The sequence below is a fragment of the Saccostrea echinata genome, unplaced genomic scaffold, assembly GCF_033153115.1.
Source record: "Saccostrea echinata isolate AGI-Se365-2 ecotype Australia unplaced genomic scaffold, CSIRO_AGI_Sech_v1 ptg000009l, whole genome shotgun sequence".
Lineage (NCBI taxonomy): Eukaryota > Metazoa > Mollusca > Bivalvia > Ostreida > Ostreidae > Saccostrea > Saccostrea echinata.
Window position 1 is genome coordinate 31,593,127 of NW_026889758.1, and position 144,179 is coordinate 31,737,305.

Here is a 144,179-nt window from a genome sequence, read left to right on the forward strand (position 1 = left end):
TTTTTTTTAGTTATTTCTTGTGCAGTCTGAAGGACTTGATGCATGTACAGCTAAATATTCCTTCAGGCTCTTTTGAGTAGGATTTCACTATGTTATTTTTCATGTAGAATTAATCAACTTGTAGTGACCAAATCATCAATCAAATTTTCAACCCTATACATGTAATTCAAACCTCAGAGTTTTCATCGCTGATCCCCAATTCAAACATGGCATTAGGGAGCTTCATCTTGGCCTTGCTGGACTGGGCCATCTGAAGGTTCAGTCTCCAGTTGATCTCCTCCAGTCGTTTAGGTGTTATACTCCTCTGACGAAGCTTTGATACTACATCTGCAGCAGTGTTTTTCCAGGCATCAACAATAACTTTTACCTACAAAAAAATGTGTATCCTACATGTTTGCTCTGACATTAGTCATCTTATAATTACTCTTTAAATCATCATGATGTAAATAGGAAAATTAAAAAAAAAATTGATGTGCCATAATGCCACGAATGCCCCCACAGGCAGCCAAAATTTCAAATGCCATATTTAGTTTTAAATTTGTATTCAAACTTGATCTGTATTTTCTGGTAAAATACCTGCATATGTAATTTCAACCTCTTACATACATCCCTACAAAAGTAAGAGAGCAGAAACTGAAAATTTCTTATTTTTTCTAAGTTCAAGAGGGATAATTCTGCCAAAAATCATCAGACAATGACCAAATTCAAAATTGACCTGTATTTTCTAGTAAAATACCTGCATATGCAATTTCAACCTTATACACACATCCCTACAAAAGTTAGAGAGCGGAAACTGAAAATTTCTAGTTCAAGAAGGATAAATCTATCAAAAATCATCGGACCATGGCCAAATTTGAATTTGCCCTTTATTTTCTGGTAAAATACCTGCACATGCAATTTCAACCTTATACATACATCCCTATAAAAGTTAAAGAGCGGAAACTGAAAATTTCTTATCTTTTTCCAAGTTCAAGAGGGATAACTCTGTCAAAAATCATCGGACCATGACCAAATTCGAACTTGACCTGCATATTTCTATGATGTATCCATATGTCAAATTTGAGTTGAATATGTTTAGCTGTTGCCTAGATAACGAATGGAAAGTGAATGATGATGGAATGATGGAACAGGGTAACACTATATGCCCCGTCCATTTTATGGCGGGGCCATAAAAATAAACAATTTATACAGATGGAAAGGGGCTGGGACCATGAAATTTACATTTTTGTTCTCCCTTTATCTATCTACGCTGCATACAAAACCTGGTTGAAATTGATTCCACCAATACAGAGCAGCTGAAAATATTTAGAAGTACGGATATGAACAGTGAATGGGTCACTTGAGTGACTGGGGTCACCTCAAAGGAGTAAAGATGCTAGAATAACAGATGTACATTCATGGTATCTTATATCATAAAGAAAATATATACCTTAGTACTATTTAAACATCACATCTGTATTAAACAGTCCTATCTCAAGGAGAGGATTAGAACATTAACATTACTTATAATAGAGGCGAAGACAACTGTGATCACCCACCAATGGGATGCAAGGGATTTAATCAACTAAGTTATCTATTTTATAACATGCAAGCTAAAAAATGTTACACACTTTTTCCTCCTCTAGCTCTAACTGTTGAAGCTGCTGACCTAAAATCCCTGGTTTAGCTGTGTGGTAAGCTGCCTGGAAGTGACAACAAATGACATTTGCATTATTATCAAGACTAAATAGAATTTATCCTACAGGTTTGTTGTCATTCAGTATTTTTTAACAAAGTATACTGTAGAACACTTAAGACACCTTATTTTTGCGAGATTATTATTTGGTACATGTATATATAAGCGAGACAAAATTTTCATAGTCATTGCTCTAAATAATCTTTAACAATACTATCGGTAATATACATGATAATGAAATTTTCATGAGCAGACAATCTTGCGCAATTATGCAATATAAAGATCTCATGAAATTGATTATGAATAAAAATTGATTAACAGTACCTGATGTAGGATGAACTCCAGAGTATGAATGACTAGTTCCAGGTCAGTATCAGACAAGGACAGTGATGACTGGAGTTTCTCTTCCTCCTCTTCTGAGAATGTTCTTTCATCCTGGAATTATATCATGCTAGTTTCACAAAGCAGTTTTAAGTTTTTGACCTTTTCTTTAAAGCCGATCTACATGATCTAAACAATTTCAAACTAGCTGTTAGCATACTTGTAACTTCATATTTTTTGGTCTATTATACTACATGTACCTGTAAACATCTAAAGCTGATCATCATCATTTGGTTGTAAAGGATCATGAGCATTAAATAATAAGTTGAAACAAACCACAGAGATTTTTATGTATAATCATTCTGGTTTAAAGATTACTGCATCAAATAATCATCTTCGCTAGCCAAGGGTTTCTGATATGCTACTCTCCTCATAAGCCCTTGGCATACGGTGTTAAAAAAAGTTGGGATTTTTTTCTCAAGTTGTGTTTGGAGTTGATCGACATCGTTCGACCAATCAGCAATTGTTTTTTGTAAATGACGATATTTGCGTTCGGGGATATATCTTGACTCTTTAATATCGGGAATGAAAAACACAAGTAAACAACGATCCGTAAGATAACATGCCATTCTATGAATAGCTATATGGTGTCATCCAATATCTTAAGCTACGTGCAAAGTATGTGATTAAGAATCTATACTGAAGATGTAGATTTGCATTTGAACATGTTTAAAGAACAAATAAACATAACTCAATACCTTCTTGTTAATTATTCTTTAAAAACATTATTTTTTTAAATACGCTTTTTATTTCTGTCGATGACGCAATCTGTGCGTACCTGGTAAGAATCGTGATCACGTGACGAAAACAATCCCGTCTTTTGTCAGCACCGTATGCCAAGGGTTTATGAGGAGAGTAGCGTATCAGAAACCCTTGGCTAGCGAAGATGTCAAATAATATACATTTCAGGAACTGTTGTTTTAAAGTATGAAAATATTGTGTTTATTCACTTCAATGAAGCCCTGCTCTCAAAGACGCTAAAGGTGGCATTTAATACAAGTTAATGTCATATTATGAATTCTCTTTCAATTTTTTAATTCGTCCTAAAGCTCTTGGGTTTTTTTTTGCCTCATCCTTTTTGTATATATGAAGTTTGGGCTGTAAGTAAATCTGTAAAGAACTTGGATGGCACTTAAAGGACTTTCAAAGCCCATCAGTCTTTCTTACTAAGTAAATATATGTTTATTTTACATGCACACAAAGACACATTATTAATATTTCATTGAAATTATTATTATTCCATCATCTACACATGTACCTTGTATTAGCCTTTGCATAAGCATGATAAGTGATACTCACCTTTAAATGAAGCTTAGAAAGAATCCTTGTTAACAGTAAGGGAAACTTTGATATATCCAGTTCATTTATATGGACAACAGCTCTTTTTATCCTAAAAGAGATTTTCTCATTAATTGGCAAAATCTTCCAGCTGACATAACATTTAATGAATATTATGCACTTGTGTGTGTACCTTTGAGTCTCAATGCTGGTTTAATTTAATATATTTTCAAGACTGAAATAACATTAAAATATATAAATTAGTCTATGCTCATTGCAGTTCAATTTTCTGTGGAAATCTATACTAGGATCCATAGGATATTCCCTTGATTTTTGCATGTAGGTGTTGACATCAATAGCAGTCAAAGCTCTTGGTGGGGCAGATTAAGAGATGTTTTGCACAGGAAAAATGATTAATAGTTGCAGTGATGTTAATTACGGTACACGTACTTGCATGTTATATGACCATATGATACAGGCTTCGAAATTTAACTGGTTGTCCGAAGATCAAGGCCAGTAAAATCTGGCTCGTGCTTCTTGAAATATCAAAACTACAAGTCTGTTGGGCTTGTAAAATTCATCAGCTCATTTTAGATGAAATGATCCCCTATTTAGTCATTACTTTTTTACTTATAACACTGATAAAAGACAATCCATAAACCACTACGTTATCAACAGTACTGTTATGTGGAAAACATTTTATTGAATCTCATATTGCAAATAAGAATGTAAAATGTTGGCCTAATTCCAGTGTGTAAAGGATTTATAATAAAATATAAATTTTAAATCAGAACAAATTTGTGCTTTTCTTAGGACCAGTAACATTGTGTTTGGTCTAATGAACATTCTACAGTTCTCCTACCAGCTCAACTGGCCAGTGCTCTAAAAAGTTTTTACAAAGACTAATAATGTGTATAATTTGCTCTATATTCCTTTCCAAACTTCAATGAATATTTTAAAACACTTTCAGTCAAGAAAAACCATGTTTTAAAAAAGACATTATACCACACCTATATACATAAGTTTATGTATATAGGTGTGGTACGTCTTTTTTAAACATGTTTTTTCTTGACTGAAAGTGTTAGAATCTCTATTTTAACAACTTTTAAGTGTATTTAAAGAAGATTCAAAATTTATTAAATTTTTAAATTTATTTTACATTTAACAATCCAGAAGAAAAGCCCCTATGAGTGCAATTGCAATCAAAGTTCTAAAAGTTTTGGGGCTATATAGAACAGTTAAATTGTGACCAAACAGTTAACAAAGACCAGTTCTGGTTAAAATGATAATTGATTGACAATAATTCAGCACAATGTGAAGTAATCATTATTATCCATGCCTCAATACACACAAGGTCACTGAAGGTGGTGTACAGTTACTCAAACAGTGGAAATACATTTTTAAAAATTTGCTTAAAAGTGTTCAAAAGCAGTAATGTTAGATCCATCTTTGATTTGGATTGCCTTTTTAAAAACTCCCTAGTATATTAGTAGTCATATATTTGCATTTTTTGGTATATTTTAAATAATGAGCAAAACTGTGGAAACTTGCATTGAAATAGCTAAAGCTAAATAAAGCTACTTCAAGTAGCTAGATAAAGTAATTTCAAGCTACATAGCTAAATGTACTAATTACTGTATTGGACCTGTTTATATGATGGGTAAAACCACTGAACCAGGCCAGGCAGAAAGTGTCTGAGCATTAAGTATTAAGATGAAATAAAGACATGTGTTAATGGCAGACAAACTTATTCGGTCTGAAGAAAAAGGGCTTGGCCTAGTTTCATGTCTTCATTCCAACCCCACCCCCTTTTTCGACACCAGATCATACAGACCCTTATACGTGCAAAGCAAAAACTATCATTTCCTGTTCATATTCACTGTTAAAAAACTACTTTACATTTGATTTAAGAAATGCTTGCTAATTTTAATTACGTTTAGATTTTCCTTAAAATATTTTTTTCCCGTCAAATAGTCTTCCCGAGTTCAGACTAGCTGAAGTCATAGTTCATTCAGTGTACAACTTGTTACAAATAATTCGGAAATCTATTACAAACATCTTTTAACTTATTTCCTTCTTTTATGAGTAATACTTACGCTGGTGTTGCAGCTAAGTTCAAAGACATTTTTTTAGAGTTCAATTATTAGACTTATCAAAATCATCATCATGACGTTCAGTCGCATGTCACAATCGGGGAACCCCCACAATCGGAAGGCCTCGGGAACCAGGTTATCTGCCGAATCACCCCGGCCGGTGTCTGGGAGGTGCCATTATTGAAAGTTGGGTACGTATCATAGTAAGATGGTCAAAATATTTAAACTTTTTTTGCCTTTTGTATAAATGTAGGTTATTGAAAAGATACCGAGGTGAGATTTTAATTAGTACCTTTCCTAGGGCCTGCAGAAAACACAAATATTTACGTTACGTGAATCATGAATGAATGAATGAATGAACGACGCAAAAAAGCAAGATTTGCTGGAATGAAAATATACCAACGACAGCAGAAATAATATCTTTGAATATTTTTTTTAAAATTGCAAATTTAATTATGGAGGACAATTTCATACAAGTTACTAATTATTAAGAGAAACCTTTTTAGTTCTACCATGTGTACGTCTAAAAATAGAACCACGACATACATTTGTAGTGTATAGCCTATATATTTTTGTTCTTTTATTTTTTTTCCCATCTTAAATTTACTTATTCTGTAGCTTTAGTTTAATTGTATCATTTTACTACATCAGACACTTAGGTAGATTTATTGTACGTTTGACCCAGACTGTGGACAGGTCATAATTAAATAATGAGGAGAAAGTTAGGCGATCATAATGAATGGGAGAAGGAGATGATAGTGATTAATTATGTCTAGGCTAGATTAAATATATCAGGAGGAGTTAAGGGGAGTCAGAGGAGTCAATAGAGTATAAAAACAGGATAATTAAATAATAATAGGAGAAGAAATAGTAGAAGTAGTTGTGAAGAATTTGTGGTTAGAATTTGTACACAATTTATGAACTTTTGCTAAGTGATTTTATACACTCAAGCTCAATAAAATGGTGCAAATGATGTCGTTGGGGGTTAAGCATAAAAAAATAATGAAATTTCAAAGAAAATACTTTTTGAATGAATGCATGAATATGTAACTTTAAGGCAAAAATACAAAAATGAAGTGAACAAATCATATTGAGATATTTTATTTGGCATATAGTGATTTTTTGAAACGTACGTTACTGTCGCCAACATCGAATAATTACACTTAAATGGCTATTTTTTGTACAAATAACAGTTGAATCTTAAATTAGATAGCATATATCTTCAAAACATTTATTTGTAAAATGCTTTTAATAAATTATTGAGCATAATCACAAATATATTACCAAACTTTGATCTGATATCCCCATGTCGCCAGAAACAAAATAAAAACGGACCGTGACATTAAATATAGTATGAGTATTAGGTATTGTATGCCTGTAAGATTGGAATACGTTTTATTTTGAAGGAAACTTCTTGAAATTAAAAAAAAAATGTTACAAAGCCTTGTATATGTTACCAATACTTTGAAATTACATTCTATCTTCCTATTTTACATGCGTATGGATAGGCATGAAACATTCGTTGTATTAGTTTAATAGATGAAATAGAATGATATCATAGTTAAACATGTGATACTTTTTCTTCTATCCAACAACTGTATTCCATGCTCCAAACATGATTTAACAATGTCTTATTGTTAGCTTACTATTTAAGAGAAAATGATTAAATGAAACAACCGTTACCGAAACATTCGTTACCAAACCTCTTAAAAAAGAATGATTTATGAGTTCAAACATCTTCTGCACATATACGTAGTCAAATATTTTGCGCCAGTATTCAAATTTTGACATCCGGAGTACGGTACTGCCTTTTTTATGATTTTTTAGGTCACCTGAGTAAACTCAGGTGACCTATTGCTATCCGTTTTCGTCCGTCGTTGTACGTCGTTCGTCGGTCGTAAACTTTTGAACATTTTTAGCTTCTTCTCTGGAACTGCTCAACCAAATTTGGCATATAGTATCTATGGGTGAAGGGGAACAAAAATTGTGAATTTCATGGTCCCTGCCCCCCTGGGGCCTGAGGGGTGGGGCTAAAACCACCAAAATTAATGCAATCTTTAAAAATCTTTTTCTTTACTCCTGGACATCAAGCAGTCAAACTGTTGGCATCATTGTAATGAGCATTGAGTCCTCTACCAAAATTGTGAAATTCATGGCCCCAGGGTCAGGGGTTCTGGTGCTAGGGCAGGGCTATATAGATCATATAGTGAAAGTGCATTATTTCTTTGAAAATCTTCTTCTCTGCTTCTGGGTATTAAATAAACTAACTAAGTATATAGTTATGATGAGTAAGAGTGCCTCTTCCAAAATTGTGAAATTCATGGCCCCAGGGTCTGGGATTCTGGTGTTAGGGCGGGGCTCTATTGATTATATAGTGAAAATGCATTAATTCTTTGAAAATCTTCTTCTCTGCTCCTGGGTATTAAATAAACTAACTAAGTATATAGTTATGATGAGTAAGAGTGCCTCTTCTAAAATTGTGAAATTCATGGCCCCAGGGGCAGGGGTTCTGGTGTAAGGGCGGGGCTCTATTGATTATATAGTGAAAATGCATTAATTCATTGAAAATCTTCTTCTCTGCTACTGGGTATTAAATTCAGTAACTAAGTACATAGTTAGGATGAACAAAAGTGCGTCTTCCAAAATTGTGAATTTCATGGCCCCAGGATCAGGGGTTCTGGTGTTAGGGCGGGGCTCTATTGATTATAAAGTGAAAATGCATTAATTCTTTGAAAATCTTCTTCTCTGCTCCTGGGTATTAAATTCAGTAACTAAGTACATAGTTATGATGAGCAAGAGTGCCTCTTCCAAAATTGTGAATTTCATGGCCCCAGGGGCAGGGGTTCTGGTGTTAGGGCGGGGCTCTATCGACTATATAGTGAAAATGCATTAATTCTTTGAAAATCTTCTCCTCTGCTCCTGGGCATTAAGGTGATAAACTAAGTACATAGTTATGATGAGGAGGTGGGCCTCTTCCAGAATTGTGAAAGCCATGGCCCCTGGGTCAGGGGTTCTGGTGTTAGGGTGGGGCTCTATTGATTATATAGTGAAACTGCTTTAATTCTTTGAAAATCTTCTTCTCTGCTCCTGGGTATTATTTAAACAAACTAAGTGCATGGTTATGATGCATAAGGATGCCTTTTCAAAAATTGTGAATTTCATGGCCCCAGGGTCAGGGGTTCTGGTGTTAGGGCGGGGCTCTATTGATTATATAGTGAAAAATCATTGATTCTTTGAAAATCTTTTTCTCTGCTACTGGAGATTATTTAAACAAACTAAGTGCATGATTATGATAGACAAGGATGCCTCTTCCAAAATTTTTAAATATATCGCCTCAGTTTTTGGGGTTCTTGAAGGGGGGGGGGGGGCTCTATTGATTATATAGTGAAAAAGCATTAATTCTATTAATTAATCATTAATTAATCCTGTCGTCCTGTTGTTGAGCTAATAAATAAATTGCTTAGCTATGATGAAAATGGGAGCTTCGAACAGAATTTTTAAATCTTGTGGTCCTAGGGTCAGGGGTTCTGGCATAACGAGGGGGGGGGGGGGCTTTTGATAATATAGTGGAAAAGTGTTAATTCTTTGAAGTCCATAGTAATGATGATGAGGGTAACGCTTCCAAATTTGTAAATTTCTTGACCCTTGGTCTTGGGTTCTGGTGTTAGGGTAAGGCTTTGTTGAATCTGTAGTGACAAGAATAGATATGGGTTACCCCATATCCAAGATATTCGACTTTTAATTTATTCGAATTTTCATTGTGTTCAGATGATTTCTAATAAAAAAAAAACAAGTATTTACTGACAAAACGTCAGAGATACTCAAGTTGTAGAAAGTCAACTATAAAAGTGCCTTATACATAAATATCCTAAAATGACATAATATTTAGGCTACTGAGTTTCAACATCTTTTGTTGAATAAAATATGCATATAGTAGGAATCAAACTGCATGTACATAGGGGCCTATATAACGTTACATGCATGTAGTGACTTTATCACAAAGTTGCACATGCATAAAAATAGTTTTAATTTCACATAGAACATAAACTAAATATAATTAATCGTATAATTTTAAAAATGTATTTAACGCCTCACTCATTTTCAGGAATATTTAATCCAAATAGCATGTTACAGGCCTATAGCAACGTTTTCAAAGTGAAAGGGGGGGGGACTCCCAAAAAATCCCGCGTACTATGGGCCTGTGCTACATGTGTACCATCTAACTTTCCAATGATAGAATCTTCTGTAAAAAAAAAAAATCAAAACAAGTCCAAGCCGTTATGGATTATCAAAGATAGCCCATTTTCATAAATAGCAAAACTTTAGATCTATCAAGGATAGATTTTAATTAATTTTTTAATTTTGTGCGATTAAAAAGTACTATCACTCAAAGTATAGGCAGATGTTAAAGATGGTCCAACCTGTCACCTTTTAGAGTAATCAATGAACTCGTCCAGTGATGCATTGACGGCCGTTGTTAGTTAAACGCAAAGGAAAGCGCGAGATCGGTTGCGGCTATGGAGCATCACTGAATATTCCTCCACCATATACATGATATACTGATTTTGAATATACAGACGTTTTGAAGATAAACTTCATTTTATTTTTGTTTCTAGAAATGTTTTTATTTACAAAAATAGTACATTTTCGTGTTAGATCGATGACCATAACTCAGCCCCTCTAGCCCAGTCTACGGCTTCACCATGAGTAAAAAAACTGCACTTGTTATGAAAGTGGTGTATAGTTCTAAACTTCTTTATGTCCGTAGCAAGTACTGATACCCAGTCTATTGATCTAAGCGTCACTAGGGAACGGTGCACACACCTGTTCTTGCAAGACCAAATAGCCTAGGTCTACACACGTGCGAAGATCTTTCCGAGCTCGGAAAATCACGTTGCTTTGCCGAGAAGTGTTTAACCATAATAACCATTCCGTTATTTAAAAAAAGAGAGAAAAAACACACAGTTAATTATTAACATTCTAACTCAAAAGAAAATATACGGCAATTAACGAACAATAATCATGACAGTAATATAATTGGTGAAAAGATTTATCATTATCAATCGAAGTGTGACCTATATATTTTCGTGAAAAAGACTGAGGAGGCAGCGAGCGTAAGAATATGAAAACTTTTTATTTGCTTTTCTGGGGAAAAAGTGATTTTCTTAAAATCTTTTAGCGTTAATTTTGTTTTCTTTAACGTATTAAATATACATGATTATTCTTAATATTTGTTGTAATGTTTTATCTACTGATCATGAATGGAACTATTTTCTTCGGAGCAATTGTGTGAAGAGTACCTGACTTTAGTAATATATCTTGAATAGATAATATGCACTGATCGAATATATTAAAAATGCATTGTACCTGTGAAATTCTTCTCTGCTTCTTGGCATATCGGAAGCAAACTGAGTAAAAGTTTAAATGATATGAGTAAGCGTATTTCTACCAGATTTTTAAACATCTGGACCATTCGTCTAAGCAATCTGGTCCTGGGCAGGGCTCTATTAATTTGTATTCTACTGAGAGAAGTTATTCCCCTTTTCCATTCACCTTCGATAATTAATCACTGTAAATAATGTATTTGAAAGGTTAATAGAATAAGATAATTATGCAAGAATGTTTATCGTATAATTAAAAAAGTACTTTCTTAGTTTTAATAATCAGGTAGACCTGTAAGTAATAGATAAATAAAAATGAGACAAAAATAACTTATCTTATTAAAAGTTCTTCAAAGACCATAAGAGAGGTCAATGCTAGAGATCTTAATATGGGTTTAAAAATAGTACAGAAGCACTAATAGTTTGTTAATAGTCTGCATGGTGATAGTGTTAAGTGGGGGACAGATTAGAACTCAATTTCTGAGTTGATAGTGAATACTAGACTAATTATTTTGTTGATCCTGATCTTCCTACTTCTCTTGTTTTTGTTCCTCTAGACAGTGTTGGTGAGTTTGTTTTCTAGAATGCAATAACAATGAATCAAATGTAATGAATTAGTATGTAACTGTTAATATTTATATAATGACCGACAACAACTACGCAACCAGTATCAATCTACACCTGAATGTCCTCTGTTAGTCTTGAAAGGTGTTGAAACGTTCGTTACCAAAGGTAACAAATGTTACAAAATTTTTAACAAATCATATATCAAAATAGCAACAATATTTACAGAATTTCTTTCATGACTAATTGTTCAAATGTAAACTTTATTGATTGATTTGTGTCATTTTAAGCTTAAGTTGCATAAATTTTAATATAAACTGATTCTAGAGACGCATTATTGAACACACACGTTAATTCTGAAGAAAAACATTAATTGAAATTACACTGTATTTTGAAAGACATTTTTAGATTGAATCATATGATATTGATTAAACAAAGGCTTGAGTTTCTATTCTGAATCGACATCAGGGTTTTTTTGTTTCTCTCTTATAATTTTGATACTGTTAAACTCGCATTTTATGTTAAGTAACGTACGTTTCAGCATTTTATTTTAGTTGAACTATGGCATTGACCCAAGCAGAAACACGAAGGAAGTTTCCATTGATGGTTAAATGATTTCAAACTAAAAGTCGTCAGAAAAATTGTTATTTACATTATTTTAGGTTCTGTTAAGACGTCTATACAGACAATTTTACATATATCTCTTATCCGTTTGTACATATAGTACAGTTCAAGGAAAATATAACACGATGATATAGATGATGCAGTTCAAATTATGATTTCTTTTGACATTTTCAATACCATGGCACAAGTAGAGCAGAAATTACATCTCATGAATTGGTCCATTTTGTTGGAATTAATCCTAAAAACAGTAAATATTACTTCTTATGAAACATTCGTTACATACGGACGTTGTTGCATTTGAAAGTGTAAATAAGAAAAAGATCACAATTCATGAACAACATTTTATTTAACGTTTCTATAAATGGATCCTCTATTCATTCAGAACCCCCATTTGTGCTGGGCAGTTTTGATTTTTCTTGAGGCATATTTGAAATATAAAATTTTAGAGATATGTCAAATTCATTTGAAGAAAAAAAATATAATACGACAATTTGACTGCATCAATTCATAAAATACATTATGACAGTTGACCTTTTTTGTCTTATCACGAAAGTAAGTAGACTGATTTGCTTTTGACATTGAGGATTTATTACAATCTATATTATTTCATCCTAAAATCTTAAAGGAATTCAAAACTATAATATAATACGTAACGCTTGTTTCTCAGCAAATAATGATCAACAATACACCTTTATTTCAAATTGACGTAATTTCTTAACAAATGAACTTAACTTGAAAAATCTTTGGGAATACAAACTTGATATGTTGATCTATCCGAAAATGTTATTAGCAGATGGATAATCAAAAGTCGATTTTTAGAGAAAAAATATCTTGAATTGCACCAATTTATTGACTTTGGGTGTATAGTGCCTTTCATTCATTAATATTTTGGATTTATTTTGTTTTTATTTTCTTTGGATTATATTTTACTTTCATTTGGATTTAATTATTATTTTTATCCTGCAAAGTTTTATCCCTTGCATTGACCTAATGAAGGTAACCTTATAAACCAAAGCTTTCTTCGGTCAATGCCCTAGTAAAGCCTCCTGCATGTATTCTGATGTTCTATAAGCATTATGACGTCATATAAATTGCATTGTTTACGCCATGGCCTCTTTAGTTTCAATTGCAGAGATGTACCTAAATTGGCTGAAAATAGTTTAATTGTTTTGGAGGTCTGATGTAAAAATATAAACAAAATACATGGATACTGTCTTGAAATATAAGCGATATTTGGGCGAAGGTAAGAAAATGTGATAGAGGGTGAGGCTATGGAAGTAGAAGTAGTTGTGAAGAAATTGTGGTTAGAATTTGTACACAATTTATAAAGTTTTGCTACATGATTTTAATTAGTGCCTGTATATTCAAAGATATTAAGTGTTAAATATTGGATTTTATTATATAGCTAATAAATAGACCATAATAAAAAATTACTAAAAGTCTAGAGAATTTTAGCGTTCAATATCTTGGTGTTTTATTGAACTCTGCATTTGTATTATGTGTATGAGTTTGCCCGAAGCATTCTGAATACAAGCGTTCAATATCGAACGCCCCGTTGTAAACAAAAAATGTCGTCTGGTCAACCTCTCGCATATATTACTGAGCACAGACTGACAATACTGGTGAGACCTAGATAAATAAATTGTGTGTTTCCGGTTCCCTGACCGACCCTAAAATATATGAGCTGACCCTGAAAATTTTTTTCGCCATGTGAGAAAGCAAATCAAACTCAGGCCAAGATAAATAAATAGTGTGTTTCCTATTCCAACCCAAGAAAAAATAGGGTTAGTAGGTAGGGAAAACATTTTATTTTATTTTAACATTTTATTAGTTAAAATTCAATTTTGACAATAAACAAAATGAGAAAAACAAAGAGTTCATTTCTTTTTCCCAAAAGGGCGGCTTACTAATGGCATTTCTGTTTAATGTGTATAGGATATGCATTTTCTCAAACACCGAAGTAATCGAGATTAGGATTTCTAATAGTGAAAATGGAACTGTTTACTTCCGGAAAGATATCAGTGAACATCTGATGGCACTATAATCTTTAATTAAGAATATCTTGAAAAATTGTTGGCAGGTTAGGTATGCTGCATGTGTCCTTAAGCGTTTTAAAGATTTAGATCATATAAGGGAACTTGTATAATTTGTCCCAAGAGGAAAATGGCCAAAACAGTGAAGGTTTTTTTTTTGTGTAACACATAATCAAAAAGTGATCCTCGAAAAACTTTGCTAAGAGCCTGTAACACAGCTTTTCGGATTGCAGTATATAAAGTTTTGTGATGTCCTTTAGGTAAGGGTAATCAAATAATTGCATGAAGCATTAAATTATTTAAATACATTTACATTTATATGAAAAAATATTTCAATCATATGGAAAATACCACCACTCATGTTGATAAAATATTCCTGAAAATGAGTGACGTATTGAATAGAATTCGACACTTTTAAAAAATTAAAAGTAGTATGATTAATTATTATGCCCCGCCATGAATATGGCTGGGGCATATAGTGTTTGTCATGTCCGTCTTCCGTCCTTCTGTCCTTCCGTCACACTTTGCGTTTAGCTCATTTCAAAGCTCAGTTTCAAAGAAACTATCCAAGATATTTTCATCAAACTTCATATGCTGATAGATAATGATGAGAGCTATGCAACTGCATCAACATTTTTTGACCTTGACCTTTCCTTTGACCTTGACCTCACTTTTCTTAAATTGGTGTTTAGCTCAGTTTTAAAGAAACCATCCGAGATATTTTTATCAAACTTCATATGCTGATACATACTGATGAGAGCTATTCAACCGCATCAACATTTTTGACCTTGACCTTTCATGTGACCTTGACCTCACTTTTATCAAATTGTGTTTAAGTCACTTTTAAAGAAATCATTCAAGATATTTTTATCAAACTTCATATGTTGATACATATTGATTAGAGATATTCAACTGCATCAACATTTTTGACCTTGACCTTTCATTTGACCTTGACCTCACTTTTATCAAATTGTGTTTAAGTCAGTTTTAAAGAAACCATTTATAATATTTTTTTCAACTTCATATGCTGATACATACTGATGAGAGCTTTTCAACTGCATCAACATTTTTTGACCTTGGCATTTCCTTTGACCTTGACCTCACTTTAAAGAAATTAGTGTTAAACTTCATATGCTGATACATACTGATGTAAGCAATTCAACTGCATCACCATTTAAGATATTCTGATCAAATTTCATACACTAATACAAATTTTCATGTTGCATTACTAATATACCCTCGGCGGGGCATTCATGTCTTATGGACATATTTCTAGTTTTAATTCTAAGTTCTATATAAATTGTAGGTAATTAAAACTATTTGTTTTTTTTTTTATCAATTGCATGCAACTTCGTGATAAAGCATGTATATGTATTTGTTTTTGTAGTATATATATTTTATTTAACAGAAGTTGTTGAATCTCAGTAGCCTACATCTTAGAGTGTAACAGTCATTCTACAAAAACATGACCAATTAAGAATTTTTTATGTCGCTTGCAAATTTATTGTTGTAATATCTTAATTATAAATTTAAAGGTCGATTTCAACTCTAAGACTTAAAATACACACATGGTTTTGTAAATATTCACCGATATATATGCAGTTAAAGTTTTGATGTGAACATAATGTAATGTTGAAAAACGTATTCCACTGCAAATCTTAATAATGCTTCATATATATACAAATTTCAAGATGAAATTTTCAGCCGTTAAATCGTTCCGAATAGAGTGCCATGAATGTTAAAAAATGTCTTTTATCCTATATAAAAAGAAATCAAACCACTTCTCGCAAAGAAATGCATAGATCTCCTTTCATGCGAATTTATAAGCATGTCCCTTAAAATCGATTAACTTCCGTAACGAATTTGTTTTAAATTTCACACATAAAATGTAGATTTCAAAAAGAACTGAAACTTATCTGAAAATGACCACGGAACCTTATATCATCGATTCTAGTTGCGAGTCAGTTATTTTACACGATTACATTTTCAACAAAACAAAATGAATTAGACAAAAACAGTTGTCTCTCTTAAAAATTTAACTTCCATAACGGTAATTCAGGAAAGTTTTTGCATTTAAGGTATAAAATTTTTGATTAGTTTGGGAGCGAAATGCTTCATACTTTTGTTTAATATCCTAAAACAAACTTTGATTTTAACTATTGAAGAGAATTTTAACTTTTATTGCTGGGAATTAACTTCCGTAATGATTAACTTCTGTAACAATATTTTTCCCAAAAATTTAATTTAAATTCGGATTCATGCGAGACTTCATGAATCATACTTTAGCGTTCTTTACTGAACACCAGAAATGAAAAATTGGTCAAATTCAGCTTTATTTAAAAAATAATAAGGCTTGATCAAGCATTAACTTCCGTAACATTACCTTAAAATCAATGGTATCTTGAAATTGTTGTAAAAAGTTAACGATACCAGATTTGTGGACAATTCTTTGTTTTCAAGTTCACTGATAGGTCCTTTAGAGAATTATGATGTTCATTTTGCTATTTGAAACAATTATTTTTATGCCCCGCCATGAATATGGCCGGGGCATATAGTGTTTGTCATGTCCGTCTTCCATCCTTCCGTCCTTCTGTCCTTCCGTCTGTCCTTCCGTCACACTTTGCGTTTAGCTCTGTTCAAAGCTCAGTTTCAAAGATACCATTCAAGATATTTTTATCAAACTTCATATGCTGATAGATATTGATGAGAGCTATGCAACTGCATCAACATTTTTTGACCTTGACCTTTCCTTTGACCTTGACCTCACTTTTCTTAAATTAGTGTTTAGCTCAGTTTTAAAGATACCATTCAAGGTAGTGTAATCAAACTTCATATGTTGATGCATACTGATGTAAGCTATTCAACTGCATCAACATTTTTTGACCTTGACCTTTCTTTTGACCTTGACTTCACTTTTCTTAAATTAGTGTTTAGCTCAGTTTTAAAGATACCATTCAAGATAATGTAATCAAACTTCATTTGTTGATACATACTGATGTAAGCTATTCAACTGCATCAACGTTTTTTGACCTTGACCTTTCTTTTGACCTTAACCTCACTTTTCTTAAATTAGTGTTTAGCTCAGTTTTAATGAAAGCATTCAAGATATTTTTAACAAACTTCATATGCTGATACATAATGATGAGAGCTATTCAACTGCATCAATATTTTTTACCTTGACCTTTCCTTTGACCTTGACCTCACTTTTCTGAAATAAGTTTTAGCTCAGTTTTAAAGATACCATTCAAGATAGTGTTATCAAACTTCATATGCTGATACATACTGATGAGAGCTATTCAACTGCATCAACATTTTTTGACCTTGACCTTTCCTTTGACCTTGACCTCACTTTTCTTAAATCAGTGTCAAACTTCATATGCTGATACATACTGATGAGAACTATTCAACTGCATCAATATTTTTTGACCTTGACCTTTCTTTTGACCTTGACCTTACTTTTCTTAAATTAGTGTTTAGCTCAGTTTTAAAGAAACCATTCACAATATTTTTATCAAACTTCATATGCTAATACATACTGATATAACCTTTTCAACTGCATCAACATTTTTTGACCTTGACCTTTCCTTTGACCTTGACCTCACTTTTCTTAAATTAGTGTCAAACTTCATATGCTGATACATACTGATGTAAGCTATTCAACTGCATCAATATTTTTTCACCTAGACCTTTCCTTTGACCTTGACCTCACTTTTCTCAATTTGTGTTAAAATGTTGCATTACTAATATACCCTCGGCGGGGCATTCATGTCCTATGGACATATTTCTAGTTTTCATGTTTTTTTACTCTGAATTGGTCCATTTATCGTAGAATGACTGGTAAGTCATTTTAGGACATTTATGACACTAATCTTACTAAGTTGACTTTTACAACTTGAGTATCTCTTACGTTTTGTCAGTGTCATCATCTCAAGCCACAGTCTGGAGTCTGCATATAGCTCTCTCCTACCCGTGGCTGCTTGATCACAAAAAGTGTCGTAATCTTGAATATTTACGCCTCTATGTTTTGACGTCATGTTCTGTCAATGACAATATTTGTTTCCATCGCAATTGAAATCAATAACTGACATCAACAGTATACAAGAAATGTTTCGTATACTGCGATGGGTATTGAAAGGTCGAGTCGAAGTTCATCATCCGACTATGCTTTACTCGCTTTGGTCAATATTTTAATGAGCTGCAAAATATTCTCCTCTCATTCAACCACGGCCAGAATGGGACATTTTGGCCGTGGTTTGCGACGATGTGTCAGTGTATACTTGTTTATTATTTATAACAGTCAAACCTCATTATCTGGAACTCAATGGGACCGAGAAAAAACTTAAACAAGATATCCTGGGTAAAATGATTTAAGAATAAGGGACATACAAATCACTTCGACATATCCATGGTACTCGAGATATGGTTGTACAACAGGGATTTATCTATCAGTATCTTCTCAGGGGCGGAAATTTGGCCCCATTCCCAATTGAAAATGAGTTCAGATTTTCCCAATTTGGCAGTATTTTTTCCCAATTGGTGAACAAATTGCTTTTATGTTTAATTATCTTGGAAGAACACAGAGTAAAATTGTGAGATTGTCTGTAATTTTCATATATTTAACTCATTTAGCAAAGCTACAGTAATAACACATGTTTAAAAACACTGTAAAAACATCGCCAACTTTTAATCCGAATTTCCTCTGTTTTTCTCAAAATGGTGATATTGTGTAATTGTATAGATATATTAAGTTATTTCCACCAACTCAACTGATCTACGAGTGAAAGATAAGGACTGCAGGCATTATTTCAGATAGAAAAATATATTTTCAATGTTTAATACATATTAAAAGAGGACTTTGAGAAAATGTGTACTTAGTATAATTATTTGCAGGAGGTTTATAATCTCCAGAAACAGATTCTATAATGACCTAAATTGGAATCTCATACACACATGTACTACCCTAAGTTGTATAGGTAAATACTTTATACTCATTGAAGTCATTTTAATTTTATTAGCTAGTCTATTATTCATAATTGATCCTGTATGATGCAGTTTGATCATATTTAATTGTCTGTCTGGTTGCCCAAATTAGAGTTCATGCTGAAATGTTAAATGAATTACACCTGAATACATGATTTAAGCAACATTTTAAATTTTTCCCAATTTCATCAAATAGCCGATAATTTTTTCCCAATTCCCCAAAATGGTGTTTCCCAAAATAGGCTGATAAATCCCTGTACAAGATGTCCAAAGTTCAACTGTATATGTAAATGAAACATTTATTTTATTTTGTACAAGTTTTATGACTTTGTTGACAAAATTCTAAATTTAATCTTTCAAGAATTTCTAGTTCTTTTTGGCATAAAGTTATTGCAATTAATTTTATTTATACACTCTGTGCCAGATTGAAAGTGTAAAAGTTCTACATAATGAAATAGGTGAAGATAGAAAAAAAAACACTTATCTATCTATCAGAAAACCTACAAACAAAACAGATCTGTGAAAAGGGCATAAAACATGGGCCCCAGTGGAAATTCCAGAGGTGGGATCAAGTGCTAGGAGGAGTGCATCCTCTGTCAACTATAATCATACCTATATATATTGAGTCCTATATTTATTGATTAGGTAGACAGAATAATCCATAGTCAAATTTAGCATAAAAACAAAAGCCTAACAATTGGTATGAAATATATGATTATAGATTTGCTGTCAAGGCAACAACACTCTTTTAAGCTTTTTAGCTCACCTGAGCTGAACACATGTGAGTTAAGGCTAGGTATAGGCGTTTCTATGCAAATGAGCTAATAAAAAAGCATAAGAGGTATATTTATTATTCAGAGAAAGTGTTGATTTATTTTCTTATGCATACTTAGTACCCACGATATGTTATAGCCAGTACACATTATGACGTCATATTATGACGTCACTGATCTTCCCTACTGGATGTAATAAAACACATCAACAAAACAGCTTCGGCGCAAGGGATTACCCTATTTATTTTTACATAAAAATTGTATAATGCTAAGAGGAATATTCTATAGATTAATAAAACTGCTGCGCAAATCCTACGCATTTTCTCATTTGATCGGAATTTTAGGAAACTTATACCGGACTGTACATTTTAACCTTTATTGAACTTAAAACTTTACAAATTGAAATTATACAACTGAGTTGTTGATATTTGGGCAGCAATACCAGCAAACTAAATATACCTTGTTTCAGTTAAATAAAATAGAGCATGCCCTAGCGCAAAAGCATTTTTGTTGATATCCATTACAATCTTGTGTAGTAAAGAACAGTGACATCATAATATGACGTCATAATGTGTACTGGCTATCTCACGTCGTAGGTACCAAGTATATATTAGACAATAAGTTTTAACTCTCTCTGTAAAAAAGATATAGTCCTTAGGCATTTTAATTAGATTATTTGCATAGAAATGTCTATACGTTGCCTTAACTCACCTGCGAAAGCTCAAGTGAGCTTTTTCTGATCACCCGTTGTCTGTCCATTTACGCTTTTTTATAAACCGCTTCGCGGTTTATAAAGTGTAAACTGTCCCATCCCAGGTAATACCAGTATAACTTGGGTAGCTATTAAATTCATTCCTTAATTATATTCTAAATTTCATCCTGTTTTTTTTTTTTTTGAAAACTAAGGAAGTTACAGCCATTTAAAGTGTAAGCCAATCAAATTGCAGCACACATGCATGCATTCGTTTTCACAGTATCTCATACATAGCATAATGAAGATCCTTATGTATGACTATGATTTAAATTAAGTATTTCAACAAAAACAAGAAGGTTATGGATATTTTTAGCTCACCTGAGCCGAAGGCTCAAGTGAGCTTTTCTGATCGAAATTTGTCCATTGTCTGTCGTTGTCGTTGGCGTTGTTGTTGGCGTTGTCGTAAACTTTTCACATTTTCATCTTCTTCTCCAGAACTACTGGACCAATTTCAACCAAACTTGCCACAAAGCATCCATGGTTGAAGGGGATTCAAGTTTATTCAAATGAAGGGCCACGCCCTCTTTCAAGGGGAGATAATAGAAAATTTGTGAAAAATTAATAGCATCTTTTTAAAATCTTCTTCTCAAGAACCAAAGAGCCAAGAAAGATGAAACTCATGTGGAAGCATCCTCAAGTAGTGTAGATTCAAATTTGTTCAAATCATGACCCCTGGGGGTAGGGCGGGGTCACAATGGAGGATCAAAGTTTTACATAGAAATATATAGGAAAAACCTTTGAAAATCTTCTTCTCAAGAACAGCAAAGCCATGATGAGTTATATTTATATGGAAGCATCCTCAAATAATGTACTTAAGTTTGTTCAAATCATGACCCCCGGGGGTAGGGCGGGGCAACAATGGAGGATCAAAGTTTTACATAGAAATATATAGGAAAAATCTTTAAAAATCTTCTTCTCAAGAACAGCAAAGCCCTGATTGATCATATTTATGTGGAAGCATCCTCAGATAGTGTAGATTGTATTTTGTTCAAATCATGACCCCTGGGGGGGTAGGGTGGGGCAACAATGGAGGATCAAAGTCTTGAATAGAAATATATAGGAAAATATCTTCTTCTGAAGAACTGCAAAGCCATGATATTAAGTCATTTTGATATGGAAGCATCCTCAGGTATAGTGTAAATTCAATTTCGTTCAAATGATGACCCCCGGGGCAGTGGTGTATCCAGGAATTTCATAAAAGGGGGGGGGGGCAGTAGAGGCATTGGGTCTGGGGGCTGCATTGAAGCCCCCAGTGGGTCTAGAGCAAGGCCCTGCTGGGGGTCTGGGAAGCTGATGAATTCTTACAAAGAAGAGATGTTTTTTCCTTGATTTTAGGATAATGGACATATAAGTTCTACATAAAAAAATTAAAATGGGGGGCGCACGCCCGGCGTGCCGGCCCTGGATCCACCTTTGCAGGGGTAGGGTGGGGCCCAATGGGGGATCGAAAGTGTCATAAGAACATATAGAAAAAAATATTTCTTCTCAAGAACAGAAAAACTATGTTTAGTCATAATGATATGGAAGCATCCTCAGGTAGTGTAGATTCAAGTTTGTTCAAATGATGACCCCTGGGATAGGGAGGAGCCACAATGGAGGATCAAATTTTTACAAAGGAATATATGGGAAATTTTTTTAAAAATTCTTTTCAAGTACAACAAAGCCATTTGTTAAATTGAAATGGAAGGTACCGGTAGTTTAAAATTCAAGCCCCCCCCCCTCCCACCCACCCCATGGTAATCTTTTCAATACTGAACTGATTTGTACTTTTGCCTAGCCAATGTGCTCAGGTGAGTGATGTGGCCCATGGGCCTCTTGTTTGTGTTTTGTGTCAGCCAATCAGAGCAAAGTATGCTTGCATGTGCATGAGGGCCCAAAATGTATCAACTAACATGCTTTCATGCTAATTCAACCATCTCATCTTATCTACACCACTAATATAGGTTTATTTAATATGGTTCAAAGCATATCATAAAAAAAATAGGAAGGTTAAAAGCTTTTTCAATTGGATCAGTCATTTCACTCCTTGCATGTGCATGCATATGCTTGCAAGTGAGCACGAAATGACCTTTGTTCAGCACATCTACACAACACACGGCTAGGATAAGGCTGTTTGTAAAATAAACTGTTCCAACTGTAGTAACTAAAAACAAAAGTACAGGTTGCAAAAAAAATCTCCTTCTCAAGAACCACTAGGCAGATTATCACCAAACTTATAGATAAGGATAAGGATATGTTGTAGATTGAAAATTGTTCAAGACATCACCCTTGGCAAAGGGCATGGTCTCCAGGTCACTTCAAAGTTGACCAAAAATTGTGTTTAGTTTAAACTTTAATATTTTCGTTATTATATATAAGGACTATGATCATCAAATCTTGTCAGTTGATGCATCTTAGGACCTCATATCATGTTGACTCAAAATTAGGTCACAATGACTTACATTTGAATTTTGCAGGTATTCTTTTTCAAATTGATTAAGAGGCATATATTGTGGACACTTAAGGCCTATGATCATCAAATTTGTCTGTTGATACATCTTGGGTTCTTGGAGTACATCAACTAAAAAGTAGGTCACCCTGACGTACTTTTTAAATTTTATGGCTAATCTTTTTTCAAAACATTTAAGATCATTATTTCAGATACTAAGAGGTTTAGAATCATCAAACCTTGTATTAAGTTGATGCATCTTGGGGCCTTAAAACATATTTATCAAAAAGTAGGTCACTGTGACCTACTCTTTGAATTTTGCAGGCATTCGTTTTCAAATTGTTTTAGAGGCATATTTTAGACACTTTAAGGCATATCATCATCAACCTTTGTCAGTTGATGCATCTTGGGTCCTCGTTGAATGTCGACTGAAAAGTAAGTCACCTTGACCTACTTTTGAATTTAAATATTTCAGGTACTAATTGGCTTGGAATCATCAAATTTTTTTCAGTTGATGCATCTTGGGTCCTCCAAGTGCTTCAACTGAAAAGTAAGTCACTGTGACCTACTTTTGAAATTTCATGGATATATTTAAATATTTCAGGTACTAATTGGCTTGTAATCTTCAATCTTTGTCAGTTGATGCATATTAGGTCCTCAGAGTGGGTCGACTGAAAAGTAGGTCACTGTGACCTACTTTTTGAAATTTTGTAGCTATATTTAAATATTTCAGGTACCAATTTGCTTGGAATAATCAAATTTTGTCAGTTGATGCATCTTGAGTCCTCAGAATATGTCAACTGAAAAGTAGGTCAAAGTGACCAACATTTGAAATAGTATGGATGTATTTAGATATTTCAGATACTAATATTGGCTTAGAATCATCAAACTCTTTCAGTTGATGCATCTTGGGTCCTCAGAGTACCTCAACTGAAAAAGAAGGTCACCATGACCTACTTTTGGAATTTCAAGGCAATATCTAAATATTTCATATAAAAAGAGAGTTAAATCATCAAACTTTGTGAGTTGAGGCATTTTGGGGTCTCGGAGTGTGTTTACCTGAAAGTAGGTCACTGTGACCTACTTTTGAATCTCATGGCTGTATTGAATATTTAAGATAATAAGCGGCTTTGAATCATCAAACTTTTTTAATTGATTCTTCTTAGGTTCTCAGTGTGTTTTAACGATAATGTAAGTCATGATGACCTACTGTTGGAATTTCAAGGCTTTATCTAAATATACAGAATACTTAAAGGCTTCAAATAGAAGTGATAGTTTGTACAATTTATCAGAAGAGCAATTCAAGGCCCTTGGGCCTCTTGTTTAGAAAACTATGTGATCAAGGACATAGGTGTAAAATATGTAACCATATTAGAATGGAGTTTCATTTTTAAACTGGGAAGTTGTTACAATTAAATATTCTCATTACCGCATGATGCTTATACATGTATTCCAAAACTCCTTTTCTTTTTTCATCATATTTTATGTTCTCATAAATATCATTACACTCACATTTTTTATGTCCTCAGCAAGATCGTTTAGTAATTTGTTGTTCAAATAAATATAATTTTTCTTCCAGAGTATGACAGTAAGAAGATTGCTATGCAATGTTAAAATTGTATTGGTAAGTGTTTTATATTTAGGCCAAAAAAAAAATTGATTAATAGTTTCTCAGGTCAAAAATTTCAAAGTTCAATGCGGCAGGCAGGATATTTATTTATTTTTTTTTTTTGAAGCATGTGTTATACCATTTTTTTTTCATGTCAGTCATACCGTTCACGGTAGCTCAGTCGGTAGAGCGCTCGCTCCGTGATCGGGAGGTCGTGAGTTTGAATCTCGGCCGTGACAGACCCAAGTCGGTAAAATGGGTAGCAACTGTTCCTTCGCCATGCGCTCGGCACTTTGAAGTGAAAGTTGCGGGTCTTTCGGATGAGACCCTAAAAACCGAGTCCCCGTGTCACGGCAGGCATTGGCACGATAAAGATCCCTCACTGCTCAATGGCTCTGAGTGCCAAGTAAAGGTCAAAATTTGAAGCCCTTCACCGGTATATGGTGACGTCTCTATATGAGTGAAAAATTCTCGAATGGGACGTAAAACAACATACAATCAATCAATCATGTCAGTCATTCAACAAATGATGATATCAACTGATTCATACTTTTTTTTTGTTCTATTACATTAATTATAATATGTGTTCAACTTTAAATAATGTTATTCCAAACATTTATTTAAAAATAATTCATAAAATACCGTATTAACAAGGAACATATTGTTTATCTAATAAAAACGTCTATCTATAAGCATTTATGAAAAGGGGAATAACTTGATTTTCTTTTTCAACTTGGAAAAATAGAAAATTGAGTTTATATTTTCAAGATGTCAATAAAATTGATCAATGTGGCAGTTTATGACCTGATGCTGTGGTGCCTGAGAAACTATTAATTTTTTTTTGGCCTTACTAGCCTTGTACTGTATGACACTTAATTTTGTACTGTATGGCATTTAATTGACTTTCAAGGCCTCTTGTTCAAGTAAAGCGACATTGCTTTCAAAGAATATTATTGAGATGAGGAGTAAATATGATGGGTCAATTTTAAAAATCCTACTCTGTTGTGACTATGAAATCTCCAAGCCAAAGATTAAAAAATGCCTGAAAGCTTCCATAGGTAAGGCAAATATGATAGAGATTGTTCGAATCATTTTCTAAGGGACAGAAATGTGACCACAACAATCACAGGAATTTTCAAAGAAATTTTAGGTGGAAAAGAAAGAGCTTGCATAAACATAAACTAAAAATTGTATTTCAGGTAAAAGTTATTCTACTTGTACACTATGCTGATTGTATGAATGAATGCCCAGTTGATGATGGTTATGTCAGAAGGGGACCCAATTGCTGCAAGACCATCAAATGTAATATAAGTGAGTAATTTTCAAGAAAGCTGACCACATACTCACCAGAGTATCTCAACATTGGATATGTTGACAAACTGGGATATGTGGACATTCGTCTCACAGTCCTGAATGTATTTATTATGCACCATATATCAGGTAATTTTGACACGCTGTAAAAGTAGGTGTATTTGACAGATCAAAATAATTTGACATATATATATATAATAAAGTGCCAACAATTCCTTAAAGCTATATTCGCTGCATTTTTGAGAATATTATTTTGCTATTAAAATGTGTTATCATGATACATTTGTAAGTAATTTAAACCTTTTTGAGCTATAAGACAGAAATAAAGTATCAAATTGTTTCATTATAAAGGATTCTATACAGTCAAATATATACTGTGAATCTAGGTAGTCTGCAGGTGCAGAATGTGACTACATGGTAAGTGAGAGCCTTGCTGAGTCCATAAGCATGTCAATGATGATGTATGAGGGGTGATCAAAAAGTTCGCGAAGCTACTCTATATTTACAAAACCACAATTCAGATCAAAATGAAATTTGGCACACTTATAGTCATAAACATGTTCTATAAATAGCAGATGTTACGTAATGTTTGCTCCATGCTTGTGATGTCACAATGTGAAAATGACGTCAATATGTAGATGACTTGTCACAAAAAATGTTTAACTCAATCGTACTCAAGCAACAAAGGGCTTTAAAGTTTAACGTATATCTTGGAAATTCCTTTGCAGTAGCATATAATAATTTGAACAAGGTTTATGAAGACTCAAGACTTCCCAGAAGTTCAATCATTAATTGGAATGATTGTTTTCGTGAAAGAAGGGAGATGGTTAAAAATGATGTTTGTTCTGATGCCCAGTGAAAGTGATGTGTCCTTAGTTGAGCAATTTGTAATGAAAGATTGCCAAGTTACAGTTAGAAAAATAGTTGAATATCTTAATAATATAATTATTAAATACCTAAAATATGGTTTACTTTAGACTTTAAACATATCAGATATGTTAAAGAAAGGAGTTGCCCATACTTTATCAATAATGGATAAAAGACACACCCAAGGCAGAGGAGTCGGGTTCTGATGGTCACCATGCTCATTCTTGGAAAAGATATCCTTATCCACCCATCCTATGCCGAGATTTGGCCATTTGTGACAAATGGACTTGTTATAAAAAATAACTTGCATGGTAGGAAATATAAGACTCTGAAAAATCTTTTAACTTCTGTGAACAGAGCGCTATGGAGCATGTCAAGTGAACGTCTGGATCACCTGATTCGAGCGTTGGCAGAATGATGGCAGATGAGCATTAAAATTGGAGAGGACTACTTTTAAAAATAATAAACACTGAAACCTAATTTTATTTATTTTATGGAAGTACTTCACTTAGTTCACGAACTTTTTGATCACCCCTCGTATTTCGTCCGTCGGTGTGCGTTGTGCAATGTGCATTAACATTTGAACATTTTCAGCTTCTTCTCTGAAATCGCGCAACCAATTTCAGGCAATTTTGGCATGTAGCATTTATGGGTGAAGGGGAACAAAAATTGTGAATTTCATGGTCCCTTCCCCCCTGGGGCCTGAGGGATGGGGACAAAACCACTAAAATTAATGCAATCTTTAAAAATCTTCTTTACTCTGGGACATCAAGCAGTCAAACTGTTGGCATGATTGTAATTAGCATTGAGCTCTCTACCAAAATTGTGAAATTTATGGCCCCAAGGTCAGGGGTTCTGGTGCTAGGGTGGGGCTCTGTTGAAAATATAGTGAAAATGTGTTATTTCTTTAAAAATCTTCAATAAGAATTTAGCAATTACATGTATAACGAAATTTTAAGTAGGCAGTAGTTATGTAAAATCAAAATATTCATTAGGGGATTTAATTTCGTTATTTCGTTGTTGACATTTAGCAATGAAAATAAATCCCACAAGAAATTTTTATATGTCTATATATTGAATAGGGTTTGAAGCAATGAAATTTAATGCCGCAAAACCTTTATAGATGACAAATCAATGAAATTTTATCCCCACGAAGTAAGTAGAGTAAATTTTATTTTTGTAAAGCTAAAATAAAATAATTTGTTGCATAATTAAACTTATATTTAAAAACCTGTCAAGTACTAATAAGCTGATTAAAGATCACACAATTTGATATCAAAGAAATATTTTTTCCTGGATAAAGAAAATTTTCCATCGATGATAATATTATTATTTGTTTTTTAAATTCATGAAAGTTTGGTTGGCAATCTTGAAAAAACAACTTAGAAAACTAGCATAATCTGTAATACATGTAGTCTTAATTAAAGGAACACCTGTACTGATATGGGGTCATGTCCTTACCCTATCCATCAAAGTTTTGTGGGTAAAAAAAAAAATTGTGCATGATTGTGTAAAGTCTTGCTCCCCTCACACAGATCAATGGCATAGTCAATTTCATAGAAAAATCTGGTTTTCTGTTTTGCATGTAGGTCTGATGGATTTTGGAAACTTTGATCACATGATAAGTTAATTTAGAGGGGTCCTTATTCTTTGAAAATCAGAAAATACTCTTGGGGACACTTCTAGGGGGTAGGGGCACTTAAACATTATTATTGTGCTTCCTGTCAGTTTGTCTTACAATCAATACCCAACTATTTTTGCATAGTGTTCTAAGGATTTATATAGTGTAAGTATACTATGCCGAAATAGTGCACAGCTTCTTTTTCTCAAGAAAATCTGATAGCACCCACACCGGGGATCAAACTTATGACCCTGAGATTGTCAGTTCAACGCACTACCGATTACGCCACAGATGCCATTATCTAATACTTTCTATTTTAATGTATGTAAATGTAGTTTCATATATTTGACACTTGAGAAAAAATCAAAAAATTTTTTTTTTTCTAAAATAGTTTCATGCAACTTTTCCCCTCTTTTAACTCAACTAAAGTTCTTTGAAACTATCTGTACATTATACCTAACTGCATGAAACAAAAGAAAAAAACTGACATACATGTAGCACAACATGACTTCATAATAAGGGTATACTAACATGTTTAAGAACCAAACAAGAATTAGTGTAAGGGTAGATGAAAGAGTGGGAATGGAAAAAAAATATTCAAACAAATTTTGTAATTATTATGATGACAGTTTACACATCAATACACAAACTGAGTCCAGGGAATATTGAAAATGCTTGATCGTATGAAGCTAAGTAAAAGAACGTAAATAAAATTTATTAATAAGATTAGACCTCTGTACAAGGGAGTTTATTTAATTTGTCGTTTTCATAAAACAGTCAGCATAATAATGTTAACAATAGTTAACATTATTATGCCTCCAGCTCATGCACCATGTATCAAACCCTGACTACTATTTAGGCATAGTACATGCAAAGTACAACACTATTATATAAATATTGTCTCAAGCCATGGTCCAGAGTCTGCTCATAGCTCTCTTTTTCTCCAGAATGGGAGAGGATTGCACCAGAATGGGAAAGGATTGTACATTTAGGCTGTGGTTTGTGATGATGATAGTACATGTATTATCAAAACATGTACCAGTTTACGTATATCGGTATGTACTTGTCTTGTAGATGAAAATTATATTCTGTGTAATGATGGCATTGAACGAGGACAGGACCAGTGTGTTCCATGTCCAAATGGCACTGTAAATCAAGATGCAATTGACACAAAAGAAGTTGATTATCATCTTGAAGTCTGCAGAAAACCTGACTGTGTCTGTGGCCCTGAAGGTAAGTTTTCTCATTTGGAAATCTCATAAGCTACCTCAATTGAGCCATTGATTTACGTTGAGCCATTGATTCATGTAAGTACCTGTTAAGGTTTTGTCATTTTGATAATGTATCAGGTGGCTACAAACACCTAAATTTTTAGCTCTTCTTGTCAGAAAACAGAAGAGCTTATGCGATAGTAAGGTGTCCGTCGTCAGTCCATCTGTCTGTTAATCCATCCGTATGTCTGTAAACAAATTTCAAATTATGCTACTCCTCCTACAGTTTTGGTTTGATTTAAATATTACTTGGCACACATTTAAACTACTCAAAGATACATATTTCTTTTAATCGGTTTTTCATTTCAATGAACTGTGTTGCCATGGTTACAAAAAAAGAAACTTCTGTGAAATACTTCAAAACACTACTCTTCCTACAGTTTTGGTCTGTTTTCAATATAACTTGGCACAAAAGTAGATTATACTGAGATACTTAATTCTGTGTATCAGTTTTTGATTTTGGTGAAGTGTTGCCATGGTTACTTAAATTAAAAATTGCTGTGAAATACATTCAAAAGGCTACTCTTCTTAAAGTTTTAGTCTGATTTTAATATAACTTGGCATGCAAGTAGACTATACCGAGATACATGATTGTCTTTATCGGTTTTTGATTTTGATGAATGATGTTGCCATGGTTACTAAAATCAAAATTTATGTAAAATTCTTTTAAAAGGCTACTCCTCAGACAGTTTTAGTCTGATTGCAATAAATCTTTCCACAAAAAAGGGACTAAACCAATGATCTTTATTGCTGTTGCAAAGTTTCAAGTCCAAGTGCTACTTTTATCTTCCTTTGTTATAAGTACAAACCAGTAGAGGTACAGTCTAGTCAGAGGCTTCTGGTTATCAGTAAGTAGCAAATAAAGCCCTGGAACAAAAATGCTACCCCCTCTTTAGGAAGAGGAGAACAATGTGAAAAACTAGACCAGGATTCAAACCAGGGCTCAATTGCCCAGTTGGATGGCTCAATTGGTAGAGTACCTAAGTAGTGGTCCCAGGGGCCCTGGTTCAATTCCTCATCTGGTCTGTTACATTTTTAACTCACCTGAGCCAAAGGCTTAAGTGAGCTTTTCTGCTCAAAGGACAAGATAGGCTAAGACCCCTTTTTGGCCCCTGGTTTGGGGTGTCTTTTAGAATGATACAACAGTTTATCAATTAAAAACCTGTTGTCATCCCTGCCACAAAATGAGTATTGTTTCTAAGTTATGGGATACACAGAGGTCACAGGAAGGTTAGAAAATATGTAAATTTCCAAATTTTCTCACTTTTATGCAAATTTTCATCGATTTTACAGCACATTTTGGTTCAGAAAACATAGAGCACAAGCTTGCCTATCTACCAAATTGATATATTTCATACACTAGTATGCTTCTTATGTATAAAAATCTCAGATAGGCAAGCTTGTGCTCTATGTTTCCCAAAGTGAAATGTCTCAAAAATATCTCAAATTTGATGAAATTCGGCCAAAATTGAGGAAATTCGGGAAAATGTCTCACTTCTGCACCCTCTTGTGGCGTCCGTGTAAGCTTTGAATTAAAATTAGTGCTGGTTTTAAAACAAGCATCATTTTAAGTTCTTAACTACAAACTATCACAATTTTAACTGTATTCTGATTTTTATATCAATTAAGGGGCCAGATCCGGTCGTTAGCATACCTTGTCCTTTGTCCATTTTCTGTCATCGCTGTTGTTAACTTTTTTCAATGTCATCTTCTTCTCCAGGCCCCAGGATCATGAAACAGACTTAGACTTAAGTCAAATTTTCAATCAGTTGTAAAATGTTTATTAATTATTGACTTAATCTCTAAATTTGCAGATAGCAACACTTTTGTGAAGCAATATTGAAAAATATTTTAATTTTGGTCTGCTTGACATTTACAACATTTTAATACAACTGAAAGATTTTGACTTAAGCTTAAGATGTTTCATGATCCCAGGGCCAGAACCACTGGGCCAATTTCAACCAAAAGTTGCGGCAAAGTATTCTTGGCTAGAAGGGGATTCAAGTTTGTTCAAATGAAGGGTCATGCCTTCTTCCAAGGGGAGATAATTACAAATAAGTGAAAAATTAATGGCATCTTTTAAAAATCTTCTTAAAAAACCAGTGGGTCAGAAAATCTTAAACTTTTGTGGAAGCATCCTCGGGTAGTGTAAATTCAAGTTTGTTCAAACCATGACCCCAGAGGGTAGGGCGGGACTGCAATAGGCAATCAAAGTTTTACAAAGGAATACAAAGGAAAAATCTTTTAAAATCTTCTTCCGAAGAATAACAAAGCCATGATTGGTCACATTTATGTGGAAGCATTCTCAGGTAGTGTAGATTCATAAAACTTAGACAAGCTCACTTTTGATCTCTGTCTCACTTTTCTGAAAATTTATAGTGAAACAGTAAGACTGTGATCAAAAGTGAGTTTGTGTTAGTTTAATGGTGCTGGAGCCTTGTCTTTATGTACTGTTTTAATATACATGTTTCTGGTATCGCATGAAGGTGTTTAAATGGCATGAAAGTTGTTAAAAAATAATTGATACAACACAGCATCAGTGAAAGCATCATTGGTCATTACTTGTAAAATGTTCATTGGACTAAACACCATGCACCTTGACATCAATCCTTTTGATTCCACATGAGACTTTTTAACCACGTTTATACATGTAACCTATATACCCTGTAAAAATGTTTTTTTTTTTTTACATTTTCCAACAGTGAATGAAAAGCTCCCCTCTTTCTGGGAGCTGATGAAGTAATAATAATTTTTTTTTTTTTAACATTAGTTCTTTAATGAGATTAAAATGCCTGGGGTCAAGTAACAAGTATTATTTCAGTAGGTTCAAAAAGTATTTTCATAAATATTGTGAAATACAGGCATCTTATTTTCAGTATACATGTATAATCGGGGTAGGTCATACAGCAATCTACTGATATACTGGTAATATCATACACCTCTACATGGTGGTGCTGTCTATTTTTAAAAGCTGTAACTCTGAGGATGTAAAAATCATAGAGTTCAACTCATTAGTTATCTGGCAAAAAATTTCTAGATTTGATTATAAAGCCAGGTGTAAATTTTCACACACACACATGAAGTTGGGGGGTAAATTACATGATCTCACAATTCATTTGTCTCTTTAGCAAAAATCTAAATAACATGATGCCACGATGCATCATAGCACATAGTAAATCTTATCAATAGTTTGAGACACCAATTTTGGAAATGCCAATGGTTATAAAATTTATTTGGATACATAGGCAGTCTCTTCCAAAATCCACAAGCCTGGGGTTCAAGGCCAGTAAAATCGACTGGGGGTAGAAAAAAAATCTGATAAGTCCTACAGGCAGCTCTTCTGAGCCAAAGGCTCAAGGAGCTAGTGCTATGGCCATTTGTGTGGTGTGCCTAAACTTTTTAGAATATGGGCCATATCTCAAGAATCCCTTGACCAGTTTTTGTCAAATTTGTCACAGAGTGTCCTTGACCAAAGGGCTCTTGTTTACACTAAAACTAGGGATGTGACCCTTAAACAAGGGGATATAATTAGGAAAATATAAACAATGTTTTTTGAGTCCTTAGAATGTGTCATCTTAAAAGTAGGTCACAGTGACCTACTCTAAGATTTCAAGACAATATCTAAATATTTCAAATAATAAGAGGCTTAAAATCATCAAACTTTGTCAGTTGAGGCATTTTGGGTCTTGGGAGTGTACTAACCAAAAAGTAGGTCACCATGTCCTACTTTTGGAATCTCATTACTATATCTGAATATTTAAGATAAAAAGAGGCTTCAAATCATTGAACTTTGTCAGTTGATGCATCAGAGTGTTTTAACCAAAATTTAGGTCATGATGACCTACTTTTGGAATTGTCTAAATAAACAGGATAGATAGAGGCTTCAAATAGAAGTGACAGGTTATACAATTTATCAGAAGAGTGATTCAAGGCCCTTGAGCCTCTTGTTTTTAGCTCACTTGAGCTGATGGCTCAAGTGAGCTTTCCTGATCTAAATTTGTCCGTTGTCTATCGTCATCATTGTCATCCTTGTCGTTGTTCCATACACCCTGCAGCATTTGGCCTCAGACTAAGTCAGAGTACTTAGAATACGACTCAGGGTAAATCTTGATTACTCTTGATTACACTTGATTAAACCAGGATAACTAATAATGCAACACCACCAAACTTGCTTGAGATTTTACAACTGGTCTACATATGTATTTGGATGAGTGATCAGATTAAAATGTTTGGATCAGGTCCATTTACATTTAACTAGATGTCCTATCTTGACCAAACTTGGTATACTAATCTTAATGGGTAAAATATACCCGGTGTTCATACTAATCTTCTTGGGTAAAATATATTCTTGCTTACCTTCTTTGGTAAAATATATTCATACTACTAACCTTCTTCAGTAAAAAAAAATTCAAGGTTTTAAATGTTGAACTTGTGTGTAAACAATGGATCTTACCAATCATTGATTTGAAATGAGATTTTACCTCAATTTAAGTTAATTGTCAAGGTGATCTTTAACTTGATTACCATTGTTTTCCAGAAGCTAAACTTGTAAATCCTGCAGAATGTTGGGTCACTGGAAGAAAGATGTGTGAGTGTGACAGAGACAGAGGCTTCTGTGGCCATGATTATATGATTTGCAAGAGGTCATCCAAATTGGAGGATTCTTTAGAAGAAGGAATTGAACTGACTCAAGATTGTAAGTTGTTTTGCTTCCTCTTACACTGGTGACAATAAACATAAAACAAGCTTAATACTGAGTATTGATGTACATACTTTCAAAATATATTAATGTTATTGTATAAACATTAAATCTAAATATGCTCCTCTGAACATAAGAATTAAATTTGAATAGTTTGTGCTCAAAGTGTGTCAGCTGTGCTGTAGTTTATTGTAGAATGTCATATTTCTTATGCATTGAAATCAACTTATCATAAGATATGTGAGATTTATCTTAAAAGTTTTGAAAGTTCATAAGAGAATAATGTGAAATTTTTTACACAATTGTATTTTTAGGTCACTTAAGTCACTCAGGTGTCCTGTTGCTATCTGTTTTCGTCAGTCCTCAGGCATTTTGAACATTGGAATTTCTGAACCAGTTTCAACGAAACTAATTTTGGCATAAAGCATCTATGGGTGAAAAGAAACAAAAGTAGTAAATTTCATGGTACCTGCCACCCAAGAGGCCTGAGGGATGTAGCTAAAAGCATAGAAATTTAATGCAGTCTTTAAAAATCTTCTTCATTCCTAGACATCAAGCAGTCAAACTGGCATTAATGTAATTAAGAAATAAGATATCATTTTTAGATGATATTTTATTTTTTATATTTATATTTTATACTTTTATTTGTGTTGCAAAGAAAAATACGCTCTATTTAGACTTTGTTATGAAAATGCAACATAACGTACATGTACCTACGACGTCATGTAACGTCACAGTTGGAACTTTCTAAATGGCTCGCACAGTTTGCTTTCTATACGCAAGAAAGTCTGATCACATGACCAACTGCATGTCATTGAAATTTGAATGTCAATTTAAATTGTTCTGTCATATAAGGAAAGACATTTGCTAATGTAAATATTAAGCATTGAGTCCTCTACTAAAATTGTAAAATTCATGGTCCCTGGGTTAGGAGTTCTTAAGCTGGGTGGGATCACAAATACTTTAGAAAGCTTCTTCTATCCCCCTGTATATTCAGCAGACAAATTAAGTGCATGGTTATTATGAGCAAGGGTGCCTCTTTGAAAATTGTGAAATTTATGGGTTCTGGGTCAGGGGTTCTTGTGTTAGGGAGGGGGCTCTACTAATTATACAGTGAAAATGCATTATTTCTTTAAAAATCTTCTTCTCTGGTTCGTGATAAGGAGGCCCCAGTTCAATTCTCATTCACCATGCAGTGTCAAACCTAAGACGTAAATATAGGTAGTGACTGTTCCTTTGCCAAGTGCTCAGCACTAGAAGTGAAAGTCACGGGTCTTTCAGATGAGACCTTAAAAACCGAGGTTCCTTGTCACGGTAGGTGTTGGATGGATAAAGAACCCTCACTGCTCAATGCCTGAGTGCCAAGTATAGGTTTAAATTTGAAGCCTTTTACTGGTATATGGTGATGTCTCTATATGAGTGAAAAATTTTCAAAAGGGATGTAAAACAATATACAATCAATCAATCAATGAAAATTTTTCAAAAGGGATATTTAACAATATACAATCATTCAATCAATCTTCTCTGGTCCTGGCTATTAAAAAAAATAAATGCATATTATGATAAGCAAAAGTACCTCTTCCATAACTATGAATTTCATGGCCCCTGGGTCGGTTCTCAAGTGTTAGAGTGGGATTCCATTAATTACATAGTGAAAATGCATCATTTCTTTGAAAATCTTCTGTAGTAACTATGCTCTTGGGTATTAAGCAAAGTAAGTGCATATTTATAATGAGTAAGGGTGCCTCTTCTTAAATTCTTTCAAAATCTTCTCTGCTCCTTGGAATTTAGCAGATAAACAAAGTGCTTGGTTTAGGATGAGTAATTATATACCCCTATTCAGAAAGTATAGTATAGACTATAGGATTTAAGTTATTATTTTACCTGGACAAATTCCCATTTCGCACACATTTTTCCTACTAGCAATTTTCAAATGTGTGCGAAACGGGAACAAACCTATTGATCAGATAGTGGAAATGCATAAATTCTTCAAATTCTTCTTTTCTGCCCTTGGGTATATAGCAGACTAATTGCTTGGTTATGATGAGCAAAGGTGCCTCTTCCAAAATTATGAAATTCATGGCCCCTGGATAATAAAAATTCATTAATTCTTTGGAAATCTTCAATGCTCAGGGTTGTATTATACTCAGGTGACTGTAAAGGCCCTTGGGTCTCTTGTTAACTCTACTGGTCACAGACCAGAAGAGCTTATGCAATATTAAGGTGTCTGTCATCTATAATTCTGTCTGTCCCTAAACAATTTAATAGGTCACCTGAGTCACTCAGGTGACCTATCACTATCTGTTTTCATACATTGTCTTTCATTGTTTAATTAACATTTAAAACATGTTTTAGGTTCACTCATGATGTTTTCAAATACTTTATTATCGGAGATGTGTACAGGTCGAGTACCACACTAGAATAACACTCAAGTGTAACAAATGCATTTGGGTTTTTATAGCCGGTAAAATTTGGCTAGGAATCTGATAGAAATATTGCGGTATCTGAAAGAAATATGGTGGAGAAAGGTGAATGGGGATAAATTAAGTTTTTAAGGATGAAAATGTTTGTGTATTTAAGAGTTCATGTCAGCTTTAATACAGAAGCATCTTAAGGAAGTGTATAAATTCAAATTTGTTCAAATCATGACCCCCTGGGGTAGAGTGGGGACACAAAAGGGGATCAAGTTTGATGTAGGAATACATAGTAAATATCTTTAAAAACAGCAAAGCTATTATTAGTCTAGTCATATTATAATTGTATGTTTACATAAATTGACATATTCAAAATTAAGTGCGATCACTGGGTATAGAGTGGTTGGCACAATAATAATTTAGTGTTACACATATCTGCACCATGTATTGCATTTATTTATGATTAATGGTAATCACAAATTAGCACATTGTTGTCTGCGCCAAAGCCGCTAAAATATGAAGCCCGCTTTTTTAAGTACACATACAGTATTTAAGAAGCATCTTCAGGTAATATATTGGATTCAAATTTGTTCAAATCAAGACCCCTTAGGGTAGAGTGGGGCCACAACACAGCATCAAAGTTTTGCCTAGGAGTATAAAACTATGATTAGTCATATTAATACAGAAGCATTCTGAGGTATTGTAAATTCAAATTTGTTCAATTCATGACCCCTGGGGTATGTGGGGCCACATAAGGCAATAAATTTTATACATAGGAATATATAGGAAATTTTTCCAAATCATTTTCTATAGAACAGCAAAGTTATGATTAGTCATATTAACACAGAAGTATCCTCTGACCCTGCTGACAGGTAGTGTAGATTCAAGTTTGTTCAAATCATGACCTGGGGCAGGGCAGGCCACAATAGATAATCAAGCTTTTGCATATGAATATGGAAGCATCCTGGGGTAGAGTAGATTCAAGTTTGTTCAAAACATCCTCCAAGGGGGTTTGGTGAGACCACTTATATATTTTAACTTTTTAATATTGAACTGATTTCTGCTTTTCCCTAGCAGTAGCCAAAGTGCTCAGGTGAGCGATTTGGCCCATGGGCCTCTTGTAAGTTTTGTTAATATTCCTAGCATTTTATACGAAAAAAAAAAAATTCTCTGATCAAAAATATGTAGGACTAAAGTTCCAAGATATTAAATTACAAATAAATGCATGCATATGAATAATTTTCTTCTAATTATCCTTAAAAATAATTGTTTCTTTATGATTTTGTTCACATTTTTTAAATTGAATATTGTGTGATTTAAATTGATTAATTCACATATGATTAAAAATTGAATTGTAATAAATAATCTTGAAGTTAGAGGTTCTGACCAAACTTTTTTTCAAAAGATGGCACATGACATACCTAACTTTTTCTGTCCCGTTCTGTGTCAGGGTTCCAATTTTCTGTGGTGAAACATCGGAATCTCAAGCCTAGCACAAATCAAGTTACATGTGATGCATGTATGGTCCTAAATTGTGGTCATTTTGACAGTCAAGGTTTTGAAACAAAAAGAGTTTACTGAAATTTTTGTCCTAGAATAATTAAGTTTGTAATGCAGAGATACTTGTCAGGGTGAGCCATGACCTTGAGTGAAAGCAAAGATTATGCTGGATAAGCCATTCTTTAAAAGCTTTTGAATTGCAGAGGCTCCTACTAATAATATCACAAATACATGTATTGTTTATTGAGAGAACTATATAGCATCATCATATTAATTGGACAATTACACTAGGTCAAGTTGTGGTAATTATGTAATTGAATAGAGTTGCAGTAATTTGATATGGGGAATTCTCTCCTCCCCTGTTGTGAGTTTGTTGGGAGTTGGGGGGGGGGGGGGTAGTATTTTTGTCTTGATAGGATGCTCCATAAGCTAGTTTAAATCCAAAATTGTATAAGTTAAATTTTCTCTTTACAGGTACTTTTGAGCCATGCAAGCCTGGATTCTTCAAAGAAAAGAAAGGATTGGGAAAATGTGAAAAACATCGAGAGTAAGGAAATTTATTTCTTCTTCATTCCAAGAGCAAAAGGTTTAATAAGTTTCATTTTTCATGTGAGTTTGACTGCCAAAAGGTTTATCTGACATGTCAGGTATACTACATTTTATGAAAGGCATTTTCAACACATGACAATGTTTTCATCATCTAAGGACATTGGCAAGGTTCCTGGTTATCGTTTAGAACTTTCGAAGAACTCTTGAGTAGGTTTAAATGTACTAAACAGGCTATATTCTGGATCGTTTAACGTACCAAGCCAACCTTCTTTCTATCATGTATTTTGACTGAATTGATTGAAATACATTGTCATAAAAATATTGGCATGGATTTATTTTTATTTTTTATGCCTCGTTACTAAATGCTGCTTCCTTCACACATCCTAAGAACTGTTCTCAGTCGGTTTACCTTTCAGCATATGTCACATCTTTGCCATTCCCAGTATACTGAGCATAACTATGGTAAATGACGACCTGTTGGCTCTTTGTCCTTGAATACAATGTACAACAAAGCCATGACTACTTTTCTCTCTGGTTGTAAGACAAGATGATTTTACGCATTAAATGAAGTACATGTGCTTTTATTTACCTCTGTAACATACGCTTTATTGATTTTCACAACTTAGAGAATTCTACATGGGAGATCTCTCAATCATTATTTTATAAGTGAAAAACCCATGTATTAAACATTTTTTCTCTAGAAAACCCTGACTTGCCAATGTCCTTAAGGAGGAATGCCACACCAAAATTTTAATTAATCACAGGAGTTTGCATACCTATCAATTTAACCGAAATTTTCAGTAAATAAAAAAAAAATATGTAATACCTATAATTATTATAGGTATTATGTATTTTTTTTTATTTACTGAAAATTTCGGTTAAATTTATAGGTACGCGAACTCCTGTGAGTTAATAATAGATCTTTAAGATATCCCTTTTTAGCTCACCTGAACCAAAGGCTCAAGTGAGCTTTTCTGATCGAAATTCGTCCATTGTCTGTTGTCGTCGCCGTTGTATTCTTTTCACAATTTCATCTTCTTCTCCAGAACTACTGGGCCAATTTCAACCAAACTTGGCACAGAGTATCCATGGGTAAAGGGGATTCACGTTTGTTCAAATGAAGGGCCACATCCTTTTCCAAGGGAAGATAATTACAAATTAGTGAAAAATTAATTGCATCATTAAAAAAACTTCTTCACAAGAACCATTAGGCCAGGAAAGATGAAACTCATGTGGAATCATCCTCAGGTAGTGTAGATTCAAGTTTGTTCAAATCATGACCCCTGGGGGTAAGGTGGGGCCACAATGGATGATGAAAGTTTAACATAGGAATATATAGCAAAAATCTTTAAAAATCTTCTTAAGAACAGCAAAGCCATGATTGGTCATATTTATTTGGAGGCATCCTCAAGTGGTGTAGATTCAGGTTTGTTCATATCATGACCCCAGGGGGTAGGATGGGGCCACAATGGACGATCAAAGTTTTCCATAGGAATATGTAGAAAAAAATCTTTTTAAGAACAGCAAAGCCAGATTCAGATTTGTTCAAACCATGACCCCCAGGGGTAGGGTGGGACCATAATGAAAGTTCAAACTTGTAGGAAAAAATGTCACAAAGAAATATGTAAACATCTTTTGTTAGTGTAGATTCAATTTTGTTCAAAACATAACCCCCCTTCCCCCGTCCCTTTTTAGGGGTAGGTCGGGACCACTTATGCATCAAAGCTTCTCAATACTGAACTGAATTTTGAGTGATGTGGCCTATGGGCCTCTTGTAAACTATGGTTTCAGCATTGAAAGACCAATATTAGCTCTTGATTGTTTTATATAATTTTGGGGGGGGCATTTTTTTTCAGAGAAAATGAAAAAAAAAGTTTGATTAGCAAATAAGATGTTTCATGGTTTAAAATTTGCTGTCAGGAAATATGACTGTCTAATAAAATATGTAAAGAAAGGCTGGATATTATGCAATTCCATATACGACAGCCAACTGCATGCTTACTGCCAACTGCTTACTGCCAGCTGCTTACTGCCAACTCACTGCTTACTGCTACTGCTGATAGATGATATTGCCTGTTTTGTTATCTTTAATATATTTAACACACATGCTTGAATATACCCTATCATATATTATATTTACTATAATAACAAAAATGGCGGATTCGGTAATTTTTTAATGGTGGAGGGGAGGAAGGAATAAATAGGAGAATGAGTACTTCTCCTTAAACACAAAACATCCAACTCCCACATTTACTTGCGAGCAAATAATTCAATAGCTCTTTTGACCCGGGGAGGGGGGGGGGGGGCTTAAAGGCTTATATAATGTCTGGAAAAAAGAGGGAGGGAGGGCAAACTTTTAGTAGGATCTTAAGTACCATTTGTTGCTTTATGCATTAATACCAGAATTACTAATAAAAAACCCTAATACAAGGATTAATTTTACTCTATACATGTAAAAACAGTTTAAAGCAATTTCCATGCAGGGAGGGGAGGAGTGTTCATACTTCATGTAAGAAGTCATGAAAAATCAGAAGAAATGGGTTGGTGGGTGGGAACTAAATTTATCAAAAAAAAAATTATCTGCATTTGTCCAAGACAGTACTTCTGGTAAAGTCATCTGCATTGAGCGGCTTTTATACTAGACAGAGCTTCTGGTGAAGTCAGCAGCATTGAGCAGCACTTCTCCAACATAGACCTTCTAGTAAAGTCCAATAACATCTGAAAAAATGAAGGGGGCAAACTTTTAGTAGGATCCTAGATACCGTTTGTTGGTGTATGCATTAATACCAGAAATGCTAATGAAAAATCCTAATACAAGGATTAATTTTACTCTTTGTAAAAACAGTTGGAAGCAATTTCCATGTGGGAAGGGCATGAAGGAATAGCTGGAGGGGTGGGGGGAGGGAGCACAAACCAACAGAAATCCCTTGGCAAGGAATAAAAAAGGTCACTAGGCATCATTATTGAGGTAACACTACTGTATTGTATATGTTGTCAATTTATTGGGGACACCCCCACCCCACCACCACCACCACCACCAATGTTTTTACTCTAACATTAGCCATTAAAATGATTTAAATTTGCCACAGAGTATCCTTGGGCCATTAGGGCTCTCATTTACTGTATACTAAAAACAGGGATGTGACCCTGGGGAGATAATTAGGAAAATAAAAACAAAAGTATTGGTTGCTAAAAAAATCTTCTTCTCAAGAACCACAGGGAAGATTCTCACCAAACTTACACAAAAGGATGAAGATATGTTGTAGATTAATAATTGTTCAAGGCATCACCCTAGGGCAAAGGGCATGGTCTCAAGGTCACTTCAAAGTTGACCAAAAATTATGTTTTGTTAAAACATGATATTTTGCTTTCTTAAGGTTAATGTATGAGTAATGCTCCATTCCTTAAAAGTAATGGAGCCAAAGCCCATTGCTTTTAAGGAATGGAGCGCTATGAGTATATTAAATCACGTAAAATCCACCTTTTAAATGCTTGTCATTATTGTTTGTTACAGTCCCTGAAACATTCTACTTTCCCACTTGAGCGGTGAGCGAACGCTGAACGAACGGTGAACGAACGCAGAGCGAACGGTGAGTGAACGATGTGTGAACGCTGAACGCAACTTGGTGAACGATGTGTGAACGGTGAGCGAACGCAGAACGCGAACGGAGCACAAACACGAACGCAAAGTGAACGGTGAACGAATGGTGAACGTAAGATGAACGATATATTCGGAATGCCTCTGATCTTTTCCTTGCATTGAAACTATTTTATTGTTTTATAATGTCAGGTGCAAAAAAAATAAATCAATCAATAATAAATATAAGTAAACCAATAAATGAATGAATAAATAAGTCAATAAAATAAATTCTCCAATATTGTCCTGAGAAATACGATGCATGCACATTAAGTTTTTAATCACACGATTTTTATCGCATTAAAACATTGCAATTGTTGCTGAACACTGAAGTATAAGAGATATTTTTTTTTAGTTGGAAAATAAAAATGTTTACTCTTATTTGATAACAAATCAGAGAAAACTTCTGACTTATAAAATGAATTAAAGTGGTTGTAACATTCATTCCTATATCTCCGTGTTAAAGCGATTTTGTGTAAAGTAATGAAAAAAATAATTAATTACAAAGGTCAGTGGACGTTTTGCATTTATACGCTCGTATTTTGAATTTTTAATACAATAATATATTATGTGTCATTTCTATTTTTCATGATGATTTATTCAGGCCCCGTAGGAAGCAAATTCGGTTTGGGGGGGGGGGGGGGAGGGGGGGGCACAGTCATTCATTTTCAGTTGATAGTTGAGGGGGCACTACCAAAAATTTCCTGACAAGCGAAAAAAAAGGTCATCAGACTTTTTATTGCGGGGGGCACAAGCATATAGTATCTATGTTTACTATAGTAATCTATATATCGGCAAAATTATTGGGGAGGGAGGGGGCACGGCTCCCCCTTGCCCCCCTTCCCCCACCCAGGTTCCTACCGCCATGTTTATTGAGCAGACTTCTACATTTATCTGTAGATGGCCGTGATTATACTCTGACAGGATAATACAAAGATACATATTCATATTATTTGTTATAAATTCAATTTTCAGAACTTGATATTCAAGTAATATGCTGTTATAGTTTTTATTAAACAGACAAATGAGAGAGAGATAGATATTCCGTTTTAGCCCCCCCCCCCCCCCCCCCCCCCATTTCAGGCTTCACTAAATATTTGTACCTATATCAAACAAAAACTCTGAAATTTTTTTCTAAATATATCAGACAGTGAAAGTAACTTTTTTTAATCAACAAATCATATCCATTTGTTTGACAGTCATACTCGTTTTTATTTTCCTGCTTCAAGTTCACACGAAGTCCACGTGCTTGTCCGGTCAATCAAAATCATTCGACACTGTGCAGGTGTGAAAGTTTCGTCACATCGAAGACGAAGTGCGAGTATTACCAACAAGTTATAACATCTATTTTTATCATTTCTAGATTTGATTCCAACATTTGAATAATAATTGAATAAAATACATTGGGCATTAACACTTGAATTTGAAACATACTCTCTGCCAATTCCAAATACCACCGCCGACACGTGTACATTTTGAACTACTATTGTTTTGTGACTTTTTTAGATGCATGAATGTTTTGAGACTGAAATTTTTGTTCTAAAAAAGACCTTAACTTTTTTTTTTAAAAATGTTAATTAAAATATTCCGGAAATACAATACTGACTAAGTAACCGATTTAGGGGGAAAAGGGGGGGGTATTAATCATATCGAATGGCAAACATATAAATTTACGGTGAAGAAAGATTTTTTTTCTCTGTAACTGTAGACTTTACATATTATAGTAGAGAAAATTCTGTAGTGCATTACATTTTAAATAAATATTTTCTTAAACCACACTATCAATTTAATTCGCTCCAAAAATAATAAATTAACACGATATCCGCAGTACTATGTATAACTCTCAGAACTAGTTCTATCATATTTTCTGTAGTAAGTGAAAAAAAAAAATGTTAGAAATAAACATTTTCGTAATTTTGCTGCGTAATTATTTGACTTGGGTAATTATATCTCCATTAACGACTTGTCTTTAACAAAACAACAAAATGTTGCAGTGTTTGAAGTATTTGCACATTGTCCTTAGTTAAATTTAATATTCCAGCATCGTTCTACATAGCTACAGAATGTGCTTATAACAACATTTATTTTCCAGATTAATTTAATAAATAACCTAACAGCTAAGTTAGAATAATAAAAATATATATCGTAGATATTTTTCCCCATGAAATAATGATTCTTCAAACACGGTATGTTAGTTATTAAATTAAAAAACCTGTAACTCCTAACCTACAAAAAGATAAGTCCTTTCACTTCGGAGTTCCGAATGACAATGAAAACTGAACGATAGGTGAACGCTGAATGCAAGGTGAATGCAAAGTGAACGGAACGAAGAGCGAACGCAGAACACTTTGTGAACGCGAGCGCACGGTGAATGCAAAACTGTGAACGGAGAGCAAACGGTGAACGCACGCTGAACGAACGGTGAGCGAACGGAAAATTGGGAAAGTAGAACGTTTCAGGGACTGTAATATATAATAAAGAATATTTATAAGATACACTGTAAATATACATTTAACATATTAATAGTATTTATTTATATAGAGAAAGTAAGGCGAAAGAAGTTATTTAAATCTGTTGTCATTCAACAGCTTCAATAGCGTAGTGAGATGTGTACCTGACTCTGAAGGTGAAGGTACCGGGTTTGATTCTCAACAGTGCCACATTTATTTTCTTTATGTGAAAGTATAAATTTGTTAAATTTTTCTAAGTTCTTTCCTCGGTAGAGGTACGGGAAGGAGAATATGAGCATAACAAATTCTGTTTTCAGTGTAATTTGCAACTCTCCATTCCTGAAAAATAATGGAGCTCTCAAACAAAAGAGAGACGTCACAGGTGGATTTTACTATAAGGACTATATAGATCTGGATCTATATAGATCGTTTTTTAAAACCGAATGTAGGGAAATATAATGAAAAATTGCAGAGCCTGGCTGCAAATTTTACCTGGTTAAAGTTCAAATAGTGTGTGTGTTGAAAAATTATACCAGACACTGACTAAGAGTGAAAGAGATAAGGGTTTGGAAACAATATCTTGTCAATTACACTGAATTATTTCTAATTATTTTAAATTTTAATCTGCATACACATTGTGTCCAGCTTGTTATAATGAGCCATGTGTGTCCAACTTGTTATAATGAGCCATGTTTTAAACCTCCAGGGGCCCGTTTTACAAATATAAAGAACTTACGACTAAGACCAAAATTTAATTCTGCTAATAACTTTCTAATTTACATTAAATAGAATTCAAAATGGTTGTAATATTTTTATAGGTATGTAGAAAGATACTTTTACGCTAGCAGTTGTAAACAGAATCATTAATTTTTGCAAAATTTTACAATCAACTAAAGTTTTCGGTCTTAGTCGTAAGTTCTTTTGTTGAATGGGCCCCTGATTTTTTAATTTCTTCTTTTCACAATAAATTTCTGATATGATTAAAACTGATCTTCACTAAATATACAATTTTTTTCATTTAAAAACACAATGTCATATATCTTTACTAAATCTGTAACCCCCCCCCCCCCCCAACCAGGTCAAAACAAGTTTATGAACAAGAGGACATCCACTGTCAAGGGTTGGCTTGCTTTATTTCACAATATACAATACCAAATTAATTGAATAAATGTAGAAATAATTCCTATATAAGTTTTTTTTTTAAGTGGATACAATATTTTAAAACAATGTTCGTGATTAAAAACAGATCAAATTGATGCTCTTTAATGTGGAGTGTATAGCATATACATTTGTTATGAGACATAAGAATGCAATTTCTTTCATTGTGAAAAGTGGCGAAAAGTGTTTTTCCTCCAGTGGGAGCACTCCCCCCCCCCCCCCCCCCCCCCCTTTTAGATCTGCACATGTTCTTTTTTTCCTTAAGAGAGGGACACAAATTCTCTGAATTAACTTGTATTGATGTATACTACTTACATTAATCTTAATATATAATTATGATGATAATTATGATAAAATCAAAATAAATAAATCAAGAAGCTTACAATAAAAGACAAGTCGAAATTCAAAATAGAATATACAAATGTGCGAATCCAAATGTGTTCCATTTTCCCAGAAATGACTCCCTCCTTTGTAACAGTTGCAATCTGGAGAGAAAAATCCAAATTATTAATTTTCCCAAAAACGTGTAAAGTTTTTATTGCTGCATTTAAGAGATAAATGATTTCTTTCACTGATTCAACTGTCTGAACAACAATGCAGTTCTTAACATTCATGTTTTGACCAGTCATTCGCTGGGAATATGAAATCTGTTAAATAGTTTCAAAGTGTTTGAAAATACTAGACATATATTCTAACTGGATCAGTGACCAGGCTCTGGGGCCATAAAACTTAGATGAGCTCACTTTTGATCTCAGTCTCACTTTTCCCTTATACATTCCTTCAGTAAAAGTGAGACTGAGATCAAAAGTGAGCTCGTCTAAGTTTTATGGCCCCGGAGACTGGACAAAGCTTTACAATTGCTGTCTTCTGTGCAATATTTATTTTTCATATATACACGCTACAAATACATGTACCAAAAAAAAAGATGTAACCTACATTCCTTCTGTCTCCAAAAATGTGTATGTCATTCTTGTAAACTTTTTATTGAAAATGAAAATCATTTTGTACTTTATTGTCCTAGTTATGATCAGTATAGTATACAATATTATACATTTATTGACTGGGTTCGAGGGCAACATGCGTTTTGTTGGACCCAAGAACCAAACTGTTTGCCTGAGGCTGTTAGGCCGAAGGCAAACAGTTTGCTTCGAGGGGTCGACGAAACGCATTTGCCCTTGAACCCAGTCAATAAATGTTTTGTTATACCTTTTATTTATTTATTTATTTATTTTTGTAATTATACATTTTTCTTTTGCTGCTAGCTTCCATACTAACGAATGCAAATAAGATTTAGATAATCCCGCCCACAGTGTGACGTAAGCGGTCCAATATCTCGTCCACAGGTCCAATATCTCACTCTGCAATCAAACATCGATTTGTTTGTGACCACTCAGTAAAACATTAGGAATGTTAGACTTTTTAAAGTATATAATTATTTATATAGGAACTAATTTTTAAAGGTATAACAATATGTGATATATTTAATGCTCAATGTTACATGAAGGAAAACCCTATTATTGACATTATCAACCCTCCAAGTATTAAAATTGCTAGAAGAGTATGTAACTTTCTGAAAAAGTGCTTTGATATTAGAGAAAAGAAAAACTTCAACATAACTAATATGCTTACTGGAATAATTTTTGTTGTTGATTTTATATATGTTATTCTTTGTTGTATTCATGACTTTATACCAATTAATGTATGATGGTGTTGTCAAATAAATGAATTGATTGATTAAAACAAGTTGATAGAAGGCTTCATAAAACAAATTTTGTAAATATGAGCATAGATATGAAAGAATATACATCATTTTTAATATTTATTTTTATTCATATATAAAAAAAGTCAAAAACAATTTTCCAAAGGAAACTCAAAATTACTCTTCATTTTCACTTGCACTGAAACTTGTAATAGCCCAAATTTGCATTGCAACTCACTCAGCTGACTGGTAGTAACGTCAGTCAGTAAAATAAACATAGCTTATTTAATGTACAAATTTATGTCGACATCAGAAAATCCAGAGGTCCAGACCTGTTTGAGATTGATCTGTCAGAAAACAAGATTTTGGGGTCGTAAGATAAAACTGAAAGGTCAAACAGGATCAGCATATACCTTTCATATATATTTTCATATTGAGAGAAAAATGATGATTTTTCTAATGATTCTCAAAGATATATGTATTCATTCTAAATAAACACTATTATGTATAATAACTCTCGGAAAAAAATTGACTAACTTTACTGAAAGTTAAGCGTAATTTTACCGTAACATCTTATAATTGATAATATTCCTTTTTAGATGCCCCCAAGGCTTTATCACAACATTCAATGGCTCTAGCATCAAGGACAGGGAGTGTGAACCTGATCTCAAAGCTGTTTCAAACACCACTGTGAAATCCAATACCTCAGACCCCAGGAACACAAGTGAAAGCGGTGATTATTTAAGGAGTAAAAAAATCTTATATACATAATAAGAAATTTCAACCAGGAAATAAAATTGTCATGTACTGTAAATCACTTTTTATTTGTAAGAATTTTATTTATTTATCTATTTTTTTTTTTTTTTTTGCAAATATGCAAAGCCTTCTTCTCTAAAGATATTCATTCTAACAACTATTTCTATTATTAAAGATGATATAGAACAATTTGCAAAATTTGTGAAAATTATTTCTCTTTTATAAATATCAAATGACTATCTTGCAAAAATAAGGTGTCATGAATATTTAATGATCTACAATTATCAACCTAATCTTGGATATACATAAAAATTGCTGACTACTACATTCTGTATGTACAGGTCAATTATCAGTGTGGATGTTAATTAGGCCTTATTTGAATTGTTTTGACAAATCAAAGTTTGAAGTCATTCAATTGGCTTCCGATATGACGATCAACATGGCAGGAACAATACCAGTAAAAAGAAAAAAAATCTTTATATGTACATACATGTATCAAGGAAAATTTAATTGGATGAAATAAAGTGATTGAAGGTAGTATGAGATAACTGTAATTTATATGTAACTTTAGGTCTGGAGATAAAACTTATCTTCAAGCTAAGATTTGACATATTACTTTCAAAATTAGCTCGAACTCCCCTTGTTCTTCCATTTAACTTGCTTAGGATGCTGGATCTGACCTACATTTTCCAGATTAGTGACCAGGTTAAAGTATTTTGAGCAGATTTTTGCCAAGAAACTATAAGGCCCATCTGAACCAAACTTTCATGGATGATGCATCAAGGGACGGACACTTTCAAACTTGCTACGGATGCTGGATTCGACCTACATTTTCTGGATGAGTGACTAGTTTAAAGTTTTTATATATGTCCATTCCCAAGTAACTGCAAGCCCTATCAGACCAAAATTGCATAAATGTTGCATCTAGGGATGCACACTACTAGATTATTAGTTTAGTGTGGGACTTTGCCAAACTTAAAGACAACATTCGTTGAGGTAAGCTCTGTAAACTCTGATTACGTATGTTTAGCTTCTTCTTAAACCGCTGAACCAATTTTAGCATATAGCATCTAAGAGTTAAAGGGAACAAAATTTTTAAATTTTGTGGTCCCTGTCCCCCTGGGGCCTGAGGGATGGTGCAAAAACCATCAAAATAAATGCAATCTTTAAAAATCTTCTTTACTCCTGGACATACAGTTGAACTATTGCCATTAAGCATTGAGCACTCTACCAATATTTAGAAATTCATGGCCCCTGGGTCAGGGATTTTGGTGTAAGGATGGGGCTCTTATGATCTTATAGTGAAAATGCATAAGAGAATTATACAAGAATTTTTATGATTTATAATACAAAATGTTACAGAAAAAAACAATAGAAACTTATAAGTGTTTTATAATCCACTTATAAGCAACTTATAAGTCACCTATAAGTTTTGAAATTTACTTATAAGTGTACTATAAGTCAAAGTAAGTATAAGTGAGGAACAAATTTTGTTAATACTTCACTTATAAGTGAAGATTAGCCACATATCAGTGAATATTTCACTTATACTTCACTTATAAGTGAAGATCAGTATGGTATTATCCAGAATAAGTGTGGACTTAGAATTTTTACATTATACTAGACTTCCCTTGAGTTGGATTGTGTGTATTCAAAGCTAACCAATCAGAAACCTTGTCTACAACAGGAATTTGAAACTAAGTTAGTGTCTGTGAAAGGATGTTGTTGGAGATTTCAAATTTATTTTGAGTTTGCCTTCTTATCAGGTACAACAAGTAGGTTCTATTCACATCATCTTTTTATTTTAACTTCCTTTGCCTCAAATTTTGAATCAATTGACTCAGTTGCTTTCAGATTTCATAAAATGAAGAAGCCTCAAGGTCATTTTAAAAATCTTATTGACTTTTTTCCCAACATTTTTGTTTATGAAGTGAAATAATATGTAAAGGTTGCATCATCAAAGAATGTCATAGCAGAGGGATTTCTTTTTCATAAAATGTTAACTTGATTATTTCATCTAAAGTACAGATGCATATGTATATGTAAAAAAAAACTGAACATCATCCAACCCCTGCATGATTGGAAGTTCTGTTCTAAATTAAGATCATAAAGGCAGTGCTGTACTTCACTTGTAAGTGATTTATATATGACTCATACTTGATAAAGTATGAAGGGCTAATACTTGACTTATAAGTCACTTATAAGTGACTATACTTGCATAAATCAAAAGTTGCTAATACTTGGCTTATAAGTCACTTATAAGTCAAGCACCTCATTTGCATATAAAATCCTAATGAGTCACTTATCAGTCACTTGTAAGTTAAATGTATCAGTTAAGTATAAATCCAGAATAAACAACTTATAAGTAAATGAATAAATCACTTATAAGTCACTTATCAGAAATTTCTGTAAGGGAGCTTTCATTGCTTTTAATGGTCACATAGACTTGTAAATAATAGATAAATAAAAATGAGACAAAAATACCTTATCTTTGTATGTATTAAAAGTTCTTCAATGACCAAGAGAAGCCATTGTGAGAGGGAATGAGAATGGTTCAATAACAGTTTAGTTTGCATGGTGATGGTGACAAATGAGTGCAAGTACAGGCAAATAGATAGATCTACTTTAAGTTTTATTACTGAGTACTAGACCAATTATTTTCTTGATCCCTGATCATCCTCTTACTCTTGGGAAACATAGCTTCATCTAGCAGTTTATTTTGTTTTAGTTGTACTTCTATGGATCCTTTTCAATGTTTTATACTCGGGTGACCATTAAGGCCCATGAGCCTCTTGTTTTGTTTTATCAAGTGTTAACATAGACCAGCTTATACTGACAACCTCAAATGCCCCAGTAGACAGTTTTTGATGCATTTCATGAGGCTACATTCTGTATATAATTATGTGTATGATTGTCAATTGGTCAAATATTTTATACATGGTATGTGGAACTGTAACATTTAAGCAGAGAATAGTTTTAAATATGTTTTTATAAATATATTTTGTCAGTATCATTAAATTTTTACTTCTAGATTCAAGTTCCTTGGAGACCATAACAATAATTGTAATAATGTAAGTAGATTAATTTAGGTCTTTCTGTTTTTTTATTGTGTGATGCATATTTTAAAGTTTTCTGCAATGAATATGGATTATGACATTTTTTGTATGAGTCACATATATCACAAAAATACTATGTGACATCACACTACACATATATTTTCCTGATGTTTTAAATGATATCAGAAACACTTTAAACTTTACATTTTGTCAAACAATATTCAAAACTTTTCAAATGCTCTTCAAATTTTATTTTAGATCACCTGAGTCACTCAGGTGGTATATTGCTAGATGTTTTTGTCTGTCATTGCCTGTGGTGCATAAACTTGTCATATTTTGATTCCTCCTTCAGAATCAATGGTCTATTTTTAACCATGCAGTCTTGTAGTAAAGATTCCTTGGATGGCAGGGATTCACTTTTTAGGTCACCTGAGTCACTCAGGTGACCTATTGCTATCTGTTTTCGTCCGTTTTCGTGCGGGTGTGCATCGTGAGTAAACTTTTCACATTTGCAATTTCTTCTCAGGAACCACTGGGCCAATTTCCACCAAACTTGCCACAAAGTACCCTTGGGTAAAGATGATTCAATGAAGGGACAATGCCTTCTTCCAAGGGGAGATAATTAAGAATTAGTGAAAAATTAATGGTATCTTTTAAAAATCTTCTTCTCAAGAACCACTGGATCAGGTAAGATGAAACTGATATGGAAACATCCTCAGGTAGTGTAGACTCAAGTTTGTTAAAATCATAACTCCCAGGGGTAAGGTGGGGCCACAATGGAGGATCAAAATTTTACAAAGAAATACATAGAAAAAAATAAAAATCTTCTTATCCAGAACCACTGGGCCAAGAAAGATGAAACTTATGTGGAAGCATCCTCAGGTAGTGTAGATTCAAGTTTGTTAAAACCATGACCCCCGGGAGTAGGGTGGGGCCACAATGGAGGATCAAAGTTTTACATAGAAATATATAGGAAAAATCTTTAAAAATCTTCTTCTCAAGAACAGCAAAGCCATGATGAGTCATATTTATATGGTAGCATCCTGATGTAGTGTAGATTCAAGTTTGTTCAAATCATGACCCCTGGGAGTAGGATGGGGCCACAATGGACGATCATAGTTTAGTGCTATTCCACTGGTTATTGGTATTCCACTGCATCAATATTTTTTACCTTGACCTTTCCTTTGACCTTGATTTCAAATGTATGTTTAGCTAAATTTCAAAGAAACAATTCAAGACATTTTTACCAAACTTCATATGCTTATACATATTTAGAACTTGGATTTTCCTAAATTAGGAGAGCTATTCAACTTCATCAACATTTTTTGATCTTGACCTTCCAAATTTGTGTTCAGTTTCAAAGAAACAATTCAAAGTATTTGTTATGTAATGTTAAGCTTTTGCACTGAATATATTATCTGGTGAGAAGTTACCAACTGTGTTCAATTTTTCTAATGCCCCCGTAATCGAAGATTCAGGGGTATATAGTTTTTGTCCTGTCTGTCTGTTTATCTGTTTGTCTATTTGTTGGCAAAAACTCTAACATTGTTGCTCATAACTTTTGATTGGTTGGAGTTATGGCTCTCATATGTCACATGTGTATTCCTTGTGACAAGGCCTTTGTTTGAGTACTAACATATTTGACCTCTTGACCTTGGAATTTGACTCAATTTTGCAAGAATTTACCCAACTTCAACCTTGACCATAACTTATGAACAGTTGGAGCTAGGTCCTTCATATTTCACATGTGTATTCATTCTGACAAGTGTATTCTATGGATATAAATATTTTTGACCTTTTGACCTTGACCTTTGAGTTTGACTCCCTTTTTAAAAAGTTAACCTTGGACTTATCTTTTAAACAGTTAGTACAACAGCCTTCATATTTGTCAGGTATATTCCATTTGTCCAGACCTTTCTTTGGATACCAACAATTTTGACCTTGACCTTTGAGTTTGACCTACTTTTGAAAAACTTTAACCTTTGGCCATAACTTTTGAACAGTTGATGCTATGGTTTTAATTTTTTACATGTTTATTTGTTATGACAAGGTCCTCCCCTGAGTACCTTTAATTTGACACTTTGACCTTGACCTTGGATTTTGACACACGATTTAAAAAAATTTACCTTGGCCATAACATTTTAATGGTTAGTGCTTGTGCTTTCGTATTTCACAAGTTTATTCAGTGAGACAAGCCCTTTCTTTGGGGAAAAACATGTTTAATCCCTTGACTTTGGAGTTTGACTTGCATTTGAGAAACTTCAACCTTCGCTAAGAGCTGTCATAAGGGGACATCAGTGTTTCATAAACACATCTTCTTAACTTTGACCTTTTCAATGACCTTTGATGTTACTATTTATTTTGTATAAAACTCAGTTTTTAAAAAAACTGTTCAAGATATTTTAATCAAACTTCATATATTAATACAAATTTTCATGTTGCATTACTAAAGAACCCTGGGTGGCGCATTCATGTCCTATGGACAAATTTTTAGTTCTGGAAAAGTGAGTATGAGCACATATTGCAGGGTGCACATTTGTCAGTTCATCTCCTTTCCTTGTAACATTATTTTGTTCAATATGCAACTACAGTTTTCTTAAACATGCACTGACTATGTTATAAGATGACAAAAAAAGCCTGACCCTGATTATCTATTGATATTCAAGAAATCTTTGGTCCCATGCCTTCAGTATTTTTTAGCTCACAGCTCACTGAGCTGAAAGCTCTAGTAGCTTTTCTGATCACCTGTTGTCTGTCCCTCTGTCTGTCTGTCCGTCCGTCTTTAAACTTTTCACATTTTTTTCTTCTTCTTAATGACCACTGGGCCAATTTTAACCAAAGTTGGTACAAAGCATCCCTAGGTAAAGGGGATTCTAAATTGTTGAAATGAAGGGTCAATCCTCCTTCCAAGGGGAGATAATTGAGAAAAGGCAAAAACTGGTGGGGTCATTAAAAAATCTTCTCAAGAACCACTAAGCCAGAAATGCTGAAACTTATGTGGAAGCTTCCTGAAGTAGTGAGAAATAAAATTGTTCATATCATGAACCCTGATAGAGATAAAGAGGGGCCACAATAGGGAATTCAAGTTTTACATTGAAATATGTAGAAAAAAAATTTAAAAATATTTTTTCTCAAAAACCACTGGACCAGAAAAGTTGAAACTTATGTGGAATCTTCCTGTGGTAGTGTAAATTCTAAATTGTTCATATCATGGCCCCCTGGGGTTGGGTTGGGTCATAATAGGCAATCAAAGTTTTACATTGAAATATGATAGATTGATTGTGTTGTTTAATGTCCTTTTAGAGAATTTTAACTTATATAGAGACATCACCATATGCCGGTCAAGGGCTTTAAATTAAGACTTATACTTGGCACTCAGGGCCATTGAGCAGTGAGGGGTATTTATTGTGCCAACGCCTTCTGTGACACAGGACCTCGATTTTTAAGGTCTCAACTGAAAGACCTGTGACTTTCACTTTTAGTGCTGTTCGCTTGGCGAAGAAACAGTCTCTACCTATGTTTACATCTTAGGTTTGATGTGGTGCAGCAAACAAGAATCCTGTAGATTCTAAGTTGTTCTTATCAGGCCTCTTGGGGTAGGATGGAGCCACAATAGAAAATCAAAAGTTTTACATTGAAATATATACATAGGAAAAAATCTTTACCAATCCTTTTCTAAAGAACCACTGGGCAAGAAAAGCTGAAACTTATGTGGAAGCTTTTTGAGGTAGTGTAGATTGTTAATTGTTCAGGTCATGGTCCCTGGGGCTAGGGTGGGGCCACAATAGGGATTACATAGGGGAAATATCTTTAAAACTCCTCTACTCAAAGAACAGCAAAGTTGTGATAAATCATATTAGAGTGGAAGCATCCTCTGGTAGTGTAGATTCATTTTTGTTCAAATCACAGCCCCAGTATATCAGGTGGGGCAATAAACGACAATCAAAATTTTTCATAGGAATACATGTGTATTTGGGAAAAAAGCTGATGCAGAACAGCAGGGCCAAAGTGACTCAGGTGAGCGTTGTGGCCCATGGACCTATTTTTATTTTTTCTTGAAAAGAGCATTTTATTGCCTGACGTCACGTGCGACAGGCAGTAAAAGTACCAAAATTTCCATGGTCCAAAACTAAGCGATCATACTTAATGAGCTGGATTGTGTGCAAGCTGATTTACATCAGAATTTGTTACCTGCATTTAAACAAACAAAGTTTGTAGAAGAAAGAATCATATTACTAATGCAAAATAATGATGTGTTTACTTCCGTCAGTTTTTTTGCATGCACTTGTTTATTCTTTGCGATTCTTTATACGGACATGTCCATGTAACATTTTTTCTGTGTTTTTAAACTACTGGATCAGTCTATTTGTCTTCTGTGAAAGGAGTGACACAATCATTTTGCGCCAAATGTTAAGTAAATTATCTTCGTGCCTTTTTCTTGGATTGTCCACAGGCATTTGATGTTTTAAACCTTTCTCTTTATTGATAAAAATATCCCCATACTATAGTAATAACTTGGAAGAGACCAGTCTATAAATAGAGGCCATCTCATCAATCTGTCACTGACCAGAGAGTGTGCATGAAGAAGCGCACCCTCTGGTAAGTTCTTTAGAATGACTCGTCTAACTATTTTCCCCAGAATTCCAATCAATGCAAGTGCACTTGCAGTTTCATCCCAATGTAACTAGTCAGCCCGTGGGCTAACTAATAAATGACCAAACAGTGGCATGTCTTACCTATTCGTTAATCTCTAATATTTGGTTACGGCATTTGAGAAAGTCAATTGTACATCTTGTGTAATGAAGTATCACGACTATGTCGCTCCTTGATGACGAGAACGTTTAGCACTTCTCCTGCTTATACGTTCCATAGATATTGACTGATTTAGTCAGGCAAGCTTTTTCAAAAGCTATTACTTGTATTCATATAAGTATCAAGTATTCATATAAGTATCAAGAATGCAGTTAAGATATCTTTGGTTTATATTATGAAAAGAAAAAATTTTTTTTATAAAACTCCAGTTTATGGCTTTTTTCCAAGTCCACTCATTTTTTGTTCAAATCATGACTCCAGGGCTAGGGTGGGGCCATGAGACTACAATAGGAGATCACAATTCAACAAAGGAATATATAGTGGGAAAATCTGCTGATGAAGAACAGCAGTGGATTCATGTGAGGGTTATGGCCTATGGGCCTCTTTTTAGTTAGATAAGCAAAGAAAGTTCTTTTGTGTTCTTCTGTGTAAGAACTTTAGGATGTTACAGTAATTTTATTCCAATGTAGTTGTAAATGACAGGGTCATAATTTGTGACTATAGTCACAGGCCTTTGGATCGCTTAAATCTGACTTAAAGCTGAACACGATTTGTAAAAGAAATTTGTCCACCATATTCGATTGGTCTCTCACTATATCTGAGGGCCCCTATATAAAGCCGCTCACTTAGTCACTGCTCAGTATATTCAATTGTCACCGGTGTAGACGGACGTATGCTTTACAGCAGTCGGTAGCGACAAAAAATAACTGTGTACTTCTAAATAATGCAGGAAAGTAAGATACCAAAGAAACTTACAATATTTGCACAACTGCAATAAAATGTAAACAAAGGTAATGCAAGATAACCAGCACGAACACAGGTCGCCATTCCACCCTGATACCCGTGACAATAAAGCAGTCAGGTGTAACGAATGCTAAGAGTATACCCCAGTGCTGATATCATAGATAGTATTATCGAAAATGGCGTATGCCTATTTACGAGTCATGTTCTGCTTTAAAAAAAATTGGGGTGTATAAAAAAGATAAAGGTATGGAACTCCTTACATAGGATACCCACTTTTGCTAATAAAATACTTTTAAATCGAATGCTCTAAGGTTTTACTTTCTATTCATATCTATTCATATATAATCAATCTGTTCATTCTGAAATTCCATGTACTTCCCGAGATACGGTGAAATCAGTTCCAGAATTGACCTACTTTTTTTTACTCGACATTAGCTTGGGCCCTGGTTATTCACATGTATACAGATGGTGTTTGAACTGCAGCAAACAGCTGCATTGAATTTGCACAATCTTTCAACATTTTAAAGTTGATTTTTTACTCCAGATTGTAAGGTTAAGTCGGTAATAATTCCTTTCGCGAAAAAAAATTTAGAAAACGTTTGCTTCGACCTCTTCACAGCCATGTTGTTTATTAATGTAAAAAGTACTATGATTGAACGAAATTTTCCTGGAATGTATAATATACCCTTTGATTTTTATGCCCCACCATGAATATGGCCGGGGCATATAGTGTTTGTCATGTCCATCTTCTGTCTTTCCGTCTGTCCTTCCATCACACTTTGCGTTTAGCTCTGTTCAAAGCTCAGTTTCAAAGAAACTGTCCAAGATATTTTTATCAAACTTCACATGCTGATAGATATTGATGAGGGCTATGCAACTGCATCAACATTTTTTGACCTTGACCTTTCCTTTGACCTTGACCTCACTTTTCTTAAATTTTAAGTGTTTAGCTCTGTTTTAAAGATACCATTCAAGATAGTGTAATCAAACTTCATATGTTGATACATACTGATGTAAGCTATTCAACTGCATCAACATTTTTTGACCTTGACCTTTCTTTTGACCTTGACCTCACTTTTCTTAAATTAGTGTTTTGCTCAGTTTTAATGAAATCATTCAAGATATTTTTATCAAACTTCATATGCTGATACATACTGATGAGAGCTATTCAACTGCATCAATATTTTTTGACTTTCACCTTTCCTTTGACCTTGACCTCACTTTTCTTAAATAAGTGTTTAACTCAGTTTTAAAAATACCATTCAATATAGTGTTGTCAAACTTCATATGGTGATACATACTGATGAGAGCTATTTAACGGCATCAACATTTTTTGACCTTGACCTTTCCTTTGACCTTGACCTCACTTTTCTTAAATTAGTGTCAAACTTGATATGCTGATACATACTGATGAGAGCTATTCAACTGCATCAATATTTTTTGACTTTCACCTTTCCTTTGACCTTGACCTCACTTTTCTTAAATAAGTGTTTAACTCAGTTTTAAAAATACCATTCATAATATTCTTTATCAGACTTCATATGCTAATACATACTGATGTAACCTTTTCAACTCACTCACTGCCCCTGCGAGAGTATCAAGAATAATTCTTGAACTTTTAAGAAAAGTTCATGAATTATATTCTTGAATCTGCTCATGAAATATTCATGAAGATCCTATGAAGTTAAAATTGGACACTCATGATTTCATGAATTTTATTCATGAAAACCAAGTTAAAGAATATTCATGAATAGTGGGTCGTTCATGAACTACTTACCACTCTTGAAAATTCATGAACTTGCTTATAGTATTCATGAAATCGTAGTGTCCAATTTTATGATCTTTCATGAACATTTCAGGAACTTTTTAAGAATATTATTCAGATCTTGAATTACATAATTTGACAGAAGGCCAAATTACTGTGAGTACCCTCAAAATACATGTACATAAATATTCTATTCAAAATTTGATAATATATAAATTATGACTACAGTATTCTAAACTAAATGCAATGTATTAATTCACTGAATTTATAAATGTATACAGCTTTTAGCCAACACACTCTTAAACAATTACATGTACAGCCTGGATCAGTTTCAGAATCTTAAACAACGCTTGTGTTCTTCTTTTGGCACGTTCAAGTAAGTCAGATGCCTGTGGTGCATTTGTTATCCCTGTCAACTTTGCTTCTTGACATTCCAAAAATGAATTTTTCTCTATGGGTGTCTGCTGGATCACTCGCTAATTCATCCAAAATTGAAATCCGTCCTTTAAATCATGATGTGGTAATTTTTTTCTTATGCTCTTTTACAATAGGCCTTGTTTTTCATTTCACTGACTCTCCCTGAAAATACATATACATGTATATAAATGATGTGCCAAATAGAAATAAATATTACAGGGAACAGGATACTTTTAAATAATATGGGAATTGTGGTGATGCTGCAACTGGAGGCCAGAAAAAATACAGGAATTACCTGTCTTTTATACAGAACACTTGGTCTTTAATTTTTAAAGAGTCAGGAATCCTCAGGGACGAGTCAAAGTCAATTTGTTCTAACCTGTAAAGAAAATTTAAAAATGATTTTAGTTTCAATTTAGAATCAAGTTTCCTTTTGTTCTTCAATTTGAGCTAGACCATGGGCACACGGGGGTATGTATGCATCCCCCCTTCCATTTTTTATTATAAAATTAAAAAAAAAATATTCTGAGACCAACACACACAAGTTTTTTAAAATAAATTTTTAAAATATATTTCATTAAATTCATTTCATTTAACAATAACTTAAATTATATTTCTCTCCGAGTTACATTTTTTTAAAATCAAGTTTGTTTGGCATGCATGCAACAAGTGCTAATCAACAAATTTGGAACCAAAATAATTAAAAAATTATGTTCTTACCACATGCTTTCTGTATTGCAGTCCTTCCTTTCTATGAATATAAGAGTTAACACTCCATTAAAAAAATGTTGACAGAATCTAGATCTATCGACACTCTTCTGACAATGCAATGCACACATTCCTTCCTTTCAATCTATTGAAAATTTGGCGCTCGCGTTACTGCTTAACTAATCAGTAATGATGTTATAAATCAGCTACCAGAAGCGTCCAATCAAACGACGTTTTATAAAAACGATTGAGGTTGCGATTCAAATCATACCCGCTCTGTTAATAACTCGTCATCTATGGATGCAGTGCAGCTGAACTTTATTCTAGTTGAGCAAAGAATACAGCAAAGATGGTATATCCTGCTAAAAAAAAACTCTATTACAATCAGGCGCGTAGCCAGAATGGAGCTGAAGTGTACGCAGAGAACGGCAGGGGGGCTGGGGGGCTGCCCCGAGTCTCCCAGTAAGTTCGGGGTGAAACCCTGACGGGGGCCCAGGGGGCGAAGCCCCCGGAAGCTAACTCCAGGGTTTTTCCAAACATTTCAATCACTAAGTAATATGTTTTCAATTCAAAGTTTTTCTTCCACGGAAATTTATTATACAAGTACTTGAGGCTGGATATTTTACCGATATATTAATTGGTATCGTCTGCACTTTGTATAGTATAATGTTCAGAAACAAGTATAATAAATGTTAGTTAAAAAAACTATTGTATTTTAAATTATAAACTATTTGATTATATAATTCAACGATATGATTAAAATTTAATTTCTCAAATATCTTCAAAAATTGTCAATATGTTATAGAATACTTACACACTAATAGATAATTTATTTGGATTTGGTAATAATTTAATAATATATTTCATATTTGATTGTAAAGACATACTATCGCAAAATTTTATTCGAAATAATATGACCCAAAAAAAATTTGAAACGAAAATATTGGTGGATGATATTGCGATATCTCTCTCTCTCTGGCTCTCTCCCATGTAGATTTTTTTTTTTTGAAATGATGTGTATGCAGTTGCGTACTTGCGTATAGGCAGCTGCGCGCCTGACAATAGGTGTGATTTATTTGTGGAATTCATGTCAAGAACTTGATTTCTCAGTGCAGTAGATCGAATATTTGCAGAGTTCCATAAAACATTTCGTATTTTGGGATACATGTGCACTGTAATTTATGTGAAAGACCTTTATTTCATTGGCAGAAATTTTGTCTTTGTATATAACAAAGCCCATTTAATTCTGTAATTCTTCAACATACATGTAATTTAAAATGTTGAAATCGCCTTGGTGTTCAATAATTTATTTACACAGCACAGTTTTTGCTGGCTCCGCCCATCGGTGTATCTCCAGTTATTGTACACTTTACTTCAAAGGTAAAACACCACAGCCATGATACAAATTTTAGAATCATTTATGCCCATGAACAAAAATGTTGCAAAAGGCATGGAGGCTTTTTTTCAGATAATAAATTATAAGTTTTAGGGATCAAATAGTATTTTTTAACATACTGGACTGTGAGTGATGGTTATCATTACTTGAAAACATTGATGATTCATGTATTTCTTAAGGATACACCAAAGGTTTCCAAATGCCAGAATTTAATTTGCATGTAATTCTTTCAGTATCAAAGATAACATAATAAAAGTATATATCATTTGAAAGCTTGTTAAATTTACTATTTAATTATCGTAATTTAAACTTTAATAAATAACTTATTTAAAAATTATTTAAATATTAATGTAAATTTTAATGCATAAATATTTTATAAATCAACTTTTTTGTATTTAACCCCTCAAAGTGGTAATTTTGCCTCAAGGTAGATTAAAGATTGAACTTAAAAACTGTATCTCAGATTTTTTATTAATCTTCTAATTCAAAAGTTACAGCCATTTGTCCTTCAATGTTAACAATTTATTAGCCTAATTTAACATTTCCCTCAATAATTCCAAAACTAAGCTAGATATCAAAAATCTGAGATACGGTTTTGTGAACACACATTTGAGAAGCAACCCATCCAATTTTCAGAGAAATTGGTCAATAAATAAGGGAGCTGAATCCTTTGAAATAATACCACAAACTGTCTGATCTTACTTTACAGTAGAGGGCAAAAACCCATTACACAACAAAATCTGTCAAAGCTAGAAATATATGACACCTTGGAGATTCAGCTTTGGATACCTGTCACTTAGCCATATTTTTCATGCATATTCACAAGAATGGGAGGTTCTTTTCTGTATTTAGATGCTTTTAATTAAGTAAAATAGGTTCAATTCTGAATCAGAAAGATTTCCCGGCAAAATGACAAGAGCTAAGCTCCACCTCCTATTTTACGGTCATCAGTGATCTGTTAGATCTCCTTCTCTAAATCTAGAGTCCCTGTAGTTTAATTACTGATAACCTCTGTGTGGCTAGTGTAGAATTCCCCAAGTGGTCACAGTGATTTATTGCGTCTTTCATGAGCAGGCAGTCACAGATCAAATCAGAAGCTTCAATAACGGAACATTCACATGTGGTAGTGTTTATGTTTCATTATTGTTAAATAATTAGAAAATCATTTCATAATTACCAAAAATTTTACATGCATTATAAAGCAGTGATTAACTTCTTTTTCTTAGCCAAAAATCTCAAAATTGTTGAAAATCTTGAAAAAAACCTTTGGTGTATCCTTAAATGGACATGAGAAAATACAATTCATGTTATGTATGTACCACGATTGTATACATATTTTGCATTTTAAGACTTAAATTTATGTAACTGATAGTCTATAATGATGTTAAAAAAAAGCTCCAGCAAGCTTTTCTACAGTCTATTTAGTCTTTCCATTTCAACATTGAACAGTATTGTAATACATGTAATGTTAAGCAATTACCAATGGAGAACACTCAGTTAATTAAAATTGTACTTTAAAAATTCAATATCAATAAATTTGAATCATAAAATTTAAATTGTATTGAGTCATGAATAATCATGAATAATCATGAAACTTGTGTTGCTGTGTAATGTTGAAGATTTTTTCGAATTTCATGAATTAAGGTTCATCATTGTTCATGAAGTATAAATTTTTTTCAGTATGAATGTGTTCATGAATTAAATTCATGAACTACTTTTATGAAGCTGTTATGAATCTTTTATGAGCATTCATGAACAATTATGAACAACTCATAAAAGTTCTTTAAGTCATGAATATCATCTCGCAGGGGTGCATCAACATTTTTTGACCTTGATCTTTCCTTTGACCTTAACATCATTTATTTTAAATTAGTGTTTAGCTCAGTTTTTAATAAACCATTCAAAATATTTTTATCAAACTTGATATGCTGATATATATTTGTGAGAACTATTTAACTGCATCAAAAACGGTTGACCTTGAACTTTCCTGTGACCTTGACCTCACTTTTCTTAAATTTTCATTTTGCTTAATTTTAAAGAAACCATTTAAAATATATTTATGTAGGCTTATGCACTAATACATAATTTGGTAAAATTTTATCATCTATATACAACTTTTTAGATTTCAATTTCAATTTTAAAGAAACTATTCAAGATATTCTCATCAAATTTCATACACTAATACAAATTTTCATTTTGCATTACTAATATAACCTCGGCGGGGCATTCATGTCCTATGGACATATTTCTAGTTTAAAGATTATACCTCTAAAATGTTTGTAGTAACTTAGACCATATGATCAAATCAGATAAAATTTTGTAGAAACTGAGTACTAATAAACAAATATTCAGAGATTATAGAATAAATTCTGGGAAGAATTTGTCCCATCGTTCCCATTTTACAATTAGTGTAACTATTCAGAGGCCCAAGCTAATGTCAAGTAAAAAAATAAGGTCAATTTTGGAAGATGATTTCAGCATATCTCGGGAAGTATACGGAATTTCAGAAATAACTTTCATAGTAACATAGATTGTTTATTTGTGAATACAGTAAAACTCAGTTATAGCAAAGTCCTGGGAACCCATGAATTTAATTCGCTGTATTCGTAATTTGTTATATCCGTGTAACCAATTCGTATTATAATTATATATAGCGAATTCGCAATATACATGTTTTCCTTCAAGTATTACTACCGAATATGTTAGGGAAGCAATTATTACAAAAAATGTCTTGGATAACTAAGGTTTTATTATGAATTAAATCTTATATACAAATACATACCAAAAATAAAGTGAGTTCAATATATGAAATTTTGTGACCTTTGAAAATTCGTTATAAAAGATGTAAATTTCATTATTTTTAACCTCTATGTGACTCAAAATCAGTTCACTATATCTGTAGATTCGTTATATCAGAGTTTGTTATCACCGTAAAATTTTACAAAGAATTGTTAAGAATTTTGGCGGGGATCCCGAAAAACTTCACCGTGAATTCACTATATCCATGTTCGTACTAAATGAGTTTTACTGTAGTTATGAATAGAAAGTAAAGTTTTAGATCATTTGATTTAAAAGTTAATTTTAATATTGGCGAATGTGGGTACCCTATGTAAGGAGTTCCATACCTTTATTTTTTTAACACCTTAATTTTTAAAGGGATATAAGGGCCTGTGACTATAGTATACATAAATAGATATGCATCATCTAGCTCCAGATGGGCATATCCTAGGAGTGCATTTTATTTGCTATTGAAATTAATACATTTTTGTCAACAGAAATTTTAAAAATGTGAAATAAAGTAGCACCCTTAGCTTTAGATGATAATTCAGACATATACGTAGATTTTAAGACAACATATACACTTTCCATATGCACTAGAAATAGGGTCTGTAAAGATTACGAGACATTCCCCATGTTCCCCATCATGTCAGTAGTCAAGTTTGCAGTGTCATCTTCCATCTTATGAGGGCATACAGGAAAACACTGTGCCAGAGACAAATAATTTTGATACATTGTAAATATAATTTGTTATCTTTAAGTTCATAACTTGTTTTAAAATTACAGGAATGAAAATCACTGCTATAAGCATGAATTCCATAACAGCATGTTCACTTTAACCGTGTTTTACCATACTGTGAAATCATCATTGTTTGTAGGGGACCAATTTTCTTGGATTTTTGGGGCTCCCCCTAACCCATGAATTAACATCCCCATGAACAATAATTTGTCTTTTTATCAGTTATATCCCCATTACCAATTTAAATTTTGATTGTCCACTAACATTGATCCCCCACAAATTAAAATGATTCCACAGTATTTAGTTCAGAAAAGTGATTGTGTAGTGCACTGGTTTTTTTTTTTTTTTTTGAATGATCCTACCCTACCTGTGTAGACCAGAATTGGTGTACTGATATTTGTGCTCTAGACACTAGTGCATGTGGTTTTATGAAATTTAAGGAAATCTCTCTCAAAAATTTTAATAATCTATGTTTTGATTTGTGACAAGAAATGCAACATATAATTTTTGCTTTTATTGCAGAATTGTGTGTATAACATTAGCCTGTGTTTTTATTTGCTTTCTCTACTTAAAAAGAAAGAAGTTATTTGCAGGTAAGTGATGAACTTAAACTGTTATTACTTGAAACCAAGTTTTTCTTGTTCAGACATTCACAAGTTTTACAACTTGAATGGAAAGTTTTTAATGAGTTATTATTAACCTATAAAAATCTCTAAGAAATTAGGCTTTGGTGTTGTTCACTTCAACTGTATTAATTTTCTCAATATATGAATTTGCTCCCAGGTAAGCTGTGGAACAGTTGATCTGGGTTTGCTTTGTAAGAACACATAGAGCTTTCAAGATAAAGAATAATTAAGAAATCCACCTCATTCACATTGATTTTTCAACCCATAAAGTACCCCTTTCTTGATATTTAACACTAAACAGATTTTTTTAAGCTCTAGTGGTCAGAGATCAGAAGAGCTTATGCAATACAAAGGTGTCCGTTGTCTGTCTGTAAACTTTCCACATTTTGGACTTCATCTCAAGAACCACTGGGCCAATTTCACACGAACCTGCCACAAAGTATCCTTGGGTAAAGGGATTTTAGTTTGTTCAAATGAAGGGCCACACCTTCTTCCAAGGGGAGATAATTACAAATTAGTAATGCTGAAAATATAATGGCAACTTTTAAAAATCTTCTTCTCAAGAATCACTGGGCTAGAAAATATGAAATTTATGTGGAATCATCCTAGGGTATTGTAGATTCAAGATTGTTCAAATCATGACCCTTGGATTTAGGGTGGGACCACAATGGGTGATCAAAATTTTACAATGGAATACATAGGAAAAACCTTAAAAATCTTTTTCCCAAAAACAGCAAAGCCATGATTGGTCATTTTTTTATGGAAGCATCATCCTCAGGTAGTGTAGAATGAAGTTTTTTCAAATCATGAATCCTTTTGGTAGAGTTGGGCCACAATGGGCAATCAAAGTTTTACATTAAAATACAAAGGAAATTTTTTTTAAAAACCTCTCAAGAACAGCAAAGCTATGATTAGTCATATTAAGGACCCTCTATACACCTGAATGAAAAATGTTTTTTGGGTTCTGAGAAAATTATATCATACAAAGATATAAATATGGAGTTCATTTATTTAAATTTCAACATAGGATACCTGCCAATTACCCCCAGTAAAAATATTCAAAGATAATGAAGTGGTGGTGAGCTGATATCACTCTTGCTTACTTAAATGGGAAAAATGCATGCAAATAGAGTGTTCACTTAATTCAAATAGGATAAATGACATGTTCAGAATGCTTGAATTGATTCCAAATTGAATAATAAACTTATGATTTCAATTTATTTCATTTTACATCTAAGGGCAGATCACCCTAACTACATGAAAATACCATGGGATTAGAACTCTTTAGTGTGCAGTGTGTAGAGGGTTCTTAATGTAGAAGCATCCTCAGGTAATGTAGATTAAAATGACCCCCTGGGAATAGACAGAATCCACAACAGGGGATCAAAGTTATACAAAGGAGTATAAAGGATAGATCAATAAAATTTTTTTTCTTAGGAATAGCAAAGACATGATTAGTTATATTAATTCAGAAATATCCTCATTTAGTGTAGATTCAAGTGTGTTCAAAGCATGTCGCCTGGGATAGGGCAAGAGCACAATATAAGATGAAACAAATAGGAAAAATTCTTGAAAAATTTAATAAAGCTATGATTAGTCAAATTCTCAGGCAGTGTTGATTCAAGTTTGTTCACCCCCCCCCCCACCCCCCACCCCCCACCCCCTGGGGACAACTTTTACATATTTAAACTTTTCAAAACTGTACTAATTTTTGCTTTTCCCTAGCCAAAGTACTCAGGTGAATGATTTGGCCCATGGGCCTCTTGTTTATAAGGCCATAATAAAAATTCCTAGATTCTCATCCAAATTTTTAAAAAAAAATCGAGGCGGGTGGGCGGATTTTATTTTATATTTTTTATTTTTCCATTGTGCAGATTTTTGTTGATCTGATCAATTGGTGCAAATTTATCTATAATGCCCGAATAAAAGTCATATTAGAGGTCCATTTAAATATGCATATCTCTTCCTACACATCTTCACCAATCTTTTACAACCAATGATCCTTGTTAAATAAATATTACAGTAGTTACCATCTTGTCAGCTGTCAAAATCATGCCGACATTCGCAGGATTTAAAACGAAAGCTGAATGGTAGTTGAATACCTATCCCGATCAGAATTAAGATGGAAAAAAACAGAAATAAAAAAAATCGAGGCAAGGGTAAAAAATCGGGGCAGGCAGGGATGAGAATCTAGGAATTTTTTTTATTATGGCCTAAGTCGTAAGTCTGAAAATGAAAATGTAACGTAAGCTTTCATGATTTTTAGCTCACCTTGACGAAGTCGAGATGAGCTTATGCTATACCCCCGGCGTCGGCGTTAGCATCGGCGTCCCGGTTAAAGTTTTAGGAGCAAGTCCATTCCCAAGTAACTATAAGCCTTACCTAGACCAAACTTGCATGGATGATTCATCTAGGGATGGACACTACCACAATTGCTTCAGATGCTGGATCTGACCTAGATTTTTAAGTTGAGTGACCAGGTTAAAGTTTTTGGAGCAGGTCCATTCCCAAGTAACTATGAACCCTACCTTGACCAGTCTTGCATGGATGATGCATCTAGGGATGGACACTACCACAATTTCTTTGGATGCTGGATCTGACCTAGATTTTCCAGATGAGTGACCAGGTTAAAGTTTTTGGAGCAGGTCCATTCTCAAGTAACTATAAACCCTACCTGGACCAAACTTGCATGGATGATGGATCTAGGAATGGACACTACCACACTTGCTTCGGATGCTGGATCTGACCTAGATCTTCCAGATGAGTGACCAGGTTAAAGTTTTTGGAGCAGGTCCATACCCAAGTTACTATTAGCCCTACCTGGACCAAACTTACATGGATGATGCATCTAGGGATGGACACTACCACACTTGCTTCGGATGCTGGATCTGACCTAGATTTTTAAGTTGAGTGACCAGGTTAAAGTTTTTGGAGCAGGTCCATTCCCAAGTAACTATAAACCCTACCTGGACCAAACTTGCATGGATGATGCATCTAGGGATGGACACTGCCACAATTTCTTTGGATGCTGGATCTGACCTAGATTTTCCAGATGAGTGACCAGGTTAAAGTTTTTGGAGCAGGTCCATTCCCAAGTAACTATAAACCCTACCTGGACCAAACTTGCATGGATGATGGATCTAGGGATGGAAACTACCACACTTGCTTCGGATGCTGGATCTGACCTAGATTTTCCAGTTGAGTGACCAGGTTAAAGTTTTTGGAGCAGGTCCATTCCCAAGTAACTATTAGCCATACCTGGACCAAACTTGCATGGATGATGCATCTAGGGATGGACACTACCACACTTGCTTCGGATGCTGGATTCGACCTAGATTTTCCACATGAGTGAATTTTAGCCATATTTTAACCAAATTAGCATGGATGATGTAGCTAGGGATGGTCACTTCCAGATTTGCTTTGGATTCTGAATCTGACCTACATTTTCCAGATGAGTAACCAGGATAATTTTTTTGGAGTAGCTATATAAAATTATGGCCTGTTATGATTAAACTTGCATAGATGGTGCATCTAAGGATGAAAACTTCCAGACTTACTTTGGATGTTGGAACTGACCAAAATTTTCTTGATTAGTAAACAGGATAAACGTTTTTTGAACAGGTCTATTTCCAAATAACTATAAGTCGTACTTAAACCAAACTTGCATGGACATTGATCTTGGGATGTACACTAAATAAAAAAAAATATGTGAAATTTGCCTTACTTAAAGATAACATTCGTCGAGGTGAGCTTCGTAATCTTTGATTACCTATGTTTTGCAGCTAGTATTTACATAGGAAATGAAAATAAAAAGCTGTTTTAAAATGTGAACACAAATTCATACAAGATAAAATCCACAACATCTGTTCATAAGTTAGAAATAGAAAGATGACATTTGTAGCATATTTTATAATTATTTGTCTATAATTTATAAAATCCATTAAAATTGAGATTGAACCATATCCTTGTCAGGAATTTCATTGGTTGCATGGTTCAGAATACGCTACGTACGGCGTTATCATTCTTCAATATGTGTGCATTTGATGGTGACCTGATTAATGATAAATAAATCTTTTAAATAATTTCATATTTTATCGTGTATTAAAGACCTTAAATATAAGTAGCTATCACCAGTTAAGTATGTGATGTTAGTCCTAATGGTTGTTTAACAAATTTCATGATGTTAAGTCATTTACGGTGTTTTAAATCATCCCGCGTTTCCAAATTTACCTTACCGCTATACTTTGCACAGTTCACACTTGAGAAAACTTAACAATCATAAGCAACTATTACAAGCAAAAATAAAAAGATAAATAATCTTATGTCGGCTTAATCAATAAATTCATGATTTAAATGTCGTAGATTTGTTTGATGTATGAAACATGACATATTATAGAACAGCAATTTCATAAGCCTCAAAAAGCATTAATTGTTAAATTAAATAAGAAAAAAAAATATGACCATAATTATGTAGCTCTCTACAGTTTGGGGTATTTTGAATCACATGTGTACGTTATGAGCACTATGCACACAAGTTTTATTATATGTCAGATATTTCTGTAATATTGGTTTTGTTTAAATGCCAGGAGTGTGAAATGTACCAGCAAACACCTTTATACATGTTTAACTTAGATCCACCTCATCACAATGCACAAATATGGAGGGGCTCTGAGACTCTCCCCCTCCCCCTTTTTTAAGAGATGATTTAATACTTAAATATATATGCACAAAGTTTGTACATGTATAAGGATCAAATAATGATTAAATATCCTGTATATCTCAAAGGTTTTTTTGTCCCCCGCTTTCGCGAAAGTGAGGGGACATTAAATCTCATTCGTCTGTCCATCTGTCAGTCTGTCCGTCTGTCAGTCTGTCTGTCACAAAAACTTTAACCTTGGTCATAGCTTTTGAATGAGAAGAGATAGGGCTTTCATATCTCACATGTACAGTACCAGTGACAAGACCTTTCCAAATATACTATGGTTTTTGACCTGTGAACTTGACCTTGAAGTTTGACCTACTTTTCAAAAATTTTAATATTACTTTAAATTGGTTATAACTTTTGAATGACAAAAGGAAGGGCTTAAATATTAAACAAGTATATTACCTGTGACAAGATCTTTCCAAATATACTTTGAATTTTGACCCCGTGGCCTTGACCTTTAAGTTTGACCTACTTTTCAAAAATTTTATCTTTGCTTATAACTTTTGATTGAGAAGAGATAGGGCTATCCAAATATTTTATGGTGTTTGACTCCCTGACCTTGACCTTGAGGTTTGACCTAATTTTCATAAATTTTATCTTTGCTTATAACTTTTGACTTTGGTGATCGCTTTTGAATGTCATGTGATAGGGCAGTCATATTTGACAAGTGCATTACCTGAGTCAAAATGTCTCTGAGGCCATGCCAATTTAATTTCTTGTTTGTTGGACATTTGATGTAAAAAGTACAAGCAGGCAAGCGGTTAAATAATAATATTATTACTTTTTTGTAGGCATTTTTTTTAGGCAGAGCGTGAAAAAAAATTTTAGCGGACAATTATATTTTTTCTGATTTGCAGAGTAAGCAGATTCAAAATACGAATAATAGAGCCAAAATGGAATAGAAAATAGCACAGAATTTCCATAGTGTGGGAAATGAAAAAATTAATATTATATGTATAGTTTTGCTTAAATACGAGCACGCGGGTCTGACGAACTAAAAATTTTATTGGTGTGGCCTGAATGTGCTATGATATTTGACCCCGTGTCCTTGACCTTCAAGTTTGACCTAATTTTCAAACATTTTATCGTGTTACTAACTTTTGAAGGAGCAAAGATAGTGCATTAATATTTGACACATGCATTATTTGTGACAGCATTTTCAAATGTACTATGATTTTTATCCCCATAACCTTGACCTTGAAGTTTGACCCAATTTTCAAAAAATTCTAACATTGCTGATAACTTCTGATTGAGAGAAGATATGGCATTTACATTTGATATGTGCATTACCTGTTTCAAGACCTTCTCGATTGTTTACTCTGGTTTTTGATGTTTTTTTCACATGTACATTACTTGTGACAAGACCTTTCGGACTGTATTATAATATTTGACATCATCGACCTCATGACCTTGATCTTGAAGTTTACGTAGTTCTGAGAAGCTATAATCTTTGCCATAAGTGTTATTAATTCAATAATTTATGTCTTTTTGTATGATGCACAGACAAGACAGGACACACAAACAAGACAGGTACAATATGCCATAAATAATGGCATCCAGTCCACTAAGACACCGAAAGCGGGGGACCACAATTCTTTGAATTTGCTTGTTTCGTCTGTCTTCTCATATTGAGCAGCACAGTGACAGTCTCAGTTTGACAATGATTTCTGCCCAATTCTTTCGACAGGGCTCTATTTTTTAAGTTTTAATGCTTTACTTACTTACAAAAAACCTGTTCTGTTTACTGAAAATATAAAAATAAATTTAAAAATAAATTGTGAAAATAATTGAGGTTACCACAGGTAAAAGTGTTGTTAACTTCAATATTTGTTAGAGTTGAATAGCATGTCCGATTGTATTTTGTAAATATTTATCGAAATAATTATACATTTGAAACGGCAGACCATCTCGACAATGCTACATGCACCAATGAAATAATTTAAAAGAGCTAGGTTCACTTTATGCATAAAATGGCCCTGTCCTTACATCAATTAATTGACTATCACCTTCTGTCCTATTTCATATATCAAAATAAAGTAGAGACTTAGCGCTTTCATTTCCTACAACAAATTTTTTTTTTGAGAATCCAGGTATTGGAAAACAATCTATGAGAAAATGCAATGTTCTTGAATTTTGCAGAAAACATGTGTATTTGACTACCTTCAGCAAAGAATTAAAATATGAGCACAGCACACGATCCAAAAATTAAAACATGTTTTGTGATCTTCAGAAATAGATCTTTCATTATGTAATTGCATATTTTGGATCAGAGGTTGTGCTCTATATGAAATATTGAAAAAATACCTCAACTTTTGGCGATTTTTAAGGGAATTTACAGGATATGGGAAAAATGACATATTTTATGATGTCATAATGCATTGACTAGAGAGAAAATTACGTCATGTTCAATAGATACACGGTCACCAAGAGTCCAAGTTATAAATACTGCATTTTCAACCAAAACTGAGCAGTTTCGATTTTTCAGAAATTCTCAGGGCCAAAAAAGGCCCTAAGTGGCTCTTGCTCTTTCTGTTACCAAAAATTAGATATACCAGGTAGTTATGTATGCCCTAGCTGTAGGTCTGTGACCAATGGTCTGAAAAAATACTGATCATGCAACTGAGCTACAGGTCTGCAGCTAAGTTATGCCCCTGACTAATGAATGTGGAATTATAATCTAAACTAGTCATGTCTTGATTCTAAATTTTTTTAAGCCATTAGGTGGTTCAAAATAAATATTTAGTCAAAATTATTTAGATGGCATTTTTTAGCTCACCTTAACGAAGTTGAGGGAGCTTATGTAATACCCTCGGCGTCCCAGGTTAGTTTTGGAGCAGATTTCTTTTCAAGTACTTCTTTTCCCTATATCAATCAGAGATGCATAGAGGATGCTTGTAGTGTGTTTCATTCTACCAGTTAGGATTTCAAATGCTGCAATTTCAGCTAAAGAATGACCAGGTTAATGTTTTTGGAGCAGGTTAAAGTTTTTAGCAGGTTGAAGTTTTTGGAGCAGATCCCGTTTCCAAGTAACTCTAAGTAGTATGTTGACCAAACTTGCATGGATGATACATCTAAAAATGCACACTACTGGACTTGCTTTGGATGCTGGATCTGACCTACATTTTCCAGATGAGTAACCAGGTTAAAGTTTTTGGAGCAGATCTCATTTCCAAGTAATTATAAGCCCTATATTGACCAAACTTGCATGGATGATATACCTAAGGATGCACACTACCAGGCTTGCTTTGGATGCTGGATCTGACCTACATTTTCTGGATGAGTGACTACTTAAAAGTTTTTAGATAAGTCCATTCCCAAGTAACTGCAAGCTCTATCAGACCAAAATTGCATAAATGTTGCATCTATGGATATCACACTACTAGATTATTAGTTTAGTGGGGGACTTTGACTTACTTAAAGACAACATTCGTTGGGCTTAGCTCTGTAATCTCTGATTTGCTATGTTTATTTTAGGTGACCGGAGTATATGTGTCAGTATTTTTCAAAAACTGACACTAGGATTCACAAGAACTCATGAAAATGAAGATGTTGAAAAAAATAATGATAGAAAAAGAGAAGATGAAGAGCATTCATTAAAATCCTTAGATCCTAATTTAAGAGTTCCTGCAGATACCACTAGTGATGCACCAAGAATTGGACAACAGGATAAAAGCCAGGGAGAGCTACAAGCAATAGTCCCAACAGGTGGCACACTAACGATTGAATGTGAAAATAACCAGCCATCAATGGGAATTAGAAAACAGAATTCAAATAATGTGTCCACTGCCTCCATTGCCTTTTCAAGCCTTCCAGGTACATGAACAAAGGAAGCTTTAGGACAGATGATACAAACAAACTTTTATCAAAAATCCTGAAAATAACAGCTTAAGTCATTTTTATATCAGTAAAATGAATAAGTTTAACTGCATAAATTTTCATTTTTCATTTAAAGTTTCACAATAATTGTATTTAAAGTGACAAAAACTTGTATAGATTAATAAGGATGGTTGCAGAAAGGTAGAATTTTGATCAACATAGAAAGTTTACAATTTATTAAGTACAGGTCCACGTAACAATCAGGCAGGAGGTGATACAAAGGGTATTCAGAAATTAATGTTTTTTTCACTCACAGTTTTTTCTTGGTCTATAAGCTGTGTGTGTGGAAGGAAAAATATTTTGGGTCATTGTTACTATGGAAACCTGGACAAAGAAATTTCCCTAGCAACCGCCCAATTTTTCTTTGTAGATTGACGAAATTTCACTCATTTTGAAGCCTTTATACGAAACCTAAATAAAGTGATTTTTTCTTTTATCTAGTGTAATAAGAAAGATACATATTTAAAGTGTTCTGTCAACGTAATAAAAAGAAATTACATTCTCTAATATATTTGCTATAGACACAGGTAAAGATACATGTTTCCCATTTTTTGCTGATTCAGCATTTTGCTTGATTTTAGCAAAAATCAAGTCAATATTATTCATTTCACCATCTTAATACAACTGTTTCATCTATTTCATGTAAAACTACAGGAAAGCTTCTCTAAGAATTTGAAATAAAAAGTTTTGCAAATTTGAAAATTCCTATCTGTTGCTAAGCAACAGAAATGGATGGTTTGATTAATTAAAAAGGGATAATTGTAAAACATTGGAAGAAAAATCGTATAAATTGTAATCATTGACCCAAATACAAATTTTAAACTAATAAAACATTCAATATTCTTCCTTGTTTACTAAAGATTATTTTACGGTAAGCTATCTCCATAGCAACAGCAAATTTTCCTTAGCAACGAAGCATTGAAAGTCATTTTTAGCACATATTCATCTTAGTTTTAAAAGATTATCTGATTCTTATTGTTGAATTGCTATTGCCCAGAATCGACATTGTCAAACTGTTTTTTAAAAAGTATTTTTTAAAGTTAATTCATCCATAGCAACAGAACTTGTCTACATAGCAACAAATGTATTTTACAAAGAATCAGTATGTAGCAATTCCTCAACAAAATTTGTGTCTTTAAAGGATGTTTACTAGGCAAAAACATTCTACTTATGGGAATGAAAAATCATTTATTTGACTTATGACTGTGGTATTTTTTTTTCACTTTGAAATAGTAAATCAATGACCTGTTTTTCATGCCAGTGGCCAATTGAGACTTGAGAGTCTTAAAATTTCTTGCAAATTCCTGAAAATTTTGCATCATGACCAATATTTGCATCGAAAATTGGATAGTCTAAATTCTGACAAGTTTTAAAAAAAAACAGTAATCTTGTGATAAAAGAAATTGACTTTTGATGAGATCCGCATGGGCACGAGTAGGCCAAATTCAAAAGGTCAATAAAAACAAATGTTTATATTGTAATCATTGAGTACCAAACACAAATTTTAAAGGAATAAAATATACAATATTCTTCTGTGTAAACTAAATACAATTATAAAATTTTCCATCTCCCATGGCAACAGAAAATTTTCCTTAGCAACAAGGCAAGGAAAGTAATATTTAGCACAAACATGTATTCATGAAAGTTTTTAAAAATATTTATATTACATTTTTGCAGTAAAACTGAATTTGCGCAGTCTGACTGGCTATTCTACTTTTTTTGTTTTTTGTTGAATCTTCCTATGCTATTGAAATTGTAACAAATATTCAAATATCCCACATAAACAAAGTTTGGGGCTTGGGGAGTTGGGGGTTGGGGTGTGTGTTATACAGAAATCCCTTTACTGTGTGTCCTTCCGTCCATGCAATCTTCTCGCTATAACTTGAAAAACATTGGAAGCTCATACTTTGTACAGAGATTGCTTATGACCCAAGGAGGTGCCATGCCCTTGACACAAGGTCATGCCAGCATGTTCAAGGTCACTGGCAAAAAAGTGTATAAAAGTTGTTGCCCGGTCCAAAACTTTGTAACGGGGAATCATTGGATGCTCATACTTAGTACAGTAATTGCTTTGTTGACCTAAGTGTGTTAAGACCTTGACCCAAAGCCATTTTGATTAGTTCAAGGTCATTTGGTGAAAAATTTTATAATTATCTGGGTAATAAGTGATTTTGTAACGGCGAATCTCTGGAAGCTTATACATGGAACAAAATTTGCTGATGATCCAAGAGTGTTTGTTGACCTTGACCCTAGGTCTTTCCGGCAAGTACGTATTCACTGGCAGAAAAACTATATAATGGAGAATTACTGGAAGCTCATACTTGGTACAAAGATTGCTTTTGACCTAAGAGTAAAGCCGACCTTAACTCAAACCCATTTTTGCGCGCAAGTTCAAGTTTACTTACAGAAAGTATAAAATTCTGGTTTGTTCTTTAACGTTGTAATTGAGAATTAATAGGCTAAAACGTTGTACAGAGAATGCTTTTGACTGTGGGTAATTCATGACCTTGACCCATATAGGTTTTGGCAAGTTCAAGGTCACTGATCATGACAAAAACTTATTAAATGCTTGTCTGAACTCCAACTTTGTAATGGTGATTCACTTATAGCTTTACTTGAAACAGAGCTTGCTAATGATCCGAGGGTGTGTCCTCATATTGAATAAAGATCATTCCTCCAAGCTCAAGATCACTGGCTGGAAAGGAAAAAAAATTCTTGTCTGGGTTATTTTTCTTTTACCCTTGACTTTGACCTTGTGACCTCAGAATCAACAACGATCGTCCTTTTTCTTGGGGGAACCAATTTGAAGTTTGTCATGCTAAGGATTTTTAGCTAACCTGAGAGAAGGCTCAAGTGAGCTTTTCTGATCAAAAAGAGTCCGGCGTCTGTCGTCGTTGTAATTGTAAACTTTTCACATTTTCATCTACCTCTCAAGAACCACTAGGCCAATTTCAACCAAACTAGATACAAAGTATCCTTGAGTAAAGGGGATTCAAGTTTGTTCAGATGAAGGGACACGCCTTCTTCCGAAGGGATATTATGATGATTTTGTGAAAAATTAATGGCATCATTTTAAAAAAAAATCTTGTTCAAATCATGGGGTAGGGTGGGGCCACAATGGGCAATCAAAGTTTTAAATATGAAGACAAAGGGGAAATCTTAAACTCTTCACAAGACCAACAAAGCCATGATTGGTCATAAAAATATAAAAGTATCCTCAGTTAATGTTAAATTAATTTTTTTTCAAATCATTGCCACCCAGGAGAATAGAGGCGCCATAACAGGAGATCCTATTTATACAAAGGAATATTAAGGATATAATCAATAAAAAATACTATGAATGGGTTCAGTCAGCATACAATTCAAAGATAGATTGCATTTGCTGACAATGTCATTGTATCGACCATAGGACTTGCGAAATTATGACTATAAACAAGACTGTTGATATTCTTGTTTCATCAACTTGTTTGTCAGTAGCTTGCCTCCTTTTAGAAATTATTCGTACCTAGAGCATCTCTTGCGTATTGAAACAACTTGGAGATATAAAACAAGCTTAGATTACAGTAAAAGCACAAACTTTAATTGTTTATTTCATGAAACAAGACTATCACTATTTTTCAGTGTATTTCTTTTATTTTTTCATTAAGCTCGTTATATCAAAAATATTTTTTTAGTTATTACATGTAAATATCCTGTCATAACTAGACTAGTAAATAATAAAAATCGAGAGTTAGTTATCTCGTAATAATTTTATTCTGGTTGTAACACGTCATTTGATAGAATAAAAGATGTAGTTTATACCGAATAACATATGTTGCCTACGTCACAATGACTTACGCCAAAAACGTATTATTTGGCTTGAGGTACTTTTAAAATATGCTTAATTTGAAGGCATTTCTGAAGGAAAATTGCCTTAATTGGAAAATTAAATTATAAGAAATGAATTTCATTAATAGCTGCCCAAGTTACACTGGTATAACATGGATTGGAACAAGTTACGCTTTTTTATTAACCGCTCCACGGTTTATAAAGCGGAAATTGTCCCAACGCAGGTTATACCGTACAGTATAACTGGAGTAGCTATTAAATTCATTTCTTAAATAATGAATTAGTTACCCCAATAAAATGAATTTCCTATCTTGCTTTTATAACGAGTTGGTATCATATTATAATAATTTTTTAATCTCATTCTCCAGGAGTTAGTTGTCTCGTTACAACGAGTTTGTTATCTTGTTAAAACGTTTCAACGAGTTAGTCATTTTTTTTATAATAAATTAGCTATCTTGTTCATGAGTTAGTATCTCATTATAACTTATTACATATGTAGTAATCTCATCAAAATAAGTTTTTTTTTAATCTTGTAATTCAGGAGACAGAAATCTCGCTACAAAGAGTTTGTTTATTTAGGTTTTCTGTCTTAGCCAATCTTGATAGCTTTGCTTACATTTTTATCTGCCAGTCAAATTGCGCACAGACTCCAGTACCGAACCGTCTAAACTCCTTATATTATATTTGATGAAGAAAATAGGTGGATTGTGAAAAATGTAAAAAAAAAAAAAAAAAAAAAAAAAGTTATTGACTTTTGAATTAGGTCTACTTGTTACTATACAGACTTTGTCAGGAACTGATTAACCTCAGCCTTCGGCCTCGGTCAACCAATACCTCACTAGGTCTGCATTGTCACAAGTAGACCTTATCAAAAATCTATTTTTTTATTACGAGATTACTGTTTTTTTTAAAATTATCAGAAGTTAGACTATCCCGTTTTCGTTGCAAATATTGTTCATGATGCAAAATTTTCAGGAATTTGCAAAAAATTTAAGACTCTAGAGTCTCAATAAGCCACTAGCATGAAAAATAGGTTATTGATTTACTATTTCAAAGTGAAAAAAATACCACAGTCATAAGTCAAGTAAGTAATATTCATTCCCATTAGTAGAATGTTTTTGCCTAGTAAACATCCTTTAAAGACAAAGATTTTTGCTGAGGAATTGCTACATACTGATTCTTTATAAAATACATTTGTTGCTATGTAAACAAGTTCTGTTGCTATGGATGAATTAACTCAAAAATACCTTTGAAAAAACAGTTTGACAATGTCGATTCTGGGCAATAGCAATTCAACAATAAGAATCAGATAATCTTTTAAAAAATTAGATGAATATGTCCTATAAATAATTTTCAATGCTTCGTTGCTAAGGAAAATTTGCTGTTGCTATGGAGATAGCTTATTGTAAAATAGTCTTTAGTATACAAGTAAGAATACTGTATATTTTACTATTTTAAAATTTGTTTTTGGTACTCAATGAATACAATTTATTCGATTTTTCATGCAATGCTTTTCATTTTCTCCTTTTTTAATTAATCAAACCATCCACTTTTGTTGCTTAGCAACAGATAGGAATTTTCAAATTTGCAAAACTTTTTATTTCAAATTCTAAGAGAGGTTTTCCAGTGGTTTTACACGAAATAGATGAAACAGTTGTATTAAGATGGTGAAATGAATAATATCGACTTGATTTTTGCTAAAATCAAGCAAAATGCTGAATCAGCAAAAAATGGGAAACATGTATCTTTACCTGTGTCTATAGCAAATATATTAGAGAATGTAATTTCTTTTTATTATGTTGACAGAACACTTTAAAAATGTATCTTTCTTATTACACTGAATAAGAGAAAAAATCACTTTATTTAGGTTTCGTATAAAACCTTCAAAATGAGTGAAATTTCGTCAATCTACAAAGAAAAATTGGGCGGTTGCTAGGGAAATTCCTTTGTCCAGGTTTCCATAGTAACAATGACCCAAAATATTTTTCCTTCCACATACACAGCTTATAGACCAAGAAAAAACTGTGAGTGAAAAATCATTAATTTCTGAGAGCCCCCATGTATCACCTTTTATATATAGGCTGCCTGATTGTTACGTGGAACTGTACTTAATATTTTAGAAATTTATTATTTGCATCATTTACAATCAAAATAGGTTAAAAAAATATATACCAATCCAGGCATCCATTTTTTTTTGTTTGTATCATCTGTCCTTAAGAAAAACATTGTGCACATATAAGTGTACACATGTGAAGTGTTGGGGCAAAGTTTTGTCTATGAAAGGATAACTTCATTAAATAATATATACACAAGATTAACAGAAAATGTATTATTATTCAAAAAACTGAGACATACTTACTCTTGGTATGTTTATACTTTTTTTTTTTAAATATCCTGCCCATTTTAAGCAGCATAACTAGGTGATCATCATGCCTGCATGATTTGAGTTTTAAGAAATACATCTTTTGAGTTAGTTTATTGTCAAGTTATGTTGTGACCTCTGCTTTGACATTAAGGCACGTCCGACCGTCCCAGTCACCAAGTAAATGGGTGGTCCAGTTGTGTAAAATGTTTGTGAACTAGACCAACTGGTCATGTGGATGAAATAAATATTAACCCTCATTTCAGTCTTTCAAATAAATATACTACAAAGTTTTTAAAGAAATTTTCTTTTGTTTGATTGTAAACACAGCCATTGCTCAGTTTAAGAAAACTTCCTCGCATATGGCACAATCGCTGTTTTTAGCCCGACTGTAATAGACAAGTCGCGATCCAAGCTAACTTTATTCAATATCAATTAGTATTAATAGTTATTGAATAATATATTCTTTAATTTATTTATATTTAGGGTAATTATTTTAATAAGTTCCATGAATTTTCTTTAAGGCATATATATTTGCTTGTCCCACTAATCCCTACTCAATGGCCTGCAACCTATAGAACAGTCTGTCAAAATAAATATTATTAAGTATGCTTTCGAAACTTTTTTTGCATTTTCATGATTATAATTAGCAGATTTTTTATCTGTTCATTACTGTTCCTTATCTCCATATTTCATAATAAAAAGGAAATTTTCAAGTTTGGTCAGGGCTAGTGATTTTGTGGTCAGGGCTAGTAAAAATTATGGGAAGTAGCCCGACGGCTCTAGTACTCATAAAAGTTAATGTCAAACCCTGTGACCTCAAATGCTCAGTTTCAACTTGACACTTGGTCAGTTTTCGACTTGTTATTTATTAATTCAAACTTCTGAATTACAATTACCAAAGTGTAAAAAATGTTATAAAACAGTAAAATAATAGCATCCTAGAATCCAATTATGCTTTTTTAATTATAAAAAATGAACAAAGTGAAGCTATAGTTTTACAGTGAATTTGTAAGAAAAATTATGGAGATTCATTTAAATTAAATCATAGTAAAAATTATGTGTATAAAAAATTATTATCTTGATATTTTGGGGGGGAAATTTTGCAGAATACAGAATTTTTGGTGAAACTCATCCAGAACAGGTTCAAACCCCAGGGTAGAGGGTAGAGGCACATAATTTACTTGGAAATTTAAAACCAACCTTCAGATAAGCATATATTTTTACATGTCTTTGTTTTAATTATCTCTAACTTTTAAAGTTTTATTGATGATTTGTAGATGAAGTTGGAGAGAAAATGAATTTTTCTTCAGTCTTGTGGTCAAAAAGTTTGCCAACTACTTCACTGGAGATAAAAGATAATTCAATACTTCACAGTGGAAAGCCTTGTGCAATGGGTATGGAATTATATATTTATATACAATAATACTATTGAAACAAGAGGCTCAAAGGCCTTGACGGTGACCTGAGTATAACAACATTTAAAGGACCCATCGAAGTATAGAATAAAGCAAAATAGATGAAGCTATGTTGCCCAAAAGAAATAGGTAATCTATGAGTCATACAAAATAAAACATCATATATCACAATGAAGTTCCTAAGTCTCTGAACTGTTGACATCTCTGATTGACGGTTGGAGATTCCTGTGCAGAAAAGTTTTTATATCAGTTTTGATTCCCACTAGGAGAAAACAGCTGTAAGATAATCTCACATCTAATGTTATGAATGATTTTTCTGCTTATCATATGAATAGTAAAGGGGAATAACTTCTTTCAATAGAGTACAAATAGAGCCCTGCTCAGCACCAGAACACCACCATGCAGTGTCCAGAATTTCAAAAATGTGGTAAAATTGTCTTGCTTATTACACCCTTTTCCCTCTTAGAGACCCAGAAATAGAGAAGATTTTCAAAAATATAATGCATTTTTTCTATAGATTGAACACAGTCCCTCTCTAACACTTGAACCCTCTAGCCCTGGGGCCATGAAATTCACGCACATGGAAGAGACACACTTGCTCATCATAACTATGCACTTAGTTTATCTAGGAGCAGAAAAGATTGTCAAAGAATTAATGCATTTTCACTATATAGTCAATAGAGTCCTGCTCTAACACCAGAAGCCCTGGCACAGGAACCATGAAATTCACAATTTTGAAAGAGGCATCCTTGCTCATCATAATTATGCACCTAGTTTATCTGCTAATTATGCAGGAGGAGAGAAGTAGAGGTTTAAAGAATATTTGCATTTTCACTATATGATTATCAGAGAGCCCAACCCTAATTCCAGAATCCTTAACCATGGGGCCATGAATTTCACAATTTTGGTAGAGGGCTCAGTGCTTATACATGTACAATCATGCCAACAGTTTGAATGCTTGATTTCCTGGAGTAAAGAAGATTTTAAAGATGGCACTAATTTTGATGGTTTCAGCCCCACCCCCCAGGCTCCAGGGGGGCAGAGACCATGTAATTCACAATTTTGTACCCCTCAACCCGTTGATGCTATATGCCAAAACTGGCTGAAAATATTCAAAAGTTTACAGCCGACAAACGACACGTAACACACAATGCATGACGACAAACGAAAACAGATAGCAAAAGGTCACCTGAGTCACTTAGGTGACATAAAAAAGCAAAGTCATGTCAAAAATTTGTTTATTATTGTTGATGGGGTTTTTTTTCATAAGAAACAATACAATTTTGCTACGTGTAATAGTTAATTTTTTTTACCTTTCTTGAACAATATCCATTATCTTGGTTTTTGGTTTGAGGTTTCATTTTCCTTCCACTAATAGAAGTATTATCTTTTTTTCTCTCTTTACTACAGTGGTTATTTTAGGGTTTTGTAGTTCAATGAAAAAATAGAGAAAATAAAACTGCAGCAAGTCATAAAGAGAAGCTTTTCAACATGTTCAATGTACACATGTATTTTAACAGTTCAGCCCCTGATTCAGAAGGAGGAGTTGGGTGTTTTCACTTCAGGGACAGATCTTGCCTTGTCTGAGGGGAATTTAGAATTGGATTCTTTGTTGGAGAGCTCCCCAGAGTCTTCAGAGAGTGAGGTAATTACAGGTTGCTAGAAATGTCTTCTTTTTTTTTTTTTTGACTTGCCATTTGTAGGTTTCACAGTACTGAAAGTTTCCAACTTCAATGCTCTGATACAAAGTGGTAGAGACAAATAGGTATACCTGCAGATAGCGGGTTGAATTTGGTTATATAATTGTCTAGTTAATCATGAGGTTTGACTTTTGTGAAGTTTTTTAAGCAGGTCCTTTCCCAGAAAACTGTCCTATGAGTACTAAACTTCCACGAATGATGCATTTAGGGCTGCTTAATAACAGAATTGCTTTTGATGCTGAATCTTACCAAGATTTCAGAATAATTGAATAGTTTTAAGTTTTTTTGAGCAGATCAATTCCCAAGTAATGCAAGTGGATTATCAAAGCACTGATATAGTACTGAAAGACGGGGTCAAAATAATAAATTTCCTTATTTTAGAAATTTCATTACTGGTATAAATTTTTATAGAGTTTTGATACCTATTTAAAATACTAACAGCGTGACAGTTTGCTTGATAGGGCATGCTACAGTTTTGTGTGCTGATTATCATTTTACTCATAGATTGCCTAAGATTGGATGTTTGATTTCAATGAAATCAATACTAATTTGCATATTTAACTCAGAATACAACAATACCCTGATAATATTGGCCAATAACATTGAATGATTGTTTACCAGTACAGCATTTGTAGTCAGCAGCAACATGTGGTCAGTCAAATCCCGTTTTCTGTCCTCAAAAAAGCATGTGTCATACCCCCGGTACTTGTTGTGATTTGACTGAATGGAGTTTTAAAAATGTAAAAGAAAATTTAAAGAATGGAATTAGTAAGGCCACTCTGCTACTGTTGCACTATATAGCTATCGAGATCATCATTATAGGAAGTAAAACTTGCTTTGTCTGTCCACATGTAATTGTTGTTTACTGCATACTAGTGAACAATCATTCAATATGATTGGTCAGTATGTCAGTGGTATTGCTGGATTCTGTGTTTCATATACAAATAATTATTGATTCCATTGAAATCAAATATCCAATTGATGACTACAGTGATAATCAGCACACAAAATTTTAGCACGCCCCATCATGCAAACTGTCATGCTGTTAGTAAAACAATATTTTAGACATTGAATATGAACACAATTTTTTATTTTATTTTATAGAAAAAACATATCTAGTATTCATCTTTTTCATTCACTCTGTATTAGATTAATCAGTCATCACTAACCAAGAACCTTTTTTGTATTGTCCAAATTTCACAGGGTCCAAATTAATATGACATTTTGGAAAGTAAACAATTGATGAAGCATATGCAGTCTAATATTACGCAGCCGAGTAGTTTGTATACTAATGTGGTTCGATCAATATAATGTTTTTTACCTTAAAAATTTTCAAAATGCTTCTATAATTTGTGTGATTAGTATCCTCTTCTCAAAAACCACAAAGCTACAAATTGTCAAGTAGTGTAAATTTAAATTTGTTCACACCATGATCCCTAGGGCAAAGATGGGGCTACAGAGAAGTCCAAAGTATAAAGTAGAATGTTATGGAAAAGTTCCTAAAAATCTTTTTAAGATCAATCCACATTTTATCAGACTTGTAAGCAAACATTTTCTGAGAGTATTTGTTTAAATAATTCAAGCCATTTTCCATGCAGCAAGAATGGTGCCTCAAAGGGGTTCCAATGTGTTGAACAGAAATGTATTGGAAAAATCTCTCAGGAATTATGGGGCTATAAATATTGTCAAATTTATATGCAAACATTGTACATTGAAGTCAACAAACATGGTACATTTGAGGTCAGTTTGCCTTCGAGTTTCAAACAGACTGACCAACAAAATGAAGCAGGATAGAGCTCTAGACCTTGAATTATTTTTGACTTAGCTGCATTCTTGGCATTTGTGTTATACTGACACATCGTTTACTTCTAAATTGTATTTGATAGAAATTTCTGTTTTTCCTACAGGATGATCAACAGACACACTCCAAAGACACTTTCCAAAGTTTGTAATACTCAGGTTGAAGTAAAAAGAAGAAAAGATCTTGCCTGGATATTTTCACCATTTAAATGAGTGAGTCTGAGAATGATACCTTTGAAAAGATGAGTAATCGGCAGCTAATTATTATAATTAACTGTATTTCAATCAGGACAGTACAGTTGCAGAACTGTACCAATAGACTAAACAAATTGTACAGTCTTTGTAGCTGTAAGTTAGATGAATATTGAGAAAAAGTACCTGCATGTAATCTGGTGCTCATTAGTGACTTTTGGTATAATTAAAGATTGTTTGTACTGGAGTGATCATACAATGTTTCTTTGAGCTTATTTGTGATAGTATAAGCATATAGGTAAATACAAGGTATAGTCTAAAACATTTGTAAAGCCAAATTGTCTTACTTATTTATCGTAGAAGAATTTTTTTCCTACAAAATGTATAATGCTGTACTTTAGAAACATAGTATATTATTGGTCTTATATTGGAAAGACAAGGCCATTCACAATGTGATGTAAAGATTCTGTGATTTTTTTTACCAAAGTAGTTACTGCTTCTTCTAGTCTTACTTGTTAGATTTCAAAGTTTTTAATTATTATGTAGTTTAATGTGAATTCTATTTCTTTGTTAATGGCTTGTGTTTTCAAAAGTTTTAAGTGTTTTATTGTTGAACAAAAGGTCACTGTAGGGAGCTCTTTGATTTAGACTTTCCTGTTTATAATTGGTTACATGTATTTAGATGTTGCATAATATCATAGATTGATCTGTGATATAAGTATATATGTATTGGGTACTTTTTGAGTGACTGAATTATTGTATTGCTCATGTTCATATCATCCTATACTTTTTATTTATTCATGACTGAATATATTTTCTATACTTAGTCTCTAATTCATTGTTTTGAAGTCTTGTTAATTCATATCTGAGGAGGTGCTGAAATCAAATATTGATTAATTGTTTTCAACAACCATGTATTGATTCAAATTCATAGCTAAAAATCTTTTATTTAAAATTCTTAATGTATTATTCATTTATTGTTTTGCCTCACACTAGAGTGATGACTGTTAAATCTATCATAAGATAAAATGTGTTATGCAATTGCTGACGAAATTGCTAAAGATGGCAAGTAGAAAAATTTAGACAGCAACTTGGCTATGTTTCACCATCTATGGGCTTCAATAGACAGTTTGTAACAAACCATAATGAGTTTTAAGAAGAGTAATATGTTTAAATTTGCAAACAAAGCATGTCAGACACAGACTTTGCACAGAAAAAATTAGCTATTTTCTAAGAATCATATATCATGGTTTTTCAAATTGTAGATATTAACTTGAATTTTACTGTTACAGTATTACATTTAGCATGTACAATATTTGAGAGAAATTTATTTTTCAGCAAGTTAGTGTAGATTTGAATTAGCACATTTCTGTATGTGCAAGATATAAATGTATGTGTAAATGACGTTTAGTGATGTTCTTGAAGAGATTTAGCCAAATGTAATATGTTCAGTAGTTGTACATGATGGCTTTTTTTCCATTGACTTGATTACATGAATTTTTTTTTTCATTAACACAAATTAAATTGAGATTACTAGTGTAAGAAAAAAAGAAACTGATAAGGTCCTGCAGGACCAGGAGTATTATCATAATATTATGATATTATCATAGTTTCTTGTATTTCATTCTTTTTCTATTCAAATTACCCAGTAATTTGTTAATGTAATGTAAATAGAGTACATGTAAATTTACATTTTATTTAGTTGACCTCATTTTTTTAGCATTGAATTGCAATATTAGATATAAAGGTATAGAAGGTGGGAGAGTGAAAAATAAGACTGGTTTGACAGCAAAATTTCATCATAAATAATGTATATGTATGTGTTTTAACTATAATAAAGCATGAACAAACTGTTTTTAATTACAGATTGGACCATTCTCAAGAAATTTAAAGCCCAATTAGTTCAAATGTGTTTTGCCTCCCGAGATGTCTATAAGCAAATTATGCCAGTGCTCACTTTTTCATTTTCTGTCTAAATAGTGTTCCTACCTACATGTATGACAGACAGGTAATCAACAGTTAAAAAGATCAGTTTGACAAATATCATCAGTGAAGGAAAACCTTTAGAGAAATGAATATTCAATTCATGCAAGATGCATTATTTCATCCATGGATCTTGTTGAGCATCTGTTGATCACTACCAAGAGGAGATAACCAAGAAAATGCAAAAATAGGGTGGGATCATTAAAAAATCTTCTCAAGAGTAACTTGACCAGAAAAGGTGAAACTTATTGTGGAAGGCTCCTAGCAAGTGTATATTCATAACCTTAGGGGTTAGGATGGGGCCACTTTAGGAAATGAAATTTTTAAATTGAAATATGTAAGAAAAATCTTTAAAAATCTTATTCTCAAGAACCACGGGGCCAGAAAATGTGAAACTTGTGGAAGGTTTCTGAGGAAATGTAGATTCTAAATTCTTCAAATCATGACCCCAAAGGTTAGGGTGGGGCCACAATAGATGAAGAAAGTTTTATATTGAAAAATATAGGAAAAATCTCAAGAACCACCAGGTCAGAAAAGGTGAAACTTATGTGTTAAGTTCCTGAGGAAGAGTAGTTTTAAATTGTTCAAATATGCCCTTACAAAAAAGTACTATAGTTAGCTATAGTTTACTATAGTTTACTATAGTATCAAAGTTTTTTCACTTTAGTAAATCAAAGTATTTTTACTATGGATTTCAGAGCGTTATATTTTTTGTTCTTCAATTCATACCTGCACATTTTTTATATTAAATAGAAATATTTTTGTATATTCACACATTATTTCCAAATTTTACATTACTGTTATCGAATTTTAGAGATTTTAAGCTTTGAAATCTCAAAAAAAGTTTCAGAGTAAAGTTCCATAGTAAATCAAAGTGTCAAAGTTTTCACTATAGTTAACTATAGTTAACTATAGTAAATTTTTGTTATGGTGATCCCCAGGGATAGGATGGGGCCACAATAAGTGATCAAAGTTTTACATTGATACATATTGGACAAATCTTTAAAAATCTTCTCAAGAACCAAAATAGATGAAACTTATGTGAAAGCTTCCAGACATAATGTAGACTGTAAAAAATTATGCACCCTTGGAGTAGGGTGGGAACATGATAAAGGATCGGTTTTACATGAAATATATATATAGGAAAAATCTTCTCAAAAACCACTTGACTAGAAAAAAAATGAAACTTATTTGAAGGTTCCGGAGGAAGTACAAATTCTAAATTGTTCAAATCAAGACCCCTGGGGTAAGATGGGGCCACAATAAGAGAGTAAATCCTTACATTGAAATACATAAGAAAATTCTTCAAAAATCTTCTCAAGAAACACTGGACCAGGAAAAATGATACTTATGTGAAGGCTTCCTGCAGTAGTGTAGATTCTAACTGGTTCAACTCGTCGTCTCCGGGGATAACTTTAGGGCTTGGATCACAATAGGAGATAAAGTTTTTGCTTGGAACTATATACTGAGTATATATACGAAGGAATATAAGGAATTTTTTTTTTACAAAATTTTCTAAAAATACCATTAATATCCCAATATTCCCATGTGTGTGAATTTAATTTTCTTTTAATGATGGACCCTGCCTAAAAGAGTTGCCTAAAATCAGGATCAAATTTTACATAAAGTATGGTCTCACATTTTTTCAAGGGAATATATAAATCATAATAATCTGAAGAACAACAGGGTTAAAGTAACTAGGTGAGTGTTGTGGCCCATGGGCCTCTTGTTTTAAATACAGTAACCATGACAGTGCCCTTCTTTGAAACACTGATGCCTCCGTATGGCAACTTATAGCAAAGGTTAAACTTTCTCAAATGCAAATCAAATATGTTGGTACCTAAATTAAAGGTGCTTAGACACAGATTTGAACTTAATATTTTCTCAAATTTTCTGTATAATATCACGACTTATATACTGCAATAGCATTTCACACGAAAATATAACTAAAAACTTATTTCATCTGGAAATTATTGGAACTACGAATTCCGGGACGCGTTTGATTAACACATCTTTGCACTTACACACATTTTAACTTTATCCTTAATTTTTAAGAAAAGAAGCGATTTTGTTATGTATTAATGAAAAATATTACATCTATAATCAAAAAATTCAGAGTAGAAATGTTCGTAAGAAAAACAACTCACCAGTATTGTCAGTCCGTGCTCTGTGATGTGTACAGACTTTAACGAATTGAACACACCCGTGGAACGTAAACTGTTTTTGTAATCAGGGCACGAGCTTATTGTTAATGTTTACGATTCACCGGGTGTGTTCAATTGTTAAACTCTGCACACACCACTGAGCACGGACTTACAATACTGTGAGTGGGTTATGCTTTCGAACATTTCTACTCTGAATTTTCTGGGTTATAGTTTTAATATTTTTTCATTAATACACAACAAAATTGCCATTTTTTTAAGTATTAAGAATAAAATTTAAAATATGTGAAAGCGCACGGATGTGTCAATCCAACGCGTCCAGAAATTCGAAGTTTTAATAACTTCGAGATGAAATAAGATTTTTATTATATTTTTGTATGAAATGCTATAGCAACATATAAGTCATGAAATTATACAGAAAATTTGAGAAAATATTAACTTCAAATCTGTGTCCAAGCACCTTTAAGGTCTTGTCTCGAGGAATAAACCTGTGAAATATGAAAGCCATAGCAGCAACCATTGAATAGATATGGAAAAGGTTAAAATTTTTCAAAAGTATGTCAAACATCGAGGTCAAGGTCAAAATTAATGGTGTCCAAGGAAAGGCCTTTTCCCAAGAAATACACAGGTGAAATATGAAAGCCAAAGCACCAATCGTTTAAAAGTTATGACCAAGGTTAAAGTTTTCCAAAAGTAGGTCAAACTTCAAGGTCAAAGGGTCAAAGTTGTTGGTATCCAAAGAAAGGACTTGTCACAAGGATTATATATGTGAAGTATGAAAGCCCTAGCACCAACCATTCAAATGTTATGGCAAGGTTAAAGTTTTCCAAAAGTAGGTCAAATTCCAAGGTCAAAGGGTCAAAGTTGTTGGTATCCAAAGGAAGGTCTTGCCACAAGGATTACACATGTGAAGTATGAAAGCCCTAGCACCAACCGTTCAAAGGTTATGGCCAAGGTTAAAGTTTTTTCAAAAGTAGGTCAAACTCCTAGGTCAAGGTCAAAAGCCCAAAGTTGTTGGTATCCAAAGGAAGATCTTGTCCCGAGGAATACACAGTTGAAGTATGAAAGCCCTAGCACCAATTGTTCAAAGGTTATGGCCAGGGTTAAAGTTTGGTAAAATTTTGCAAAACTGGGTCAAACTCCAAGGTCAAATATGGTGGTACCCAAAGAAAGGTCTTGTCACAAGGAATACACATGTGAAATATGAAAGCCATAGCTCCAACCAATAAAAAGTTATGGGCAAGGTTGAAGTTTTTGCGGACAAACAGACAGACGGACGGACGGACGGACAGGGCAAAAACTATATACCCCCGAATCTTCGATACGGAGGCATAAAAAAGCACCTAAAGGTACTGTGAGCACTGAGCTCACAAAATGATACCCCCACCCCCTCTCCGGTAATCGCAAAGTCCACACTGTAAAAAATGTGCTTAGGAAATAAACACTTCCATTACGTGTTTAGATCTAAACGTGTTTGATATTGTGTTTAAAAACAAAACACTTATGTCTAAATGTATTTAAAATCTATACGCGTTTAGATATTGAACATGTTTTTTGTTTTAAATTCGGTCAAGTGCAGAGTTATCTTCCCGGAAATGATACATATTTGAACGTTAATAAGCGCGGTTGTCGAAACAAAGAAAATCATAACAAAAGAGTAAACGATGTTTTCAAGAAAGCTGATGAGAATTAGAGTGCCAACCACCGCAGAAATAGTGAAAAACATGTGAAATGCTCATTGTTATTGCTATAGGGTATGTATGGTTTTTTTTTAATATATTCGATCAGTGCATATTATCTATTCAAGATATATTACTAAAGTCAGGTACTCTTCACACAATTGCTCCGAAGAAAATAGTTCCATTCATGATCAGTAGATAAAACATTACAACAAATATTAAGAATAATCATGTATATTTAATACGTTAAAGAAAACAAAATTAACGCTAAAAGATTTTAAGAAAATCACTTTTTCCCCAGAAAAGCAAATAAAAAGTTTTCATATTCTTACGCTCGCTGCCTCCTCAGTCTTTTTCACGAAAATATATAGGTCACACTTCGATTGATAATGATAAATCTTTTCACCAATTATATTACTGTCATGATTATTGTTCGTTAATTGCCGTATATTTTCTTTTGAGTTAGAATGTTAATAATTAACTGTGTGTTTTTTCTCTCTTTTTTTAAATAACGGAATGGTTATTATGGTTAAACACTTCTCGGCAAAGCAACGTGATTTTCCGAGCTCGGAAAGATCTTCGCACGTGTGTAGACCTAGGCTATTTGGTCTTGCAAGAACAGGTGTGTGCACCGTTCCCTAGTGACGCTTAGATCAATAGACTGGGTATCAGTACTTGCTACGGACATAAAGAAGTTTAGAACTATACACCACTTTCATAACAAGTGCAGTTTTTTTACTCATGGTGAAGCCGTAGACTGGGCTAGAGGGGCTGAGTTATGGTCATCGATCTAACACGAAAATGTACTATTTTTGTAAATAAAAACATTTCTAGAAACAAAAATAAAATGAAGTTTATCTTCAAAACGTCTGTATATTCAAAATCAGTATATCATGTATATGGTGGAGGAATATTCAGTGATGCTCCATAGCCGCAACCGATCTCGCGCTTTCCTTTGCGTTTAACTAACAACGGCCGTCAATGCATCACTGGACGAGTTCATTGATTACTCTAAAAGGTGACAGGTTGGACCATCTTTAACATCTGCCTATACTTTGAGTGATAGTACTTTTTAATCGCACAAAATTAAAAAATTAATTAAAATCTATCCTTGATAGATCTAAAGTTTTGCTATTTATGAAAATGGGCTATCTTTGATAATCCATAACGGCTTGGACTTGTTTTGATTTTTTTTTTTTACAGAAGATTCTATCATTGGAAAGTTAGATGGTACACATGTAGCACAGGCCCATAGTACGCGGGATTTTTTGGGAGTCCCCCCCCCCTTTCACTTTGAAAACGTTGCTATAGGCCTGTAACATGCTATTTGGATTAAATATTCCTGAAAATGAGTGAGGCGTTAAATACATTTTTAAAATTATACGATTAATTATATTTAGTTTATGTTCTATGTGAAATTAAAACTATTTTTATGCATGTGCAACTTTGTGATAAAGTCACTACATGCATGTAACGTTATATAGGCCCTTATGTACATGCAGTTTGATTCCTACTATATGCATATTTTATTCAACAAAAGATGTTGAAACTCAGTAGCCTAAATATTATGTCATTTTAGGATATTTATGTATAAGGCACTTTTATAGTTGACTTTCTACAACTTGAGTATCTCTGACGTTTTGTCAGTAAATACTTGTTTTTTTTTTATTAGAAATCATCTGAACACAATGAAAATTCGAATAAATTAAAAGTCGAATATCTTGGATATGGGGTAACCCATATCTATTCTTGTTTATAGAATAAACATGATGAGCAAAGTAAATAACATTGCACTTTATATCGAGGATGTCTTTCGGTGTCATATCATGTATTCATTAATGAGAGTAAATATTGAATCTATAGTTGCAATAATATTTATTTAAACATTTTTTTATATGCTTAGTAATTAATGTAAAACTTCAGCATGTTCAGTGAGGAGCACATCCTATTACTTATGCAACGTACGTCCTTTCTTACAGGTTAACTTAATTGGATAGCCGAGAGAAAGAACAAAATTCATTTCTGATAATGGATGTGAATTATACTGCCGTAGAAAATACCTACAAGATTATCCAGATAACCTGCTGCTTTGTTTACATCACGACGGATTTGAAAGAAGCACACCATAGCTGGAGTCTTTTACATATATATTTACTTTGTATTGTGCTACTGGTACAAACTGCAGACAATTCAACAACTTGGACGTTACTAACTCTTTAGATGCCAGATAGTTTTATATGTCAAAACTTCTAAAAGACTTTGTGACAAACAATGGAAACCATTCACAAGTAAAAGTAATTCCACCGAACAATGATTCCGTGACTGTGTGAGAACACTTTACTGTGTGTTAGGCCTTTTTTTATCATTTTAATATGATGTTTAGAAGTAAATGAAACTTGAAACGGACACACCTGTTATATTTTTGGTTTTCTTGCAGATCCTTGTTTAAAACATTGAAGTGTTTAGCTTCTAAACGCGAATCTAAGTGTTTAGAATTGTGTTTAAACTCTAAACATGTATGTATTTAGGTTTAAAACACTTTCCATTACGCGTATTGAAATTCAACATGTTTAAAATTTAAACGCATTAAAAAAAGTGTGACAAGAATGTGTTTAGAAATGTGTCTATCATCTTAACACATTTTTTACAGTGCATTTTTTGCTATGGGAAAGCCCAAATATCTGTCCGATCAAAGCATTAAGTAGGAGGTGTGCATAGTGGCTCCATGTAATAAATCATGACTCCTAGGAAATCAGAAATGATTAAGGCAGCCCCCTTACATTGAACACATTTTATTATTCTTTTACTTGGATTTATGTCCACTCATTACTCTTAAGGGATCGACGAATGGATTTGTAAACACTATCAGCTGTGTGATGCACTGTAAAGTCTGCATTTTCATTGTACAATATAATTGCATATATTTATGTCATTACTGTTTTAAAAACAAAGATTTGTTGTAATTTGTTATAAAGCTATAATGAAAAATAAAAACAGTGTTATCTTTATGCAACATTTTTTAATAAATTTACTGCATAGCTCTTACATTTGGAGGGACGATCTACCTTAAAACTCTTTAAATACTCGGTCATTTTTGAGTTTTAATGACCTCGTTTAAACCCGCAATTCACATGTTTCTACAGATGTACAAAGTGGCAGTGTCTCAAATCGGTATAAACCCAAAATGTCGAAGTCTATAAAAATGGGATGGGTGGGGGGTGGGGCCCAAAACACCTGCATGTAAAATGAAGAAAAAATATCCAATCATGATGAAAATATCAGGTGCACATCTTTATATGGTGAATAGTATATACATTTTCAGACAAACCCATACAGTTGTCTCCAATTCAAGAACATGTCCGGACGAAATCATGTCTATAGACAGACGTACAGACAGGCAGGCATGCTGACTCTGCTATGATACCCCCCCCCCCCCTAAACTTTTGCGAGGGTTTAAAAATCTCTCACAGCAGCTAGGACTCTATATAGAGTTTACAGTGTGCAAATCCCAAACCCCGTACTTGTACATGTACTCCTTTTTTCTTCTAGCTATTAGATTTATGAGGAAGTTTTGTTTTTTGTTTTTAGTATTTTCTTTGTTGTTACTAGTATATTGGGTGTAAACCCCTCCCTTTCCTTCACATGTAGTTATAAAGCCCGCTTATTATTTTCCTTCAAGGAAATAGAAAATATACATGTAGGTTCCATAACTTGTGCAAGTCAGTTAACGTACGAGTTTTACCTAATTCGAGTTCCTTAACTTTTTTGTCAAGTCGGAGTTCATGAATTTCAGAATTTTCGTAAAAGTTTAATGAGTATTTCTAATTATAACGATATGTAATGGTTTGGGGCCGTGGATATCGGCCTGGGTAGATCAGTTGGTAGAGCACCTGACTAGTGATGCAGGGGTACCGCGCTCTATTCCCGGTCCAGCCATACATTTTCTCCTTTCCTGTTACACAATTTGCTGCCGTTGACCACCCCTGGACTTTTAAGTGAAAGTCCTGCCAGGGGCGAATAAGAACTTGGATTGTGTCTTCGAGGGCGAAGACAATTTAAGGAGAGAGAAATGTAATTGTTTGGGCCGTGGATATCAGTCTGGGAAGCAGAGCACCTGACTAGTGATGCAGGGGTCCCGGATTCAATTCCCAGTGTTGTAGAGTAGGATTTCCCCCATAGCCAGTCCCCCCCCCCCCCGGAATCTGTACTCTAGAGTAGTATCAAATAAATTCTGCAATATGACTACTTTTGATAAAATAAAAGATGTCAGAAAGGACAGTAGATCGATTTCCTCCTCCTCAGAGGGGAAATCTCACACACCAGAGCCAAATCCCCCCTCTTTCTTTCTCAGCGTAGGATTTCCCCTCTTTTAATTATTAATGCTTAAATCATTTCGACAATATTGTGGCAAAAAGTGTAAATGAAAGCCAACTGATTTTTAATAGAAATATGAGTGCTTTTTCGACTCAAGAATTTCCAATTTAGTAGAAATCTTAAAATATATGCAGTAGTTCATAACACCCTCTCTCGGCGTAGCGGTATGTGTTTGCTCACGAGTTTTAAAATTATATCAGGGTACTTTAAGTTTTAGTGATTTGATAATTTGTTTGCACTCTAAATATGCTAAAGGCCAAGTATTTCAGCATAAGTGTGTCCCTTTGACCTTAGCGATGCAACGGGATTTGAGATCAGGAAGCAAATACTCTCTAAAAGTTTTGTTAGAAAATGTCGCATTTTAGTTCCATGGAAATATTTGAATATTAGAATTTGGAATTTTGGAGAGACACACATCAATATTATGTACATGTAGTTTGAAATACAGTTGGAGAACAAAATCCATTTCAAATAAAATTTCTGTTTGTTTTTATGTATACAGTTAAAAGTCCAACCGATTACATTGTACCATTTTTTTTCGGAAACCAGTTTGACCAGATGAAAATAATATAAGAATCGACGGACCTTGCTGAGAAAAATGAGATTTAAAAATAAATTTTAATTTTTCCTTATTCGTATGTTTCAATGGAGCTGGTCATCATTTTGAAGAAGAGACACTTGTAACAATATGTCGCCCCCTTCCCCTCATATGTAGGCCTAAGTACAACGATGATATTTTATGAGAAAAAAATTGGCTCTGGGGAAATCTATTACACAGAGTAGGACCCCCCCCCCCCCGAAAAATTGAATCTGGTGTGGGATTTCCATAGGGGAAATCCTATTCTAGAGTAATTTTTCCGTCGGGGAAATCGTACTCTAGATCCTATTTTCCGGGGGGGGGGGTCCTACTCTAGAGCCAGTTTTCCGGGGAGAGATTTTACAGGGGAAAGCCTACTCTACAAGACTCGTCCAGTCATACATTTTCTCCTTTCCCGTTCCAGATACAAACAGTTTGCCTTCTAAATGTTCATGAGTAAAAAGGAAAACTGAACAAGATAAAATATGAAGATGACAAACAGTAATCAAGGTCACAAGTCCATTGAAACAAGGACCAGTATTTCATCGGGATCGGGATCCCATGTTCACTCGGCACACCTCGGTCGATTCTGTAGACTGGTACCCTGACATTGGTTAACGGGCGCAAGCGCCCTGAAAAACCAACGACAGGTAACCACTGCCATTTTATCGCGTCACAGGAAACAGCACTGATGGTAAAATTCTATTTTAAGACTGGCGTAAATCCAGAGTGCTGAAGAACAACCTTTCTTTCTGCATGCCACATAGTTAGAATAATCTAACTGTGTCTCGGGACAGGCCCTCGCCACAATCGTTAAACCGGGTCCGTAGGACATTTATCATTTTAACGATAGAACATTCTATCTACATGCCACACTGCAATTAAGCAAGAAAGAAGACGGAATTTAACTATCTATAAAACGTTACATAGTTAAATCAATTGCAATAGAGTCTAAATAATTCAAATCTTTTATTTTTTTTTACATTCACTTGTCATCCATTGACCTATATATATATAGTAAATCACTTAACACGGCACATGTCGTTATTTATGCTTTTCAAGTTTTTATGTTAATAATAGCCTTTTACTCGCCTTTCTAACTGGATCACATTACACAGTTAGGTCTACATTCTCGAGTTCATTTTAACATACTGAACTCAATCAACACGCACTGCCACGCAATTAAAAATTTTTCACATATTTTTTTTATTTTATTCTTCATTTTCAGTATGTAACGTTTTGTTATCTCTGTTACTCAATACATATTCGGATCCACCTAACAATTCTGGATGCTATTTATTTTTAGAATGCGTAATTACTATGCGCGACAAAGCAGTGAGTTTTTCCACTGTCATGGCGGCGGTGGTTACCTGTCCTTGTAATTCCTAGCGGCAGCGAATGGAATCAAGGGCAGAGAACCAGTGTTATCGATTCTGTAGCACTGGTTCTCTGCCCTTGATTCCAGTCGCTGCCGTTAGGAGTTGGTTTTTTAGGGCGCTTGCGCCCGTTAACCAATGTCAGGGTACCAGTCTATCGATTCTGATGAGGCGAGGGTTTGCTGAATGGGGCATGGGCACATGAAATCCGGCAAAATAAAATTAAGCCGCAGAAAGTTGATAAAGATTGCAAATTTCTACTTTATAATATAATAATATGCATTTAAATATTAGGAATAGATATATTTAGTTAAATTCTTAAAAATGATGAAATACATTCTACCTATATACTGTACTATTAGTATATAGGTCCCTGATTCTACCTGGGAAATTCCCTCCAGGATTTTCCCTTTCTTTTTGGAAAAATCTAGAAGACAGTCATTTCAGATTTCAGGTCGGTTTGTTTAGGATTTCCAATTCTTGTCTTTTATAATTTCTAATGCCAATTGCCATTTTCAAATAGATACATGCGGTTAAAATATGAATATGTTCATGTTGGGTACAGTCGCCAGAGTAAGATATAACCGTTTGGGAGGTGGGACGGGTGGGATATAATCAGGTCTGGTACAATCACTAGATTTAGCTACGTAGCTTGAATTACCTACATAGCTTTATTCACCTACCTGAAGTAGCGTTATTTAGCTACTAAATCAAACTTATTTCTTAAATTAGCATTTTTCCCAAAAAGTGCAGAAAAGTGCACTTTTATGCAGTGTAAATTTTCAACTTTGTACTCATCTGAAAACAATTCATGAAAAAATTACCCTTGAAGATGTGTCTTTTTCTGCACAATTGCAATCAAAGTTCTAAAAGTTTTGGGGCTATATACAACAGTTAATATGTGACCTAACAGTTACTTCTTGAGTGAAATAACAAAAAAAACCCAGTTTTGGTTAACATGAGCACAATGTAAAGTAATCTACTTATCCACGCCTCATTGCACACAAGGTGCAGTTACTCAAACAATGGAAATACATCTTTTCCTTAAAAGTGTTCAAATGCAGCAATGTGAAAACTATCTCTGCTTTGAATTGCTTTTTAAATAATACCTAGAATAAATATTTTTAGACATTTACTTGCGATTTTTTGTCTTTTTGAAATAAAAAGCAAAATTTGCCTTGAAATAGCTAAATTAAGCTACCTGAGGTAGGTAAATAAAGCTATGGTAGGTAATTTTAGCTACGTAGCTTAATGTCCTGATTGTACTGGACCTGAAAATTATAAATTAAATGACAAAATAATATTTAGCTTGAAGAATTGTGAATCTGCATAAATATACATAAAATTCGACAACTTTAACAAATGCTGCGCCTCGGTTGACAATTTGATTTTCTTGGGGAGAAAATTTTCAGTGTTACACTCAACTACATGCAATATTTAATAAATATTGCATGTAGTTGAGTGTAACATTGAAAATTTTCACCCCTCGAAAACCATTGTCATCCTCGGCTGCACCTCTGTTCACATTGCATGGTTTTCTTGGGGTGACAATTTTCAGTGTTACACTCAACTACATGCAATATTTGTATAATATTATACTGAGTATATGGGCACTGTCGGTCCAATAGATCACAAGTCCAAAATTTGAAACTACTGACCGATGGTCAATAGATCGCTGGTCCAAAATTCACAAACTATTGACTGATGGTCCAATAGACCACTCTAATGTTCCTTGAATAGTTCAGAGAAATGAATATACAGAGAAAACAGTCAAAAATATTATATATTTAAGAAAACAACAGAATCATTTGTGTTAGGTACTTTTTTTTCCAAATAGAGTTTGTGGTAAATAGAGTCACACCTCGTTATCTCGAACTCAATTAGACTAAGACAGATAGGAATTTTGAGATGTTGAAGTTAAAATATGAAAAGCTATTTGAGACATTGACATGCATTCCAGATACTGAAGTTCAAATGTATGAGGAGATACTTTTAACTTTTATTTTTATGTTGCTTTACAGATCAAAGTCTTGTGAATAATAGAATAAGTCAAGAAAGACTTCCCAGGGTTTTGTCACTTTTCTGGAGGACATACGTAAGAACCTTGCAAAGTAAAAGAAGTATAGAATGAGGTTCACAATCGTGACATTGTTACAGGGAACATTATTTGTTTTCCAAGTAAGTGATCATGAAATTACAATTATTAAGATAATTTTATTGACAAAAAACTTATTGAGAAGACTCTTGAAAAAAGTTGTTGGGCAGATTGAACTCTGTTGCTATTTTGCTTGTGTATGCCAAAATTCCCTAGCTCACAAATCCAGAACTTTATTGCTGTGATCAGTACCCACTTGCTGCTTTTTGAGGCGCATCGCTATCAGCGATGTAGCCTCATTGCTGTCGACCCCCAATTCTTTCTTTCAATTATGCGGCGACAAAGGACTCCACAATATTGATTCTAAATACGCTATTGAAAATAGTGCAAATGTATATTGACGAGTTGGTGATATTCATTGTCTTTTTTAAATATCAAATGACATAAACTCTCACATATACTGAGGTTTATGTTTTTTACGTTGAAAGCAAGAGAGAAAACAAAATAGAAATAAACCCCCAAAAAGAGAGAAAACAACAATAAACAAACATGTGCGCTACGTGGAGTAAGATCTATTTGCATCACAACAGCTCGTACACATAATGAAAGAAACTAAAAAAAAAATTCAGATGGAACAGAACAGAACATTTATTTTTTCTAATTTAGAGCCCATAACAGACAAGTATGAAATTATTACAATAATAAAGAAAAGATATGCCAATGGATAGTGTAACAATTTGTAAATGACATTGCTCATATCAACAATAATATTGTACTATTTCAGTTAAAGGGAATACTATATATAAAAGTGTATGGCTACTACAACATGTTATCATTTATGAATTTGCCCACAGAATTAAGAGTTTCTTTGTCTTCAGTATTGAGTAACCAAAAAAAAGTTTTTGTTCATATGATATGATATGATATTATATAGAATTATTCAATAATTATTCCTTTCTTAATTCTCATTCATTATTTCATCTTCCTACTATATGATAATAATGAAATGAAAAAAAATATAATTAAAAACATCAATTATAATTCATTGATATTTAAATTAATTTATAATTGCATTCAAGCAATTATAAATTAATTTAAATATCAATGAATTATAAATGATAGACTAACTTTAAAAAAAATGTTTGTTTGAACTCTCCCGACCGACTGGCTAAAAATGCCAAGACTCAAAACGTTTTTTAACCTCAAAGAAAAGATATTTTACATTTTATTTTTGTTCCTGATTTTCCCTCAACATGTAAGTTGAATTTTACTGAGAATTTTTTTGTTGTTGAGTTTTCTATCTTCAATGCGATGCGCCTCTCAGGCCTTCAGGCCTTTGATTAAAAGGAATGCAAACATTGGGACAGGAGAAGGAGCATTCTTTTGAACCTGCTGTTACACTGGTGTGTCCAATAATCCCAAAAGTAACCTCTAAGGAAAGTTATTAAAAGTACATTATTATAAAGGAATTATACAAATAGTTATTAGATTTTAAACTGAAATAAAATCCCCCTTAGCATATAAATTTAAAGCATTTTTAGCTCACCTCAACAAAGTTCAGGGAGCTTATGTAATACTCTCGGCGTTGGCGTCCCAGGTTAAAGTTTTTGGAGTAGATTTCTTTTCAAGTACTTCTGTGCCCTATATTAATGAAGTGCATGGAGGATGCTTCTAGCAGGTTTCATTGTACTAGTCAAAGTTTCAGATGCTGCAATTTCAGCTTAAGAATGACCAGATTAATGTTTTTTGAGCAGGTTAAAGTTTTTGGAGCAGGTAAAAGTTTTTGGAGCAGGTCTCATTTCCAAGTAACTATAAGTCGTACAATGATGAAAGCATTCTCCGGTAGTGTAGATTCAGTTTTGTTCAAATCATGACCCCGAGGATAAGGGTGAAGCCACCATGGGCAATCAAAGTTTTACCCATGAATACAATCTAGGAAAGTTTTTAAAATTCTTTTTATCAAGAACAGCAATGTCATGATTAATCATATTTATATGAAAGCATCCTCAGGTAGTGTTGATTCAGTTTTCTTCCAATCATGACCCTGGGGGGTAGAATGGGGCTACCATGGGTGATAAAAGTTTTACATAGGAATATATAGGAAAATCTTATTTTAGGGAACAGCAAACCCATGATGAGTCATATTTATATTTATGAAAGCATCCTCAGATTCAAGTTTGTTCAAATCATGACTGGGTGTAGGATGGGGCCAGAATATGTGATGTTAATTTTACAAAGGAATATATATAGGGAAAATCTGATGATGAAGAATAGAAGGGGCAAGGTTATTCAGGTGAGCATTGTGGCCCATTCGCCTCTTGTTTTATTTTGTAGTTACCACAGATTGGTGCCTGTCCAAGTGAATATAAAGAAAGAAATGACGGCACATGCTGCAAAACAAAGATTTGTTCTCCAGGTTTGAAATCCTTATCAATTAACTGAAACAGAAAATGATGTAATGTTAAAGAAATTTGTCAGTGTAACTCTTAAGTTTTTGATGTTATAATTTCAGGAGAAGGGTACTTGTTTTGCAATGATACAAGTAAAGATCCTGGTGAAGATATCTGCTTTAAGTGTCCAAAAGGGACTCATAATAAAGATGCCATCAACACAGGTGATATGCCTGAGGTCTGGCAAGTCTGTGTCCCACAAGATTGTTCTTGCAAGCATGGTAAGTATTTTTTATAAAAGCTACACATATAGTTTTAATATTTGTGGAAGATTAGGCCATCTTCAAAAAAAAAAAAAAATTTGCCCTCTCCTGACTCAGGATTAAAAAAAAAACTTGGTCGGTAGGTAGGAAGTAAAAAAAAAATTCCTGTTAAATTTTTGAAATTTATTGAAATTGAAGATGTTAATAAAACCAAAATACAGTTGAACTTTGGTATCTTGAACACTGATATCTCGAATACCATGAATATGTTGAAGTGATTTGAAAGAAACAATTACTATTTTTTATATATATTTTTTAAAAAGGGCCAGAGACACAGATTTGAAGCTCATATTTTCTAACATTTTCTAAATAATATCTTTACGTATATGTTGAGCATTTCACACCGAAATATATTAAAAGCATCTGAAGAAAATTTTTTATCTGGAAATTATTAAAACTACGATTTTCAAGACATATTTGATTGACACAAATCCTTGCTCTTTCACAAAGTAAACTTTGTCCATAATACTTGAGAAAAGTAGAAATTTTGTTGTGTGTTAATGAAAAATATGAAAACTATAATCAAGAAAGTTCAGAGTAGAAATGCGAGAAAGCAAAACCAACAGTGACTTGTGTAGACTAAACAAATTGAATACACCCAGTAAAACATAAACACTTAGCAATAACCGAGCTCATGCACTGTTTACAAACACAGATGTTTGATGTGATGTTATGAAGAATGTCATTGTCATTGAATTCTTAGAATATTTATGTATTAAGTTCAAATAATTAAACTGAAGTTATTTTTTGGATTAAAATAGACATTTAAAATTGTAGATAATGTAACTGTGTCGGCGGGCCCCTTTATTCTCAATATCACAAATCCTTTGGTATCTCAAAGTTTTTTTGGCCACATCAAATTTGAGATAAGGAGGTTTTACTGTAGTTGTTTACGGGATAAGAAAATTTTGGAATGAATAAAAAAAATAATCATTTCCTAGCGGTTCAAAAAAATTTTGAGTCGGACCATTTTTAGCTCACCTCAACGAAGTTGGGAAAGCTTATGTAATACTTGGCGTCAGCATCCGAAGTCAAATTTTTAGGAGCAGATTTCTTTTCAAGTACTTCTATGCCCTATATTAATCAGAGATGCATGGAGGATGCTTCTAGTATGTTTCATTGTACCAGTCGAGTTTTCAGCTAAAGAATGACCAGGTTAATGTTTTTGGAGAAGGTTAAAGTTTTTGGAGCAGGTCTCATTTCCTAGTAACTATAAGCCCTATATTGACCAAACTTGCATGAATGATACATCTAAGGATGCACACTACTGGACTTGTTTCGGATGCTGGATCTGACCTACATTTTCCGAATGAGTTATCAGGTTAAAGTTTTTGGAGCAGGTTAAAGTTTTTGGAGCAGGTCTCATTTCCTAGTAACTATAAGCCCTATATTGACCAAACTTGCATGGATGATTCATCTGAGGATGCACATTAGGCCATCATTAAAAATATCTTTGTTTCCCCTAACCCGACCCTAAAATTTCAAGATGAGTAGGTAGGTAGGTAAATTATTTTTTTTCTGACAGCAGTTTTGAAAATACATTCTGAAAATTGAACAATATCTCTATAAATGAGAAAGAACAAAAGGAACCGATTTTTAAACCGAATATCATACAAATGAAATTTAAAAGCAACATGTATGGTAAATTAATTCACAAATACTATTCAGTTGAACTTGTGAAATATCTCAGGCCAGCGTAAATTTATTGAAATTGAATTTTTACAAAAAGACAAGATTCGCAAATACTCAACCATCGGCCATCCGAGTATATTTTTATTTCAAACCTACTATCATCTTCGAGTGCTTACACAGATAAAATGTCAAGGGCCTTGCGTGGCGAAGTAATTCTAGTGTTTCGTTTTGAAGTCACGACGTAATTCAGGAGCTTATTCTAAGTCACGGGTCCCGACGTGGAGCGTGGAAACTAGTCAGTCAAATGAGACCGTAAAAAAACGTAGGGCCATGCAGTGTCACAGTATACATGTAGACGTTGGCACGATATTGTTATTGATGCTTTATGATCAATGGCCATAAGTGCCGAGAAAAAGTCTAAATTAAGAGCCCTCCACCAGGCAGGTGTTCAAATGTTGTCGACCCAGCAATTTTTAAAGGTATTTTAAAGCAAAGAAACAACCTATTTTCAAGGGCCCAACTAAAGAAAAGAAAAATACACTGCACATCTCAGGAAGCGCACCATAAGCCAACTTTGAAGATTTCAACACTATTTGAAAAGAGAGTACTTGTATAAACAATATTTAATTCAACCAAACCATATCTAAAATGATTAAAGTTTCATATATCTAATGTTATAGTCACGAAGTTTACCCCATAAATAAAAGGAATGAAGAAACGACATCCGAATTATATTCATCAAGGTGAAATAATTATACAAAGATATATTTACAATCATATGGTCCTATATAGTAAAAATAGAATCATACATGAAGTGTTTTTTAGATGGAAATAATTGAAATGGAGTGAAATTTATTTATATGCATACACAAATTGGGCCCCTCTTCTGCTCATGAGGCAGGTTTTGTCATGCTTACTACGTAAGTTAATTTTAGAAGACACGTTTGTAAATGCCATCTTAACACTCCTTAGTCATGGTATATTTAATTCACGAAATGTTTCCAGAGTGTAGGATTCTAATAAGTTAAAGATGTATATTAAGATTGATACATTGCCGTTGTTTTATAACACTAAATTACCCTCTGTGGCCACATGTTGTGGGCGCCAAATGAGAGTAAAACAAAACCCGCCGTTCTGATAAAAAACGAATTTTGATGAAATTGTGTTTTATAAAGTTGATAAACAATAAAAATAAATATTTGAATAATCTTATTAAAAAAACTTTTCAGTCGGCACGATTTCAGTGGGTCGGTCGCGTTAGGGGAAACAAACCTATTTTTTATTTTGGCCTTACTGGACTTGCATCAGATGCTGGATCTGACCTACATTTTCTGGATGAGTGAGCAGGTTAAAGTAAACTATAGGGCTATCTGAACCAAACTTACATGGATGATGCATCACAGGATGAACACTCTCAAACTTGATTCAGATGCTGGATATGACTTTTCTGGATAAGTGACTAGTTTAAAGATTTTAGGTAAGTCTATTCCCAAGTAAATGTAAGTCCTATCAGACCAAAATTGCATAAATGTTACATCTAGGGATGCACACTACTAGATTATTAGTTTGGGACTTTGCCTTACTTAAAGACAACATTCGTTGAGGTGAGCTTTGTAATCTCTGATTACCAATGTTTAGACAGTTGGGAGAGGGCAAACAGAAATTTTTTTAAAGATGACCTTATTTGTAAGTACCAGTACTGTTATGTTAATCTATGTCATGTCTTGTAGAAGGTTATATAAATTAATTGCCTTGGTTTTAGGGCAATATAATATGTCAAAACTAAATTAATGAACAAACATTGAGACTTTTAAAAGATGCTTTGATTTTGTTTATTAGATGGAACAATTATTGAAAGTATGGCAGCTTGTGAAACAGGAGAACAGAAGACTTGTGTCTGTGACAGAAATCATCTTTACTTTGGACTTGATCCAGTGATCTGTCAGAGAGTGGAAGACCCCAAAGTTATTGCCAGCATCCAGCGTCCTGGATTCGAGCTCACCCCCACTGGTAATTTCATATAAATCATGGGCTAATTCTGTATCAAGTTGTATCAACAAAAAGGATATTTATGAGATCACCTGAGTGACTCAGGTGTCTTATGAAAAGTTAAGTTGGTGTAACAGCACATGATTTCGCATTTTAAGTACATTGTAGCTTGACAGGTTGGGACAATGTTTTTCCCTTTGACAATTGTAATAATCTAAACTTTTTCACACAAGTCACTGATTTTGCATTCATGAAACCAGACATGTAAACAACAAAAACTGATAGAGTAGATTGCAATGCTCTACACAATTTATACATGTATAGTCAAACCTCATTATCTTGAACTTGAAGCATACATGTGATATGTACAGGCTGTACGCAAAATGTACAGTTTTTTGAGCTCATTCATCGTGTACCGGCGGGACACCAAAATTCACGGAATATGAAAATTTGTACAGTATTTTGAATTTCTCGCTAAATGCCGCCATTTTCCTCTCATTCTCGCTCACGAGACACTGGAAAACGTCACCTGTGTTTGACACCTGACCTTCTGATAATTGTGTAGTGTACACAAACCATCGCGTGCGAAGGTGTGAACTGCCAATTGGGATAATTATCTTGCTATAAATCTGTATCAAATACCCCTTTAGGTAGCTTTATTTTTTAAGGGGTACTTAATTACTGTTAATGTTTCGTAACTTGATTGAAAAAAATTAAGCCAACTTCTAAAGTTGATAAACATGACTTTAGTCTTAATATACGTGAATCTGACCCAGATCTTCGTAGGTATAAAATATACGATGTTTATTACAATGATTACGATGGAATTTCAGAAGAATTTAAGCGATATTTTATACCATTTTTTGTACCGTTTTTTGATAGGCAGTGTACAGTTTTTTCACCCAAATTCCAGTTTTTTTATGGCTCCTGTACAGTTTTGTGGTCTTTGACTTATCACATGTATGTTGAAGGGACAAAGAAAATACTAAGAGATATCCAAGGATTATAGGGAAAAGAGTACTAATTATTTTCTCATAGAACTCTATACAAACCTTTTGCCCTCTCAGTACTCTACTTATTCAATTTCAGACAAATCCTTGGCACCATTTGAAACTTTATTCTAAGCGCTTATAAAAAAGCCCGAAAAAAATATAGGGTCCCATGGCGTTTATAGGTCAAAATTGCAGTTGTTTACAACTTATAGGGATCGGCAGTAAATGACACTATGCCAAAAATATCAACCCCCACTCCTACAATCTCCCCTGGTATTTCTATATTCTCTGTAATATTCCCACATTCCATCATTTATTTCAAACATTAATATTTTTACTTTAAGGATGGATTCTTCTCATATTTCTTATAATGGCAGAATCTTAATTTTCTGAATACTCAATATTCAGACTGTTTACACTATTTTAACATCCAAAAACTTTGGTGTCATCGGCCTTGATTTTCAGTCAAGGTCATTTGAAAGTCAGTCCTAAAAATAGTACTTTTACACAGAGAAGTTTTGAAATTTATGCATATGAATAAATTTTGCTGACTGAAAAAATATCTTTCACAATAAAATTAAAGTTGTTACTTATTTTTGATGACTAATTCATATGAAATGAGCTGGTGAAAAGATAACATGAAATCCTTTATATTCAATAAATATATTTAATCCGAATTTCCTCGATATTTTTTCAAAATTCTCAGTTTTTATGAATTCACATGAAATTTCATCTCAATTTTTACAATTGACCATATAATGTCAAATATTTAGATTTTTGTCTGATGAATATTCAAAAGTTCAAGATTAATTTACAAAGTAAAAAAGATATAGTAATCAGGCAAATTATCGAAAAAAAAATTAGCCCGAATTTGCTCTATACTTTCCGAAATCTTCATTTTACAGAGTGTTTTAAATGTCTATAAAAAAGATTTTTAATCCCTAAAAACATATCAATTTGGTGTAATTGTGACATAAATACATTCATTTCTCCCAGTTATACATTCTATTTTTATGGTATTTTACACTAATGATATTCAAAATATTCATTTCGAATTTCCTCTGTCATTTTATTCTTATGAATGTTATGTTTGACAATTTTATAAAATACATCAATTTTCTAGTGGCAATTACAGAAAAATTATCACATACATTCTTCACATGCACAGGACTAATTCAAAGCAACTTAACCTTTAATATAACCAGGAATAAATAATAAACCTTCCAAAAAGTTATGAGAAAAATCATACATAAAATTTTTTCATAGACTAGAAAAGATTTCAATACATTATTTATGACATAAACGTGAAATCAATATACATGTATAGTGAACATGCCATTCAAAGCTTAATATATGAATATCAGAGGGACTAATATATATGCCTATACATGTATATGTAGTTATATACATATAGGTCCCTGGTATTATGTTATTATTGGATATTTTACATTTGTAAACTGAGTTTTGAAAACAACAAGCAAATTCAAAGAATTGTGGTCCCCCGCTTTCGATGTCTTAGTGAATGGGATGCCATTATTTATGCCATATTTTAACTGTCTTGTTTGTTTGTCCTGTCTTATCTGTGCATCATACAAAAAAACATAAATTATTGAATTAATAACAGTTATGGCAAAGACTATAGCTTCTCAAAACTACATCAAACTTCAAGATCAAGGTCATGAGGTCAAATATCATAATAAAATCCAAAAGATCTTCTCACAAGTGATGCACATGTAAAAAAAAATATCAGAAACCATGATATACAATCAGAAAGGTCTTGAAAAAAATGTAAATACCATCTCTTCTCTCAATCAAATGTTATTAGCAAGGATAAACTTTTTAAAAATTAGGTCAAACTTCAAGGTCAAGGTCATGGGATTAAAAATCATAGTACATTTGGAAATGCTTGTCACAGGTAATGCACTTGTCAAATATGAATGCCCTATCTTTGATCCTTCAAAAGTTAGCAAACTGATGAAATGTTTGAAAATTAGGTCAAACTGGAAGGTCAAGGTCACGGGGTCAAATATCATAGCATATTCAGAAACATTTTGACACAGGTAATGCACTTGTCAAATATGAACACCCTATCATATGTCATTCAAAAGTAATCACCAAATATAAAATTTTTGAAATTTAGGTCAAACATGAAGGTCAAGGTAAAGGGGTCAAAAATTATAGCATGCTTGGAAACACTTTGTCACTACTAATGCACATGTTAAATATGAAAGCCCTAACTATTCTAAATCAAAAGTTATAAGCAAAGATAAAAATTTTGAAAAGTAGGTCAAACTTCAAGGTTATGGTCATGGGGTCAAAAAATCATAGTACACTTGGAAAGGTATTCTTACAGGTAATGTTCATATTTAATATGAAAGCCCTATCTTTTTTCATTTAAATTTAATGACCAATTTAACGAAATGTTAATTTTCTGAAAAGTAGGTCAAACTTCAAGGCCAAGGCCACGGGGTCAAAATTCACAGTTTATTTGGAAAGGTCTTGTTACAGGTAATGTACATGTGAAATACAAAAGCCCAATCTCTTCTCACTCAAAAGTTATGGCCAAGGTTAAAGTTTTTGTGACAGACAGCCCGACAGACGAATGACATTTAATGTCCCCTCTCTTTCGCGAATGCGAGGGACAATAAATACCTACACACATTTATAAGTATATAGTTTGTTCAGCACCAATAAATATAACTCCTCATTGTGATCACATATTGCGTAAAATTTGCTGGAGTTTTAAGATAACAAAAAAGCCATCTATGACAATCAAATGCCCTTTGACATCTTTGCCTGAAAATGACATCCTTGAACTTTGTAACAATAATATGCATGCAGCTATCCAACTTAATTTCACATTTAGATGCAAAATACTTATTCAAGGATGAAATTTCTTTTTAAGAATTTGTAGCGCAAACATTTATTGATCAGTGTCAATAACTTATATTGAAATGAATTAAAAATTATCTCTTGAGGGTTTCTACTGCAAGTACATGTATGTAGTTCATTTGTAAAAATCTAAATTTTAACCCGGCCACTACCAGCAATTTTGTTCGGCATGCTCTTGCTTAAAATCACCCTTTAACTAAATGATCTAAAGCAGGCACATTTTTATGTATTCCAGAACTGTATTTTAAGATTTTAACTGTAACTTTGAAAATGTAAAGCAACTGAATACATAGAGCTAGGTATATATCATTTACAAGTTGTTGTAATGCCAGTACATGTAAATCTTCACATTGTAATCTAATGAAAAATAATGCTTGAAAAATTCACTCTGGGAGTAAGATTTCAAATCTGAATCAAAGATTTTGTAAAGTAATCACATTCTACAAAGTGTGCACTGTATCGGGTACTTGGGAATCAAATAATCAAACATTATATAATTATAAATAAAACTATTTTTGACTGAAAGTTTCTGAAAAAAATCAAGAATGGAATCATGCAACAAGCAGCAGTGACTATGATAACATGCATTGACTTCCACATTTCTACAAAAACATTTCTTTGATCAGATAAATATGTAATTCCTGCTTCTGATCTGTGATATATTCTGAGAAAATCTCTTTTCCACAGACAGCCATCATTCATTTGATGTGAGAATTTCTTGCTGAACATGTGTCCACCTGATGAAAGTCCAAATTTTTTGTTGACCTATAATTTAAAAAAAAAAGTAATATATTTTACATAGCAACACAGATGCTGCATTACATGATAGTTAGATAAAGTTGTGCCCATATTTCTTATACATGTACCTCAATAGTCCATCTGCCAGCACTCCTTGCTCAATCATCCTGCATTCTGACCTCCAGTCTTTTTTCTAGTCTAGGGTAAAGTAGGGTTGATTTTCTCCTAAGAATTAAACATGAACATCCCTTAGACTATTTTTTTAAATTAATGGAAATTGATTATAAGATTAAACAACTTATCTCATCTGTATTTCATTTATTGATTTAAATGAATGAAGATATTTTAATAGATTCTACCATATGCATAATGTCTTATATTATAATGTATTGGATATAAATAAATAGACATTTTTTATCCTTAAAGTACAGAAAAGTAAAAAAAAAAAAAAAAAAAAAAAACAATAATATAAATAGTTTTTTAACAATAATGTTTCATTTTGCTCTATTTATTAGACAATTGTGTGTTTCAATATTATTGATATTTCCACATACAATATCAAGTTATTTTTCCGTTTGATTTGTACCCAAGCGGGACACTTTACTTTTCTAATAACTTGATGATTGTTGTGTCTTGAACAAAGTAGGCTAGTTAAAAATATAAAATTTGTTGTAATCATATACAAGAAATGCTATTTTTGTGAATTATTATTCTGACATAAACCTGACGAATACACGAAATATATCCTCTTCAAATGTTGACAAGTCGCGGGAATAAGCAGACGAAATTTATATAACAGATCTATAATTTCCGTGCGATTTCCCATAAATCAATACAAACCAGCATGTAATTCAATTTCAAAATTATGAAAATCTTCAGACATATATAACTATCTTACATGTTCACTGCACACAACATGACATCAGACGAGGCAACGTGGATCTGCAATCTTGCACGTGTTTATGACCTTCAAGTTCAAGCTTCCCTTTGGCTGATAGGAATACCCCGAGCATAAATAACTATGATTAAATTTGTCACAACTGTCCCTGAGCTTCTGCAATGCTTCGATAATGTTCACAGTTTGTAGATTTTACAAAACGACCATCTCAGGGTTTTCTACGGGAAATTATCTTGACATGTTGACATTCGCTACTGAACAGCGAATATTATGGCGATTGTCGCAAATCAAAGAAAATATTACGAAAAATTTATTTATTTCAAAAGAAATAGATTCAACATTACTTAAACTGACAAATTAACTAATGGTTTTTCCTTCAGTATAATTAAATATGAATTCTGCATTTTACGACTTGCATAATTTATGGAGACCCATTGACGACGTAAAATGCTAACAAGAATCCATCCTTAAAATGAAAATAATTACATACCTGAATTCAGCCATCGGGTAACACACACTATTCACCACTCTATACTACTTTCCATAACAAACAAAATCACGTGTACATCCGGGGATTTGGTACTCTCTTTCCTATAGAGATATCCAGGGTTAAATATTTAAATATTAAACAGTTGGGACTTCAAAATCACTTCGACACACAAGTCCCATGAAAGTGTTTGATACTGAGTTGATAAATACTTAGCATTTCCTTTGATGTACTATAAATTTAAACTGGGATGAGGGGACATATGCAGTTAACAAGAATTTGTTGTATTAAAAACACATCCCAATATAACTGATGGTTTTGTAGGTTGTTTTCTCTTTGTGATTGTGACTTAATAGTAAACTGGTGAGTTTCAAGGAGAATGGCATGCATATCAAGGGAAATTAAAAAAAAAATATTTTGCCAGTTGTTTTATGCTTACATGATTTTATTTGAAAGAGCAGAAGGGCAGACAACCCCTTGGTTGCATGAAGACTTTTAACTGGATTGACTTGACTTTTTTAGGTCACCTGAGTCACTTAGGTGACCTATAGCAATCTGTTTTCATCCATCGGCATGCACCATCTGTCATTCGTAGGTAAACTTTTGAAAATTTTCAACTTCTCTTCTGGAACCACTGAACCAATTTCAACCAATTTTGGTATAGAGCATATCTGGTCAAAGGGGGACAAAAATTGGTAATTTCATGGTCCCTGGGTAAGGGGTTCTGGTGTTGGGGTGGGAGCTATTGATTATATAGTGAAAATGCATAATTTCTTTGAAAATCTTCTTAACTGCTCCAGGGTATAAAGAAAACAAACTAAATGCATAGTTATGATGAGCAAGGTGTCTATTTCAAAATTTTGAATTTCATGACCTCAGGGTCAGGTGTTCAAGTTAGGATGGAGCTCTTTTGATTAAGTTGTGAAAATGCATAAATTCTTGAAAATCTTGTTATCTGTTCCTGGGCAAAAAGAAAACAAATTAAATGCATAGTTATGATTAGCAAGGGTGTCTTTTCTGAAATGTTGAATTTCATGGCTTCAGGGTCAGGGGTTCTAGTTAGGGCGGAGCTCATTTGATTAAGTAGTGAAAATACATAAATTCTTTGAAAATTTTATCTGCTTATCTGCTTTGGCTGGGTATTTAGCAGGTTAAATAAGTGCATGGTTATAATGAGCAAGGGTGCCTCTTCCAAAATTATGAATTTCATGACTCCTGGGTTAGGGGTTTTAGTGTTTGGCGGGGCTCTATTAATATAGAAAAAACGCATAAATTCTTTGAATATCTTCTCCTAGATATTAAGCAGATAAACTAAGAGTGTGGTTATGATGAGCAAGGGTCAGTATCACTTGAAATGGGTCCTTATAACCATATATTGACTTACACTGAAGTTCATAATTGTTTAATATCACTCATTCATGCATATTTTAGCATTATTGGTTATCGTTGAGTTGAATTCAAAATTAAATTTAATGCAAAAATGATAACATTTTAACATCCAAATCCTAATATTAAATACAACATATTTATTACTCATCTCTTTTGAAACACATGACTATTATGCATCATAATATTTCTATAAATTTTCCTAATTTGATTTTCAGGGCAATGAGTTTTTGCATGTTGCATTTGATACATTCATGTAATGCTAGATGAACATGCAGTCTAATTCTTGCTCTTGAGAAATGCTATAGTACTTTATATGGCCAAAAGTAGATTTCAAGATTTACATGTAAAATATGTGATATTTTATCAATATCAGGATAACAAATGTGAAACAGGTAAATTCATGATCAAACCTTTGGTTTCAAAGTTTTAGAAGGAACATTCTTTTGTTAGTATGCAATGTAGCAGAAAAACAAGGAACAGATAACTCCAGTTTTACTCAAATTCTTTGATCAGTGAAGGGAGTTCTGATTATCAAAATGGCAGATAAGAATTTTAAGAATGTAGATAAGATGTACTGAGTTTTTCCTTTATATGGATTATTACTGGATTTGGAGGTATAAGAACACCCAAAAAGGTTTAATTCGGCACTATTTTGCAGTTACTACGATACAAATCCTTCAAAATTGTGCAAGACTGGATTCGCTTTGTTCTGCTACATTGCAGCTACATTTGATATGTATATGGGGCATATTCTAATGCCCTGTTCACATGAATTCTGCTTGCATATTAAATATTTAATTCACTGACAGTAAATTAATGTGGTTAATTAATGAGATTGATTTACTGTATATTTTTAAATTTTGACCTTTGCTCGGCACTCAGGGCCATTGAGCAGTAAGGGATCTTTATTGTGCCGACACCTGCGGTGACATGGGGCCTCGGTTTTTAAGGTCTCATCCGAAAAACCTGCAACTTTCATTTCAAAGTGCGTAGTACATGGCGAAGGAACAGTTGATACCTATTTTTTATCCACTTAGGTCTGTCGCGGCCGAGATTCGAACTCATGACCTCCCGATCATGGAGCGAGCACTCTACCGACTGAGCTACCGTGAACGGTAAAATAATGAGATTTAAACCAATGAAAATTAAATTGCATTCAAGCAATCATTGCAATCACCTCATGCAGAGCAGATTTCATTTCATATAATGTCATAGTGTCGGTACACATTTTTAGTGATAAACTTAATTTTCCATTGTTTGTCTCTCAAAAATAGCATAAGTACTTGTATCTGACCATAGGCATATGGCTTATTTGTGCTTTTACATATGCATCAAAATTTAATTTGAAGTAGCACTTTAATATTCACACGGAATTAATGTGAATTTGATATGAAGTAAATTAATTTTAATTAACTTATTCATATTAAATTATCCGTGTGAACGCAGTCCAAATTTAGTTTTCAGTAAATTATGTTTAATTTGAATGAAACTCTCTGTGTGAAAGTCATAACTGTGGTGAGGGCCTGTCCTGAGACAGAATTAGATTCTTTTAACTAGGATATGCTGTACGTAATAGTGTAATTGCTATGCTATTGTATTGTTTATGAAGCAGACTGTCCTCCGTATAAGTGTAGTCTTTGAAGTACTGGGGTCCGTTTTACGAAAGTACTTACGACTAAGACCAAAATTTGATTCTGCTTATTGCTTTCTAATTTACATTCATTTGAAAATGGTTTTAATTTTTTTAAAAAGAATTTAACAAGATATTTTTATGCTAGCAATTTCAAACATAATAAATAATTTTGCAAAATTTTACAATCAACTAAAGATTTTGGTCTTAGTCGTAAGTTCTTTTGTAAAACGGGCCCCAGGTATATGTCATAATGTTAATGACAAAAGAAGATAGCAAAGGAATTATTAAAACCCCACTTGAAAAAGTGGGGGTTATAAAGTGATGGGTGTGTTTGTCTGCAAGTCTGTAACACTTTGGAGTATCTATATCTTATCCACAACTCCCAAAGGGTTAATTTAGGTCTTAAAATCAAAGGCCTTGGCCTTTCCATTTTACATTCAGTTAATCAGTTTTTTTTAGCATGTCTTAAATTATATATACACGTATATATTTTGAACACCATTCCTGATACACTTTACTGAGTTCGGACATTTAACCAATTAGTTTGTTTCAATTGTCTTTTGGGAATTTTCTTTTATGAAATTGGAAAAAACATATACTTTTTACCAAATTGAGAATGGGGCAGAATACAGGCCCCCTATGACCCCTAAAAAAACCCTGACTCCTCCTATACCCCTGAATAAAATTAAATGTGACTTTCACAGTATCTTTATATATAGTGACAGCACCTCCTACTTTCTACTCAATTGGACAGATATTTGGGGTTTCCCATAGCAAAACCTGGTCACTGCAATTCTTTCTATAATATTTGGGGTACCCATCTCGTATCCGCAACTCCTCCTTATAAAATTTAGTGAGACTTTCGCTAAATCTTTATTACATAGTGCCATTGTTCACCTGCTATTTTATGTTCTGATCAGATAGATATTTGGAGTTTCCCATAGCATAAAAAAGACTTTGCCATTTTATTAATGTGAGAGTGGAAGGTAGTGGGGTTGGGGGTGTTATCATTTTAGCTCAGTGCTCACAGCACCTCTAGTTTTTTGTGTTTTTTGTTTTTTGCTTTTTTTTTGAATAGCTGTTTAACAAGCTGACCCATTTTAGAAATAGAGACCTTTAAAATTATTATCATTATCCTAGATTTCTTTTTCTCAGGGAGTGTAGAGAGATGTAAACCAGGACATTACAAACCTAGAGCTAATGGAAGTATCTGTGTGCCCCATCAAAAGTAAGTGGAAAGATACTGTGAATTTTTTAAAATTAAAATTAATGCTTTGTGGTAAAAGAAGAACTGGCAAATGAACAAAGAGTAAAAGAGACATGTCAGTATTATGTTTGTTTCTTCATCTTCTACATGCAGTAATGTATAAGGAATATGTCATACTAGGCAAGTGTTAATTTTGATGAAGTTTCCATTTCAAAAGTTAAAAGGAGTCACCTCTTTTTGATTTTTCATAAATTCAAATGCTGAGAGAGATCTCCTTGATTTTCAATCTGCAATAAGGGCAAGATGCTTATGGCTGTTTTTCAGTCAATTATTGAATGTACAGGGGTAAACTTATACCAAATCATATCACAGATAACATGGCTTCATATCCCTTCATTCCCTTGCATGCAAGTCCTTTAAAAGGGCCCTGTCCCAATTGAAAATTGACTCTTTTTTTCCCAATATATTAAAGTAAAAATTCCCAGATGACAAGCAGAGGGAATTTTCAGTGGTCTTTATCAACGAAATTGAATTTTAAGATCGTATAAAAATATGCATCAAGGGAAGGCCTACAATCTAATTGGGGCTGGAAAAAATATGTTTGTTTCCGCTTTCAGGCTGAAAAAAATTAGGTAGATAGGCAATTTTTTTTTTTTGAATTTTTTTTACTTGCTTCTTTAATCAAAACATCTATAGAAGTAATACTAATGACAAAGGAAATGGTGTTTTCAAGCATTTCTGTGGCTTTAATTTATAGTAGAATTTTTCATGACAGGAACCAACCTAGACCCATACTTCAGGGAGACTTCACATCTCCCTCACAATAAATTAGGGAGAAATTTAAAAAATCCTGGAGACTTAATATTTCTACAATAAACAACTGACACCCTCTCTTCAATTTTTTTAACACAAAAAAAACAAGTTTTATATAATATGTTTATATATGAAATGAATTTAAATTTTGTAATTAAGGACATTAGCAAGTCAAGGTTTTTCGGAGAAAAAAGGTTTAATACATGGGTTTTTTCACTTATGAAATAGTGATTGAGAGTGATCTCCCGTGTAGAATTCTCTAAGCAGTGAAAACCAATAAAGCGTATGTTTACAGAGGTAAACAAAAGCACGTGTACTTCCTTCAACGGGTAGAATCATCTATAAAGCAAGAAAGAAAAGTAGTAATGGCTTTGTTGTAAATTGTATTATGGGGACAAAGAGCCAACAAGTCGTCATTTACCATAGTTATGCTCAGTATGCTAGAAAAGGCAAAGATGTGACATATACTGAAAGGTAGACCAACTGAAATCAGTTCTCAGGTTGTATGATTTAGGAAGCAGCATTTAGTAACTACGAATAAAATTTGAAATTAATCCATGCCAATATTTTTATGACAATGTGTTTCAATCAATTCAGTCAATAACATGATAGAATCAATCAACCAGTCTGACTCTCTTGACCATTATGAATAATATGTAATTATAGCTGTTAAGGGAAGTAACTCAAAAATAAAGCTCGGTGCTGGTATGTCCATGTCTTGTTTCTACATATAAGTTTCAGCCAAAATATCTAGATGTCATAGGAAATAAAGATACAATAATGTATATAATACAAAAACTGTATGAAATAAGTGGGTTTTGGAGAAATATTATGGTGAAAAATTAGGTAGGTCCCTTTTATCAACATTTTACATAGGAAATGCATTGAGAATTGCAAAAACACTGATTTGACAAAATCTAAAAAAGAAGGCTGGCTTGGTAAGTTAAACAATCCAGGATATAAACTTTAGTACAATTAAACCTACTAAAGAGTTCTTGAAAAATTCTGTATGATTACATTCAGGATTGATTAAAAAAAAATTGGTGGACATATTTGGGGGGATAATTTTCTTAAATGTTTATGTGTACTTTATGTAGTAACATAAGTGAAATAAATGCATTGAATAGGCCTATGTTATTGAGAGAATTAATTATAAAAAAAGATAAGGAAAAAATGTTGGATGTCATTTTTTGTGCCTCTAGGGTATTAGTCTAACCTGTCTATTTATATCTGTAGTGCATGTTTGTACAGATACAGTAGCATATTGATAACTTTCATGATAAATGTAATGATTTTTATGATCAGGATATTAATTGTCTTGAATGGCATGAAAGTACCTTTAAAATAACTAATTACACAACATTGCTGGTCATTTACTAGATGTGTTGTATCACTAATTTAGATACTATCCCATGAGGATTACTGTCGAGATTTTCAGAATTGTTGCTGTGAAAACGGCTTTATGGGGGCTATGTATTACACTCTCCTCTCTAATTAATTTAAGGAAGATGATTTTATGATGGTAAAAGAAAGTAGAAAGGAACTGAAACTTCTCTTTGTCTTGAAAAGCTTGCGAAGTTGGCGACTATTTCACCCAAGTTGCTTTTGCACATGTTGCATGGTACATAAGCATTTAAAAGTTAGGGTCAGCACTATAAATTAGGGTCAGTGGGGAAAACGGAAACATTTTTTTCCTAGACCTTGTCATTACTTTACACTAAAACATGGAATATATCATCAATATTTCCAAATTTTAAAACTTGTTTTTTGATATAAAATTCCAAGTTGAGAGGTACAGGATGCCGTACCAAAAAAGATCAATTAAGCTTTGAGATATATTGTTCACAAAATCTGAAACCTCAGTCATTCAAAATATGATATTGGTTGAAGGCGATGAATCAAAAACCTCAATGAAACTAGCATTGGGATTGTGCGTCAGCATGTTTACTCATGCAGCTACTTTTATCATGCATTTATGATTGTAAAATTGAATAAAACAATTTTCTAACTCCAATTTTTAGCTCACCTGAGCTGAAAGCTCAAGTGAGCTTTTCTGATCACCCGTTGTCCATCTGTCTGTAAACTTTTCATATTTTCAACTTCTTCTGAAAAGCCACCCAGCCAATTTTAACCACAGTTTGTACAAAGCATCCTTGAAAGAAAGGGAGTTTAAATTGTTAAAATGAAGGGCCAACTCCCTTTATAAGGGGAGATAATCAAGAAAAGACAAAAATAGGGTGGGGTCATTAAAATACTTCTTCTAAAGAACCAGAGGTCAGAAAAGCTGAAACTTATGTGGAAGCTTCCTGAGGTAGTTTACATTCTATATTATTCAAATCATGATCCCCAGGGGTAGGATGGGGCCACAATAGGGAATCCAAATTTTACATTGAGATATATAGGAAAAATCTTTAAAAATCTTCTCAAGAACCACTGGGCCAGAAAAGCTGAAACTTATGTAGAAACCTCCTGAGGTAGTGTATACTCTAAATTATTCAAGTCATGTCCCCCCAGGGGAAGGTTGGGGCCACAATAGGGAATCAAAGTTTTACATTGAAATAAATGGGGAAAATCTGTAAAAAATCCTCTTCCCAAGAACAGCAAATCCATGACTAGTCATATTAATTCAGAAGCATCCTTAGTAAGTGTAAATTCAAGTTTGTTCAAATCATGTTCCCTTGAGGTAGGGCAGGGCCACAGTAGTTCAAACATATAGAAAAAAATCTTTTAAAGCCATGATTAGTCAAAAAAATATGGAAGCGTCCTCAGTTAGTGTAGATTCAAATGTGAACAAATGCCCCTCCCCCTTTCATGGCGATCACTTATGTATTTAATCTTTTCAATACTAAACTGATTTCTGCTTTTTTCTATCCAATGTGCTCAGGTGATTGATGTGGCCCATGGGCCTCTTTGTCTAATTTACAACAGAAATGATCACATTTTTGCCTGTTTTGCAGGAGAAGCATAATATTTTTTATGTTGCAATTCCATTTGATTGATTGATTTAAATGTTCACATGTAGTTGAAAATTTAAATGTAGATGATTCTTTTGTTGGACAGAAAATGCTCAGAAAACCCTGCATTTAAGGAAATGCTTTTGCATTTGGATGCCATTATTTATTCTTCTTACCCAAAATTAATTTGTCAGTTATGCAGCTTAGATCGTTCAAATTTCAAGAGTGCTTTACATCCAATAAAATTTCTCTTTAGATGAAATTTGAAAATAAAAAGATGCATTTTGAATTACCTATTAAGTACCTTTTAAGGTAAAATTGACTTTGAAAATTGTGCTATTTCATAGGTGTTCTAGGACCTATAGTTGATACATGTAAGTACATTAAAAAGGCAGTAGATTTACTTTCAGTATACTCCTGGTATTTTCCCTCAAGTGCAGTCCATGGTGTGGGTTTGTTCTTCCCTCCATGTAACAATGTGTTAGCTCCATCCAACCTTTGATCTGCAGTTGTAATATTATCCCTAAAATATGTTACATTTATCATCACAGTTGTTTAGTTGTATGCATGTAATATGCAATATTTTATAATTTTAAAATAAACAGATGCCAGTTTGGGTACCGTATTAAGAATCAAGGGACCACTACTACTGACAGCGAATGTGAGGAAATACCTACAGAGAGAGAGACAACTCCACAACTGCCTACAGATCGTGAAAAAAATGACACCTATGTTCCTGATGTAAAAGGTAAAAATTAATAGCTTTAAAAAAGTTAGAATGGAAATGAAAATACATAATTCAAGTTGAGGACTACAGAAATTGATTAGATTTTGATTTAATGTACAGTCATACCTCGTTATCTCAAACTCGATGGGACCAAGAAATATGAGATATCCTAAGATTCAAGATATCAAAAGTAAAATTCTTAGAATACCGAGTAAGTGGTTTGGACTTCCAAATCACTTCGACATATCCATGGTATTCGAGATAATAGTGTTGGAGATACTGAAGTTCGACTATTATTCTGAAACTCCCATGAAATCCGAGTAATTTGGTATTTTTCAGAAAATCATGGTGGTACTTCAGGGCTCTCGATTGTCTATAATTGGGTCCGTTCAAGGGCCCCATTCCCAATTCAAAATAGTACCTTTATAGCTCACCTGAGCTGAAAGCTCAAGTGAGCTATTCTGATCACATTTTGTCTGTAGTCCATTTGTCTACCTGTCTGTCTGTCCATCCGTCTGTAAACTTTTCACATTTTCGACTTCTTCTCAAGAATCACTGGGCCAAATTCAACCAAACTTGCCACAAAGTATTCTTGGGTGAAGGGGATTCAAGTTTGTTCAAATGAAGGGCCACGCCCTCTTTCAAGGGGAGATAATTAGTTTATTAGTGAAAAAATAATGGCATCATTTAAAAATCTTCTTCTCAAGAACCACTGGGCCAGGAAAGATTAAACTTATGTGGAAACATCCTCAGATAGTGTAGTTTCAAGTTTGTTCAAATCATGACCCCCAGGGGTATGGTGGGGCCACAGTGGGGGATCAAAGTTTTACCTATGAATACATTCTAGGAAAGTTTTTAAAATTCTTTTTATCAAGAACAGCAATGTCATGATTAATCATATTTATATTAAAGCCACAATGGGGGATCAAAGTTTTACATAGAAATATATAGGAAAATATCTTTAAAAATCTTCTTAAGAACAGCAAAGCCATGATTGGTCATATATATATGGAAGCATCCTCAGGTAGTGTAGATTCAAGTTTGTTCAAGTCATGACACCCCCCCCCCCCTCCCGGGATAGTATGGGGCCGTAATGGGGGATCAAAGTGTTTCATAAGAGTGTTAAAAAAAAAAAACTTTAAAAATCTTCTTCTCAAGATCAACAAAGCCATGATTGGTCATATTTTATATGGTAGCATCCTCAGGTAGTGTAGATTCAAGTTTGTTAAAATCAGGGCCCCCAGGGTAGGGTGGGGCCACAAGGGAGGATCAAATTTTACAAATGAATGTATGGGAAAAAATCTTCTGCTCAAGAACAGCAAAGCCATTTGTTATATTGATATGAAAGCATCATCGGGTAGTTTAAAATCCCCCCCCCCCCCCATAAACTTTTCAATACTGAACTGATTTTTTGCTTTTTTTTCCCTAGCCAATGTGCTCAGGTGAGTGATGTGGCCCATGGGCCTCTCGTATTGATATGGATTGTATGTTGTTTTTACATCCCATTCGAGGATTTTTCACTCATATAGAGACGTCACCATATACCGGTGATGGGCTTCAAATTTTGACCTTTACTCGGCACTCAGGGCCATTGAGAAGTGAGGGATCTTTATTGTGCCAACACCTGCCATGACACGGGACCTCGGTTTTTAAGGTCTCATCCGAAGGACTCGCAACTTTAACTTCAAAGTGCCGAGTGCATAGCGAAAGAACAGTTGCTACCCATTTTTTATCGACTTAGGTCAGTCGCGGCCGAGATTTGAACTCACGACCTCCCGATCACGGAGCGAGCGCTCTACCAACTGAGCTACGGTAAACGGTTATTGATATGGAAGCATCATCAGGTTTAAAATTCAAGTCCCCCACCCCTGTGTAAACTTTTCAATACTTAATTGATTTGTGCTTTTTCCTAGCCATTGTGCTCAGGTGAGCGATGTGGCCCATGGGACTCTTGTTTCCCAATTGAATGTGTTAATTTTCCAAATAGTCATTTCTCCAAAAATTAAAGAAAATATAGTTGGATATGTAATAACTAACCTTGCTATTCATGTTCTTCTGTATTGCAAAACAAAAATTTAGTTGATAACAAAGTCCAGAAAACCAATATATCATGATTGTAAAGTATAATGGTTATCCAACAATTTCTCAAAAGGTCTCTATAATCTTTATGGCCCCTGCCCCATTCCCAGATAGTGGTGTGAGAGCTCTACACCTGATGTCTTGGCAGAACAGAAATACTGCATACAGGGTTATTTTTCTCGTTTTATTAGCTCACCTGAGCAGAAAGCTCAAGTAAGCTTTTCTGATCACCTGTTGTCTGTCATCCATCCGTCTGTAAATTTTTCACATTTTAAACTTCTTCTCAAGAACCACTGGGCCAATTTTGACCAAAGTAAATTGAAGGGTCAAGCCCCCTTACAAGGGGAGATAATCAAGAAATGACAAAAATAGAGTGGGGTCATTAAAAAATCTTCTCAAGAACCACTGGACCAGAAAAACTGAAACTTACATGGAAGCATTCTGGGGTAATGTAGATTCTAAATTGTTCAAATCATGACCCCCGGGGGTAGGGTGGGGCCACAATAGGGAATCAAAGTTTTACATTGAAATATATAGGAAAAATCTTCTTCTCAAGAACCACTGTGCCAGAAAACCTGACCCCTAAATGGAAGCATTCTGGGGTAGTGTAGATTCTAAATTGCCCAAATCATGACCCCCAGGGGTAGGGTGGGGCCACTATGGGGAATCAAAGTTTTAGATTAAATATATAGGAAAAATCTTTAAAAATCTTCTTCTCAAGAACCACTGGACCAGAAAACCTGAAACCTACATAAAAGCATTCTGTTGTAGTGAAGATTATAAATTGTTCAAATCTTGACCCCCAGGGGTAGGGTGGTGCCAAAATGGGGAATCAAAGTTTCACATTGATATATATAGGATAAAATCTTTAAAAATCTTCTTCTCAAGAACCACCGGACCATAAAACCTGAAACTTACTTGAAAGCATTCTGTTACAGTGTAGATTATAAATTGTTCAAATCATGACCCCGGGGGTAAGGTGGGTCTACAATGGGGAATCAAAGTTTCACATTGGAATATATAGGAAAAAATCTTTAAAAATCTTCTTCTCAAGAACCACTGTGCCAGAAAAGCTGAAACTTAATGGAAGCATTCAAGAGTAGTGAAGATTGTAAATTGTTCAAATCTTGACCCCCAGGGGTAGGGTGGTGCCACAATGGGGAATCAAAGTTTTACATTGAAATATATAGGAAAAAATCTTTAAAAATCTTCTCCTCAAGAACCACTGGGTCAGAAAAGCTGAAACTTACAAGGAAGCATCCTGGGGTAGTGTAGATTTTAAATTGTTCTAATCTGTTAAATAAATGTTTAAGCTTAATGGATAGGTAACACAAGCTGTTCAAACACAAAGGGAAATATGTCGAGAAAGTAAGAAAACACTTCTTAGCTCACCTGAACCGAAGGCTCAAGTGAGCTTTTCTGATCAAAATTTGTCCGTTGTCAGCGTTGTTGTAAACTTTTCACAATTTTATCTTCTTCTCCAGACCTATTTGGCTAATTTCAACCAAACTATGCACAGAGTATCCTTGTGTGAAGGGGATTCAAGTTTGTTCAAATGAAGGGCCATGCCCACCTCCAAGGGGAGATAATTATGAAATAGCGAAAAATTAATGGCATCATTGAAAAATCTTTTTCTAAAGAACCAATGGGCCAGGAAAGATGAAACTCAAGTGGAATCATTGTCAGGTAGTGTAGATTCAAGTTTGTTCAAATCATGACCCCCAGGGGTAGGGTGGGGCCACAGTGGACAATCGAAGTTTTACATAGGAATATATAGGAAAAATCTTTTAAAATTTTCTTCTCAAGAATAGCAAAGCAATGATTGGTCATATTAATGTGAAAGCATCCTCAGGTGGTGTAGATTCAAGTTAGTTCAGATCGTGACCCCCTGGGGTAGGGTGTTGCCACAATGGATGATCAAAGTTTAACATAGGATTATATAGGTAGATTCTTCAAAAATCTTTTCAAGAACAGCAAAGCTATGATTGGTTATATTTATATGAAAAATTTCTCAGGTAGTGTAGAATCAAGTTTGTTCAAATCATGACCCCCAGAGGTATGGTGGAGCCACAATGGATGATCAAAGTTTTACATAGGATTATATAGGAAAAATCTTTAAAAATCTTCTTCTCAAGAACAGCAAAGCCATAATTGGTTATATTTATATGGAAGCATCTGCAGGTGATGTAGATTCAAATTTGTTCAAATCATGACCCCTAGGGGTAGGGTGGGGCCACAATAGACGATCAAAGTTTTACATGGGATTATATAGGAAAAAAAATTCAAAAATCTTCTTTTCAAGAACAGCAAAGCTATGATTAATCATATTTATTTGGAAGCATTCTCAGATGGTGTAGATCAAGTTTGTTAAAATCATGACCCCCGGGGGTAGTGTGGGGCCACAATGGACGATCAAAGTTTTTCATAGGAATATACATGTATAGAAAAAATCTTTAAAAATCTTCTTCTTAAGAACAGCAAAGCCATGATTGGTCATATTTATATGGAAGCATCCTCATATAATGTAGATTCAAGTTTGTTCAAATCATGACCCTCTGGGGATAGGATGGGGCAACAATAAAAGCTCAAATTTGCAGTGAAAAAAAAGCTACAGTCAAAATAATATGTAAGCATCCTTAGTGTAAATTATATTTTGTTCAAATCATACCTCCCTCTCTTTTAGGGGTAGGTCGGGACCTATTATGCATTTAAGCTTTTCAATACTAAAACTGATTTTTGCTTTTTCCTAGCCACAGTGCTCATGTGGGTGATGTGGCCCCTGAGCCTCTTCTTTTTATGCCCATGATTTTACAGATTTTACTTTAACTACTCTGTGATTTCAAGATATTGATATCAATTTACAACATTTTGAAAGGAAACTTTGTTGACTACTAAAGTAAAGATTCTTCTATAATATGTTTATTAAGAACATTTTTTATGTTTAAGTCATCAAAATTGTTTTCTGTGCAACAAGTAAATGTAATTTTTAAACGACCCTCATAAAAGTATATTCAAGACATAAGAAAGAGTAATGCATATATTTTATTTGGCAAAGTGAATCCTTAAATCTAAGTTCTTCAATCAACTCATTATTTTTTAAAACTGTATGTGATTTTACAGCTTTTGTGTTTTTTTACTTCCAGAGGTGCTGGGTTAATTTGGATCCTTTCAAATTTTGACAGGGCTATTAGGCTTCAAAACTAAACTTTTGATATTTTGTTTTTAATTTTATTTGTATGTTTCACATGCCCAAATTTTTGATAAAATGACATTCTGTATAAAGTGAGATGTCATAGGAACCCTTTAGACTTTTGGTTTTGTTTGCATGGGGATGATGATGTATTGGAATTTAATCCATGTTAAGATGTTATATAATACTGCAATAAAGATAGAGCTATCCAATAGTCCTATTGCACGTTCGGTGTCGCCATTTTGTTACTGCTAATTATATATGCATGTCAAAGGTCAATCGGGGATAAGTCGTATCTATATAAACAGACTAGTGTTAGTGAGGAAGTTGTACACAGCGGTTCATTTTGATTTATTTGTGTAACTTTGACGTTTTTATACATTTTTTGTTTCTAATTTCATTTTTTTATTTTTATTTTATTATTTTTCTTTTGATTTGATTTTATTTTTTGAGAGGTTCCCTAGCTGCAATACTGTAGCCCTCTTCGTATTTTTTTTTTTTTTGAGGGGGATAAAAAAAATCTGAGCTGATGTCATTATTGTAGAACCCCCCTTTAAAAACGTTGCTAAGGGTCTGTTTTTCATTAGGAATAAAATGTAAATGGTGTTGCATGTACCATATGTGCTAGTTTTTCAATAAAAATATAGTAAAACAACCCATAATCATGATAATTTTACTGTGTAAATAAACGGTATAAAGAAAGTGTGTATTGGAATGAGAAGTAAAAGAACACGATAAATATTAAAATGATAAACTCATTACTGAATGGAACTCGCTCAAATGTTCTGATCGTAATCTGTTCACTTAAAACTTTCCAAAACTGAATGTTTTACTCTGTATTTTAGTATTTATACCAAGAGATGAAGCATTTTATTGGCATAATTTGTCGTCAAATTCAGTGTTTGCTACAGTGCAAGAACCCGGATGTAAAATCTATCCCCGATTGACCTTTGACACAACATAACGTCGGAGAGTGCAATAGAACTATGAAGTTTAGTGACTGCATTCATGTGAAGCAGGTCCTCCTTTAAATGAGCCTTTTAGTTTGTTTAATGAGCCTTAAATGAACCTCTTGGTTGATTTTACCCATGCCTTATGATAAAGAGTCAACAGTATGTAGTTCTTGTATTTAAGGAAGCTCTAAATACTGCACACTAAAGAGTTCTAATTGTAGGGTAGTTTTATATAGTTAGAGTGATCTGCCCTTAGAAGTAAGATAGAAAAAAAATGTTATTTATAATAGTTAATTACACAATTTGTAATAGATTAAAATATTCGTAGCATTATATTAGACCAAGAATAAGTAATTGAATTTATTATTTCCAGTAATTTTCCCAATGTTTGTAAACAACATTGATTTCTGTTCACGTGTAGTCCATTGTCTTTGAACATTTTTCCTGCAGAGATTAGGCAGGTACCCTATGTTGAAAATGAACTAAATAGTCTCAATATGCACATCTTTATATGATATATTTTTCTCCAAGTCCAAAAAGCACTTTTTGTTAGTGTTTAGAGCTTCTTTAAGCTTTATATTCTCTTTTTAACAGTGAAGCCCACTAACAGTCCTCATCCACCAATGTATTTGTATGTGATCATCGGTACTATGTCGGTGTCATTTTTGCTAGTATGCACATTCTGGTAAGTACATGGCTTAATTATAATATACAGTATCTGTTATACAATTATTGTTGTTTTTGAGGCCAATACAATGATTTAGCCACCTGAGGAGTACAATATTCACGGAGCCCGAAGGGCAGGTTGAATATTGTACTTCGAAGGTGGATAAATCATCATATTGACTGAAACAACAGCAATAACTTTTTATTATATGATTCAATGATTAAATGATACAAACTTGTTAAGAAATCCATACCATCTTAATTGTTTACATTTGCTGAAGTCTTATCCAAATGCAATGAGAGAAGTGGGGTTAAAATCTATTCTAGGTGTGATATAGAAAAAAAATTCAATGTCAGGATCAATTTTGAAGGGGGGAGGGCATTTTAAGGGGAAAAAATGACAATTAACTTACAAAAGGGAAAACACTTTCAATAGCTCCCCCCCCAAAAAGAGGAGAATTATCCAAACTCCAAATCATATTACAGGGTAGGGGTAGTAATGGGGGTGGTGTTAGGGTCCATTAATTGGGGGAGGCAGACTTTCAATGAAAATTTTTATACTAAATTAAAAGTAAAAATTTACATTCAGAAAAAAAAAATTGTAAGGATGGGGCAGATCCCCTGCACTGCACCCCTCCTATCCCCCTGATTCTATTTGCCTGAATGTTGCATGTATGTTAAACTAAGTGGAAGTCAGTTGCAAGTCATATTACTTTCCAGAACTATTTGTACCAATTTGGAATTTCCCTATCTATTTTTAGTCCAATGTAAAACAAATAAATCCTTACATTCATTAGGAAGATCATGTGCAGGTGAACATAACATAGTATTTTAAGCTCACCTCAATGAAGTTGGGGGAAGCTTATGTGATACCTTCAGCATCAGTGTCCCAGGTTAAAGTTTTTGAAGCAGTTTTCTTTTTAAGTACTTCTATGCCCTACATTAATCAGAGATGCATGGAAGATGCTTGTAGTGTGTTTCATAGTACCAGCCAAGGTTTCAGTTGCTGCAATTTTGGCTTAGGGATGACCACTGACAAGGTTAATGTTTTTTGAGCAGGTCAAAGTTTTTGGAGCAGGTCTCATTTCTTCAAGCCCTATGTTGACCAAACTTCCATGGATGATACATCTTAGGATGCACAATACTGGACTTGCATGGATGCTGGATCTGACCTACATTTTCCAGATGAGTGACCAGGTTAAAGTATTTGGAGCAGATCTAATTTTTAAATATCTATAAGCCCTATGTTGACCAAACTTGCATGGATGATACATCTAAGGATGCACACTACTGGACTTGCTTTGGGTGCTGGCTCTGACCTACATTTTCCAGATAAGTGACTAGGTGAAAGTTTCTGGTGCAGATCTCATTTCCAAATAACTATATAAGCCCTATGTTGACCAAACTTGCATGGATGATACATCTAAGGATGCACACTACTGGACTTGCTTCGGATGCTGGATCTGACCTATATTTTTCAGATGAGTGACCAGGGAAATGTTTTTGGAGCAGGTCCATTACCAAGAATCTATAAGGCATATCTGAGCCAAATTTGAATGGATGATGCATTAAGGGATGAACACTCTCATATGTACTTCAGATGCTGGATTTGACTTACATTTTCTGGATGAGTGACTAGTTTAAAGTTTTTAGGTATGTCCATTCCCAATTAACTGCAAGCCCTGTCGAAAATTTGCATAAATGTGCATCTAGGGATGCACACAGCTAGATTATTGTTTAGTGTGGGACTTTGCATTATTTAAGGACAACATTCGTTGAGGTGAGATTACCTATGTTTTCTACAATGTTGCATCTCAGCCAATCAGAGAACTAGGAATTATTCAATCTTATAATAAACAGTATAATTATTATACCTCATTATAATTATTCTATACAACGCATTATCTGATTGGTTCTAGCTTATCAGGTGACAGGGCCATAAAACTTCATATTTCCCTGTCGTTGTCATGCTTTTCACCATATTCAACCTCTTCGGAGACTTGGTGCTTTTTCCCGCAATAGTTATCATTCGTTGAACGAAAACACCCAAGAGTAGTTAAGACGTCACAATAGCCTGGTTCACGTCACAAAATTGCTGATGGACTTCTGTAAATTGTTACAGTAACACTACACTAACATTGAAAGTGAATTTAAGAGCAGTCCCATATTTGAAAGTTTTTGTTTATTTTTAAAGTTTTTGCTCGTCTCGGTATAATAAACAATTTATTGCCTGAATGTTTGGGAAACATGAAGATTTATTCAGCCAAGAAACATCATATTCCCAAAGGGCGAAGCCCTCGGGGAATATGATTTTTCTTGGCTGAATAAATCTTCATATTTCCCTCATGATCATGCAATAAATGCATATTGTTATACCTCATATAAATAATCACTAGAGAAATAGAATTTGATTGGCCGAGACAGTCATGTGACCGTTGTGTTTGCCCTGCAACGAAACTTTGTGTTTCACGATTATGATGTCACAATGCGGCGACCGAGTTTACTACTGAGTTAGATTTTTATACTGTTGATTGATTGTGTCAATTTAAATGTGTAAAATATAAATATTTAGAAAATGTTTTCATGGGTGGGGTTTTAATGTTACTGGTGTGTAAATTACACTTGTCAAGAAGGAATTTTTTTTTTTTTATGAAGCGCGACTAGTGGTGTAACTTACTTCTGTTTCATATTGTTCTTGTCAAATGTTTACTTTATTATTTTGATTTTCTTTATATTTCCTGTATTGTGCTTTATTCGGTATGATAAACAATTTAATTGCATGAATGTTCAGGAGACATGAAGATTTCTTTGCCCATGAAAAATCATATTTCCCTCGGGCATTGCCCTCGGGGAATATGATTTTTCATGGGCGAAGAAATCTTCACGTCTCCCTCACTATCATGCAATAAATGTTTATTATTGCACTGATAAAATGCATAATGTTTTCAATACACATTATTTCTGCTTATTCTACCTTAATGAACTTAAGGATTTTTTTTAAAAATAAAGCTTTTATAACATATTTATTAAAAATATTATATACAGTTACTGTTTAGTTTGTTTTGGGTTTTTTTTTTATGTGTTTGTTTGTTTTTTAAAATATTTTTATATGCTGTAATTATAGTCACTTTATTCATGAATTTTGTTTTTGCATATTATTATGCAAGATTTTCTGCTCACAAATATTTATATTATTAAAGATTATATGCAGCAATAATGTTAGATATAAATGAAGTTCATGAAAATTAAATACCAAATAACTATCTTGCGAAAATAGGTTGTTGAAAACATTTAGTGATTTACCATATCTTTTGCATTTGGTACCATAGCAGTGTATTGCATATAAATTATATATAGCACATGATACTGTTTCTATAGCAGCCACTGATATACCACAGTATTAATTACTATATTCTTACTTCTTTTTTAGTGTTTGGCGCTACAAAATGCCAGGTAAGCTAAAAAGAAGGGAAAAAAATTCTGCCTGCATTAGACTGACTGAAAAAATAACCAACTCTGGTGTTGATACAGACATCTTTTAGGTTGTTTAAATCTTAAATTATCCCATTGTTTCTGTTTTTAGGTCACCTGAATCACTCATTGCTTGCTTACTTAACTAGTATTCTTTGATATCTTAATTAGGGTAAATAAATGAATGGATGATAAGTTAAAAAAAAATCCAAATATTATTCATCATTATATTTATTAGTTAGTTTACTTTACAACGACATGGATACTGTGGCCCCTCCCCCTTTTTTCAGATAAGAGTAATGAAACACGACCTCTTACAGAATAATGACTAAAATCCTCTCTGGTTTACCATCTCTTTTTATATTATAAGTTGAATTTAACAATCATAATGGAATGGATTCAAATGAAATTGAATGCCATGAAATTGTAATATAGGGTTATGATGTTGGCACGAGTTGGCTGTACAAATGCACGAGCTTGCGATTGCATTTGTACAGCCAGCGAGTGCCAGTATTCACTAATATAAGTTCAGTCACTCCTTTATCATATGGCTAATTCATCTCCCATTGATTTATATTAATTATTTTAATTAAATAACTCAAATTAATAAGAATTTTTCAGTATCAGTATTTAAATTAATGTCTCTCCTCTAAGTGTTCAATATCGCATCATTCCAATGACCCTGCCAAGTGTTATGATTTCCTTATTGAGGTTTTATTGAGGCTAATATGTACTAAATCATTGATAATTTTAATTTTGTGTGAAAATAGATACATTTTACGTAGCTGCCACTACCTTTCATAAATTTGCCTTTGAGAGGTTGACCAGACAACATTTCTTGTTTACAATGGGGTGTTCAGTATTGAACACTCGTATTCAGAATGTTTCAGGCATACTCATATAGGTAATACATGTACAAACTCAATAAAACGCCAAGATACTGAACGCTAAAATTCTCTTGATTTTTTAGCTCACCTGAGCTGAAAGCTCAAGTAAACTTTTCTGATCACATTTTGTCCGGCGTCTGTCTGTCCATCCATCCATCTGTAAACTTTTCACATTTTCGACCTCTTCTCCGGAACCACTAGGACAATTTCTACCAAACTTGCTACAAAGCAACCTTAAATTGACCTGGCAACTAAAAATTTGCATTGGCGACTAAATTTTTTTGATAAGGAGCCAGCTGGCACCTAAATTTTAGAGGTCATTTAGAGGCCTGCAAGCAGAATTCATAGAAAACAAGAGATACAATTTTTTTCAGGGGACGGCCATTTGATTTTGGGGGGTGGGGGGGTGGGGTTGCATATTGGCAAATTTTGTCGAGTCAGATCATGCCTTTACATGACAGAATATATTTATTTTCTAGGATGACGAAATTTTTTTTTTATTTTTACTTCACCTACAAATGTTTGACAAACAAAAACAGGGAGGGGGGTGTCCAAATAAAAACTTTATTTCCAAGATCTTTCAGCATCCCCCCTCCCCCCAAACACACATACCAAACAGGAATCTAATGTTTGTCCCTTTTTATTTCTTTAAAAACACTGGACAGAAAATTCTGATGTATATAAATTTCAAACTATATTCAGAAATTGAAATTATTTGTCTTTTGGATCAATCAGTAACACTGTGTTTACAAGCATAGCTGAGGTGGATTGAAAATTAATTTAAACTAGAATTTCAATATTTCAATCCTATGTTTTCTCAGACTCCGTGCCAAATTGTATCTGCCCATTTCATTGTTTATCATTAAATGTTTTGACTGTAAAAGATGAAAATGATGTAAGCTACATATTTCTAATTTTATCTTGCCAGTTAATGTTATGGGGTCTTATTTTCTAACAAGTTGACAAGTTGTTTTTAATAATCTTTGAAACACACAGTTAGAAATGGAAAATGGTCATAAAAAATCTCTTTAAAAAATTTCCATGCATTTTTTTTTATAACAGAGAAATACAGACATGCCAAAGAATCTTTAAAGAGAAAATTTGGCATCAATACAGATCGGCACCATCCTGACGATGAAGAAAATCAGTATGAACCATTGAACATTCAAGGAGCTAACCAGACAATTTTACGTGTAAGAGGTGAAACAGGGGATAGAAGTAGTGAACCAGAAATCCCTCCTGATTCACTTCATGGGGATTTATCTGAAGATATAAGTGATGTAACCTATGTCCGCCAAGGAAATGAAATTCAAGATCAATTAACATCATACAATTCAGTGGACCAAGGTAATACAGCTTCATTTAAAACTGCAATTCTTCCCACAGGCACTTGACATTATTTTTTTTTTTAAGAAATATTCCCCTAGCTGAAAAATCACAAGGTACACATCAAGGTAGAATGTCACATTGACTTCTTCTTTTGCTTAGAATTTGGTGATTAATAACTTCCACTGTGATTATTATGTGAGCAGTCAGTCATTCAGGGTCTTAATTGATGGGCAGTGCAACTTGCATATACAGGTAACTCTTGATGTCTCGAACTTCGATCTCTCGAATTTCTTGATCGCTCAAAGTGAGTCCACCATGCAGTGTAAATTTACTGAAATAGAATATTTACAAATAGACAGATACTCAACGATCGGATATCCCAGTATATTTTTCAAACCTACTACCAGCCTCCACTGCTTACACAGGCAAAATGCTCTTTCAAGGGCCTCGTGTGGTGCAGTTGTCCTAGATCATTTCATTTAGGAGTCACGAATTTAAGTAAGGAGGTAATTCTAAATCACAGGTTCAAACCCCAATTTGGGATGTAGAGACCGGTCCTTTAAATGAGACCATAAAAACCTAAGTTCAGTGTCACAGGAGATGCATTCACGAAAAAGATCCCTAGCTGCTCAATGGCCATAAGTGCCAAGTACAAGCCAAAATTTGGAGCCCTCTATCACGCAGGCAAATATTAAGTGTTGTCGTCCAAACAGCAAAGAAACAACCAATCTTCACATAATTAAAGAAAAATACACTGGACGTCCCAGGAAGCTGTTCCATAAACCAATTTTTAAGGTTTCAAAACTATTTGTAAAAAGTATATAAACAATATTTAATTGAATCAAACCATATCTAGAAATGATAAAAATGCTATATCGAATGCTTTAGTCAAAAAATTTAACCCATCAATAAAAGGAATTAATATAAGAAACAAGGATTGAATTATTTCATCTGGATGAAATATGCAGACATATTTACAACCACTCCTGTGGTCCCATATAATAAATATAGGAACATATATGAACTGTTTTTTAGATCAAAACTCAAATGAAATAAAATTCAGTGAAATTCAGTGAAATTGTTTGATGTGTACACAAGGTGGGCCCCTCATCTGCTCATGAGAAGGGCCTTACCATGCTTAGTTCAAGTTTAAAAGATACATTTGTAAAATACCACTCAAACACTATTAATTAGTCAAAGTATTTTTATTGTTGAAATATTTCAAGAGTGTAGGATTCTAATAAGTTAAAGACATATAATAAGGTTGATATATCACCGTTGTTTTATTAGCTCACCTGAGCTGAAAGCTCAAGTGAGCTTTTCTGATCACCCGTTGTCCGTCGTCCGTATGTCCGTCTGTAAACTTTTCACATTTTCAACTTCTTCTCAAGAACCACTGGGCCAATTTTAACCAAACTTGGTACAAAGTATTCTTGGTTGAAGGGGAGTGTAAATCTATACTTATAATTTAATAAATTTTGCAAATAAACTCCGAAACGGCTGTACCAGAGTTCTCACTTACTCCTCCTGGAATACACTAGGTATAAGGTGATGTCCGTAAACTATATTCAGATTTCAATCGCAGAGTAATTATCGTAAGTTTAATTAAAAGTCTACTTTCATTTTCGGTTAACAGCCTCGAATTAGCAAAAAAGAGAGTACGGTGGTGGTTCTGGTTGGTGGATCTAAGATACTAGCATTTTTTAATGAAACTGACAACAACCAAGCGTTTAATTATTTCATTAAACGTCATTAATGAATTATTCAATCAAAACGTGATTTGAGTGTTATAAAAGAAATAAGCTGTGATTACTGATTAAAAAACAAAATGTGCAAATCCTTTCCGTTTATGTCCGATCTCATTCTTTATTGAAAGTTCTAGAACGTCAGATTGCATCGAACCCGATGTTTAAAAAAAATCGAGGCGATCATGGAATTAATTGTAAAGCAATTGGTAACACAATGAGTTAACTTTATGAATATATTTATATATTGAAAGTGAGTTGTGATAATAAATTTACAAATAAATGTCGATTGATGGCTATGGTTACAGTCCCTGAAACGTTCTACTTTCCCATTTTTCCGTTCGCTCACCGTTCGTTCACCGTGCGTTCACCGTTCGCTCTCCATTCACAGTTTTGCGTTCACCGTTCACCGTGCACTCGCGTTCACCGTTCACAAAGCGTTCAGCGTTCGCTCTTCGTTCCGTTCACTTTGCGTTCACCTTGCGTTCACCGTTCACCTATCGTTCAGTTTTCATTGTCATTCGGAACTCCGAAGTGAAAGGATTTATCTTTTTGTAGGGAATGAGTTACAGGTTTTTGAATTTAATAACTAACATATCGTGTTTGAAGAATCATTATTTCATGTTGAAAAATATCTACGATATATATTTTTATTATTCTAATTTAGCTGTTAGGTTATTTATTAAAATTACTCTGGAAAATAAATGTTGTTATAAGCACATTCTGTACCTATGTAGAATGATGCTGAAATATTAAATATAACTAAGGGCAATGTGCAAATACTTCAAGCACTGCAACATTTTGTTATTTTGTTAAAGACGACAAATCGTTAATGGTGATATAATTACATGTGTATCTAAGTCAAATAATTACGCAGCAAAATTACGAAAATATTTATTCCTAACACATTTTTTTTTCAATTACTACAGAAAATGTGATCGAACTAGTTCTGAGAGTTATACATAGTACTGCGGATATCCTATTAATTTATTATCTTTGGAGCGAATTAAATTGATAGTGTGGTTAAAGGAAATATTTATTTGAAATGTACTGCACTACAGAATTTTCTCTAATATAATATGTAAAGTCTATAGTTATAGAGAAAAAAAATCTTTCTTCATCGTAACTTTATATGTTTGCCATTCGATATGATTAATACCCCCCCCCCCTTTTCCCCTAGATTGGTTACTTAGTCAGTACTGTATTTCCAGAATATTTTAATCAACATTTTTTTTAAAATAAGTTAAGGTCTTTTTTAGAACAAAAATTTCAGTCTCAAAACAAACATGCATCTAAAAAAGTCACAAAACAATAGTACACGTGTACACGTGTCGGCGGTGGTATTTGAAATTGGCAGAGAGTATGTTTCAAATTCAAGTGTTAATGCCAAATGTATTTTATTCAGTTATTATTCAAATGTTGGGATCAAATCTAGAAATGATAAAAATAAATGTTATAACTTGTTGGAAATACTCGCACTTCGTCTTCGATGTGACGAAACTTTCACACCTGCACAGTGTCGAATGATTTTGATTGACAGGACAAGCACGTGGACTTCGTGTGAACTTGAAGCAGGAAAATAAAAACGAGTATGACTGTCAAACAAATGTATATGATTTGTTGATAAAAAAAAGTTACTTTCACTGTCTGATATATTTAGAAAAAAATTCCAGAGTTTTTGTTTAATATGGGTACAAACATTTAGTGAAGCCTGAAAGGAGGGGGGGGGGGGGCTAAAACGGAATCTCTCTCTCTCTCTCTCTCTCTCTCTCTCATTTGTCTGTTTAATAAAAACTATAACAGCATATTACATAAATATCAAGTTCGGAAAATTGAATTTATAACAAATAATATGAATATGTATCTTTGTATTATCTTGTCCGAGTATAACCACGGCCATCTACATACACATGTAGAAGTCTGCTCAATAAATCATCATGAAAAATAGAAATGACCCATAATATATTATTGTATTAAAAATTTTAAAATACGAGCGTATAAATGCAAAACGTCCACTGACCTTTGTAATTTTTTTTTCATTACTTTACACGAAATCGCCCTGACACGGAGATATATGAATGGATGTTACAGCCGCTTTAATTCATTCTATAAGTCAGAAGTTTTCTCTGATTTGTTTATACTTCAGCGTTCGGCAACAATTGCAATGTTTTAATGCGATAAGAATCATGTGATTAAAAACTTAATGTGCATGCATCGTCTTTCTTAGGACAATTTTGGAGAATTTATTTTTTGACTTATTTATTCATTCATTTATTGGTTTACTTATTTATTATTTATTTATTTATTTATTTTTTGGCACCTAACATTTTAATACAATAAAATAGTTTCAATGCAGGGAAAATATCAGAGGCATTCCGAATATATCGTTCATCTTGCGTTCACCGTTCGCTCACCGTTCACCGTTCACACATCGTTCACCAAGTTGCGTTCAGCGTTCACACATCGTTCACTCACCGTTCGCTCTGCGTTCGTTCAGCGTTCGTTCACCGTTCGTTCAGCGTTCGCTCACTGTTCAAGTGGGAAAGTAGAACGTTTCAGGGACTGTATTTGCAAAGTGACCTGTGGTTATTTGTCTAAACATATAAAGTAATAGTATGCACTTTAATTTTTCATATTTTCCTATAGCTTTTTAAAATGTGTGCTTTGATCATACACTACTTTGGTTTTTCTACATGTACAGTTGTTTGTATTAAATACCTGTATATACCTACTGGACCTGTATACATATTGGGTGAAAACTAAGCTAAATTTTTATTTTTACAAATGCTGAAAAATTTAGTTAAGTGTGCACATTTGTTTTTTTTTAATCCTTGATATAAATGGAAACAGTATCCGAAGCATAACAGACAATATTATAGTACAACAAATGTTAAAATAAAGTTATGAGATATAAAAAAAAAAGTTGCTTTATAACACGTCAGAAGAAAACACCATTTTTTTAAGTAAAAAAAATAAGGGGATGTATATCTTATAATTATTTTTTTCCTGTTCCTAAACTAACTGCGGGATTTTGAAGTATTTCTTCATGCTATAAGCCTGTATAATTAATTTTCAGTAGAAACAAAAGATACTTTTTGGAATAGTTCTGTTAGCAGTAAAAATAAAATCAATTTCCCCCGCGCTTGCGCGGGATTTCATCTAGTTGTTAAAATAAAGGGCCAAGTCTCCTTACAAGGGGAGATAATCAAGAAAATGACAAAAATAGGGTGGGGTCATTAAAAAATCTTCTTCTCAAGAACCACAGGGCCAGAAAAGCTGAAACTTATATGGAAGCATCCTGGGGTAGTGTAGATTATAAATTGTTCAAATCATGACCCCTGGGGGTAGGGCAGGGCCACAATAGGGAATCCAAGTTTTACATTGAAATATATAGGAAAAATCTTAAAAAATCTTCTTCTCAAGAACCACTGGGCCAGAAAAGCTGAAACTTATATTGAAGCATCCTGGGGTAGTGTAGAATCTAAATTGTTCAAATCATGACCCCCGGGTATAGGGCAGGGCCACAATAGGGAATCCAAATTTTACATTGAAATATATAGGAAAAATCTGTAAAAATCTTCTTCTCAAGAACCACTGGGCCAGAAAAGCTGAAACTTATATGGAAGCATCCTGGGGTAGTGTAGATTATAAATTGTTCAAATCATGACCCCTGGGGGTAGGGCAGGGCCACAATAGGGAATCCAGGTTTTACATTGAAATATATAGGAAAAATCTTAAAAAATCTTTTTCTCAAGAACCACTGGGCCAGAAAAGCTGAAACTTATATTGAAGCATCCTGGGGTAGTGTAGAATCTAAATTGTTCAAATCATGACCCCCGGGTATAGGGCAGGGCCACAATAGGGAATCTAAGTTTTACATTGAAATATATAGGAAAAATCTTAAAAAATCGTCTTCTCAAGAACCACTGGGCCAGAAATACTGAAACTTATAGGGAAGCATCCTGGGGTAGTGTAGATTATAAATTGTTCAAATCATGACCCCTGGGGGTAGGGCGGGGCCACAATAGGGAATCCAAATTTTACATTGAAATATATAGGAAAAATCTTTAAAAATCTTCTTCTCAAGAACCACTGGGCCAGAAAAGCTGAAACTTATATGGAAGCATCCTGGGGTAGTGTAGATTATAAACTGTTCAAATCATGACCCCCGGGGGTAGGGCAGGGCCACAATAGGGAATCCATGTTTTACATTGAAATATATAAGAAAAATCTTTACAAATCTTCTTCTCAAGAACCACTGGGCCAGAAAGCTGAAACTTATATGGAATCATCCTGGGGTAGTGTAGATTATAAATTGTTCAAATCTTGACCTCCTGGGGTAGGGTGGGACACAATAGGGAATCCAAGTTTTACATTGAAATATATAAGAAAAATCTGTAAAAAACTTCTTTTCAAGAACCACTGGACCAATAAAGCTGAGACATATTTGGAAGCATCCTGAGGTAGTGTAGATTCTAAATTGTTCAAATTTTGACCCCCGGGGGTAGGGCGGGGCCACAATAGGTATATTAAAAGGGGGGAAATCTGGTAAAGAACAGCATGGCCAAAGTTACTCAGGTGAGCGATGTGGCCCATGGGCCTCTTGTTAAACGAACTAACCATTTGTTGTTGGGCCATTTTGTTTCAAACAAATGCATGAAAATCATAGTAGAACAAAATCAGCTGTTCTGATAAAAAGGCATTTTGGTGAAATTGTATTTAATTAAGTTAATAAGCAATTAAAAAAATACAGTCAAACGTCGTTATGTCGAAGTCAATGGGACCGAGAAAAAATTTCGAGGTATCCGAGGACTCGAGATATCCAGGGTAAAATACTTAAAGAAAGGGGTTGGGACTTTCAAATCACTTCGACATATCCATGGTATTCGAGATATTAGTGTTCAGGATACCGAACTTCAACTGTATGTGAATAATTTTATTTTAAAAAAATTTCAGTCGGCGCAATTTCATTGGGTCGGTCTCATTAGGGGAAACAAATTTATTTTTTCAAAATGAGTGCAAGCTTTAAAAATCTTCTTTTTTACTCCTAGACATCAAGCAGCCAAACTCATTGAGCCCTCTACCAAAATTTTGAAATTCATGGCCCCAGGATCAGGGGTTCTGGTGTTAGGGCTGGGTTCTATTGATCATATAGTGAAAATGCATAAATTCTTTAAAAATCTTCTTTCCCCCTGTATGTATGTAAAGCAAATAAACTTAGTACATGGTTATGATGTCCAAGGATGCCTCTTACAAAATTGTGAAATTTGTGGCCCCAGGGTGAGGGGTTCTGCGGGAGGGGGGGGGACTAGGTGCATGGTTATGGTGATCAAGGGTGGTTCTTCCAAAATTGTGAAATTTGTGGCCCCAGGGTGATGGGTTCTGCAGAAGGGGGAGGGGTTCTATTGATAATATAGTGATAGTGAATTATTTCTTTGAAAATATTCTCTGCTCCTAGGTAGTTAGCAGATAAACCAAATATATAGTTATGATGAGCAAGGACCCCTCTTCCAAAATTGTGAATATTTTGGTCCCTTGGTCAAGGGTTCTGGTGTTAGGGCTGGGCTCTATTAATCATACTGTGAAAATGCATCAATTCTTTAAAAATCTTCTTCTCTTCCCCCTGTATATAAAGAAGATAAACTAGGTGCATGGTTATGATGATCAAGGGTGCTTCTTCCAAAGTTGTGAAATTTGTGGCCCCAGGGTGAGGGGTTCTGTGGGAGGGGGCTCTATTGATTATATAGTGAAAGTGCATTTATTTCTTTGAAAATCTTCTCTGCTTTTAAGGATTTAGCAGATAAACCAAGTATATACTTATGATGAGCAAGGGTGCCTCTTCCAAAATTGTGAATTTCATGGCCCCTAGGTCAGGAGTTCTGGTGTTAGGACGGGGTCTATTAATTATATAATGAAATTGCATTAATTCTTTGAAAATCTTCTCTGCTCCTGGGTATTTAGCAGATAAACTAAGAGCATGGTTATGATGATCAAGGGTGCTTCTAAAATTGTGAAATTTGTGGTCCCAGGGTCAGGGGTTCATGTTGGGGGATCTATTTAATATATAGTGAAAATGCATTTTTTTTAATCTTCTTCTCTGGCCCTGGATATTTTACAGAAAAACTAATTGCATGGTTATGATGAGCAAGGAAATCTTTTCAAAAAGTTTGAGATTCATAACCCCGGGGTCAATTTTATAATAGTTAATATAAAGTTTTTACTGATCAGGTAAACTTTTAAATAATAGATAAATGAAAATGGGACAAAAATACTATATCTTTGTAGAATAAATAATCTTCAAAGACTAACAAAGAGAGGCCAATGCAAGGGGGAATGAAATGTGTTAAGTAATAGTGCTCTAGAACTATTGTTGTGTAGTCCGTATGAGGTTAGTGACAAATGGGGGAAAGTACACGCAAATAAAAAGATCAACTTTAAGACTTGTTAATGGGTACTAAATTAATATTTTGCTGATCCCTGATCATCCTATTTCTCTTGCTTTTGGGCAACATAGCTTCATTTATCAGCTTATTTTGTTTTAATCTATGAATTGTTACATTATACTTAGGTGACCATTAAGGCCCTTGGGCCTTTTGTTGACCTATGCAAGTCAGTAAATATATAATATTTCAGATGGTAGGCAAACTATTCTTAGCTTCTATTCATTATTACATTAGCAAATTCTGGTATTTTAATAATGTGACATGAAATATTCAGCTTATGAGACAGTGACTTTACAAAAGTAGTTCTAACCTAAGATGAGCAAATTAGATATCAAAAGTGCAGATATAGCATTTCAGAATAAACATTTAACACAATAATTGCATTTCTAACCCTTGGCTGAATTTCAGTTAAAAGATGGTACTTGTGATTTTTTTCTTAAAGTTCAAATGTATACACAACTTGTCATTCACGTATTGCAGGAACATTCAGTGGTATTTAAGTACTTTAGTATCATAAACTATTAATACACTGAGTTTTGGGGTATGTGGGAATTACCTTTGTCTGTCCATCTGTCCATGCAATCATGTCCAGGGAATCACTTTGTAATGGAGAAACATTGGAAGTTCATACTTGATACAATAGAGGCTAATGACCTAATGGTTGATAAATAAAGGTTAATGACTTAAGGGTGTATTATGACCTTGAACCAAGGTTGTTACAGGAAGTTCAGGGTCACTAGCAGACAAAGTGTAAAATTTGTGAACAGTCAACTTTCTAATGGAGAAACATTTGAAGTTCATATACTTCTTAAGATTGCTTATGACCTGAAGGTGTGTCATGACCTTGACTTAAGGACATTTAGGCAAGTTCAAAATCACTTTGAGAAAGATGTATAAATGCCATTTTGGGGGTTAAAGGTCAATGACAGAAAAAGTATATAAAATTTGTGTTAAGTCCATATCTCCCTAAAGGGGAAAAAATTATACTTGACACAAAGATTGCTTTTGACTTAAGGGTGTATTGTCATTTCACACAAATATTGCTTAAATTTTGAAAGTTTGCTTTAACTTTGATCCAAGGTCATTTGTACAGGTTCAAGGTCACTGGCAGACAAAATGTAAAATGTATTTGTCCAGTCATAGCTATTATGGAGAATTTGACATAACAGTGACACAAGGATGTTTTGACAACTTGAAAATTGCAGAAAAAGTGTCAGATTTATATCTTGTCCATAACTGTCCAATGGGGAAACATTGAAAGTTCATGCACTTATGACCAGAGGGTGAGTCATTTTCTTTACTCAAGGTCAGTCAGCTAGTTCAAGGTCACTCTTATAGAAATATATTTGGGCACATAAATGCAACGGGGATATAATTTGATCTTGGTCACAGTGCCTTTAGTTTTGAGATGTTTTTACAGTGCATGGTGAGGAAGAAAGCAGTACAGGTCTAGAATTGGAGACATCTCTTAAAGTATCCATAACCTCCTCGGACTCCAATCTAGGAGTTAGTGTCCTGGGTGAAAACAATGGAGACCATCGAAGACCCATTGGTAGAGGTAAAAAAAATTCAGAATACAGAAAAAATGAGAACATAAAAACACTCAATACATTCACCTCAATTGGGCACTGCCTGAAATGAAGGAGTGCCCCATGGAATCAACTTGTCCATTTATCTTTTGAACACTTTCATGTGTCAAAAAAAAAGTCAAGAACTGATCAACCCATCTTTATATTCACTATACAGATGGAGGATAATGAACTGAAATCATGCAAGATTTTTATCTCACCGTGACATACATGATGAGCTTGTGCTACTCCCCCAGCATCAATCTCCAGGTTAAAGTTTTAGTAGCAAGTCCATTTTTAGCTCACCTGAGCTGAAAGATTGTGAGCTTATCTGATCACCTGTTATCCATCTGTCTCCAAACTTTTCACATTTACAACTTCTCAAAAACTGCTGGGCCAATTTTAACCAAATTTGGTACAAAGCATCTTTGGGTGAAGGAGAGTTTAAATTGTGAAAATGAAGGGCCAAGCCCCCTTATAAGGGGAGATGTTCAAGAAAAGACAAAAATAGGGTGGGGCATTAAAAAAAAATCTGAAGAACCACTGGGTCAGAAAAGCTGAAACTTATGTGGAAGTATACTGGGGTAGTGTAGATTTTAAATTGTTCAAATCATGACCCCTGGAGGTAGGGTGGGGTGATAATAGGGAATCAAAGTTTTACATTGAAATACATGGGAAAAATCTTTAAAAATCTTCTTCTGAAGAACAAGTGGGCCAGAAAAGCTGAAACTTCTGTGGAAGCATCCTGGGGTAATGTAGATTTTCAATTGTTCAAATCATGACCCCGATGGGTAGGGTTGGGCCACAATAGGGAATCAAGGTTTTGCATTGATATATATATAGGAAAAAATCTTTAAAAATCCTCTCAAGAACCAACCACTGGGCCAGAAAAGCTGATACAGTGAAACCTGTCTTATCCGACATGCTGCGGGAAATAAAAACAATGTCGGATTAGACAGTGTGTCGGATTACCAAGTGTTGAATATTTCTTAGCATTGATTGGTTCAGATGACTTCAAAAATCATTTTCCATTAGGTTTAGAGTACACGTGTATTTAATTGTCAAAACGTTGGCATAATTGTGTGTTTCTTTGTTGTATAAAATATACCTT

The 144,179-nt window shown here is 33.6% G+C and overlaps 2 protein-coding genes and 1 long non-coding RNA gene across 4 annotated transcripts in view; 1 reads left to right on the forward strand and 2 right to left on the reverse strand.

Moving 5' to 3' along the window:
* The window catches only part of LOC133182217 (COMM domain-containing protein 10-like), a 249,974-nt gene extending 244,500 nt beyond the window's left edge, over positions 1-5,474 (reverse strand). For both annotated transcript variants that reach the window (XM_061316974.1, XM_061316973.1), the window contains exons 1-5: positions 5,431-5,474; positions 3,356-3,446; positions 2,000-2,110; positions 1,611-1,682; positions 173-367 (exon numbers count right to left, since the gene is read on the reverse strand). In XM_061316974.1, coding sequence (XP_061172958.1) covers positions 173-367; positions 1,611-1,682; positions 2,000-2,110; positions 3,356-3,446; positions 5,431-5,459 — 498 coding nt within the window. In that variant the 5' untranslated portion in view covers positions 5,460-5,474. The remainder of the gene's footprint in view (positions 1-172; positions 368-1,610; positions 1,683-1,999; positions 2,111-3,355; positions 3,447-5,430) is intronic.
* Positions 5,475-29,281: 23,807 nt separating this feature from the next.
* LOC133182647 (uncharacterized) lies at positions 29,282-116,275 on the forward strand. The gene is made up of 14 exons (XM_061317494.1): positions 29,282-29,354; positions 29,447-29,605; positions 34,181-34,339; positions 38,731-38,803; positions 48,349-48,482; positions 51,537-51,576; positions 65,443-65,513; positions 73,726-74,064; positions 81,598-81,714; positions 83,256-83,380; positions 102,008-102,089; positions 102,186-102,344; positions 105,858-106,028; positions 116,192-116,275. The coding sequence occupies exons 1-14, from the start codon at positions 29,282-29,284 to the stop codon at positions 116,266-116,268; spliced, it is 1,779 nt and encodes a 592-aa protein (XP_061173478.1). The 3' UTR covers positions 116,269-116,275.
* On the reverse strand, positions 110,445-111,703 carry LOC133183589 (uncharacterized). The gene is made up of 3 exons (XR_009720680.1): positions 111,528-111,703; positions 110,758-110,854; positions 110,445-110,656 (listed from the first exon to the last, which is right to left on the reverse strand). It is a non-coding gene; the product is annotated as an uncharacterized LOC133183589 (long non-coding RNA).
* Positions 116,276-144,179: the final 27,904 nt, after the last annotated feature.

Bases quoted from the DNA above. Each gene is read 5' to 3' on its own strand.
- LOC133182647 (XM_061317494.1), top strand. From the start codon at position 29,282: ATGGTCCAGAGTCTGCTCATAGCTCTCTTTTTCTCCAGAATGGGAGAG. The intron at 29,355-29,446 runs GTACATTTAGGC...CTTGTCTTGTAG, and splicing joins CACCAGAATGGGAAAGGATT to ATGAAAATTATATTCTGTGT. The intron at 74,065-81,597 runs GTACATGAACAA...GATGATTTGTAG, and splicing joins TGCCTTTTCAAGCCTTCCAG to ATGAAGTTGGAGAGAAAATG.